This window comes from Archocentrus centrarchus, chromosome 17 (genome assembly GCF_007364275.1).
Source record: "Archocentrus centrarchus isolate MPI-CPG fArcCen1 chromosome 17, fArcCen1, whole genome shotgun sequence".
NCBI lineage: Eukaryota > Metazoa > Chordata > Actinopteri > Cichliformes > Cichlidae > Archocentrus > Archocentrus centrarchus.
Genome location: NC_044362.1, coordinates 9,408,877 through 9,549,197, shown reverse-complemented (window position 1 = coordinate 9,549,197; position 140,321 = coordinate 9,408,877). Strand labels below are relative to the sequence as shown.

The 140,321-nt window shown below is 41.3% G+C and overlaps 10 protein-coding genes and 1 pseudogene across 20 annotated transcripts in view; 8 read left to right on the top strand and 3 right to left on the bottom strand.

The window, feature by feature from the left end:
* Positions 1–479: 479 nt before the first annotated feature.
* Positions 480–15,703, bottom strand: rgs11 (regulator of G protein signaling 11). The gene is given in 21 exon segments (XM_030752462.1): positions 480–1,323; positions 1,417–1,499; positions 2,815–2,953; positions 3,025–3,112; positions 6,200–6,313; positions 6,974–7,030; positions 7,033–7,091; positions 7,383–7,444; positions 7,545–7,568; positions 8,098–8,166; positions 8,935–9,016; positions 9,095–9,171; positions 9,292–9,350; positions 9,790–9,841; positions 10,082–10,098; positions 10,133–10,222; positions 10,963–10,979; positions 10,981–11,011; positions 11,213–11,309; positions 11,597–11,808; positions 15,655–15,703. Coding segments are annotated over 20 exon segments (1,419 nt in total). The 5' UTR covers positions 11,660–11,808; positions 15,655–15,703; the 3' UTR covers positions 480–1,184.
* ints15 (integrator complex subunit 15) lies at positions 12,483–17,470 on the top strand. Its single transcript, XM_030752461.1, is given in 11 exon segments — positions 12,483–12,622; positions 13,174–13,307; positions 13,309–13,372; positions 13,469–13,690; positions 14,082–14,247; positions 14,374–14,651; positions 14,753–14,990; positions 16,433–16,450; positions 16,453–16,471; positions 16,978–17,017; positions 17,019–17,470. Coding segments are annotated over 10 exon segments (1,359 nt in total). The 5' UTR covers positions 12,483–12,622; positions 13,174–13,179; the 3' UTR covers positions 17,205–17,470.
* Positions 17,471–25,514: 8,044 nt separating this feature from the next.
* Positions 25,515–38,840, top strand: LOC115795485 (transferrin receptor protein 1-like). Of its 3 annotated transcripts, XM_030751429.1 has the most exons (19): positions 25,565–25,642; positions 28,144–28,203; positions 29,925–29,974; positions 30,269–30,506; positions 30,848–31,034; positions 31,132–31,357; positions 31,449–31,571; positions 32,112–32,207; positions 32,437–32,576; positions 32,673–32,824; positions 32,919–33,038; positions 33,215–33,300; positions 33,421–33,484; positions 33,593–33,660; positions 34,920–34,984; positions 35,092–35,185; positions 35,296–35,517; positions 35,766–35,924; positions 36,249–38,840. In XM_030751429.1, the coding sequence occupies exons 3-19, from the start codon at positions 29,942–29,944 to the stop codon at positions 36,489–36,491; spliced, it is 2,316 nt and encodes a 771-aa protein (XP_030607289.1). In that variant the 5' UTR covers positions 25,565–25,642; positions 28,144–28,203; positions 29,925–29,941; the 3' UTR covers positions 36,492–38,840. The 3 variants fall into 3 exon arrangements, with proteins under 3 accessions (XP_030607288.1, XP_030607289.1, XP_030607290.1); XM_030751428.1 differs by lacking the exon at positions 28,144–28,203 and having other exon boundaries at positions 25,515–25,642; XM_030751430.1 differs by lacking the exons at positions 25,565–25,642; positions 28,144–28,203 and adding an exon at positions 29,570–29,588.
* A 9,100-nt stretch (positions 38,841–47,940) lies between these two features.
* LOC115795486 (transferrin receptor protein 1-like) lies at positions 47,941–57,725 on the top strand (annotated as a pseudogene).
* A 9,228-nt stretch (positions 57,726–66,953) lies between these two features.
* On the top strand, positions 66,954–73,803 carry LOC115795487 (transferrin receptor protein 1-like). Of its 2 annotated transcripts, none has more exons than XM_030751432.1 (16): positions 66,954–67,158; positions 67,736–67,922; positions 68,022–68,247; positions 68,339–68,461; positions 70,138–70,233; positions 70,463–70,602; positions 70,699–70,850; positions 70,945–71,064; positions 71,241–71,326; positions 71,447–71,510; positions 71,673–71,740; positions 71,834–71,898; positions 72,006–72,099; positions 72,207–72,428; positions 72,680–72,838; positions 73,258–73,803. In XM_030751432.1, the coding sequence occupies exons 1-16, from the start codon at positions 66,969–66,971 to the stop codon at positions 73,498–73,500; spliced, it is 2,235 nt and encodes a 744-aa protein (XP_030607292.1). In that variant the 5' UTR covers positions 66,954–66,968; the 3' UTR covers positions 73,501–73,803. The 2 variants fall into 2 exon arrangements, with proteins under 2 accessions (XP_030607292.1, XP_030607293.1); XM_030751433.1 differs by lacking the exon at positions 66,954–67,158 and adding an exon at positions 67,537–67,563 and having other exon boundaries at positions 73,258–73,801.
* A 2,474-nt stretch (positions 73,804–76,277) lies between these two features.
* Positions 76,278–87,874, top strand: LOC115795483 (transferrin receptor protein 1-like). 3 transcript variants are annotated; one of them, XM_030751426.1, is made up of 19 exons: positions 76,278–76,513; positions 76,893–77,023; positions 77,933–77,982; positions 79,726–79,963; positions 80,668–80,845; positions 80,968–81,193; positions 81,282–81,404; positions 81,874–81,969; positions 82,208–82,325; positions 82,421–82,609; positions 82,704–82,823; positions 83,000–83,085; positions 83,206–83,269; positions 83,435–83,502; positions 83,595–83,659; positions 83,767–83,860; positions 83,967–84,188; positions 84,906–85,064; positions 85,520–87,874. In XM_030751426.1, exons 3-19 carry the CDS (start codon positions 77,950–77,952, stop codon positions 85,760–85,762), a joined length of 2,322 nt encoding a protein of 773 aa, XP_030607286.1. In that variant the 5' UTR covers positions 76,278–76,513; positions 76,893–77,023; positions 77,933–77,949; the 3' UTR covers positions 85,763–87,874. The 3 variants fall into 3 exon arrangements, with proteins under 3 accessions (XP_030607286.1, XP_030607285.1, XP_030607287.1); XM_030751425.1 differs by having other exon boundaries at positions 76,889–77,023; XM_030751427.1 differs by having other exon boundaries at positions 76,280–76,513; positions 76,889–77,023; positions 82,208–82,347; positions 82,458–82,609; positions 85,520–87,873.
* Positions 87,875–94,653: 6,779 nt separating this feature from the next.
* xirp1 (xin actin binding repeat containing 1) lies at positions 94,654–108,395 on the bottom strand. Of its 4 annotated transcripts, XM_030752946.1 has the most exons (9): positions 108,331–108,395; positions 107,722–107,866; positions 107,571–107,625; positions 107,185–107,490; positions 106,549–106,627; positions 102,980–103,131; positions 102,722–102,763; positions 97,293–101,750; positions 96,725–96,859 (listed from the first exon to the last, which is right to left on the bottom strand). In XM_030752946.1, the coding sequence occupies exons 2-9, from the start codon at positions 107,844–107,846 to the stop codon at positions 96,857–96,859; spliced, it is 5,220 nt and encodes a 1,739-aa protein (XP_030608806.1). In that variant the 5' UTR covers positions 107,847–107,866; positions 108,331–108,395; the 3' UTR covers positions 96,725–96,856. The 4 variants fall into 4 exon arrangements, with proteins under 4 accessions (XP_030608803.1, XP_030608804.1, XP_030608805.1 ...); XM_030752943.1 differs by having other exon boundaries at positions 94,654–101,750; XM_030752944.1 differs by lacking the exons at positions 106,549–106,627; positions 107,185–107,490; positions 107,571–107,625; positions 107,722–107,866; positions 108,331–108,395 and adding an exon at positions 105,049–105,159 and having other exon boundaries at positions 94,654–101,750.
* Positions 108,396–115,387: 6,992 nt separating this feature from the next.
* Positions 115,388–122,281, top strand: LOC115796297 (cysteine/serine-rich nuclear protein 1-like). Of its 2 annotated transcripts, XM_030752626.1 has the most exons (6): positions 115,388–115,527; positions 117,933–118,150; positions 119,992–120,254; positions 120,336–120,638; positions 120,839–121,463; positions 121,701–122,281. In XM_030752626.1, the coding sequence occupies exons 2-6, from the start codon at positions 117,934–117,936 to the stop codon at positions 121,811–121,813; spliced, it is 1,521 nt and encodes a 506-aa protein (XP_030608486.1). In that variant the 5' UTR covers positions 115,388–115,527; position 117,933; the 3' UTR covers positions 121,814–122,281. The 2 variants fall into 2 exon arrangements, with proteins under 2 accessions (XP_030608486.1, XP_030608485.1); XM_030752625.1 differs by having other exon boundaries at positions 120,839–122,281.
* A 2,054-nt stretch (positions 122,282–124,335) lies between these two features.
* On the top strand, positions 124,336–129,293 carry gorasp1a (golgi reassembly stacking protein 1a). Of its 2 annotated transcripts, none has more exons than XM_030751368.1 (9): positions 124,336–124,506; positions 125,231–125,311; positions 125,446–125,649; positions 125,756–125,842; positions 125,959–126,089; positions 126,639–126,771; positions 126,856–126,961; positions 127,049–127,192; positions 127,776–129,293. In XM_030751368.1, exons 1-9 carry the CDS (start codon positions 124,444–124,446, stop codon positions 128,252–128,254), a joined length of 1,428 nt encoding a protein of 475 aa, XP_030607228.1. In that variant the 5' UTR covers positions 124,336–124,443; the 3' UTR covers positions 128,255–129,293. The 2 variants fall into 2 exon arrangements, with proteins under 2 accessions (XP_030607228.1, XP_030607229.1); XM_030751369.1 differs by lacking the exon at positions 124,336–124,506 and adding an exon at positions 124,528–124,582 and having other exon boundaries at positions 127,776–129,292.
* A 385-nt stretch (positions 129,294–129,678) lies between these two features.
* LOC115795458 (WD repeat-containing protein 48) lies at positions 129,679–138,363 on the bottom strand. The gene is made up of 18 exons (XM_030751367.1): positions 138,124–138,363; positions 137,308–137,448; positions 137,084–137,162; positions 136,788–137,000; positions 136,549–136,637; positions 135,225–135,326; positions 134,923–135,147; positions 134,681–134,755; positions 134,343–134,445; positions 134,165–134,262; positions 133,777–133,884; positions 133,583–133,679; positions 133,390–133,485; positions 133,043–133,148; positions 132,849–132,936; positions 131,389–131,465; positions 131,072–131,264; positions 129,679–130,957 (listed from the first exon to the last, which is right to left on the bottom strand). The coding sequence occupies exons 1-18, from the start codon at positions 138,169–138,171 to the stop codon at positions 130,862–130,864; spliced, it is 2,034 nt and encodes a 677-aa protein (XP_030607227.1). The 5' UTR covers positions 138,172–138,363; the 3' UTR covers positions 129,679–130,861.
* Positions 138,364–139,824: 1,461 nt separating this feature from the next.
* LOC115796257 (sodium channel protein type 4 subunit alpha B-like) overlaps positions 139,825–140,321 on the top strand; it is a 42,608-nt gene continuing 42,111 nt past the window's right edge. Inside the window, exon 1 of the mRNA XM_030752577.1 lies at positions 139,825–140,140. The gene's annotated coding sequence lies outside the window, so the exon portion shown is untranslated. The remainder of the gene's footprint in view (positions 140,141–140,321) is intronic.

The following is a 140,321-nucleotide window of genomic DNA, read 5'->3' as shown; positions in this document are numbered from 1 at the left end:
GACCCCAGAAAAAAGTGTGAAGTATTTTTTTTCTTCTTCAACCCATTCTTACTGTATAGAAAAATTGCATGAAAAGACCACAAAACAAAATTATTGTGACCTTGTGCAGTGAACTTGTGATCTTGTTGCCCTTGAAATGGTATTCAAATTATGTAGTTTTTTTTTTTTATTTTATTTTGAAATGCTTATTACTTTCCCATCTTCAGACTTCAGATGAAAGAGTCTGAGAAGGCAAAGGGTGCTCAACAGCTCAGCCTGTAACCTGCCACAAGTGGTACTTTTTCCAAGAACGTGAACCCTTGTGTTTCATTGATCACATGCAGCCAGTAGAGGGAGCCAGCCCGGCAGAATAAACTGCAGGTCCCACAGGACCAGTGGAGGGAAGAAATTAACAGGTTATAATTACATGCAGAATAAATGTACTGAAACAAACGCATAGACAAATGGTGATGTGCCTTTTTAAAGCTTCTACAGGTAGCCATAGGAAGGGTCAAATGACTGAAGCCTCACATGTCAACAACAGTTTGCTTTGGTGATTGCAAACCCTTCACATCTGGGGTTTAATAACTCCTAAAACCATAAAATTGATTTGCAGTGTGTGGTAGAAAGAGAGGAAGGGCAAGGAGCTATGAAACCTGATCACAGATCCGCGCACACACAGGCATTCACAGCATGCAGAGCTGAGGACATAACACCACGCTGACAGCTGTTGTGACATTTTATTGGGATGCAAGCGTGCTCGAGAAAAAATTAACAGCGACGACAATCACATGTGTGAAGCTCCAGCGTGTTCTGAAGCGCACAAGCAAACTGTACAACAATCACAGTCATGCTGAGGCAGATTTCTTGAATAAATTCTTATTACCAACTCCTTTATCTAAACCTGCTCATAAGAGATTAAAGGAACACTTGATATAGGGACCATCTCAAAAACAATTCAGCACACTGGGATGGGAGGCAGATGCAGCAATAAGGATGTATAAAAACTCTTTCTCTGCTGTTCACTGGTTGTCCTTCAATGTGATCCTGCTCAGGTATACAATAACACCTGTTTCTGAAATCCTAGCTCTAGTGATGACGCTGCATGTAAGAGGAGCTCTGTTTGACTTAAAAGAAAAAACTCAGACGACAGAGAATAAAGTGACCGAGTCTCTCTCTCTGTCTCTTTTTGTGGGGGGGCTGCATCAGTAATGAGAACCAGCTGCAGAGTTGGTACCTGCTTGCCCAGCCCCCTTGGCACAGCCTTCTTCCTCTGCTGCCTGGGTGGCAGTCTGAGCAGGGGAGGGGCTAGAGTGCCTCTGGCGTCTCATGAAGGGGAACACGCTAACAGGAAGGAGAGAAGGAAAATTTACTAAATAAATACATGTTTAAACTTGAAAAAAGAGGGGGAAAGTGGTGATGAACATGAAATGGCACCTTTTCTTGGTTTCCTGTGGGACAACGGCTTTGGCCAGCATATTTTTGTACAGGTCAGACTTGAGATACCTTGGGTAGGAGTCCTGGAAACAGACACGTATGCACAAACAGAAGCTTTTAGTTCATGGAAAAGAAAAGAAGAACTTCCACATGAGTCCTAAGGTGACACAAAGTATGCTTTGTGCAAGTCTGATTGTTCAGAAACAGGAAAAAGCAGGTCATACATTTATTGTACCCAACAAAAGATTTGAGACAAAAGAGAGGAGAAATTTAATGCACTCTCATATGTCATGCAATATGAAGCCGGAGCCCAGAGGTATCCAGCTTAGCTTAGCATAAGTACTGAAAACAAGCTGAAGCAGCTTGACTTACAGGCAGCACCTGTAAGGCTCTGATATGAGAGTGATACTGATCCTCTCATCTGACAATAAGCATTTTTCCCAAAACTGTGTTCCTGTAAGCCAGAACTCACTTAAAGGGACCAAACAACTAAAAAACTGCACAAGCTGTAAAAATCTCGAGCCACCCTTCATTTTTTAAAAAATATTTTGCTAGAAAAATGGGAAATAGGTGCAGTGATTTACTGAAATGTGCAAACATACAGTGCTGTACTGTACATGGAAATAAAGTATATCAAGCGCAAACAGAATCTGGACAATTCTAACAAGCTTGAAAATCAATATTTGGTGTGACTGCCTTTATTCTTCAGCACAGCCTGAAGTCTCTGTCATTTCTTTCAGTAGTTTTCAGGAATAGTTCTCCAGGCTTCCTGAAGGACATTCTTGAAGGACTCTTCTTTGGATGTTGGCTGCTTTTTGTCCCATTCTCTGCCAAAATGATCCCTTCTGCTTCAATAATGTTGAGGTTCCCAGGCTCTGGGGAGGCCAGTCCATGATGACAGTGTGCCATTGTGTATTTTCTCTCCAGGTTTGCTTTTATTTGCCTTTGTCAATCAGATGCTTTCCAGATGGTATTGCATTCTGGACCAAAATCTGATGGCACTTGTCAGTCTTCATGACTGCTTATGACTGTTGTCATTAAGTGTCATTCGGTAAATTATGACACTTTTAATGCACAGTTGACTTTTAAACAATGTCAATTTTGCATTAAAAGTGTCATAATTTACCGAATGACAATCACAATCCACAAGATAGTTACAGTAACTGTCTTAAGAGACAGTAGACTGGCCTTTGATGAGGACAAACATTAAGCCTCATTAACAGAATTCAATCAGAATTTGTTTTTAACATGTCAGGTTTAGAGTGAAAAGTCTAAGAAGAAAATGCATTCAGTATTCTAGGCTCTTACTTTATGTAATGCATTTTTATGGTTAATGGTGAGCACATTATATAAAGATACAGTGTGTGAGTGGGTGGGTGGGTGAGTCACAGGTCAGACCTTCTTCATAAGGAAGTAGATGTGCATCTGTGCATCATCCATGACGACGCGATGCGGCCGCTTGATGCCCTCTAAGGTTTTATCCATCGTCTTACTGTCGATATTGACCCAGCGAGCCGCTCCAGGAGCCAGGAAATTCCTGGATCACACAAAGAGCTGCAGTCATCTATGAACTGAAATATGTGCGTACATCATGTGCTTGTCACTTACTTGTAGACTGCTTCCACTTTCTCTACGATTTTGGAGCTTTCTCCGTGTCTAATATCCTCACATGCCTGCCAGAAATACAGGTTCTCCGCTGAGAGTCAGAGAGACACTCGGTGAGGAGCTGCGTGTGTGGCAAACAACACTGATGCAGGAAAATGTGACACACACAGCAAGAGACTTTTTATAGCAATGAACGGCCTCTGTGGAATATTTCATACGGTATGTATGCATGGATGAGCAAATCCTTCTTCTGCATTTGCTCATGCATCTCACCCTTAGATCTGGCCCTGCCTCTCCCCGCTATTCTTCTACCTTATCGTTTAAGTTTATCATCTGTTGTCTTTTTTTCCGGTCTTTCAATTCTTCTTCTAATGGTTTAAAAGATTGTTTTAATTGATTGCTGTGCAGCACTTTGGCCATGTCTCTTGTGTTTAAATGGCTACATAAATATATTTTAATCTCGTTTCCACTGCCTCGTCTTTCCATCTCTCACCACTGGGACTGGAAAATATCATAGGCACGATAATGAAATTCTGAATACTAACGAGAATAAGAATGTCAACCCATTAAGTTGCTGTGAAAAACAATTCATAGATTTTTCCATGTGTAATATTGTAATAATTTATACTATATTCCTTGTATTTTACACATACAATCCAAGATTTCTCTCTCTTTCTCACCATGGTTTACTGTGGATCTGTTATTCTCATTTCCAGCTGCACAGTTTCAGCCTCAACAGGGACTTGGCTAAAAGGGAGGGCATGTGAGGGCATCTCACTTCTTCAAACATGTGATCAGACCCCTCTGGTGCCCACCAAAACTATGTTATCCTATCGATTGCAAAAGTGAGCTGAAAGTGCAGGTGGACACAGACACCCAGACCCGCTTTACTGGGAAAAAAAGGGGTATGAATCATTTAAAACACAACTATATACACACCAAAACACAACTTTTGTAGTTTTGTCTGTGCACATCACCACAGTGGAATTTAAATCACATAATAAGTATGACTTTCAGCTTGAACTCAAGGGGTTTTAGAAAAGGTTTGCATTAGCTGTTTAGTAATTACAGCCTTTTTTATACACAGTCCCTCATTTTCAGAGGTTCAAAAGTAACTGGACAGTTGACTCAGAGCGGTTTCGGGGCCCGGTGAGGCCTGATCTCTTGTTATTTCATGACAAATGAAGCAACATAAATTCTGAAGCCCTAAGTGTTGAATTTGTATTCTACAGCTTTTGGACTGTAATTTTAAATGTGACGATTCAGTGAAATCTCAGTCCATCGGAGGGAGGTCATCCTTAGGTTAAAAAACTAATAAACCTATCAGAGATTAAAAAAAACTTTAGGAGAGGTAAAATTAACAATCTGATGTGCATGATGACAGAATTATTTCCATGGTTATTAAAAACTTTACAACATCTGTCCAAGTCAAGAACACTCTCAATGAGTAGGTGTATCATTGTCGAGGTCTACAACAGAAGGCCAGATTAGACATAGTTTGAAAAAATTCTTTGGACAGATGAAGCAAGATGAACTCATACCAGAATGATGGGAAAACCGCATTTTTACTCTTGGTTTCAAGTATGGATGAACTTTCCTTTCCAGCATCCTGACAGAGCTTCCTGGGGAGGCTGAGGAGTGTGATCCCCCTCCAGTCCCCCTTCTTGAAGAGCCTCCACCACCCCATTCTGGCATCCAGAGCCACCACCCCAGATCTCCATGTGATGTTGCAGACGCGTGTCAACCAAGACAAGCCCTATAACATCCAGAGCCTTCAGGAACTCAGAGCGAATCTCATCCACCAGGAGCCCTGCCACCAAGAAGTTGTTTCACTACCTCAGTGACTTCACCCCCAGTGATGAGCGAGTCTTCCTCAAGCAACCCTTTGGTGTCTCTGCCATAGGGGTCGTGGAATCGCTCTTGTCTGGCCCCTCAGCCAGGACCAGTTTGCCTTGGGAGACTCTACCAGGGGCAAATCTCCCAGACAACATGTCCCCTGGGATCACTGAGACACACAAATCCCCTCCACCATGATAAGATGGTGATTCAAGGAGAACAATGCATTTTAGTCCTGAATATCCTTGAGAGGACAGAGAGCTGCTCTGCATTGCTGGCAATAAGTCCGAATGTTGGTGTTGGACTCCTCCGGGGCTGCCTTTTATCACCGATTCTGTTTCATAATTTTTATGGGCAGAATTTCTAGGCGTAGCCAAGTGGTGGAAGGGCTTCTGCCTTGGTGGCCTCAGAATCTCATCTCTACTTTTTGTGGGTGATGTAGTCTCTTAAAGAAAGAGTGAGGAGTGCGGCCATTTCAAGAGGGGCCCAAAGTAGAGTCACTGCTCCTCACATGAAAGGAGCCACTTGAGGTGGTTTGGGCATCTGACTAGGATGCCTCCTGGGTGCCTCTTGGGTGAGGTCTCCCAGGCATATCCTACCGGAAATAGGCCCTGGGGCAGATCCAGGACACACTGGAGACATTATATCTCTCAGCTGGCCTGGGATCACCTCTGTGTTCTCCCAGATAAGCTGGAGGAGGAGGCTGGGAAGCGGAAGGTCTGGTTTTCTCTGTTTAGGCTGCTGCCCCTGTGACCAGGCCCCGAATAAGTGGAAGAAAATGGACGGATGGAAGAATGATAGGAAGAGAGAAGTATGGAAAAGGAGAGAAGCATCTAATGATCCAAAGCATACAACATAATCTGTCATGCATTGGGGTTCTAGTGTTATGAGCATGATTTTATTAAATACAAAACTGAATGCAGAAAGGCCTACAAACAAGCAGAAACTGAAGGTGACTGCAGTGAAGGCCTGGCAGATCATCTCAAGGCCGAGGCTCTGCCAGGTCATAGTGTGTAGTGATGTCCAGTTCTAGACTTTTTTTTGTTGTTAAACCCCTTGAATTAAAACAGAAATTCTGAACTTCAGTCACTATGAGTGTCTGATTTTAAACTGTGGTGGTGTGCAGAGGGGGAAGCTCCTAAAAGCTGTCCTTTTGTCCACCAAATTATAGTGTTAACTGTAATGGTAAACAAGATTATAATATGAATTATTTTAACATATTACATGTCTAATTTTTTATCCTTCAATAGTCACAGCTGAAGGCTCCATATTTGTGATTGGTTCCCCTGTGACTGGTTCTTAGCTGCTGCCACCCCATTTTAAAAAAGCTCCTGTTTCTCACCACTAAACTCTTTCTCCAGGTAGGTCATGAACTCCCGCCTCCCCATGGCATCACTGAGGAGCTCCATGAAGCTGAAGCTCCAGCGCTCTACTCGAAGACGTGTTGGGAATGGCACTCTGCTCACAGAAACACAATAACAACAAAAATGTGGATCCAGACACGCTGATACATTAAGCTCATTTATAATGTAATGTACTCACATTTATATGGCACTTTCATGCTGGCTACTCAAAGCACTTTAGACTACACATTTTAACCATACTGCATTTATTCTATACACTTGAAACACTTTATCTACCTCATAGTTATGGGCAATTTTGAATCACCAGATAACCTAACATGCACATCTTTGGACTGTGAGAGGAAGCCAGAGTATCCAAAGAAATCCCACACAAACATGGGGCGAACTCCACCCTTCAAACAAGTGCTTTTAGGTCCCTCTTTCTTTAAAGGGAACTTTCTTCTGAGTGGCTGACCCTCACAAACAGACGGTTTGCAGGGGCACCTGAGTGCCTGAGAAGGCTGAATTAAGGATATCACTTTTTCACTGGCATAGAGAGCTGAGAGTAGAAAAAGCTGTATGAAACAGAGTGTTTAGAGCAGTTTTGAAGCCTGAACCTTTGGCCATATTTAATATGAACATCCACCATTATAACACAAGCTTCAACTCTGAGCAAATATATCAACTGACGTGCTGCTGCTACAAGACTTGATGACGGTTTTGAATGTGTGGAGTACCATACTGTATTGATTTGTTATAATCTATGTATTAGCTCACATTTTCTGCATTCATCGTCCAGTGTGCGCTGTCATCAGAGATCCAAGGATTACTGGCAGGCAGCCTTGCATAATGGGATCGTGGTTCAGGTACTGCTCACTGTATTTCAGAAAACTGCACATCCACACACAAATGCAGAGGCACGCGTGCACACACAGACACACGCGCACAATCACACACACACAGTATTATTGTATTAGTCCTGCAGATCATAAGAGTTAATGGCCACTAATTCCAACTCGCCTCGAGAAGCATCCATTAGTGGCTCTTATAGAGGGAGCACTAAGCTTTATCTGCATGTGTGTGCGTACTAGAAGACGTCGACTTTGATTCAGGCAATAGGACGTCCATTATGTGTGTATATGTACTTGTCTGCATGTGAGCCTTTGACAAACTGACACATACCCCTCCAGGCAGATAGATGACTTTACACGGTTTATTCCAAGGGCCTTTCTACAGGCTTCAATCTAGAAACAAAGGCAGGACAGAAGAAGCACACTTACACTTTTCTACATACACTCAATGTACTTTCACCCAATGGCATCTAAATTAAATACAGTACACACCCTCTCTTTTGTAGTAGTCACTGTTCTAGTTCTGTAAAGAATAATAGAGGGTCATCATGTATGGTCACATGTTGACTACATTATACATTTAAATATAGAGAGAAATATAAATATATATGGAATTACATTTGTACAGGTGTATATAGTTGGATATTCCTTGTGACCAAATATGTTCACAGACACACAAACAATAGCATTAAACAGTCTGACAAATAAGGAGAGCCCAGTATGAAATTATAGACTAGCATAGCATATAATAAATTATTAATTACATCAGCCATCATTTAAATGTGTGACAGCAGACACTACTGAACTACCCTGTCATGTCAGGTACTCAACTTTTAACCTCGATTTATAATCATGACTATTATAATACACTGTAAGCATTCTTAATACAGTGCAGGTCTCTCATAAACTTACTTTCAAACAGTCCCAGTTGCAAGAAAGAAGAAGAAAGAAGGCAATAAAACACGGAGTGAAAGTTACATAGTTAATGGATTTAAAAAAAAAAACCAAAAAAACAGAAAGAAGAGAAATGCAATGAAGTCACTGACCAGCGTGACCCGGAGAGCTGAAGTATTTGGTCGCTCTAAACCCATGTCCAACACGTTATTAACCCCAGGCTGAAAAAAAAACTACCCACACATACACAAAGTAAAATCTAAGTATAGTGTATTTGTTGCATGTGTCTATACAATGTGGTGTGTGTGTGTGTGTGTGTGTGTGTTTGTGTGTGTGTGTGTGTGTGTGTGTGTGTGTGATGAGAATATATGCGTGAGAGCGAGCACTTAGCCTCCCTAGAAGTTTCCGCTCCACTAGCTCTGACTTTTAGTCCCAGGTTTCTTTCTTTTTCTCTAAGCCCTCGTCCCTAATTCATAAGGTCAAGACAGGATGGAGTCCTCCTCCAAAGCCGTTGTCCTCTAATTCACCCTCCTCTCTTCCACCGCAGTACCTCTATATACCTCCCATTATCCCTTTCATCTTCCCCCCCTTTTCCCCGACACACACACGCACACACACACACACACACACGCACACACACACACACACACACACACACACACTTTTTTTTCCCTTTCTCTTTGGTATCTAAGAAATAACTGGTGTTTAGGTAACAAACAGATGTGGAATATGATGATTTTTTTTTCTTGCTCCATTTTTCCCTCTCTCGCTCTCGTCCGCTTTATGTCAGCTGAGGCTCTCACCAGACAGGTTGAATATTTCATGCAGAAGGGAAAGTGGGCTGTAGGTGAACATTAGTGGAACCGCTCTGTTTTTATACTGTGGTACAGCTGTAATAGTTTTCTATTATAGATATGATTATTATATAGTTATGCTGCAGTGTAGTATGTACAGTACAGTTCAGTGGAGTACAGTATTATTGAACGTACCGGGGGCCTGTTGATGAGCCAGTAAGCCTGCTCCTGACACTCTAGAACAATGCGGTCAGCCTTCCGCCGCTGTTTGGACGCTCTAAACATAAATCACAGCGTGAGTTTGTGCTCGCCTGTAATTGCACGTGTGTGGGGGCATGCATGCACATGAGTGCACCTGAGTTGCTCTCTGGCTTGCATCACCACAAAGTCCCAGGTGTGGTTGATCCTCTTGTGCAACAGACTGTACCTTTCCTAAAAAGGAAAATGAAAAGAGGGAGGAGAGGAAGAGGAATGATGGCATAGACTTCTTGGACTAAATCCTTCCTATTGCATATTTCATAACAAGCACAGACACACACATGATTTCCTCACCTTCTCATATTCCATCAGTTCTCCTTGTTTTCTTATATTCTTTTTAGCCAAATAGATTGCTGATGGGACATAGGAAAGAAAACAAAACAAAGCGGTGAAAACAGAGGTTCAAAGATCCGTACCTCTGTTTATAATGTGTAATAAAGCTTCTTTTTTCTTTTGGCTGCTCCCTTATTGACAAGGGGTCACCACAGTAGGTAGCTCTGTATATTTGATTTTGCTGATTTTTTTTTTTTTTTAATTTATTTATTTTTACGCTGGATGCCCTTCCTAACGCAACCCCCAAAAGACTTGTGTCTCCTCCTGGTCTCAAACTGGGGATGTCTCATGTGTTAGGTGAATGCGTAAACCACAACACTATAATAAACTTCATTTGTATAGCATATAAATGAGTAAAAAAAAGAATAAAAAACATTGAATTAGACTGAAAAACGACAGGAATCATAAGAGTTAGGGTTACATATGAAGTGGAGCGTTCTAATTCCAGTTTTTTCTTACCATAGTCCAGCTCTGAGGCAGGCCACCTGGTACTAGTCCAGAAGTAAGGAGTCTGTAAAAAAAAAAAAAAACAAGTGAAATTTTTCCTCTTTTTTAAAAAATTTTCAGGATCAGGATTGATGTTGAAGCAGGTGATGAAAAAGTGGCAACAGAGAGTGGCAGATGGATGAGGGATTAGGAAGTGGGCTAATGGAGTGAGAGTGAAAAAGGGGGATAGACACTAATAGCGAAGAGGTGATGTTTTATTGAAAGATAGATGGAGGAAGGGCAGCGTTTTCAAAGCAGGCCTGACCTGGAAGCGGTTAGGGGGGATTGGGTAGGGGTAGGTTTAGTGTTAGGGTGGACTCATCGGGCCGTAGCACAAGGCACCTCGGCTCTTTGAGGGGGTAAATGTATCCGTATTTCACCAGCATGTTGCCAAGGTGCAGAGCCTCTGTTAAACACCACAGAAGAAGTCTCAAACTTGTCACTGGATTGTTATTCAGGTTTTTTATTTATCACTGTGAGATGTCTGATGGCGCCTGAGAGGAGATGCTGATTTCATTAGGACTAAAGCTTTCAGACTGAATGAAGTAACTGTGATTGGAAAAATGCTGTTGGGACTGCATATTTCTTAATCAAACATGTGAGCATTGTCAGCAATCTCTCATAAATCAAGGCTTTGCTCCAGTGATGAAATGCCTCATCAATCTTCAGTCTCTCCTCATTTGTTAAAGAGCCCTACTTTTATGACTGACAGCTACCAAAAAAAGCTGCAGGATGCATTTTAATCAGCTTCTACCACCTCCTACCTACCATCGCTTTCTGCCTGACTCCACTCTTTTCCTTTAGGCTACTCTGAAGCAAAAGCGACCAGCAGACCAGCCCACCCCATTCAGATAAAGCCTCTAATTTAGTTGAAAATCTCCTGAGGTGAAGACCTCTGTGGGGACACTAATCAACCTCAGATCATCAGGTGAGTTAATCAAGCCCAGACCCACAGGTGCTAAGCCCATTCCTGTTTACTGGAAACGGCCATCCCATACAAAACACACACAAATCACTACCTACTGCGTCAGACACCATATCCTGGCAACACGCTAACGACACACAACATGCCTGTCACACACAGAGAGATATAAACAGCAGATACTTAACAGTCACCTATCATATACAGTGTATCTGTACACTTACCCTCTTCACTGATCCGTATTGTGCATCAACCAGGCAATTATATCATGACCTGTGAAACAATGGAAGGAAAGAAGAGGGGAATGTAGGAAAGAAGTTCCTCTCCAATCTTGGCAAGGCACACAGGATTCTCCAAAGGAGAAAAAAAATGCTGAATTATGTATGAGTGCTGGGACAAAGTCAAGCTGCAATGTACCTGTCCACCCATGCACACTGATTCTAATGCATACTGACACAAGGAACACACACACACCTGTCATGGCATGTGGAATGACAGTTATGAGGAGCCTCTGGTTTCTCATCTTCATGCCCATGTCAGGGTCCTGCATGGCCACAATCACTTTCTCCATCTGCAAGGGAGACACACACACACACACACACACACAACACACACACAGAGACACATATATGTGAGCATGCAGATGGGCAGAAATGGACGTCAACACGAAAAAGTAAATAATAATAATAATAACAATAATAATAATATTATCATATATGGTCATATATTCTACCCTGTTCTACATTTGTTTTCTTCTGGAATCCGTTCAATGTGTTGGATTTACGCAGCGCTAGATTTCCAGGATAATATGTGGCAAAATAAAAACAAACCAGAGGACACATGATCGAGCAATCCTACCTTTCGAAAGCATGCCATTTGCTCCCGATGACACCCTCCTTTAGCGAGGGTGTTGATGGTCATCTTGCGGGATCCTTAGGATCACTTGACGGGACGGTAAAGTGCAAAAGCAAAGTGCTACCGGGAGAGCGCGTCCGAGAGAGAGAGCGAGCGCGCGCAGCGTGTGTTCATCTTTCCCATTTGGCTGTCCCGTGCCTGCCGGGCGCGCGCAGCTGTGTAGATAAGAAGGGATTACATGCGAAATAAATTTTTCACTCATGTTAAAGAGTTTCTGCACCAAAGAGGCAACAATATTTTCTTTATACTTTTCACTGGTAAAAAATATGAGGCCTACACTGTATACAAAATGTAACCATAGCCTGTCATGTCGTTTTGTTTTTGTTTTTTTTTGCCATTTTTTGAATATAAAAAAGGTTTAACATTTACCAAGGGTGTTTTGTTTACATCATAAGGGTATTAAATATAAAGACACTGCATATCAGTAAGTGTGACGTGGCCTAAATGGCTAAAAGGTTGAATAAAAATGACAAAATGTTAAAAATCAATAAAATTTCGTCTAATTTAATCACAGGCAAACATGATTACATAAGTCTGTAAGACTGCATGAATGGGTAAGCAAACATATTTTTTTAAGATGAAAAAGCATTATGTGGTCCTGAATGTATGGGCTAATAAATAAATACATTCGCCGTTAAACTGTGTCCGACCCATTTTATGCAAGATTTTGATGTTATTTTTTTGCAGGATTAAAAATAAAATGAGTTAACTGAAATATTTCTGGTCTCTGCTTGGTAAAATAATTTACATTATTTATTTTGTATTTTTTTTAAAATAAATTCTGAAGTGATGAGTCGCGTGCTGGTTTACATTCGCATGCTTAACGACAATGAATGAACGTCAATGGCTGTAGTTTTTGTGCCACTCAGGCTTCCGTAGTAGGAGGAAGCCGTTCCGTCGTCGTGTTTAGACCTTTTACTGGTCTTGTCTTCGGGTAATTTATTACGAGAAAGAAGGGCCTTTGCAGAGGTAAGAGTTTAACTCGTGCTTTTTCAGTGTCGCAGGGTTAACTGTAACAAGTCAGCTCTGTAGCGAAGCGGTTTTATCTGGCCCGGCTAACAGTAGCTGTAGCAGGATGGAGCAGACCATTGAGGAGACTCAGTGTTGAACTGGTCCACTCCAGAAGTGTTGACACTGTACACTCGGCAACACTGATAGACACAATTTAACGTGAAACCAGAATTTAGAGTCTGTTTTAAATAAAATTGGTGTCCCCTGTTCCGTCATTTTGCATGATAAAGACAGCATAGGTATTGTCTTGTTACACCTGTGAGCTTTGTTTGTTTTGGTGTTTTCTTTCTGTGGTATATCAAGATTTAGTCAAACCAAAATCTACAACATCATTACAGCCCAACACGCAGCACTATTTGAAACCTGCAAAGCCACGGTCAACTCATGAATTAAAACCGTTTCCACACTTTCAGAGAAGGAAGGGACGTATCCTTGTCACCATGAGCCTTTCAATAATACACTCCACTTCTGATAAACGTTTTTTCAAATTGTATATGGGTCTCTGTCAGGTCGTGATGGGTGACATCCGTCAGTCATTGCTGCCTCGGGATGTGCTGAGTGCAGCCAAGGAGCTGCTGTACCACCTGGACATTTACATCTGTAACCTGGTGCAGTCTGGGAGACAGCCTCCTCAGGTGACTCTAAACCCTGGAGCTGGTTGAGGAGTTCATTCTGCATGCACCCAAAGATAGAAACACCCCAGCCAGGGTAAACCAGTGCCCAGAGCACATAAGCACCAACATATAATATGTAAACACACAAATGATCAGCCAGTAACTTGTGTGTATGTCTTTCTCCTTTCAGAGAATGAGTGCTCTCCAAGAACTCCAGCTGTTGGAGATCATGTGCAGCTGTTTTCAGGAGCAGAGTCGTGACACTGTCCGTCAGCTTATGTTCTCCGCCCTTTTTAATCTCCAAGGCAACCAAGCAGATGAAAGCCGCATGGCTCTGCTAGGCAAACTGGTCTCCATGGCTATCGCTGTGGGCAGGGTTCCTATCTTGGAATGTGCCGCCACCTGGTTACAGGTGAGGATTCACACACACAGCCGTAGTTATGCAGGCAATAAGAAAGGTTTTACAGAGGGAAATTTTGATCACAGGACAGTGACATCATCAACATTTAGTTTGTTCTCTATAAGCTTTTGCTTTTACTATGCTATATGTTGGACACCAGGTAGGAAATCATCTGGGAGAGTGAAAAGAAGGAACGTGCTTCTTTCTTCAGCGTGGTGTGGCTCATGTCATGTCCTGTGTTGGTGGTAGTTTCTGGAGCCTATCCCCGCTGACATAGGGCGAGAGGCAGGGTACACCGTATACAGGTCGCCAGCCTGTCGCAATAAAAAAATGACTGTGTGACTGCCTGCCTGTGCTTTGGATGTACTAATCGTAGGACTCTGGTTGTGTTTGTGATGTGCAGAGAACCCATCGTGTATACTGCGTACGCTTGGCACAGGTGCTCGTAGATGATTACTGTAGTATGGTCCCAGGGTCTGTGCCCACCCTGCAGAATATCCACAGCGCCAGCCCACGCTTCTGCTGCCAGTTCATCACTGCTGTCACCACCCTCTATGACTTCACCTCAGGTACCTTATTTTTTAAAAAACGAGAAAAAAAAAAAGTCCAAAACATGTAAAAAGTCGGGAACTCTGGAAAAAAGACTGACACGGCCCATTCCTTCTGTTTTTTAACACCTTTGTGTGCTTTTTTAGAGGAGCTCACCCCCCCACTCGAACTCCTCCAGATGATAGTGTCGTGGATCCAAGATGACCCTCGTCTAGTCCTGATCACCTTTCTGAACTCGCCCCTCTCTGGCAGCCAGCCGATCACCTCACTTGATGTCACACCATTAGGGGGTTTGGTGCGCTGGTGCATCAAAGCACCACTGGTCTACAGGAGAGACAAGAAGCAGGCGCTGACCAATGGAAGCCCTGAGAATGAGCCAGAACCAAAACCTCTCTTTTCTGCACTTCATTTAAGTGTCCTGCAGGTGTGTTTGTGTGTTCAGATTCGTTCAGTAAGAGACATGATGTACATATCGAGCACATAAAGGTCATCAGTCTGTTTTCCATGTCCATCTTCTGTATTTAGGTCTTTATGCTTCTGCCCACCATACTTAACGAGAAGGGGCTTTATGGCCGCCTGGCACTGCTTCAGGTGGAGTCCTTGGCTGCTCTGACATCTGACCTTTCCCGACTTTTGGACCAGGCTGACAAACACACGCTCACGTCATCTGCCGATACACATGCGCTGTCCCAGCTGGCCCTCGACCGGCTGGCACAGGCCCTGCAGGTGGCCATGGCCAGTGGAGCCCTGCTCTGCTCGAGAGGTAACCATGTAGAAAATGGTGTAGTAGGTGCAGGTGCATTTTTGCACCTGAGATTGTAAATTAATGTAATATTCAGCTATTCAAACCCAGCTCCATTCAACCACCCCCCCCAAAAAAAGAAAAATTACAGATGAAGTTATAAAAAAAGTTTTCACAACACTATGTGCAGTCATGAAAAACTAAGTACACTTACTTCTTCCATAGGAATTAAGAGGGTTAGTAGGAGCCAGGTGCTGCTAGTCAGATGCACTTGATTAACTGATCATCAGCAAGTGTGAGCACCTCTATAAAAGCAGAGGTTTTGGCAGTTTGCTTGTCTGCTGTGTGTTAATACAATGCCAAGAAGAAACAACATCATTAGTGATCTTAAAGATGCAACATTTGCTGCTCATCAATCTCAAAAGGGTTCCAAACAAGTTGAAGTCCATAATTCTGTAGTGAGAAACATTATTCTCAAGGGAGAAACCAGTCTTCTGTGCAGTGCTCAGAGAAACTGCAAAAAGGCTGAACATGTATGTCTTGTTTGGAAAGACTGCTGGGAGAAGACCTCTTCTCTTTAAAAATAATAGCTTAGGTCTGCAGAGTTGCATCTGAAGAAACCACAAGATTTCTGAAACCATGTTTGGAGAAAACCAAACAGCATATCAGCACAAACACCACATACCAACTGTCAAGCACGTGGTGGAGGGGTGATGATTTGGGCTTGTTTTGCAGCCACAGGACCTGGACACCTTGCAGCCATTGAGTTGACCATGAACTCCTCTGTATACCAAAGTATTGTAGAGTCACATGTTAGGCCATCTGTCCAACAGCTAAAACTTGGCCCAAAGTGGGCTATGTCATCAACAGGACAGTGATCCCAAGCACAGCAGCAAATCTACAACAGAATGAAAAGAAAAAAAAAGAATCAAAGTGTTGCAATGGCCCAGTCAAAGTCCACACGTCAATCTGAGTGAAATGTTGGGCGATTGGCTTCAAACATCAATGAACTGAAGCAAAATTGTGAAGACGAGTGGGCAAAAATCCCTCCACAATGATGTGAGAGACTAATAAAGTCATACAGAAAATTATTAATTCAAGTTATTCCTGCTAAAGGTGGTTCTACAGGCTGGTGAATCATGTGATGTACTTAGTTTTTCACAGGACTGCACAGAGTACTTTCTTTTTCAAAGTAGATGGGTACCCAAACTTTACCACATATTATAATTACTGTTTCATTTTCCTCTGTCCTTTCACTTCATGCACTCATCTTTTTAAATCTTTAACATTTAAAAACAAACTGATTTTTAAAACTTCTTACTTTAAAAATTGAGGAAATTAAAGAAATGTTGTTTACCAAGGAGATTTCAGCTTTTAGAGAAGAATTTATGTGGTAGCTTGGCAACCGGCTGTAGTTTGTCTTAGCACACGGTGGCTTTCTAAACACAATATTGTCTTCACAGAGGACCTGAGGGCCATCTGTCCCGACTCCCCCACAACAAGTAAGATCCAAGAGTTTGTTGTTCAGTACATCATTTCCCTTCACAATGTGGTATTTGTACAGAGCTGTCGCCTACACTGTGCTTCAGCTTTTGTTCAGTTTTTTTTTTTTTTTAATACAAAATTACATAAATGTACCATCTTATAATCAGCACCCTAAACTCTATGTGAAGCTGTTTAAGAACAACGAATTGTGCTGAACTGGAGTCTTGCTGTGGCTGTTTTATTTATACAATACAATGTCTATAGCTATAATTCCTGTAGTTGAAATTGGGCAAGAAAGTTTATGACAAATGCATGTGATTTCAAGCTATTTTGACTTTCAAAATGTGGATATTCTCAGCCTGATCAGATGCAGTGGCAACACATAAGAATCAGTTTTCACATGCTTATTTCATTTTATTAGCATGCAAAATTCTGAAATATTTTTCCCTGAACTGTAGTTCCCAAACATGATTATTTTTGTGGGGCTTTCCATTCTCACCTTTTTGTGTACTTGTATTTCCAGTCTGCTCCAGTTGGTGCTCTCCGGCCCGGTGATGTACTACAAACAACATCCACACACCTCCGCTGGCCTATAGCCCGCACGCCGCTCATTCGCCCATCGCACCGCTCCCCGCACTCCCTGCACACCATGCGCACACACCACTCGCCCCCCATCCTTCCTCTCACCCTCAGTACCCCGCTCAGCCTTTTATGACAGGGATGCCGTTTCCCTTCCGGCCTAGCCACTAAGGGAAAAATCCCTCAAGCCCGTTGGCAGATGTGAACTTGCTTTTGGATGTTTGGGAGTATGAAGTGAGTGTTGGTGTGCGTGGATTAATATGTGCGCTTGTATGACTGATTTATTATGTCTTATGTTATTAGCACATTTGCTTCTGAGAAATGCTGGGAGGCTAACATGTTTGTCCAATAAATATTTTTTTACTTCCATCATGGTTGTGTTCTTTATACCAGCCACTTGTGGTCACTGTTGTCCCCTTTCCAGCAGCAAACACTAAGCTTCTCAGTGCAAGAATAGTTCTTTATTTCAGGGTTTTTATTAGGATTTTTTGCAAAGTATATGGTGGCAAGAAAAGAAAACTACCATGTGTTGAAGTCTGTTTTTACACTGTGAAAAAAATATTTTTCAAGTGAACAGTTAGAAACTGAATCATCATTACTGGAATTAAACAAACTGCTTGTTAAAACATGACCTAAGTGCAAGCATACGTACCTCTAGAGGCAACTGGACTCATGGTGAGCACAAACGACTAAACGTAGACTGTTCAGAGTGTCCCAAACTCAATGAGCTTGGTTATGTAACTAGAAATGTCAGAGGTTTTGGAGTCCTGCCCTGTGTGCATAAGTTCACCCCTGTTGTGAGGCAGATAGCATATCATTTAACTGCAGCACCTCACCCCTTCCTGAGACCCCAGTTGCCCTCATATAAGAATTGCATCATCTGCAGTATTTTCTCTATAGGAACAGCAATGTCTGCTTAAAGTTCCCCGTAGGGTTAGGACAAGTTTGACCAGTATGTCTAGTGGATTCACAACTGTATGTCATATTTTTAAAACCTTTTATTGCACTTCCTTAGAGCACTTACTGAGAAGGAAATGCATTGTTGTTAATCCTTTCGTGTGACTTTATGTCGTGCCAAAAATAGAAATTTCTATTTCCTTTTCTATCTTTACTGGCAGTGTACTAGCAGAGGTGCATTTAGATTGTCTTCATTTCATCCTGGAACAAGTGTGCCAAGACATCAAGTCTTGAATCCACTCCAATAGAGTATCAGCATGGCAGTAAAATGGAGCCCAGCTTTAACATCACGCTGTCCCTCGCGAGCATGTTGGCTACTGCTTAAGACTGATTGGAGTAATGTTCACGTATGTGGTGTCTGTTGGCTCCCTCCCCCCCGACACACACACACACACACCAGATCTCATGGGTGGGACAGTGATAAGGATATCTCTTCTGAGAAAATGATGCTTTACTGTTGGGCCCTCAAAGGTGACGCATGAAGATACTATTAAAGTGAAAAAGGCGGGCTCGAAGAGAAAGAGTGTGTGAGCTTTGTTTCTGTGAATGATAGTGGAGCTGCTGGGTGGACTCAGATTTTGTATTCTAGTGTCAGCACAGCACATTTTACTCACAACAAGAAGTAGGAAACCTCTCCCCCCCATCTTTAATTCTGAAAAAAAAAAGTTTTCTAAACACAACCATGCTACTAATTACACCTATTAGATTTTAGATGTTCCAACATTTCATAACATTACACAGTCTCCAGCTTTTTATGTGTGTTACTGCCATCAAATTTCAGTTTCACCATAAGATCTGTTGTTGCTGTTGTACCATATGACAAACTATAGGCTTTAAATGATTTTATAATCATTACATTCTATGCACTGCATTCAGCCACAAAAAACAAAAAAAAAAAACTAACCATTATGCAATGTCAGCACACATGCTGGCCACAGCTGTCTCCATCTGTACATGGCTTACTGTAACAGATTTTCCATCAGGATTAAAAAGAATATTTTGGTTTGCGTTGGTTCAGTTAACCCTTACCAGATGTGGGTCTGTATGGTTAGGTTGGACCGTCTGTATTAACAGCTGCAGAATTGAGGTTTCCTGTAGGAACAACCACCCCCTGCTCACTCAGAGGCACCACCACCTCATCAAGGCTGATTCCCTCAGACCTGCAAGCTAACCATAAACCTGATGGCTCTAAAAGAAACAGCTGCAGCAGCCAGCCAAACCAGTTTTTAATCAGTTACATCTAATTGCCAAATCAAAATCCTATCTTCCCCCAAATGACCTCAGAAAACTTATTCATGCCTTCATCACCACTAGATTGGACTACTGCAGTTCTCTGTATTCAGGTCTTGAACAGTCACCTCTCCATTGTTTGCAGTTAGTCCAAAAATGCTGCTGCACGTCAGTTTCTCAATTGCCAAGACACATTTCTTGAAACCATCCCTCCATGTCTCTAAACTGTAAACACAAAACTCGTTTTTCAAACTACTTTCACAAAACCTCTGACTCTTCCTGCAAAACCAAATATTCCCTCAAAACAGTTCAAACAGTGCTCAAAAGCAAACAATGTTGTCAGATCAGACCCTGAGTCAATCAAAATGAAAAACACCAGCGAACAGTCATTATGCACAACATAGACAAAAGGAAAACAATCAGATCATAAAGTCTTTAGAGATAATTTTTACTGATAATTTTATGCACCTCAAGTGCATCACAGTGCAAAATATGTTGTGTCTAACTAGGTGAAAAGTGTTTAAGGTTCTATTTTTGTATTGATTTTAAGATTCTTTTGCTTACTTTTAAAGTTTTAAACAGAATAGCACCCAGGTATTTAGTTAAGCTGCTCAACTTTTATAACCCCAAAAGAGGGCTGAGATTATCCAGCCAGATGCTTTCAGTGCAGTCGAGGTCTTGATTTAAACATAGAAAGTATCGGACTTTCACAGTCACAGTCCCAGACTCTGGAAAAATCTGCCACTTGACATTCATACTGCAGAGTTTTCTCAGTCATTTAAATCCTGTCTTAAAATTCACCTTTTTACCTTGGCTTTTAAGTCAAGTTCAGTCTCGGTCCCATCAGGTTTTATGTTGTGGTGTCTTTCGTTTTAGTTTGTTATTAGTCATATTTATTGTTTTATTTTTGTTGTATTTGTTTGTTTTATGTTTACTGTATTTATTTTACTGGTCTATGGATCTATCTTGGTTGTTTGTAATTAACTTGTAAAGCACCTTGGTCAACCTGGTTGTTTTAAAATGTGCTATGGAAATAAAATTAACATTGACATGAATTGTAAGATGTCCTAGCGTTACGGAGGGCTTTTTTTAATAGAGCAACAAACTCTTTTTTCTAGGCTGAACGAACATCTTTTAAATTAGCAAGACGCCATTTCCTCTCCAGCTCGTGAGTTTTTTGCTGTAAGCTGTGAGTTTGTGAGTTATACTAGGAAGTCTTTCTTTTTCAGAGGAGCCACAGTATCCAAAGTTGCACTCAGTGAGGATGTAAAACTACTGATGAGAAAATTGAGTTTAGGTAGCTGCTCTGCACTGTGTTGGTGCACGGCATTGAAGAGGATAATAATGGAGGAATCATATCCTTAATTTAGTTACAGCACTTTCAGAAAGACTTCTACCCTACTGATGTTATTCAGGGAATGCTGATAAATCTTCAGTTTCTATGCCATGTGTCAGAACAAGCCAGTTGAGCCTAATAATAGATTAAATGCAGTGTTGAGGCTGTCATTTACAGCATCTACGTGTGTTATTTGATCTTCAGATTAAAAAATCTGAGAAATCAGACAGAAACTCTGAGTAAGTGCCAGGTGGATGATAGATAATAACAAATAAAAAAGGTTTTTTGAATTTTCCAATAAGGGTGGACAAGGCTAAACGTCAGAAATTCAAATGAATTAAAACTCTGTCTGGGTTTGTGGTTGATTAAAAAGCAGGAAGGTTATGGTTATTAACTAGTGAACATCTGCAGTAGTTGGGGTTTTAAGTTTTTAATCTTTAACTATGAACCCTGAAAGGTCATTCATGCTTGAAATAACATACTGCCAAAAAGAATCATGGTGGAAATTTTAACCTCTTCCCCTTCTTCATTGTGCTTTTGCACAGAGCACAGGTGTTCAGTGGTTCTGCTTGCACTTCCTCTGTTATAAATACAGCAACAGCCTGGAAGTCACCTGCAGTTTCGGCACCTGTCGATTTGAAGGTACAAAGCAAAAAAGTCAAACTGTCACTGCAGGAATCAAAGAATAAAAACAAGTGTCTTTCACCTAGTTTGGGGGACTCGTGTAACTGAATCTATTCTGTGAGTGAATGTGTACAATACATGGCACAAGGTATCATTAACAGGCTTCCTTTGTCGTATCAACAACACAAGATTTTTCTGAATAAAGAGCTGTAAGTGGAGCTGTAGTTTCTTTGGGGCCGCCCTCATTTGCTTCTCTCAAAGGTAGGATCAATGCTGCTGACTTTACATCCTGCACAGCTTGATCTCATAATTCATTTTAAGTCAGAAACCAACACAAAGATGACACAAAATAGTTATTTTCAGGGGATTTAAGAGCAATATGGGAAACTCAAGATGTTTCTTTCCCATACCCTCCTGAGGGCCTCCAAGAGGTTCCTGAGATGAAGGTTTCATTAGTAGCAGTATTTGAATTTGAAAATAAAGTTGCACTACTTTATGTTATGAAAAAAGTGCACATAGAAAGAATTATCTTCCCCTTTCATTCACAGTTCTGCTCATTGGTCTATTTATGAACTGTTTATTAATGCGTGCATGATGATGCAAGTTTGAGCAGAAACCAAAGGTCCCTGATACCTGCACATGCCAAATACTACTATCAGGTAGTATTCATCAGGATTACCTGCATATCTGAAATGAAATCAAACTTCTGGTGGTGAAACAATGACTGTGAGTGCATCATAGTGTTTATTAAAATCTTCCGGTCTGATATCTGAACAAAGTTGGGCATCGATCCATACCATAGATTTCAGGTTATTTTACTGAAAAAGTGGTGCTAAAGAAAGTTCCTTAAATGAATCCTCTTGAGACCATAAATATCATGGAAGCTCTTATACCATAAAGTCTACTTTTATGAAGCTCTTTATGAGCATTATGCGCTTCATAAGAGACACGATGATACAGCTGAGCTCTTGCATTGGATTCCATTTGATTGTACAGGTGTGTATTGTGTGTATTTCACTCCGAGAAACACATCAGCCTTATGCAGCTACAGTAAAACTCATCAACTATTAAAACTATTCAGGAGTCTCATATGCAAATATTATCCAACTTAGGGGAAAGTCAGGGACCCATGTCAACAATATCAAAAAAGAAACCTCATTTGTTTCTGCTTATTCAGAAGGAGATGTTTTCACAAGTCGGAGGGAAGTAAGGTGTTGCATGTGGTGTTTCTTAATGATTTCAGAAAAGTGGTTCAGTCTTGCAGCTTCACGGGTCTCCGTGTGCAAACTGCACACGTGTGCCTTAGTAAATGTTTAAAAGAAAATCCAGACATTTCCAGTGAATGTGCAAAGCCAACTCCAACTTGGGAAGTTATTTTTTCTGAGAAAAACAGTTCCTCCACTGTTATTGCACAGTTGGACTATTGTAACAGACACCGCACTGATGGCTCACTACGGCTCAGTGTGTCAAGTAATGATTAAAAGAGACAATTAAATCCACTTTGACACCATTTTTTTACGACAGCTTTACATTCTTGTCTCGCACGAACACGGAAGTACAGCAACGTCTTGCTATAGAAAAAAGCTGTTGAACTTTAAGAACTCTAAATCCTTGAACACGAGAACACTCTTTATGAACTCCCATATCCACTGTTTTGTATGGCAGTAGTATGCTTCTGAGTCCAAGCATGTAGCGTCTGAAACTAGTGGACTTTCAAAGCAGTTGTGACACAAAATGTGGTGAAATGATGATGTGAGAACAGTATTAAAACCTGAGTTTTCATTACCCAATGACTACTTTGCACAAAATATATGTTAGCAGCCTGATGTTGGGCATAAACATGCAATTACTTAAGCCAACCCAAAAGAGCAATTACAGGGACAATTTCACAATCGCACTAAGGTTGTTTTGATTCAATAATCAATAATTTAAAGTGATGGCAAATAAACCAGATTGCAAAACCAGCTATCAAAAAAATAAAAGACTTGCCTGTTTGCAAAGATTTACTAATAATTTACCATCGGTGGCGACTGCTTGGCTCCTGCCCACGCTAATGCCCAATCCCAGGGGCTGTTGATTTGTCAACTCTGTCTGAATGAACATTACAGCGAGTAATATAATAACCAAATTATCAGTGTTGTCTCCTCTTTGCGCAAATTTATTTACCAGCTTTGACTTCAGTGGAAATTTCCAAACCTTGCACTTTAAGCATTAATTGTATAATCCTGCTCCATGTTAATTATGAATATGAGCATCGACTTTACTTCTGTGCTGAGCAAGAATGAGGAGCAGAAATGCTTCCAGACAATCTAAGTGGAAAAAAAGGTCAGACACAGACCACAGTTACTGGGCCTTCACCTCCTTTCTTCTACTAGACATTTTCACAGCTGCAGCATAAAGACAACACTGTTTTTGGACTGTGAGGTCTATAAAAAGCACGTCCTGAGCAGATTGCTATCGTGTGTGTTCTCCTTTCAAGGTTTCAGTTCACGGAATGAAAGCCACGATTTGTCTGGGCAGGTCAGTCAAGGCAATCTGTGGCTTTCTCTGCAAGTCAAATAATAATAAAAAAAAAAATTATAAAATAAAGTATGGTTGCAATATTTTTAATAGGAAATTTAAAAAAAAAATGTGTGCTTACTGACATGAATAGAAATTGTAATTTCCCATTTTATGGTTATAACGTTCATTCTAGACTCTATAAACTATCATTTCCAAGGGCAGACATGGTGCAAGGTCACATCACAGTCTGGTTACAGTTCAGATTCTCAGTTTAAATAAATACATTTTAAAAAGCTACTCAGAGAGAATTCAGGATTGGGTTTCAGTAAATGTTTGATTCTTCCATAATCTGCACTTGCTGCATTAAAAGTAGACCTAAGTGAAAGACAAAGCTCCCTAACAATATTATTACTCTTTATTTTAATGTTGTGAGTTATCAAAGTGGAGCAAATTTTACCTTCTTTGTATACATATGCCTGATTATGTTGATTAGATCCTAAGTCCTAAGATATTTGTTTTCAAAGTCAGAAAGCCTTTACTGTCATCAGACACAGGTGCTTGATGAAACTGTGACAGCTGTCGCTGGTCAGTGCCTTACAAACATGTAGAGAGATCAATACAAAAATAAAATATAATAAATAAAAATAAATAAATGCAAGAATATATGTGTATGTGGAAGCTTGTGTATGTAAATGAGTGAATGTTAATAAATACCTATTAATAAATAATGTGATTTATATTGCACACGGGTTTTAAGTATTGCAGATAAGATGGAATTGTAGTCAAAAATAAAATTGCACTATTACCAAGAAGAGTATTACACTGCTGTTGGGAAAAAAAACAAAACAAAAAAACAACAACAACCTTTGCACAGCTCATGTCTTGCTGCCCTGTAATTGTGTTGTGGGATGAAGGAGCAGGTGTGTTATTGTGATGTGTTTAGAATCCTGATAGGCCATGGATAAAAACTGTTTCACGTTGCCGTGGAGCAGTAATTATTTGTTTGAACTAGAAATATTTACCTAAATGCGTACTTTCACCCACCCACAGTGGCCTTATTTCATATTTATGGTTCTCTGTTTTATCTGATTTTGAGCATTTTAGTTTAAGTTGATGGTTGGCTGCTTTATTATCCCACATAATCCCTTATCTATAGAAGCTTATTGTTCCTAAGTACCTTCTCATGCCTACAAATAAATACAAATATATAATCACAGTATTACAATGTCCATAACCAGCTTCAGAGCCAGCTGGTATTTGCAGACAGCATCTCACAATGACTTATGATTCATTTGGCATAAGCTGCGCAAATCTTTTGTTTCTTTCTTTTACTACGAGTAAAAGTTTCAGGAAAACATGCTGTCTATTCAATGTACAAAATTTTTTGCTTAGTAACATTGCCTGGAAGAATTTTAGTCCTTTCCACATAAGTTCCTTGTGACAAATAAATTCAATTAAGTTTTAGTTAGGTTGATCCATGTATTCACAAAAATAAATTTACGAAACAGGGACTAATTTTCCTATTTCTGTGAAAGAAATTGAGCAATAAGAGACGATTTCTTTACAAATAAAAAGCCCTAAATCCTTTACATGCTTGTAACTTTAAAAAAAAAACAGTTTGCGTGAACTTATTGTCATCCTCCTGCGCTTTCTTTCCCCCTGCCCTTTCCTGTTTGACACAGTCTCCTGCTTACTATACCAGAATTATACAGGCGTCTTATCTGCTGCTATTTGACGGTTTGTAATAAAGGTTGTAAAAAAAAAAGAAGAAAAAAAAAATTGGCGGCTTAGTGTTTCCTGTGTGACGTGACACACAGACGGCGTGGCCAATAATAAGCGGGGTAGTGAAGGGAGTGAAGGCCAGACTCCCGGCGGAGGAAGAGCAGCAGGAAGAGCGGACCGCGTGTCAGAGCTGTCACAGAGCAGAAGGTCACTCAGGCTGAGCTGTGCTGGAGAGAAGGTGAGCTTTAAAATGAATCCAGCTACAGAATTTCAAACCGAGCTGCAGGAGTGTTATTGTAGCTTAGACAAATTATCCCCGATAAAGGGCACATCACCAGCTTTTTAAAAAAGCCCTCGTTTTCGCAGAGTGCTGCATTAAATTCTATATTTATCTCGTATATTTCGGTGACAGCCCAAACTTAAGGGTGAAACGCTAGCTCAGCATGCGAGCACGCGCACAGGTAGCCGGTGTTTGAGGGACCGCAACCTGTCACGGCGTTTTGAGAAGAACACGCTGCCGGTTCTGCGCGGCGCCATAACCGGGGGTGCCTGCAGTCACGTTCAAACAGCACTGCGGCTTCTCTGCCGGTCCGCTGTAACATAACGCCAGCTTGTCACAATGACTCCGTCCCAGGGGTAACCGGCTCAGTCCAAAGACTTTCCCGCTGACCTTGACGTACACAGTAACCGGCGGATATCTAGATATCCGCATCTTACACGTGGTCAGATAATCTAACTTCCTGGGCTACATAAAGGGTGAAGGTGAAGTAGAAAAATCTTATGCTGACATTTGGTGGAACTGTTTCTGGTGATGGATGAGCTGTGGAAGAGCAGCAGGTGAACTTGGCAGTCCTGCCGACCGTGAACTTTCCCTAGAAATGCTTTATTTGTCTGGCATGCTGGAAATATCAGTAATGTCATTCAGGCACAGACGGTCAAGTTCAGACTGTGCTTCCAAAGGTAAAACCCGCAATAGTGAAAGTGAACAGTAAAGCTTCATTTTTCAAAGGAAGATAAAACTCTACTTGGAGCTCACACCAGACCTTTGTGTCCCCACTATTGAGTAATTTTAAGCGCATGTAGTGTTGCTCCTGATGCCTCAAATTCAGCATTTACTGCTGTTTAAAAATACTTGTGCAAACACAAAAAAGGATTTGCTTGCCCACAAGCTTTTTCCCCCAGTGTGACTCTCACATGATTTGCTACTCCACAATGACTCCTATGCACCACTGGCCTCTTGGCCTCTCCTGCTCCCACTATTGCAGTTTTTTTTTTCCTCGCCATCTCTTTTTGTTGCTCACGCATCGCTCTTCTCCCTTCTGCTTCATCTCCTTGGGAAACTTATTGGAAAATATTGTTTTATGCATTTTTTTTTTGTGTGTGTGTGTGGTGTATATATGTGTAATATTCAGCTATAGCTGCTCATATTTTAATGAAGATGATATGCATAGATAAATTATACATCTACAGCACACATAATGCTCATGCACATTGGTGAGGGGGCAGGTAACTGGTTTCGTTTCAGTTGAAGTTAACTCGATGCTCTGACGTTTTCACCTAATTATGTGGTATTTGGATGTATAATTAGCATGGGGGTGTAGTCTGTCTTCAGGAAGGAAAACATTTTACCAGGAAGTAATTGGCTTGTCATGGAATGAAGACGTACTGCTTTTTTGAATGCAAGAGCATTTGACGCAATTGCATAGTTTTATGAAGTGACTGTTCTTGATTTTTCAGCTGATTACACATAAACAGACACGTTGTATAAAGAGCCTGAGTATTTGGTCATGGCAGAGCCCTTTGTGCGCACACAGGGGAGGGCTTTAAACCCACAATGACTGTTATGCTTACATCAAATGCATTTAAGGTTGCACTAGCTTGTAATATTGTGCTGTGATCATTGATCATTATCATCAGATTGCTGTTAAGTGTGAAACAGCAGTGTGTGTTCATGCTTGTCCTCTTGGTTCAGTTAATCTGGTGAATGGGTGTGATTGTGTAAAATGGGGTGTTCCAACCTTTTTGTCCCTCTCAGTGACCCTCATCTCTACAGTAGTGTTCTTCTTGCCAGAGCTTTTCCTAACAATGAAGCAATGGTTGTGGTTTTAACAAAGGGATTTGTTGCGCTACGCTGAACACTATAAGGAAGTTGCTTTTGCAAAACGTTTGAAACCAGAGCCTACTTCACCTTTCTGACAATGACTGATATTTATTTGCAGGACTGTGCAGACCTTGAGGCTGAACTTGAGGCACACCTGATAAGGAGCTGTGTCTGACGGCTTGAATGATTTTCTTTTTTTTTTTTTTGGAAGATAAACTTGGAAAAACAGACCCATTGCTGTGTATTGTTTTGTAGAAAAACACAAAATAACTGGTGAGACTGGCTCGCTGGTCCAAATCTTGTTTTAATAACCTTGAGTAGGAGTGCACAGAGAGCAAATATCTCCTGTTACAGATTAGGGGACCATGCCTGCCGGTGTCCTCCTCAGAAGGGCGTGACACATTTACACTTCCTATCTCTCTTACACACACACACACACACACACACGTTGAAAAACGTCTTCAATGAAGACGTGCAATTTGTGCCTCCCCGTATTTTTGGTTCAGCAACTGATGTCTAGATGTGGACTTTTCCTGTGATGTAAAAACTCATTTTCAGTGAAGTGTTGTTGAAATTTAAAGTTACATTTTGTGACCATATGAATTCTTGATTTATGCTGTTTTTATGTTAATTTCCAGGTGTTTCTACATCTGAAAGAGTAGCTAATCCGATTAAAGGATCAGCTGAGCTTACAACCGGTATGTTTGGTATGTAAGATTATAGATGTGGCTCTACCCACCTTAGAGATCAATTAGCTTTACATGGCAACTAATCCTTGCCTAGTTTTACTTTCTAAAGCTCCCTTCAGTCACACTGAAAGTTGTTGCCAAGCAGGAACAAGAACAAGAAAAATATAAGGCTTCTCAGTTGTTGTCCTTTAGACCTTTTAGAGCTATAAGGTAGTCCTGCCAAGCCGTGCTCTAAAGTTAGCTGTACTTCATAAAGCTGAGAATAGCCAAAGTGTGTTCAAACATATTGTGGCCAGGTTCCATCTAGCCTGTGCCTCTATTTGCTTTATGTAATTTATACTTAAAATACAATGTGAAGCTTTTTATCTATTCTGTCTTGGAAGCTTGCCACTGAAGTCTATTAAGGTCGTGCTGTTGTGCTGCAAATTAGACCAGGCCAGCAGGCCTGCCTGTGTCCCCTTGGCATTTGCCCACACACACCTTCTGCACGCAATGTCCGGTTAGACATCTCAATCTCCCACCAGTAATTACACCTAAAGGTGATTAGTGGTTTTTCTCTTGCTAGTTGATATCTGATATTATCGCTTTTTGTGTTATTTATTTTTTTATTTAAGTTTTGGCTCTGTATTTGGCTTTATTTCTGTAGTTTAACAACAAATCTCTTTTGTGTAGCAGCACTGTTTGTTGGGTAATTTCCTCTGAAATGGTACTATGATTGCAGTATTGTTTCACTTCAGGTCTGCATCCATTTCCTGCCAAGAAGAGCTCCTCTTCTACAGTTGGATTTTGAAACAGATCAACTTTCTTTTTTTTTCTTTTTTTTTTTTTTTTCTTTTTTTTTCTGTACTTGCCATGCAAAGCATGCCAAGACAGAAATGTGTGCTTTTAGGTGTGTGTTCTAAGCCCATACAGTGTCTGATGGCGACGCAACTACAGCTAAATTCTGTGAATGTGGAGATTCATCTGTGAAGGTTAAATAGCATGTTTCCTGTAAGGCAGCCAGAATCAGGAAAAATAGCAGTAGAAAGCATGGAAGAGGCTCTGGTGTCAAATATCAGTGAGTCATGTTTTTAAAAAAAAAAAAAAAAGCTCCTGATCATAAATTTTACACTGTAACCATGTCTCATGTATACCTTCATATTTATGTTTAACAGAAATGGCAATTCTGATAATCTACACAGATTGTTTAGCTATTAAAACATTACTTTGTGATTCAATGTACTGATTCTGAAGCTTCTTGGAGAACAGGCCAGTATTTAAGAGTGTATGCAGAATACTTGGGTTTCAGGTCTCGCTGCCTCTGTTAAATTGAAACCTTGCTTTGTTTGGCAGATTCTCTGATCGAGTTGGTGGGAAATCAGTGGTATTGTATTCAGTTGGAGTTCACAGGAGGGGTAAGGTGGTGTTTTGACCTCTGCAGGACACTTGGCCTTTTGTGCATGGAAACGGCACTGCTTTAATAGTTGGGCTGTAGATGTTTAGACAAGAGATGGGATATGATGTTTGTCCTACACACAAGTAAGAGTAACACACTGCTCACATTGTAAGGGAACTGAAGTAGAAGCAAAAACAGTTCAAGGCACCACCTGAAATTTTTATTTATTTTTTTTTTTAAAGAAGGTTAATTTCTCATCCTTTATAGACTTAAATCTGGTTGTAGTCACTCAACTTTGCAATGTTTAACTCACTTGTTTTTTTTGTTTTGTTTTTTTTTCTTCCTTCCTTTTTAGAATTCTGAGACGCAGCAATGGACCAAGCAAGGTCAACAATATCCAAAATTGTAGGTATTTAACCAGCATTACAGCATAAATCCAACAATAACAAGCTTTGCTGTAAAGCTTTCATCTTTTAATAGACTTATCATTTCCACCAATGAAATGACTGTTGCAAAAATGACAAGTTGCATGATCAAATGTTGCTTTTTTTTTTTTTTTTTTTTTTGTAACAAATGCAGGTAGAACTTTACTGACATTTTAAATGCATTTATAGATCAGTAATAAGCCCTTAATGCAGATTGACATTTTGCCTGTGAGATGGAGGGGGATTCTTACTCTGACTTTCTCTTTTTTGTTAGTTTAATGGCGAACCACATTCCTACACACGGTTCAACTTGACCCAAAATATGGAAGGTGACAACAGCCAGGTGGAAATGAAGCTGTCATCCGATGTAGATGAGGAGACTGGGGGAAATGGTGTCGGAGACCACCTCAATCACAACTCAAACCGCAAATCATATGTGGCTGAAAAGTTGGGACGTACACCCAAGAACCTCTGCTTCATGGCAGCTGTTATCTTCTTCATCTTCATCACCGGTAAGAGAGGCAGTTGAAAGAAGAGGTGTGTGTGTGTGTGTGTGTGTTTCTTTTTTTTAAAAATGTAGTGCAAAATGACTTGAGTGGTTCCTCAGGGATCAATCTTAGGCCCACTGTTTTGTGTGGTACTTGTGAAAAAGTGGAGGTTTAACAATGCCAAAAATCTATTTTACCATAATTTTCCTGTTTGTGTGTAAAGCTTCATGTCATTGTATCTGGAAAAACATGGCTCGACTCTGAGCCACAAAGACTTCAATAGGGGTTTGCCATGTACCAATTTATTAGTCTGTTCTTTCCTCATTAGTAATTGTTTCCTTGTTTGAAATCACTGCTGCTTTCAGGCTACTTGATTGGCTACCTGGTTCATCGCAATAAGAATTTGGCTCCCACCTGTGCACTCTCTGCTCTCAGTTTTGAAGACACAGTTGTTGCCCATGAGACCGGTGCTGCTCCCCTCATGGACTGGGATGATGTGAAAAAGCTCCTTGCTCAAAAACTGACTGCACCCAGTTTGGACACTGCCCTCAGGTGAAACATCACGCACTGCAGTACTGCACACATTTTGTTATATGAAAAAGTGAGTAACCTGTTTTTGGCCTCTGTTCTTTTTCCTGTTCTGTCACAGTGACTTTACCAGCAGCAGCCACCAGGCTGGTTCTCCTGGTGATGAAAATCTGGGAAACAAGGTGCTTAAGAAGTTTAAGGAGTACGGCATGAATACCTGGACTGAGGAGCACTTTGTCAAGGTTCAGGACCCCCCAGCTTCTGGATACAACAGAATAGTTTTCAAGAACGGGTCAGAGGAGCGTCCGAGGGGATTCTTGTCCTACAGTGCCCAAGGAACTGCAACGGTAATCAAAAGGCTAAATTATATACAGAGAAAAGGATACAAAATGGACAGGAAAAAAATGCAGTGATTATTTTTCTTTTGTGTGGGTCCAGGGTGCAGTGCTGTATGCCCGTTACGGGCAGGAAGATACCTTCAAACAGCTGAAGAACATGAACATCAACATGACTGGCAGAGTCATGCTGGTCAGAGCTGGAAGGATCAGCTTTGCTGAGAAGGTGAGATATTTAAAAAAGATGGAAAATTTGTATTGGTACATTATTTAAATAAGACTTGTATTCCCTGTAGTAACTTGCCAATATTTGTAGAGGTCATCTGTTCTTAACCTTCTATAACCTAAAAGTAATGCTTTGGAATCTTCCAGATTCCTGAGAATTCCAGAAAGGGAAAACATTTTAAACATCTAAATTTAGCTTAAATATATTAGTCTCACAACTTTCAAACTATAACAAACACATTTAAATCAAAGAAATTATAAAGCAAGGTGAAAAGGTTTATCAATTATTTGGAAGCTGACTAATATTCACATTGGTTGTGTAGCTGGCAAAAGATGTCAGTAAATTTGAGCACATCAGACTTCTCGTGTCCCTCTGCTAATGCGTAGGTGGGAGTTTCTAAATCTCAGGAGATCATACCAGTAGTGTTATTTCAGTACAAAGAGGGTTTGACCTTCCTTTTTGCATAAAATGTTTTATGCAAATTATTTTGCTGTTGCTGATCTTTAACCTTCCATTGCCTTGTTTCTTCTTTGTTTACAGGTGGCCAATGCAGCCAAAATGAACGCCTCTGCTGTGCTGATCTACCCAGACCCCACTGATTACTCCATCGGAGAGGACACTCCACTTTATGGTCATGTGAGTGGGAGCTTTTTTAAAATTTTATTAAGTAAAGCAACCTAAATCATAACCACCATCATAGTTTAGTCATTTATTCATTGTTTTGGTGACAAATGTTTGGTTAAAATTACCTTTGAAAGTGACGCCTGCCATTAACTTTAAACAGATAATGTTCTTGAGGTTTAGAAGGCTGTACCTGTCCACTCAAAGCTCATCTCTCCAGCTAAGCCTTTTCTGTTTCCCACAGGTCCACATGGGTTCTGGGGATCCCTACACCCCAGGCTTCCCCTCCTTCAACCACACCCAGTTTCCACCTGTACAGTCTTCAGGCCTGCCAAATATTTTGGCTCAGACTATCACAGCAGGCAGGGCAACCAATATTCTGAGGTAAGGCTCACATTTACTGTGAACTGACGTCAGAAAGGTTGTCAAAGCTTGTAATAGAGCACCAATAAAGGATTCATGTGTATCTGCATCCTACAGGCAACTCAAGGGTAGATCTCAGCCAGATGATTGGGAGGGCATGAACAGACTCGGAGACGAGAGCGACGTTATTACCGTGGAAGTCAACAACGTTTTTACTGAGAAAAAGATAAATAACGTCTTTGGAGTCATTAAAGGCTTTGTGGATGCAGGTACCACAAAGATGATTAATGAGAGAGATGCTGCAGTCAGAGGTTAGTTTCCTGAGAACAGTGTGAATGATGAATGTCCTCCCACTGTCTGCAGATCGATACGTGGTCATTGGTGCCCAGAGGGATGCGTGGGGCCCGGGTTTTGCAGCATCCACCGTCGGCACCAGCGTGCTTGTTGAGTTGGCACGTTCCATCTCTGACATGGTGAAGAACGGTGAGTACCTGCTGGAAGCTGATGTTTGGTTTTTAATGTGTGATTGTGTCAGGTTGTGAGTGATGTAATAGTGATGGAGCTGATGAACACTTCACATCAGAAGCTAATGAATGTCACTGAGCAGCTAAAGAAGGCGCTGGCTTCATGTGCTTTATGAAATGTGTCCACTGTGACAGATGGATTCAAGCCGAGGAGGAGCATCGTGTTTGCGAGCTGGAGTGCTGGAGAATATGGAAGTGTTGGTGCCACCGAGTGGTTGGAGGTAAGAAGTGCATGACAAAACTTTCGATTGGCTGCATTTTTCCTTTCCTCAATAATAATTATGAATGTTTGTACTCTGTTTCATATGCATCCATTTATTTTGGATATTTTTTGGTTCCAGGGTTATTTGTCCTCTCTGAGCATGAAAGCCTTCACCTACATCGACCTGGATGGCATTGTGACAGGTAAGCACTGCCATGGTTGGAGACATCTTGTACAAGATACACACACACACACACACACACCATCATTTTAGTTTTCAGGAACAATAAATATTTGTGGTCTTGTTTCAGGTCGGAACGGATTTAAAGTGGCAGCCAGTCCGTTGCTGAACAACCTGATCCAAAATACTCTGAACGAGGTAACACCACAGCTGATCTCTTCAGTATAATTAATTCTATTGGTTAGTGGTGGGCGGATCGATCCAAATATGATCAATACCAGTGTAATGAGATCGATACTTTAGCTTCAGTTTCTCTCCTGTATGAGTGCTGCAGTTTCATCAAAGATGCAAGCTGACTAAGTGCTGCTCCTGTCACAGCACAGAGCAGGCACACTTTGCTCCTCCCCTCCCCGCAGTGTGTGATGTTATACCATCACGTGACACGTAACATATTTTACTTGCGGGGGAAAAAAGGGATTTGTCAGCACTCCCTTCCGGCCCCGCCCCCTACTCCAGGCCAGGGATTTGATGTCAAAAATATAAGACATTTAAATTACTTTTTTGATATTTTTTTTTTCCCCTTTCAATTAAGAGTAATTGGACAAATGTCAAAAGTAACTTAAAGGGCCAAATTGTCTTATTTTTGACATCAAATCGTGGGCCAGAAGTAGGGGGCAGGGCTGGAAGCATAAATGTTTTTTATAACGTTGTGGAGTGATAATTTTGTACAGCTTGTTTATTTAAGAAAAAATCCAGAAAATTGGTGAATGAAGCGATCTTTTTATTACTTTTTGTATTTTACTTTCTGAACAATCTACTTTTTTTGGGGGGGGGGGGTTAATTTGTTCTTGAGTGATCATTTTGTACATTTTATTGAAGAAAAAAAAATCCTTACATTGGAATGTATGGGGAAAATTGTTTTGTTACTGTTCTAATTTTTCAGAACAAAAGCTTTTATTTTGATAAAGTATTTTCTATTTACTGGGGTTACGTTAATTGGCTACTCTAAATTGCCTATAGGTGTGAATGAGAGCGTGAGTGTGAAAGGTTGTTTGTCTCTCTTTGTTAGCCCTGTGACAGGCGGGCGACCTGTTCAGGGTGTACCCTGCCTCTCGCCCTATGACAGCTGGGATAGGCTCCAGCCCCCCCGCGACCCTGAACAGGATGAGCAGAAGCGAATGGATGGATGGATGGATTTTCTGTTTACCTATAGAAAATAGTACAATACAAGATTTGGTATGAGATCGATACCAAATCTCGCAGTATCACACACCACGGTAGCGCCGGTCTCTGGCTGCATGACCGCAGATGCTCGTCTCTGGATGAGTAATCTGGAACGAACATTTCGTTGTGTGCCTTGTGCACAATGACAATGAGTTGAATCTAACATCTAACCACTACTATTGGTCAGTTTTGTTTGAACTTTCCAAAAGTTAAAGTATCTGTTTTGTCCTTAGGTGATGTACGACAAGGACAAGTCTCTTTTTTCTCAATTTGGAAAGGGTAACTGGGAGTCTAGCATGTGAGTCTGTCCATTCAAAGATAACAAAGTATAGTCAGTGATTATATCAGTTTTCTCTTTAGCATGTAGCCTCATTCTCACTCTTCTTTCATGTGTTTGATTTTAAGCATGGAGCCTCTGAGGTTGGACAGTGCTGCGTATCCTTTCCTCGCCTTTTCCGGCATTCCCTCAGTCGCTTTCAGATTCCACTCTGGTTATTCAGTAAGTGAATTCTTCTGTACTACAAGTTCAAAAAAAAAACCTAGTTCTGAACCCTTTTAACTTTGTACATGTGAGCGTAATTCTCAAATCCTCTCGGTATTCCCCCTCAGGACTACTCGTACTTTGGCACAATGCTGGATACCCGAGAGAACCTGAACTCTGTCACAGCCAGCCAGGTTCCTCAGCTGGCTGTGAAAGCAGGCCAGTTTGCAGGTCACATAGCGCTGAGGCTGGTCCATGACCATCTGCTGCAGATGGACCTGAAGAAGTACGACCAGCTCATACGTCGTCACGTGGTTAAGATTAATACGAAGGTCAAGGCTGTTCAGAGGGTGAGTGCTCACCAGTGTTCTTCTAAATCAACATAGTATTTACCTTGTTGAGAGTGAGCTGCAGAAACAGTAACTTGATCATTGCCACTTTGTGACTTGTTTTTATTAGTGCCATTTCACTTATCAATCCTTTAGCCTGGTTACTGCTTTCATCATAGAAATCAGAGATGTGGTCAGAACTTCATGTCCAACTTAATGAAAGTGTAATGAAAGGACTAAACCATCCCTGTATGTTTGTGTGCTTCCAGATGCAGCCCCAGCTGTTGCCCAAGGCCCTGACAGTGCAGTGGTTGATCATGGCCTCTGGCTCCTACAGCCGTGCCTCTCGAGGGCTGGCAGCCGACATTCAGAACAGCGACCTGGAGGACATCGAGATGTGTCGCATGATCAATGATCGCATCATGACAGTAAGGGTTTTAGGAATTAAGAAAAAAGAACACCTGCCATAGTGAAGTGCCAAAGGACAAAAAATATTTTTAAGTTGCCTGGTAATGTGAAACTGATGGCAGCCAATGAAACAGACTTTTTTTTCTTTGTGTGGTTTTAGCTACTTTTGGGTCATATTTTAAATGGGATACATCACATTTTAATTTATTACTTTAATTCTTATGCACAATAAAGTGTAACTGCCAGCGTAGGTAGTCTTCACTCTCTGCTTCCTGCCTTTTAAAGGATGGGGTGACGCTGTGACTTTATCCAGCTCCTTCATGATGTTCCTCTTGTCGCTATAGGTGGAAAGGAACTTCCTGTCACCCTACATTTCTCCCAGAGACAGTCCCTTCCGTCACATCCTGCTGGGCTCCGGCCCCCACACCCTCGAAGCTCTGTCCAGCCACCTCGACGCTCTGAAGACTGACGACCCCGGGGCAGACGCCGAGCTGTTCCGCAACCAGTTTGCCCTGGCGACCTGGACCATTCAGACCTGTGCTAACTCACTAGCAGGGGACATCTGGTCGCTGGATAACGAAATCTAGAAAAGTCATTTCCCCCCCCTGATTCATGGTTTGGCCCTCTTATTCCAACTGTCAGTGTGAAAACCAGTATGCTGTTATGATTAATCACCAGGCTTTGAATGGACATCTACATCATTCATCACACCTGTTACATAAGGTTCATTTCCCTTTTTCTAAAATTCTCTTAAAGCCAAACATGATATGATACCTGGTGATATAATGTAAGCCTTCCGCCTTAAAACAAGGAACTCTGACCCACTTTGAAAACAATTATCTTGAATTTGAACATGTGGTATTTAAATATCACAGTCTTGAATTCTTTGGTGCTAGTAATTGCTACAAATATGGTAGTATTACTTTGAATTGGTGTTACCTCTGAATGAGTTGGATGTAATGCTTTCCCCCCAGTACAGTATCAGGTCAGAATCACAGCAAAGCCTGTGTTTGCCAGCTCAGATTTTTTTTAATATAAGTGCTCAGTATAATAATAAGCTACTGACTTTGCCTCATGGTAAACAAACTGCTGGTGTTTCCACTGCTGCTGCAGCCTGATGTTTAAACCTGAGCTGGTTTATATTGGTAGCTACAAAAGTCACTGTGCTGGATTCTGTTACACAACTCAGATTCAGAAGTTGCTGAAAGGACTGCAGATTTATTATATATAAAGTCCTAATTATATGCAACATTTAAAGAAAAAAAAAAAATGATCTGAATCAAATATGAAACATGCATTTCCTGATATCAGAGTTAATCTGTGCAGACCTCTCAAAGCAAGGGAGGTCCTCAAGCATGTGGCACTGAAACAGAAACCATATGTCTATTTATTGTGTTATTTATTTATCAGTGGCAGGGTTCACTATAAATAGTTTTTTTTAAATCACCTTTTTATATAAAAAAATAATTATCGGGAGCAGTGACTTCCATAATTATGACAGTTATACTGTCGAAATGACAAAAGCAGCATCTGCTAAAAGAAGTGTACATGTGGACCAACAGCTGGTACACAACTCTGAGGCCCCCCCCCCCCTTTCCTTCTCTCAACTGACACCGAACTGGTCTCTGAGCAGTGCCAGCTCACACATCAACCTAACTTACCTCTGGACAGCTTACCTGTACCTGTCCTTTGGTGCATGTACACTTCTCATCTTGATGGCATTATCGGGAGCAGTGACTTTCATAATGTGAAAAACAGAAGGTAGTTTTTGCCTACCAGTGTGTGCCATATCGGAGGCAGTGCCCTCCATATTTCACTGTAGGGGTGGATTGTTTTGTTTTTAATTATCGGGAACAGTGTTTCCCATAATGTGTGTATATACAGTACAAAGCTACACGTTTGCATCTTTGCATCCAGTCTGTGGTTCCATGCTACGTTCTTCAGCGTTCCCCTTGAGCTTCCTTTCAGACAAGATTGGCCCTGAACTTCTGATCACAGATCAGAATCTGTGTTAATAGTGAGGCCAAGAAACTGATGTGTTTAGTGAGATGGTCTCATTTGAATCAAATACTGGTCTGGTGTGGTCTCTTCTTTGCATATCGTCACCCTCTTAAAAATAATGTCCTAAATCATTTTTTGTTTCAGGTTTAAGACAGAAAACGGAACCAAGTATTGAAAATATGATGATCTAGGCCAAAATTAAACTTTTGTTAAATGACTTAGGCCATCATTTTAAGAGGGTGATTATGTGGAAGGCATTTTCGTTAAAAGTAAAATGCATAATGTAGTTCCAGGCAATGTGGTCCAGTATTTCCATAATCAGTTCCCACTCTGCGTTTATGGATTTAGTTTAATGAATGAAAGTACATTGTACCTTTACTGAGATTTCCTTTGTGCCTTTTCTTTGTTTGTTTTGTGTGATAGAGCAGAGTTTCTACATAGTGGAAGAGGTTTTGGAGGAGGAATATTTGGATTCTTTTAGTTTCCGTGTATTGGAATTCTGCTCTCCTGTTTCTGGAAGTATACATTTTACTGGTGTTAAAACAGAGCTGCTAGACAGAAAACAAATGGATGTGGATGGATTTCAAGTTACAGAATAGTTTTCAGTCCAAAATCCATCTGACCTTTGTTGTAGTTTTAACAAACCTGTTAAAATTCTGTTAACCATTCATGCATTCGTTGAGTGATTAAATTGATCTGTTGGGCTACAATGAGGCAAGTTCTCAAAATTGCACCTCCATTTCCAGCAGCTTGCTGTTCACCTGGTTAAAAAATTGGTAGTTATTGGACAGAGAAAATAAATTAAAACTAACCGTCATTTAAACAATTTTTCAAAATGAACAATTTCTTGTGCTTTATTTTCCCTCTTTGTTTCAAACTGTGCGCACATTTGTTAAGCTTTACATTTTTGTTTCTGCAATAAACAATCACAACTATTGGAGTCTTGGTTTCATTATTAACTTGCAATAATGTGTAATTGCTGTCAGTGTGTTTCGTTTTGGGGGTTTTCTGGTAGCTTGTATGACACGCTACTATTAAAGCTCTAAATGCCACACTGTTGTATCTTAGCTTATTTTAGTTCCACCAAACTGAACAATTTTGAAGCATACATGCTGTGACAGTGGGGGATGCTCATATATTCATATGTCCAAAGGTTCAGATAATGAGGTCAGAGTATGAAGTCCTGTGAGACAATAATGGTTGGCTTCTACTCTTGGCTCTGTGTGATGTCAGAGCAGACCTCCAAAATACGGTTACCTCAGATACCGAACTCGCTGTGAGCACAACAGCCCCACATCTGTCACGTTACCCTTATCTGATTTCTTTTTTCTTACTGCACTACGAACTTCAAGCATGTTTAAACAAGAACACTAAATGAATGAAATGTAATACTAAAAGTAAATACTGCTCAGAGAGTGAGCTGCCTTGGTGGAGGTTGGTGCTCCTGGAGAGCTTTTTTATTTGTTTTTGCTTTTAATTTAGGCTACCTACCTACTTGTGTGCACTTAAATGCAGCTTCACTGTAAATGTGCTGGAATAGGTTATATTATACACACACATGCATATATGTATGCATGTGTGTGAGAATCAGGAGCTATTGGAATGCTACTACACATGTAACCACTGGGGTTACATGCATAGTAGCATTCCAAGAGGACGTGGGACCTATGGATTCTTCAACACCCAAGATCTGGACCACCATCAAAACAACTAGTGTCTCTAGTGTTCCAACAGCCACAAGAAGCACTCCTATGGCAACTAGAGATTGATGAGGTACACAATCCTGTGGTAAGGAGGAGCCAGGATGTCAAGTCAGGGGGTCATCCCCACACTCAGACTGGGTACCAAGCCCCAAAAACAACTGGTATGTTGAATGCTGGAGCAGCTGACCCAAAAGTGAGAATCATGGTTAAACTAGACTCTCCACTGCTGATTAACAAGACTATGTGAAATACCCTCTGAAAGTCTACTAAAAGACATGAATGCAACACTATGGACAATCCCTACTGCAACCATCACTGTACCAACCACAGCAACAGTGATCCACGCTTGGCTATAAGATGAACAGCTACAACGAACAGTACCCTCAATGGAGAAGACTAGGACCATAGATCAAAACACTACAAAAACTAGCAGGCAACTAGCAGGCCTTGGTTAAATAGTGCTACCAGAGAAATCAGACAACTAGACAAGCTGAATGAAAATGGAAAAAAGATAAGTGTCATGGTCCTGGGCCGATGGCCCAGTGTTTTGTGTTCTCTTGATTCTGTTTCAGTTATTTCTCTTATGTTTATTATTTCTCTTTTGTATTCCTGTTTATTTCTAGTCCCTTGTGTTTCCCTGTGTCAGGTCTGCATCTCTGTCCAGTGTTTGTGTGCCAGTCCCCGTATCAAGTCTGCGTGTACCTTGTTTAGTCACTTCCTGTTTTATTTTGACAGTCTTGTGTTCCCCGTGCTTTGTGTTTAGTTTTGCTTCCTCTGTATTAGTTTCATTTGCGTCACCTGCTGTGCCCTGGTGTTTCCTCTTGCCCTTATTATCTAATGTGTATTTAAGCCCTCAGTTTTTGTCTGTTCTTTGTCACGTTGTCATTGTTGCTCCCAATTCTGTGTGTCACCTTATTCCTCCTCTGTTTAGGTCTAGCTCCCGGTCCAGTCCCAGTGTAGGTTCATTTTTGTCTTTTGTTTCAACACCTAAATAAACCACTTTAAGTTCACCCTCTGCCTGAGTCCTGCATTTCGGGTCTAACGCCTCCAGCCACACAGCCTGACACGACAATGAGCTCCAGGTGTCTTTTATTGCACTCAAAGAATCCCTGAAAAACTACCAAAAAGCTGTTAAAGCAGCAAAAACAAAATACCTCTGAGATTGTCTAATAACTACCACAGACCACATATTTTATTTAAAGTTATTAAGTCTGCTCTCAATCCTCCTGATGCTCCCTCTTTTGTAGTGTCTACAGAGATGTGTGAAAATTTCCTGAGATTCTTGGTTGACAGGGTTGCTAACATCAGGTCTAATATCAATCCTCCTGTCATTGACTCATTTGTTCACCCATCTACTTCTGCCACTTTTGACCACTTCGAGCCTGTTTCCCTCTCTTTATTGAACCACATAGTCTGCCACTTAAAACCCACGAGCTGTCCCCTGGATATTATTCCATCTCAACTACTAAAAAAAATGTCTTTCATACTGTGGGAGCAAGCGTTTTGTCTATCATAAACAGCAGTCTAATTTCTGGTCACGTCCCTGCTAACTTTAAACATGCTGTAGTGGAACCTATCCTTAAAAAACAAAATCTTAACCCTACAATCTTACCCAATTTCAGACCAATCTCCAAACTACCTTTCCTCTCTAAGGTTCTGGAAAAAGTTGTTTTTCTGCAGCTCCAGACTTTTATTTAGATTAAAAAAAAATATTACTGAAGTATATCAATCTGGATTTAAAATTCACCACAGCACTGAAACCATTCTTTTAAAAGTACTGAACGACCTCCTAACTATTACTGACTCGGGGGATTCTGTAACGTTAGTACTCTTGGACCTCACTGCTGCCTTTGATACAGTAGATCATAGTATCCTCATATTTAGATTAGAGCATTATGTGGGAATCAAAGGAACAGCACTTGAATGGTTTAAATCTTACATAACAGAACTTTTGCAGTTAGGCTGGAGACCATATCTTCCTTAAAAATCCTGCTTACTTGTGGGGTCCCCCAGGGGTCCATTCTTGACCCACTTCTTTTTTCAATCTACATGCTCCCCTCAGGCTCAATTTTTAAGAAATATGGCATACAGCATCATTGCTATGCTGATGATTCCCAGATCTACTTGCTGCTAAAACGCAGATCTATGAGTCCATTAAAGGCCTTGCTGAATTGGTTAGAGGATATCAAGATATGGATGGCTTCAAATTTTCTTAGCTTGAATGACCAAAAGACAGACATCATTGTTTGACATTCATCAGCAAAGCTGACATCCATCATGGACAACCCCCATCACCCTCTGCATGAGACCGTGGGTGAGCTGAGCAGCTCCTTCAGTCAGAGACTGAAACATCCTCGCTGCAGGAAGGAGCGCTTTCGCAGGTCATTCATCCCAACAGCAGTTAGACTGTATAACGCATCATAATGTCTTGAGTCACATGGACACTCTACCTCCTCTGCCATCACTGTATCCATACAGTCCAGATACATTTTATTTATTACACTCACCCATATATTGCATACCGTGTATGCTATGTACCTTACCGGCTACAGATGTATATAATATTTTGATATCTGTATATAGTGTTTTGATGTGTGTATATGTAAAATGTGTGTATTGACATTGATATATATATTTATGTATATAGTGCTTATGTATATGTGTATAGTTTTTTTTGCTATTTTATTTTATTCTATTCTATTTTAATTTTAGGTTAGTTATTTGTTCTTACTCATCCTTTTCATTTTTTCTCTGTACTGAGCTGCTGTAATGCGCAAATTTCCCCGTCGTGGGATCATTAAAGTTTTATCTTATCTTTGTGTTTGGTACCCCTGACCTCCATGATCTCAGCCCTCTAAAGCCTTTCAATAAACCCTTTGCAAAAAATCTAGGAGTGATTTTTGACAGCAAATTGACCTTTGAGAAGCACATCAGTGCTGTCGTCAAATCGAGCTTCTTTCATGTCTGACTTCTTGCAAAGATGAAACCTTTTTTCTCGCCTTTGAAAGAGCAATCCACGCCTTTATCTCATCCCACCTTGATTATTGTAATAGCCTCTATTCAGGTGTCAGTCAATTGCTCCTTCATCGATTACAATTGGTCCAAAATGCAGCAGCACGTGTATTGACTGACACTCGCAAACGGGACCATATATCTCCCATTTTGGCTTCCCTACACTGGCTCCCAGTGAGTTTTAGAATCAATTTTACTTGTTTTTAAAGCTTTGCATGGCATTGGTGGCCAAAGTAGTGACATTCTGTACTCAAGTAGAAATACAAGTACTTGTGTTACAAACTACTCTGGTAAAAGTTGAAGTAAAAGTTAAAAAGTACAGGCTCTGAAATCTACTCAAAGTAAGAAAGTAAAAGTAGCTCCTTGGAGGACGTTTCTACCTTTCTTCCATCTTTCTCCATCTGAGTGAAGTTATCGCTCATTCTTTGCTGACCCTTAAAATACAGCAGCTGTTCTTTTAGCTAGCAGACACACTGTGTGACAAACTGCAGACACTATTTTTTGTCCTTTACGTTTTCTGTCATTTATTTTCCTCACCGTTCCGGCGTGCAGCCTCTATGTGAAGCGCAACTTCCTCTTGCTCTTTCCGGTCTCCGAGCGAGCGAGCGTTGCAGGAGCCTCTCCCTCTACCGCAGGGGTAGGGAAGTCCAGGCCTCGAGAGCCGGTGTCCTGCAGGTTTTAGATGTGTCCCTGATCCAGCACACCTGAATCAAATGACTGAATTACCTCCTCAGTCTGCAGTCAAGTTCTCCAGAGTCCTGCTAATGACTTCTATATGTGATTCAGGTGTGCTGGATCAGGAAACATCTAAAACCTGCAGGACACCGGTGTTGTGCCAAAAAGTGATCGTCTGCCAAAAAGTGATTTCCGGTAATTGCCGGAAAATGATTGCCTGTATTTAAACTGTTGTAAATTACTTGCTGATCTATAATCTGCGGGAAATATGTCAAACATATCTCTCGTGAATGATATCAAGTCATTTTGAGCGAGAAACAACATTTCTGTTACAAGGTAGAAGCTGCAATCAGTTTTTGGCAGCGACTTTTATTTATCGGGGTAAAAACTGTAATTTATCTTAAAAATGTCTTATTAAAGAGAAATCTGGCCAAGAGGGCAGCAGAAAACCCAACAAATATAACATTACACTCTATGAAGATATTTTAAGTGACCAAAGAGGACTGGATTTATTATAATGTATAATAATGAGTCATAAACGTACTTGAAAAACAGGTCATTTCTTAATTTTATATATAAGCCCTTCATAAATCATACTGACTACATCCTATTCACCAATATAAGCAAAGACATTATACATAAAAGCACATAGAAACATCGGAAATCACTTCATGGCAGACGATCACTTTTTGGCACAACACCGGCTCTTGAGGCCTGGAGTTCCCTACCCCTGCTCTACCGTGTGGGGTGTCTGTTCCCTCCTTCCCGCCCTGTTGTTGTGATTTCCAAGAAAAAGACGCTCACAATCAAAAGCCGGCTCCCGCACTGACCGGAAATGCAAACGTTTCTCAGACGCATTAAAAATAAAGTGACGAGCTTGTTTTGAAAATGTGAGAAGCAGAAAGTACAGATACTTGTGTAAAAATGTAGGGAGTAAAAGTAAAAAGTTGTCAGAAAAATAAGTACTCAAGTAAAGTACAGATACCTGAAAAATCAGTACTTCGTTACTGTCCACCACTGCTTAGTACCCTCTTATGCCTACACGTTCCTGTTAGGTCTTTGAGGTCTGCTGAGCTAATGCTCCTTTCAGTTCCGAGGTCAAGGCTGAAACACAGAGGAGATCGAGCTTTCGCAGTTGCCCCGAAATTATGGAATACACTGCCTCCTCACATCAAGACCTCCCCAACAGTTGACATTATTAAAACCCCGTTGATAACTCAATTTTATTCCATGGCTTTTACTGAGTCCTGATATGTTATTTGAACTATTTTATGTTTTTGTTTTAACTGATGCTTGTGTTATGTTTTATGTACTGTGTTGCTTTTGTACAGCACTTTGGTCAACTGTTGTTGTTTTTAAAAAAGTGCTTTAGAAATAAATTTGACTTGACTATGAAGTCAGCCAGGTATCAGAGCAGCAGAAACTTGTGATGGAAAGAGTATAGTGCCTAAGAAGTACAACAAGCTGTTCGTATCTGAGGCCTTAGAGACTCGCAGCCTTGGCTAACTGCTTGAAGAGGTATACCAGAGACACAGGAGCCAGGAGAATAAACCAGATATTCTCCACTGAACCATCCAAGGTATACTCTCAGTGGCAGGGGAACAATATGAGAACACTAGGATGATGGTGTGGTGATTGAGAGCTCAACACTTTTACAATTACAACCCCCACCCGACAAAGCCTCCCTCTGTCAAGGCTCAGCAAGCAGGTGGACTCAAAACGCAGAACTCGTGGCTAAAAGTTCAAATGTTTATTTACAGTTCTAATAATAACAGAACAGGGTGAGTTTTCCAGATGATGAGTTCCAACACCACTGAACAGGTTAGTCCATTAACTGCCACTCTCTCCCACAAACAGGCAGGGGTCCGAGTCACACAGAACAGGTTGGTCCAAAAACAAACTTCTCACTCTCTCTCCACTCTCTGGGAATACCAGGGAAATCTGCACAGGTAAAAATACACAGATTTCATCAAAAGACACTTCAGACAGGTATGTAAAAGAGCCAACATCACTAACATGAGTAGTACAACAATCCAGCGTCAAATGAAGGTCACTCACTCCTCTGCTTAATGAGCAGTTGGCAAATGAGCAGATTGCAAACAGGTGTGCTACGCAGCAGAGCAGAAACCTAGGAGGACCCCCCCCCCCCACACACACACACACACACACGCACACACACATACAGAGGAGAGAGAGAGCAATACAAACAGTGACAGAAAGAATACATCAGCCTGGCTGGCTGGCAGAAAAATGACACCCTGGGAATTTCACCCAGAGAATATCTAGTTCGAAACTGCACGAATTACCAAACACATGGAGACAGAGATGCAGTTAAAGTCATAAGAAAATTAGTTTATTGACATTTATTTAAAAAAAAAAAAAAGAAAAAAAAATGAAATAAAAGAGAACTGTCAAACCAATTACTGTACACATTTACTGTTTATCAACTCAGAGCTGCAGCTTACCAGGGAGTGAATGGGATGCCAGATGAAGAGATGTCCAAAAAAGTCATCAATTCACACGTGCATTTCACCTTTACACACACTCACACTGATGTGCAGCTCAAACAAGGGTGCATGAAAGACCACAGCACCAGCAATGACACCCATTCACCTCCACTTTATGCCTTCACCATCTGAATAAAACAAAAACACAAAATTATTAATCTACCCAAAACATGAAACCATCAAATTCCCCCTTTCTATAGTCTACCCAACTGCAGAAACACACTGGTGCTCCATAGCTCTAAAAAGGGCACGTGGTTTTGCTGTCGTGATGGGGTTGGTCATAGAAGATGCTGGCACAGCAAGAGACAGGTTTGCCTGTGGAAGGAGCTCAGGAGTAGTTTGAGTCACTGACACTGGTTTAGGAGATTGTAAAGCAATCAACAAATTATGTTCTGATGGTGACGTTTCTATGTCAGACGGACTACTACTTGGAGCTGGCCTTTCTGATGGTATTTCTGCTCTTTAACAAGGCATGAATTCACTCATGAACATCTCCAGCAATGGGGTCCTGCAGAGGTCAATAACCTGCATCAGTACCATGTGGAAACTCCTGTCAAGCATCACAGTGGCTAAAATGAACAGGCACTTGGCTCAATACATGAGCGGGACCCAAAAAGGAACTGGCAGAAGCATCGTTCATGTCCCTGCATGACTCCAGATCCCAACCTCAGCAGCAGCCAGCCCAAGCAACCTAGTGGATAGCCATACCATTATAAACCCTCCAGGGCACCCTCTGCTGGGGGTAGTGGGGTCTGACATTAGCTGTTGGGGCAGCCAACTGTTGGTTGATGTAGCAGCTTGTAGCCCTGCCACCAGATCCTACTTAGCACAGTGGGAAAGACTGTATATAAAGGATGGAGTACAGCTGAGAAAATTCGGTTGAACTTGAATTCAGAAAGCTTCATCTTCACAGTGTTACTCAGTCAATATCAAGTTAGTCTGAATGTGGATTTTGAACAAATAGCAGCATGAAATGACTTATATGACCAATTTTTCATTATGAATTTGAAACCACTTCAACTTTTTTTTTCTGTACTTACCAAGTAAAACATATCAATACAAGAAGGTGTATTTTAGCCCCTCTTGTTTAGATCCTCTCCCCACTTACATCACATACAGTGTCTGATAATTGTTACTCTATAGCTAAATTCTGTGTTGTGGATATGAATATGGGGATCTAAAGCCTGAAATTTGAGTTTCATTTCAGTAAAACCTGAAATGGAAGTGCAGCTATTCATGAAAAGAGAAGAAGAAGAAACCCCCACCCCCCACTTTTTATATATAAGAGAACAATGCAGCAGAGGTCCAGTTACTTTTCTCACAGGAGAGTAAATGCACAAGGTCCACTTTATCTGTCATCACCCCTTTTTGAGCGCTCAGCCACAGCAGTAAGTTCATTTGATTATTTTTCTGCTTGGTTTTCTGTATTTACGCAAATAATGTGTTTTTGCTTCTGTGAGTTTATGCTTTTCTTCACCAAAGCCTAATCATGATTTGTCAGATATCACTTCCTGTTACGTGCTCAGAGCAGACAGGATAAATAAGCCATTTAGGGGACAAGTTACTTAAAGGCATAGGCGCATAGCCCCACCACCAAATATTGGAGACAGGCGCATTTGTCCCACCCAAAAATTACACCATGGAGGAGAAAAATACTTGATTTTGAAAGCTTTAACTCTTGTGCTTTTATTTTGAAGTCACAACATAGTAAATGCATACTTTCATATATAGAAAAAAACTTATTATTTTTATTGATATTTATTAGATTTTGTTTTTGTTGGCCAAACAAACAGAGTTTCAAACTGTAGGCATATTTTAATAGCTGTTTTTTTTTTACTTAAGGTTGATATTAAAAAGTGAATAATTAGTTCATTACATTATTTATGAGGGTTCTTTCATGTCAGAATGCTGTTTAATTAAAAAAACAGTTTTATTGCCAGTCAGCCTACATAAATGCATATTTGAAGGATTTATGGTTTCTGATATGTGTCCCCCCCCCCCCCCAACAGTAAAATCATTCCTACACCCTTGCTTAAAGGAAATGACTGAGAAGGTGAAAGAAGGATTAGAAACAGTGGATTATCATAAAAGTGAAATGAAATTCTGCTTTTTCCGATGTCATTAAAGTTTAGTGGTGAGCCACATTCCTGAACATGGAAGGTGACAGCAGCCAAGTGGAGATGATACTGTCATCTGACGTAAATGAGGAGGCTGGGGAAAACAGCCACGGAGACCACTTATATATCGACTCAATCCGCAAACCATACGTGGCTAAAAAGTATGGATGTACACCCAAGAGCCTCTGCTTCATGGCAGGTGCTATGTTGTTCATCTTCATCATCGGTAAGAGAAGAAGTTGAAGGAAGAAGCCCTGTTTTTACATAGTGCCACATGGGCTGAGTTTCCTCAGAGGTCAGTCTTAGGCTGAGTGGATTTCTGGATTAAGCTGCACTTTATTTAAAACCGTTGTTAGATGTAAAAATAAATAAATAAATAAAATTTAAATTTAAACACAATGAAGCTGACATAAGTCAAATGTTTTAGACCCTTGTATAAACCAGTGTCTCTCCGGTAGGGACAATGTGTATGAAACTTTTTGTCTGCAACATGAAATTTTCCCATTTTTTTGTGTGAAAACTTACCAAGTGTTATTTTAATATCTGAAAAGCTTGGCTGAACTGTGATCCTGCTTTCATCTGAGCAACACTCTGTCAGGATTTGACATGCAGCACTCACACATGGATACAGGTGCTGTTTCTTAGGAGGTCCAGGAATGCCTTACTGTGTGTGTACTGGTCACTCAGTGGTATTTCAAAAGGCTGGCTGTGTTGTCCAGGCTGTAAGGTTTGGTCTAGTCTTAGTTCTGTTGTCTTTCCTCATTAGTAATTGTTTCCTTGTTTGAAATCACTGCTGCTTTCAGGCTACTTGATTGGCTACCTGGTTCATCGCAATAAGGATTTGGCTCCCACCTGTGCACTCTGCTCTCAGTTTTGAAGACACAGTTGTTGCCCATGAGACCGGTGCTGCTCCCCTCATGGACTGGGATGATGTGAAAAAGCTCCTTGCTCAAAAACTGACTGCACCCAGTTTGGACACTGCCCTCAGGTGAAACATCACGCACTGCAGGACTGCACACATTTTGTTATATGAAAAAGTGAGTAACCTGTTTTTGGCCTCTGTTCTTTTTCCTGTTCTGTCACAGTGACTTTACCAGCAGCAGCCACCAGGCTGGTTCTCCTGGTGATGAAAATCTGGGAAACAAGGTGCTTAAGAAGTTTAAGGAGTACGGCATGAATACCTGGACTGAGGAGCACTTTGTCAAGGTTCAGGACCCCCCAGCTTCTGGATACAACAGAATAGTTTTCAAGAACGGGTCAGAGGAGCGTCTGAGGGGATTCTTGTCCTACAGTGCCCAAGGAACTGCAACGGTAATCAAAAGGCTAAATTATATACAGAGAAAAGGATACAAAATGGACAGGAAAAAAATGCAGTGATTATTTTTCTTTTGTGTGGGTCCAGGGTGCAGTGCTGTATGCCCGTTATGGGCAGGAAAATGACTTCAAACAGCTGAAGAACATGAACATCAACATGAATGGCAGAGTCATGCTGGTCAGAGCTGGAAGGATCAGCTTTGCTGAGAAGGTGAGAAACACCTGTGCTAGAACATTATTCAGAGAGGAGTAATGTTTCCTGGGGTAACTTAGTAATATCTGTGAAGGTTATCTGTTCTTAAGTCCACTCAAATCTGCCATGTGTGTAATTTATAAGTAATTCCACAGCAAATTACCAGTTTCTGTGATTATTAGAGTGTAAATCAGAATCTTCCGTCCATCCATCCTCTTATCCTGTTCAGGGTCGCAGGGGGGCTGGAGCCTATCCCAGCCGTCATAGGGTGAGGGGCGGGTTACACCCTGTACACCAGTCTGTTGCAGGGCTAACACAGAGAGACAGACAACCATTCACACCTGTGGGCAATTTAGAATCTCCAGTTAACCGAACCCCAACAACAACATGCCTTTGGACTGTGGGAGGAACCCCACACAGACACGGGGAGAGCATGCAAACTCCACACAGAAAGGCCCGAGCCAAGGTGGATTTGAACTCAGACCTTGTAGCTGTGAGGCAACAGTGCTAACCACCACGGTGCTGTCTGTGATTCATTCATTTACTTATGTGGGTTCAGTGTGCTTTTCTTCAGCCTCTTTCCTACATGAGAGCTATGGAGGCTCATTGGCAGTGAAAAATAAAAGCATTTTTGTGTAAATTCAGGAGGACAGGCAGACTCTATTCATAGAAAATCTTTTTTCAGCTATTTAAGTTTTCATTGACGTGATTGTCGCCCCTTTTACATTAGTCTTCCTCCTAATTCACTCTTGCAGAAGTTGATTGTGTCATGTGTTTTTATGACTGCGTGCTGATATCAGCGATCGTTTGGCATTCTCTGCATTTTCCATGTGTTACAGGGAGTAGTGGCTGCCAGTTGTGGACTGTCATGCACAAACATGATCCTTCTTAGCTAAGAGCAAATCACCAAAAACAGCAAATGTAAATGGTAAAAGATTGATCCTAAAATAGTCCTGTGGTGGGATTTCTTGTTTAGGTACAGATTTCCACAAAGCTTAGAATACGAGGAGATGCTGTAATATTTCTTGGTAATATTTCTCACATCCTTTATGGGTTATTGTGCTAAGATTGTAATATAATTGGAGTATCTATATAATATTGAGCATTTTGGGGACTCGACTGGATTTGCTAGCAGTTACAGTATGTTCTCTTTTGATCACAGAATTGCTCATTCGGGCCATCACTGAGATATTAATATGTTTCCAGTGCTTGTTACACATTAATATCTCTACTTTTTCCCCCTGTTTAAACTGGAGCAGTTAGATATAATTTAACCAGAATGTTTTTATTTCACTATTCACAGATAATATATAATTGACTGATGTTTGCCATTAAAGATTGTTTGTATTTTCCTTTTTCTGTGGAACCCAACAATCACACACACACAGCCTTGTATGCCATTTGCCACGTAAATGACCTTGTATTTGCTCAACTAAAAATCATTAAAGTTTGGAACTGAGAAATTGTAAAGCATGGTGAGATGGCGACGGTGACTTTGAAAAGGTTACTAATATTAACATTGGTTGCGTAGGTGGGAGTTTCTAAATCTCAGGAGATCATACCAGTAGTGTTATTTCAGTACAAAGAGGGTTTGACCTTCCTTTTTCCATAAAATGTTTTATGCAAATTATTTTGCTGTTGCTGATCTTTAACCTTCCATTGCCTTGTTTCTTCTTTGTTTACAGGTGGCCAATGCAGCCAAAATGAACGCCTCTGCTGTGCTGATCTACCCAGACCCCACTGATTACTCCATCGGAGAGGACACTCCACTTTATGGTCATGTGAGTGGGAGCTTTTTTTTTTTTTATTTTATTAAGTAAAGCAACCTAAATCATAACCACCATCATAGTTTAGTCATTGTTTTGGTGACAAATGTTTGGTTAAAATTACCTTTGAAAGTGACGCCTGCCATTAACTTTAAACAGATAATGTTCTTGAGGTTTAGAAGGCTGTACCTGTCCACTCAGAGCTCATCTCTCCAGCTAAGCCTTTTCTGTTTCCCACAGGTCCACATGGGTTCTGGGGATCCCTACACCCCAGGCTTCCCCTCCTTCAACCACACCCAGTTTCCACCTGTACAGTCTTCAGGCCTGCCAAATATTTTGGCTCAGACTATCACAGCAGGCAGGGCAACCAATATTCTGAGGTAAGGCTCACATTTACTGTGAACTGACGTCAGAAAGGTTGTCAAAGCTTGTAATAGAGCACCAATAAAGGATTCATGTGTATCTGCATCCTACAGGCAACTCAAGGGTAGATCTCAGCCAGATGATTGGGAGGGCATGAACAGACTCGGAGACGAGAGCGACGTTATTACCGTGGAAGTCAACAACGTTTTTACTGAGAAAAGAATAAATAACGTCTTTGGAGTCATTAAAGGCTTTGTGGATGCAGGTACCACAAAGATGATTAATGAGAGAGATGCTGCAGTCAGAGGTTAGTTTCCTGAGAACAGTGTGAATGATGAATGTCCTCCCACTGTCTGCAGATCGATACGTGGTCATTGGTGCCCAGAGGGATGCGTGGGGCCCGGGTTTTGCAGCATCCACCGTCGGCACCAGCGTGCTTGTTGAGTTGGCACGTTCCATCTCTGACATGGTGAAGAACGGTGAGTACCTGCTGGAAGCTGATGTTTGGTTTTTAATGTGTGATTGCGTCAGGTTGTTGAGTGATGTAATAGTGATGGAGCTGATGAACACTTCACATCAGAAGCTAATGAATGTCACTGAGCAGCTAAAGAAGGCGCTGGCTTCATGTGCTTTATGAAATGTGTCCACTGTGACAGATGGATTTAAGCCGAGGAGGAGCATCGTGTTTGCGAGCTGGAGTGCTGGAGAATATGGAAGTGTTGGTGCCACCGAGTGGTTGGAGGTAAGAAGTGCATGACAAAACTTTCGATTGGCTGCATTTTTCCTTTCCTCAATAATAATTATGAATGTTTGTACTCTGTTTCATATGCATCCATTTATTTTGGATATTTTTTTGTTCCAGGGTTATTTGTCCTCTCTGAGCATGAAAGCCTTCACCTACATCGACCTGGATGGCATTGTGACAGGTAAGCACTGCCATGGTTGGAGACATCTTGTACAAGATACACACACACACACACACACACACACACACACACCATCATTTTAGTTTTCAGGAACAATAAATATTTGTGGTCTTGTTTCAGGTCGGAACGGATTTAAAGTGGCAGCCAGTCCGTTGCTGAACAGCCTGATCCAAAATACTCTGAACGAGGTAACACCACAGCTGATCTCTTCAGTATAATTAATTCTATTGGTTAGTGGTGGGCGGATCGATCCAAATATGATCAATACCAGTGTAATGAGATCGATACTTTAGCTTCAGTTTCTCTCCTGTATGCAGTGCTGCAGTTTCATCAAAGATGCAAGCTGACTAAGTGCTGCTCCTGTCACAGCACAGAGCAGGCACACTTTGCTCCTCCCCTCCCCGCAGTGTGTGATGTTATACCATCACGTGACACGTAACATATTTTACTTGCGGGGGGAAAAAAGGGATTTGTCAGCACTCCCTTCCGGCCCCGCCCCCTACTCCAGGCCAGGGATTTGATGTCAAAAATATAAGACATTTAAATTACTTTTTTGATATTTTTTTTTCCCCTTTCAATTAAGAGTAATTGGACAAATGTCAAAAGTAACTTAAAGGGCCAAATTGTCTTATTTTTGACATCAAATCGTGGGCCAGAAGTAGGGGGCAGGGCTGGAAGCATAAATGTTTTTTATAACGTTGTGGAGTGATAATTTTGTACAGCTTGTTTATTTAAGAAAAAATCCAGAAAATTGGTGAATGAAGCGATCTTTTTATTACTTTTTGTATTTTACTTTCTGAACAATCTACTTTTTTTTGGGGGGGGGGGTTAATTTGTTCTTGAGTGATCATTTTGTACATTTTATTGAAGAAAAAAAAAATCCTTACATTGGAATGTATGGGGAAAATTGTTTTGTTACTGTTCTAATTTTTCAGAACAAAAGTTTTTATTTTGATAAAGTATTTTCTATTTACTGGGGTTACGTTAATTGGCTACTCTAAATTGCCTATAGGTGTGAATGAGAGCGTGAGTGTGAAAGGTTGTTTGTCTCTCTTTGTTAGCCCTGTGACAGGCGGGCGACCTGTTCAGGGTGTACCCTGCCTCTCGCCCTATGACAGCTGGGATAGGCTCCAGCCCCCCCGCGACCCTGAACAGGATGAGCAGAAGCGAATGGATGGATGGATGGATTTTCTATTTACCTATAGAAAATAGTACAATACAAGATTTGGTATGAGATCGATACCAAATCTCGCAGTATCACACACCACGGTAGCGCCGGTCTCTGGCTGCATGACCGCAGATGCTCGTCTCTGGATGAGTAATCTGGAACGAACATTTCTTTGTGTGCCTTGTGCACAATGACAATGAGTTGAATCTAACATCTAACCACTACTATTGGTCAGTTTTGTTTGAACTTTCCAAAAGTTAAAGTATCTGTTTTGTCCTTAGGTGATGTACGACAAGGACAAGTCTCTTTTTTCTCAATTTGGAAAGGGTAACTGGGAGTCTAGCATGTGAGTCTGTCCATTCAAAGATAACAAAGTATAGTCAGTGATTATATCAGTTTTCTCTTTAGCATGTAGCCTCATTCTCACTCTTCTTTCATGTGTTTGATTTTAAGCATGGAGCCTCTGAGGTTGGACAGTGCTGCGTATCCTTTCCTCGCCTTTTCCGGCATTCCCTCAGTCGCTTTCAGATTCCACTCTGGTTATTCAGTAAGTGAATTCTTCTGTACTACAAGTTCAAAAAAAAAACCTAGTTCTGAACCCTTTTAAATTTGTACATGTGAGCGTAATTCTCAAATCCTCTCGGTATTCCCCCTCAGGACTACTCGTACTTTGGCACAATGCTGGATACCCGAGAGAACCTGAACTCTGTCACAGCCAGCCAGGTTCCTCAGCTGGCTGTGAAAGCAGGCCAGTTTGCAGGTCACATAGCGCTGAGGCTGGTCCATGACCATCTGCTGCAGATGGACCTGAAGAAGTACGACCAGCTCATACGTCGTCACGTGGTTAAGATTAATACGAAGGTCAAGGCTGTTCAGAGGGTGAGTGCTCACCAGTGTTCTTCTAAATCAACATAGTATTTACCTTGTTGAGAGTGAGCTGCAGAAACAGTAACTTGATCATTGCCACTTTGTGACTTGTTTTTATTAGTGCCATTTCACTTATCAATCCTTTAGCCTGGTTACTGCTTTCATCATAGAAATCAGAGATGTGGTCAGAACTTCATGTCCAACTTATCAAACTGAGTTTAATGAAAGGACTAAACCATCCCTGTATGTTTGTGTGCTTCCAGATGCAGCCCCAGCTGTTGCCCAAGGCCCTGACAGTGCAGTGGTTGATCATGGCCTCTGGCTCCTACAGCCGTGCCTCTCGAGGGCTGGCAGCCGACATTCAGAACAGCGACCTGGAGGACATCGAGATGTGTCGCATGATCAATGATCGCATCATGACAGTAAGGGTTTTAGGAATTAAGAAAAAAAGAACACCTGCCATAGTGAAGTGCCAAAGGACAAAAAATATTTTTAAGTTGCCTGGTAATGTGAAACTGATGGCAGCCAATGAAACAGACTTTTTTTTCTTTGTGTGGTTTTAGCTACTTTTGGGTCATATTTTAAATGGGATACATCACATTTTAATTTATTACTTTAATTCTTATGCACAATAAAGTGTAACTGCCAGCGTAGGTAGTCTTCACTCTCTGCTTCCTGCCTTTTAAAGGATGGGGTGACGCTGTGACTTTATCCAGCTCCTTCATGACGTTCCTCTTGTCGCTATAGGTGGAAAGGAACTTCCTGTCACCCTACATTTCTCCCAGAGACAGTCCCTTCCGTCACATCCTGCTGGGCTCCGGCCCCCACACCCTCGAAGCTCTGTCCAGCCACCTCGACGCTCTGAAGACTGACGACCCCGGGGCAGACGCCGAGCTGTTCCGCAACCAGTTTGCCCTGGCGACCTGGACCATTCAGACCTGTGCTAACTCACTAGCAGGGGACATCTGGTCGCTGGATAATGAAATCTAGAAAAGTCATTTCCCCCCCCTGATTCATGGTTTGGCCCTCTTATTCCAACTGTCAGTGTGAAAACCAGTATGCTGTTATGATTAATCACCAGGCTTTGAATGGACATCTACATCATTCATCACACCTGTTACATAAGGTTCATTTCCCTTTTTCTAAAATTCTCTTAAAGCCAAACATGATATGATACCTGGTGATATAATGTAAGCCTTCCGCCTTAAAACAAGGAACTCTGACCCACTTTGAAACAATTATCTTGAATTTGAACATGTGGTATTTAAATATCACAGTCTTGAATACTTTGGTGCTAGTAATTGCTACAAATATGGTAGTATTACTTTGAATTGGTGTTACCTCTGAATGAGTTGGATGTAATGCTTTCCCCCCAGTACAGTATCAGGTCAGAATCACAGCAAAGCCTGTGTTTGCCAGCTCAGATTTTTTTAATATAAGTGCTCAGTATAATAATAAGCTACTGACTTTGCCTCATGGTAAACAAACTGCTGGTGTTTCCACTGCTGCTGCAGCCTGATGTTTAAACCTGAGCTGGTTTATATTGGTAGCTACAAAAGTCACTGTGCTGGATTCTGTTACACAACTCAGATTCAGAAGTTGCTGAAAGGACTGCAGATTTATTATATATAAAGTCCTAATTATATGCAACATTTAAAGAAAAAAAAAATGATCTGAATCAAATATGAAACATGCATTTTCTGATATCAGAGTTAATCTGTGCAGACCTCTCAAAGCAAGGGAGGTCCTCAAGCATGTGGCACTGAAACAGAAACCATATGTCTATTTATTGTGTTATTTATTTATCAGTGGCAGGGTTCACTATAAATAGTTTTTTTTAAATCACCTTTTTATATAAAAAAATAATTATCGGGAGCAGTGACTTCCATAATTATGACAGTTATACTGTCGAAATGACAAAAGCAGCATCTGCTAAAAGAAGTGTACATGTGGACCAACAGCTGGTACACAACTCTGAGGCCCCCCCCCCCTTCCTTCTCTCAACTGACACCGAACTGGTCTCTGAGCAGTGCCAGCTCACACATCAACCTAACTTACCTCTGGACAGCTTACCTGTACCTGTCCTTTGGTGCATGTACACTTCTCATCTTGATGGCATTATCGGGAGCAGTGACTTTCATAATGTGAAAAACAGAAGGTAGTTTTTGCCTACCAGTGTGTGCCATATCGGAGGCAGTGCCCTCCATATTTCACTGTAGGGGTGGATTGTTTTGTTTTTAATTATCGGGAACAGTGTTTCCCATAATGTGTGTATATACAGTACAAAGCTACACGTTTGCATCTTTGCATCCAGTCTGTGGTTCCATGCTACGTTCTTCGGCGTTCCCCTTGAGCTTCCTTTCAGACAAGATTGGCCCTGAACTTCTGATCACAGATCAGAATCTGTGTTATTAGTGAGGCCAAGAAACTGATGTGTTTAGTGAGATGGTCTCATTTGAATCAAATACTGGTCTGGTGTGGTCTCTTCTTTGCATATCGTCACCCTCTTAAAAATAATGTCCTAAATCATTTTTTGTTTCAGGTTTAAGACAGAAAACGGAACCAAGTATTGAAAATATGATGATCTAGGCCAAAATTAAACTTTTGTTAAATGACTTAGGCCATCATTTTAAGAGTGTGATTATGTGGAAGGCATTTTCATTAAAAGTAAAATGCATAATGTAGTTCCAGGCAATGTGGTCCAGTATTTCCATAATCAGTTCCCACTCTGCGTTTATGGATTTAGTTTAATGAATGAAAGTACATTGTACCTTTACTGAGATTTCCTTTGTGCCTTTTCTTTGTTTGTTTTGTGTGATAGAGCAGAGTTTCTACATAGTGGAAGAGGTTTTGGAGGAGGAATATTTGGATTCTTTTAGTTTCCGTGTATTGGAATTCTGCTCTCCTGTTTCTGGAAGTATACATTTTACTGGTGTTAAAACAGAGCTGCTAGACAGAAAACAAATGGATGTGGATGGATTTCAAGTTACAGAATAGTTTTCAGTCCAAAATCCATCTGACCTTTGTTGTAGTTTTAACAAACCTGTTAAAATTCTGTTAACCATTCATGCATTCATTGAGTGATTAAATTGATCTGTTGGGCTACAATGAGGCAAGTTCTCAAAATTGCACCTCCATTTCCAGCAGCTTGCTGTTCACCTGGTTAAAAAATTGGTAGTTATTGGACAGAGAAAATAAATTAAAACTAACAGTCATTTAAACAATTTTCAAAATGAACAATTTCTTGTGCTTTATTTTCCCTCTTTGTTTCAAACTGTGCACACATTTGTTAAGCTTTACATTTTTGTTTCTGCAATAAACAATCACAACTATTGGAGTCTTGGTTTCATTATTAACTTGCAATAATGTGTAATTGCTGTCAGTGTGTTTCGTTTGGGGGTTTTCTGGTAGCTTGTATGACAGGCTACTATTAAAGCTCTAAATGCCACACTGTTGTATCTTAGCTTATTTTAGTTCCACCAAACTGAACAATTTTGAAGCATACATGCTGTGACAGTGGGGGATGCTCATATATTCATATGTCCAAAGGTTCAGATAATGAGGTCAGAGTATGAAGTCCTGTGAGACAATAATGGTTGGCTTCTACTCTTGGCTCTGTGTGATGTCAGAGCAGACCTCCAAAATACGGTTACCTCAGATACCGAACTCGCTGTGAGCACAACAGCCCCACATCTGTCACGTTACCCTTATCTGATTTCTTTTTTCTTACTGCACTACGAACTTCAAGCATGTTTAAACAAGAACACTAAATGAATGAAATGTAATACTAAAAGTAAATACTGCTCAGAGAGTGAGCTGCCTTGGTGGAGGTTGGTGCTCCTGGAGAGCTTTTTTATTTGTTTTTGCTTTTAATTTAGGCTACCTACCTACTTGTGTGCACTTAAATGCAGCTTCACTGTAAATGTGCTGGAATAGGTTATATTATACACACACATGCATATATGTATGCATGTGTGTGAGAATCAGGAGCTATTGGAATGCTACTACACATGTAACCCCTTTCACTGGGGTTACATGCATAGTAGCATTCCAAGAGGACGTGGGACCTATGGATTCTTCAACACCCAAGATCTGGACCACCATCAAAACAACTAGTGTCTCTAGTGTTCCAACAGCCACAAGAAGCACTCCTATGGCAACTAGAGATTGATGAGGTACACAATCCTGTGGTAAGGAGGAGCCAGGATGTCAAGTCAGGGGGGTCATCCCCACACTCTGAGACTGGGTACCAAGCCCCAAAAACAACTGGTATGTTGAATGCTGGAGCAGCTGACCCAAAAGTGAGAATCCTGGTTAAACTAGACTCTCCACTGCTGATTAACAAGACTATGTGAAATACCCTCTGAAAGTCTACTAAAAGACATGAATGCAACACTATGGACAATCCCTACTGCAACCATCACTGTACCAACCACAGCAACAGTGATCCACGCTTGGCTATAAGATGAACAGCCACAACGAACAGTACCCTCAATGGAGAAGACTAGGACCATAGATCAAAACACTACAAAAACTAGCAGGCAACTAGCAGGCCTTGGTTAAATAGTGCTACCAGAGAAATCAGACAACTAGACAAGCTGAATGAAAATGGAAAAAAGATAAGTGTCATGGTCCTGGGCCGATGGCCCAGTGTTTTGTGTTCTCTTGATTCTGTTTCAGTTATTTCTCTTATGTTTATTATTTCTCTTTTGTATTCCTGTTTATTTCTAGTCCCTTGTGTTTCCCTGTGTCAGGTCTGCATCTCTGTCCAGTGTTTGTGTGCCAGTCCCCGTATCAAGTCTGCGTGTACCTTGTTTAGTCACTTCCTGTTTTATTTTGACAGTCTTGTGTTCCCCGTGCTTTGTGTTTAGTTTTGCTTCCTCTGTATTAGTTTCATTTGCGTCACCTGCTGTGCCCTGGTGTTTCCTCTTGCCCTTATTATCTAATGTGTATTTAAGCCCTCAGTTTTTGTCTGTTCTTTGTCACGTTGTCATTGTTGCTCCCAATTCTGTGTGTCACCTTATTCCTCCTCTGTTTAGGTCTAGCTCCAGGTCCAGTCCCAGTGTAGGTTCATTTTTGTCTTTTGTTTCAACACCTAAATAAACCACTTTAAGTTCACCCTCTGCCTGAGTCCTGCATTTTGGGTCTAACGCCTCCAGCCACACAGCCTGACACGACAATGAGCTCCAGGTGTCTTTTATTGCACTCAAAGAATCCCTGAAAAACTACCAAAAAGCTGTTAAAGCAGCAAAAACAAAATACCTCTGAGATTGTCTAATAACTACCACAGACCACATATTTTATTTAAAGTTATTAAGTCTGCTCTCAATCCTCCTGATGCTCCCTCTTTTGTAGTGTCTACAGAGATGTGTGAAAATTTCCTGAGATTCTTGGTTGACAGGGTTGCTAACATCAGGTCTAATATCAATCCTCCTGTCATTGACTCATTTGTTCACCCATCTACTTCTGCCACTTTTGACCACTTCGAGCCTGTTTCCCTCTCTTTATTGAACCACATAGTCTGCCACTTAAAACCCACGAGCTGTCCCCTGGATATTATTCCATCTCAACTACTAAAAAAAATGTCTTTCATACTGTGGGAGCAAGCGTTTTGTCTATCATAAACAGCAGTCTAATTTCTGGTCACGTCCCTGCTAACTTTAAACATGCTGTAGTGGAACCTATCCTTAAAAAACAAAATCTTAACCCTACAATCTTACCCAATTTCAGACCAATCTCCAAACTACCTTTCCTCTCTAAGGTTCTGGAAAAAGTTGTTTTTCTGCAGCTCCAGACTTTTATTTAGATTAAAAAAAAATATTACTGAAGTATATCAATCTGGATTTAAAATTCACCACAGCACTGAAACCATTCTTTTAAAAGTACTGAACGACCTCCTAACTATTACTGACTCGGGGGATTCTGTAACGTTAGTACTCTTGGACCTCACTGCTGCCTTTGATACAGTAGATCATAGTATCCTCATATTTAGATTAGAGCATTATGTGGGAATCAAAGGAACAGCACTTGAATGGTTTAAATCTTACATAACAGAACTTTTGCAGTTAGGCTGGAGACCATATCTTCCTTAAAAATCCTGCTTACTTGTGGGGTCCCCCAGGGGTCCATTCTTGACCCACTTCTTTTTTCAATCTACATGCTCCCCTCAGGCTCAATTTTTAAGAAATATGGCATACAGCATCATTGCTATGCTGATGATTCCCAGATCTACTTGCTGCTAAAACGCAGATCTATGAGTCCATTAAAGGCCTTGCTGAATTGGTTAGAGGATATCAAGATATGGATGGCTTCAAATTTTCTTAGCTTGAATGACCAAAAGACAGACATCATTGTTTGACATTCATCAGCAAAGCTGACATCCATCATGGACAACCCCCATCACCCTCTGCATGAGACCGTGGGTGAGCTGAGCAGCTCCTTCAGTCAGAGACTGAAACATCCTCGCTGCAGGAAGGAGCGCTTTCGCAGGTCATTCATCCCAACAGCAGTTAGACTGTATAACGCATCATAATGTCTTGAGTCACATGGACACTCTACCTCCTCTGCCATCACTGTATCCATACAGTCCAGATACATTTTATTTATTACACTCACCCATATATTGCATACCGTGTATGCTATGTACCTTACCGGCTACAGATGTATATAATATTTTGATATCTGTATATAGTGTTTTGATGTGTGTATATGTGTGTATATGTAAAATGTGTGTATTGACATTGATATATATATTTATGTATATAGTGCTTATGTATATGTGTATAGTTTTTTTTGCTATTTTATTTTATTCTATTCTATTTTAATTTTAGGTTAGTTATTTGTTCTTACTCATCCTTTTCATTTTTTCTCTGTACTGAGCTGCTGTAATGCGCAAATTTCCCCGTCGTGGGATCATTAAAGTTTTATCTTATCTTTGTGTTTGGTACCCCTGACCTCCATGATCTCAGCCCTCTAAAGCCTTTCAATAAACCCTTTGCAAAAAATCTAGGAGTGATTTTTGACAGCAAATTGACCTTTGAGAAGCACATCAGTGCTGTCGTCAAATCGAGCTTCTTTCATGTCTGACTTCTTGCAAAGATGAAACCTTTTTTCTCGCCTTTGAAAGAGCAATCCACGCCTTTATCTCATCCCACCTTGATTATTGTAATAGCCTCTATTCAGGTGTCAGTCAATTGCTCCTTCATCGATTACAATTGGTCCAAAATGCAGCAGCACGTGTATTGACTGACACTCGCAAACGGGACCATATATCTCCCATTTTGGCTTCCCTACACTGGCTCCCAGTGAGTTTTAGAATCAATTTTACTTGTTTTTAAAGCTTTGCATGGCATTGGTGGCCAAAGTAGTGACATTCTGTACTCAAGTAGAAATACAAGTACTTGTGTTACAAACTACTCTGGTAAAAGTTGAAGTAAAAGTTAAAAAGTACAGGCTCTGAAATCTACTCAAAGTAAGAAAGTAAAAGTAGCTCCTTGGAGGACGTTTCTACCTTTCTTCCATCTTTCTCCATCTGAGTGAAGTTATCGCTCATTCTTTGCTGACCCTTAAAATACAGCAGCTGTTCTTTTAGCTAGCAGACACACTGTGTGACAAACTGCAGACACTATTTTTTGTCCTTTACGTTTTCTGTCATTTATTTTCCTCACCGTTCCGGCGTGCAGCCTCTATGTGAAGCGCAACTTCCTCTTGCTCTTTCCGGTCTCCGAGCGAGCGAGCGTTGCAGGAGCCTCTCCCTCTACCGCAGGGGTAGGGAAGTCCAGGCCTCGAGAGCCGGTGTCCTGCAGGTTTTAGATGTGTCCCTGATCCAGCACACCTGAATCAAATGACTGAATTACCTCCTCAGTCTGCAGTCAAGTTCTCCAGAGTCCTGCTAATGACTTCTATATGTGATTCAGGTGTGCTGGATCAGGAAAACATCTAAAACCTGCAGGACACCGGTGTTGTGCCAAAAAGTGATCGTCTGCCAAAAAGTGATTTCCGGTAATTGCCGGAAAATGATTGCCTGTATTTAAACTGTTGTAAATTACTTGCTGATCTATAATCTGCGGGAAATATGTCAAACATATCTCTCGTGAATGATATCAAGTCATTTTGAGCGAGAAACAACATTTCTGTTACAAGGTAGAAGCTGCAATCAGTTTTTGGCAGCGACTTTTATTTATCGGGGTAAAAACTGTAATTTATCTTAAAAATGTCTTATTAAAGAGAAATCTGGCCAAGAGGGCAGCAGAAAACCCAACAAATATAACATTACACTCTATGAAGATATTTTAAGTGACCAAAGAGGACTGGATTTATTATAATGTATAATAATGAGTCATAAACGTACTTGAAAAACAGGTCATTTCTTAATTTTATATATAAGCCCTTCATAAATCATACTGACTACATCCTATTCACCAATATAAGCAAAGACATTATACATATAAGCACATAGAAACATCGGAAATCACTTTATGGCAGACGATCACTTTTTGGCACAACACCGGCTCTCGAGGCCTGGAGTTCCCTACCCCTGCTCTACCGTGTGGGGTGTCTGTTCCCTCCTTCCCGCCCTGTTGTTGTGATTTCCAAGAAAAAGACGCTCACAATCAAAAGCCGGCTCCCGCACTGACCGGAAATGCAAACGTTTCTCAGACGCATTAAAAATAAAGTGACGAGCTTGTTTTGAAAATGTGAGAAGCAGAAAGTACAGATACTTGTGTAAAAATGTAGGGAGTAAAAGTAAAAAGTTGTCAGAAAAATAAGTACTCAAGTAAAGTACAGATACCTGAAAAATCAGTACTTCGTTACTGTCCACCACTGCTTAGTACCCTCTTATGCCTACACGTTCCTGTTAGGTCTTTGAGGTCTGCTGAGCTAATGCTCCTTTCAGTTCCGAGGTCAAGGCTGAAACACAGAGGAGATCGAGCTTTCGCAGTTGCCCCGAAATTATGGAATACACTGCCTCCTCACATCAAGACCTCCCCAACAGTTGACATTATTAAAACCCCGTTGATAACTCAATTTTATTCCATGGCTTTTACTGAGTCCTGATATGTTATTTTAACTATTTTATGTTTTTGTTTTAACTGATGCTTGTGTTATGTTTTATGTACTGTGTTGCTTTTGTACAGCACTTTGGTCAACTGTTGTTGTTTTTAAAAAAGTGCTTTAGAAATAAATTTGACTTGACTATGAAGTCAGCCAGGTATCAGAGCAGCAGAAACTTGTGATGGAAAGAGTATAGTGCCTAAGAAGTACAACAAGCTGTTCGTATCTGAGGCCTTAGAGACTCACAGCCTTGGCTAACTGCTTGAAGAGGTATACCAGAGACACAGGAGCCAGGAGAATAAACCAGATATTCTCCACTGAACCATCCAAGGTATACTCTCAGTGGCAGGGGAACAATATGAGAACACTAGGATGATGGTGTGGTGATTGAGAGCTCAACACTTTTACAATTACAACCCCCACCCGACAAAGCCTCCCTCTGTCAAGGCTCAGCAAGCAGGTGGACTCAAAACGCAGAACTCGTGGCTAAAAGTTCAAATGTTTATTTACAGTTCTAATAATAACAGAACAGGGTGAGTTTTCCAGATGATGAGTTCCAACACCACTGAACAGGTTAGTCCATTAACTGCCACTCTCTCCCACAAACAGGCAGGGGTCCGAGTCACACAGAACAGGTTGGTCCAAAAACAAACTTCTCACTCTCTCTCCACTCTCTGGGAATACCAGGGAAATCTGCACAGGTAAAAATACACAGATTTCATCAAAAGACACTTCAGACAGGTATGTAAAAGAGCCAACATCACTAACATGAGTAGTACAACAATCCAGCGTCAAATGAAGGTCACTCACTCCTCTGCTTAATGAGCAGTTGGCAAATGAGCAGATTGCAAACAGGTGTGCTACGCAGCAGAGCAGAAACCTAGGAGGACCCCCCCCCCACACACACACACACACACACATACAGAGGAGAGAGAGAGCAATACAAACAGTGACAGAAAGAATACATCAGCCTGGCTGGCTGGCAGAAAAATGACACCCTGGGAATTTCACCCAGAGAATATCTAGTTCGAAACTGCACGAATTACCAAACACATGGAGACAGAGATGCAGTTAAAGTCATAAGAAAATTAGTTTATTGACATTTATTTAAAAAAAAAAAAAAGAAAAAAACATGAAATAAAAGAGAACTGTCAAACCAATTACTGTACACATTTACTGTTTATCAACTCAGAGCTGCAGCTTACCAGGGAGTGAATGGGATGCCAGATGAAGAGATGTCCAAAAAAGTCATCAATTCACACGTGCATTTCACCTTTACACACACTCACACTGATGTGCAGCTCAAACAAGGGTGCATGAAAGACCACAGCACCAGCAATGACACCCATTCACCTCCACTTTATGCCTTCACCATCTGAATAAAACAAAAACACAAAAATTATTAATCTACCCAAAACATGAAACCATCAAATTCCCCCTTTCTATAGTCTACCCAACTGCAGAAACACACTGGTGCTCCATAGCTCTAAAAGGGCACGTGGTTTTGCTGTCGTGATGGGGTTGGTCATAGAAGATGCTGGCACAGCAAGAGACAGGTTTGCCTGTGGAAGGAGCTCAGGAGTAGTTTGAGTCACTGACACTGGTTTAGGAGATTGTAAAGCAATCAACAAATTATGTTCTGATGGTGACGTTTCTATGTCAGACGGACTACTACTTGGAGCTGGCCTTTCTGATGGTATTTCTGCTCTTTAACAAGGCATGAATTCACTCATGAACATCTCCAGCAATGGGGTCCTGCAGAGGTCAATAACCTGCATCAGTACCATGTGGAAACTCCTGTCAAGCATCACAGTGGCTAAAATGAACAGGCACTTGGCTCAATACATGAGCGGGACCCAAAAAGGAACTGGCAGAAGCATCGTTCATGTCCCTGCATGACTCCAGATCCCAACCTCAGCAGCAGCCAGCCCAAGCAACCTAGTGGATAGCCATACCATTATAAACCCTCCAGGGCACCCTCTGCTGGGGGTAGTGGGGTCTGACATTAGCTGTTGGGGCAGCCAACTGTTGGTTGATGTAGCAGCTTGTAGCCCTGCCACCAGATCCTACTTAGCACAGTGGGAAAGACTGTATATAAAGGATGGAGTACAGCTGAGAAAATTCGGTTGAACTTGAATTCAGAAAGCTTCATCTTCACAGTGTTACTCAGTCAATATCAAGTTAGTCTGAATGTGGATTTTGAACAAATAGCAGCATGAAATGACTTATATGACCAATTTTTCATTATGAATTTGAAACCACTTCAACTTTTTTTTCTGTACTTACCAAGTAAAACATAACAATACAAGAAGGTGTATTTTAGCCCCTCTTGTTTAGATCCTCTCCCCACTTACATCACATACAGTGTCTGATAATTGTTACTCTATAGCTAAATTCTGTGTTGTGGATATGAATATGGGGATCTAAAGCCTGAAATTTGAGTTTCATTTCAGTAAAACCTGAAATGGAAGTGCAGCTATTCATGAAAAGAGAAGAAGAAGAACCCCCCACCCCCCACTTTTTTATATATAAGAGAACAATGCAGCAGAGGTCCAGTTACTTTTCTCACAGGAGAGTAAATGCACAAGGTCCACTTTATCTGTCATCACCCCTTTTTGAGCTCTCAGCCACAGCAGTAAGTTCATTTGATTATTTTTCTGCTTGGTTTTCTGTATTTACGCAAATAATGTGTTTTTGCTTCTGTGAGTTTATGCTTTTCTTCACCAAAGCCTAATCATGATTTGTCAGATATCACTTCCTGTTACGTGCTCAGAGCAGACAGGATAAATAAGCCATTTAGGGGACAAGTTACTTAAAGGCATAGGCGCATAGCCCCACCACCAAATATTGGAGACAGGCGCATTTGTCCCACCCAAAAATTACACCATGGAGGAGAAAAATACTTGATTTTGAAAGCTTTAACTCTTGTGCTTTTATTTTGAAGTCACAACATAGTAAATGCATACTTTCATATATAGAAAAAAACTTATTATTTTTATTGATATTTATTAGATTTTGTTTTTGTTGGCCAAACAAACAGAGTTTCAAACTGTAGGCATATTTTAATAGCTGTTTTTTTTTTTACTTAAGGTTGATATTAAAAAGTGAATAATTAGTTCATTACATTATTTATGAGGGTTCTTTCATGTCAGAATGCTGTTTAATTAAAAAAACAGTTTTATTGCCAGTCAGCCTACATAAATGCATATTTGAAGGATTTATGGTTTCTGATATGTGTCCCCCCCCCCCAACAGTAAAATCATTCCTACACCCTTGCTTAAAGGAAATGACTGAGAAGGTGAAAGAAGGATTAGAAACAGTGGATTATCATAAAAGTGAAATGAAATTCTGCTTTTTCCGATGTCATTAAAGTTTAGTGGTGAGCCACATTCCTGAACATGGAAGGTGACAGCAGCCAAGTGGAGATGATACTGTCATCTGACGTAAATGAGGAGGCTGGGGAAAACAGCCACGGAGACCACTTATATATCGACTCAATCCGCAAACCATACGTGGCTAAAAAGTATGGATGTACACCCAAGAGCCTCTGCTTCATGGCAGGTGCTATGTTGTTCATCTTCATCATCGGTAAGAGAAGAAGTTGAAGGAAGAAGCCCTGTTTTTACATAGTGCCACATGGGCTGAGTTTCCTCAGAGGTCAGTCTTAGGCTGAGTGGATTTCTGGATTAAGCTGCACTTTATTTAAAACTGTTGTTGGATGTAAAAATAAATAAATAAATAAAATTTAAATTTAAACACAGTGAAGCTGACATAAGTCAAATGTTTTAGACCCTTGTATAAACCAGTGTCTCACCGGTAGGGACAATGTGTATGAAACTTTTTGTCTGCAACATGAAATTTTCCCATTTTTTTGTGTGAAAACTTACCAAGTGTTATTTTAATATCTGAAAAGCTTGGCTGAACTGTGACCCTGCTTTCATCTGAGCAACACTCTGTCAGGATTTGACATGCAGCACTCACACATGGATACAGGTGCTGTTTCTTAGGAGGTCCAGGAATGCCTTACTGTGTGTGTACTGGTCACTCAGTGGTATTTCAAAAGGCTGGCTGTGTTGTCCAGGCTGTAAGGTTTGGTCTAGTCTTAGTTCTGTTGTCTTTCCTCATTAGTAATTGTTTCCTTGTTTGAAATCACTGCTGCTTTCAGGCTACTTGATTGGCTACCTGGTTCATCGCAATAAGGATTTGGCTCCCACCTGTGCACCCACTGCTCTCAGTTTTGAAGACACAGTTGTTGCCCATGAGACCGGTGCTGCTCCCCTCATGGACTGGGATGATGTGAAAAAGCTCCTTGCTCAAAAACTGACTGCACCCAGTTTGGACACTGCCCTCAGGTGAAACATCACGCACTGCAGTACTGCACACATTTTGTTATATGAAAAAGTGAGTAACCTGTTTTTGGCCTCCGTGTTCTTTTTCCTGTTCTGTCACAGTGACTTTACCAGCAGCAGCCACCAGGCTGGTTCTCCTGGTGATGAAAATCTGGGAAACAAGGTGCTTAAGAAGTTTAAGGAGTACGGCATGAATACCTGGACTGAGGAGCACTTTGTCAAGGTTCAGGACCCCCCAGCTTCTGGATACAACAGAATAGTTTTCAAGAACGGGTCAGAGGAGCGTCTGAGGGGATTCTTGTCCTACAGTGCCCAAGGAACTGCAACGGTAATCAAAAGGCTAAATTATATACAGAGAAAAGGATACAAAATGGACAGGAAAAAAATGCAGTGATTATTTTTCTTTTGTGTGGGTCCAGGGTGCAGTGCTGTATGCCCGTTATGGGCAGGAAAATGATTTCAGACAGCTGAAGAACATGAACATCAACATGAATGGCAGAGTCATGCTGGTCAGAGCTGGAAGGATCAGCTTTGCTGAGAAGGTGAGAAACACCTGTGCTAGAACATTATTCAGAGAGGAGTAATGTTTCCTGGGGTAACTTAGTAATATCTGTGAAGGTTATCTGTTCTTAAGTCCACTCAAATCTGCCATGTGTGTAATTTATAAGTAATTCCACAGCAAATTACCAGTTTCTGTGATTATTAGAGTGTAAATCAGAATCTTCCGTCCATCCATCCTCTTATCCTGTTCAGGGTCGCAGGGGGGCTGGAGCCTATCCCAGCCGTCATAGGGTGAGGGGCGGGTTACACCCTGTACACCAGTCTGTTGCAGGGCTAACACAGAGAGACAGACAACCATTCACACCTGTGGGCAATTTAGAATCTCCAGTTAACCGAACCCCAACAACTGCATGCCTTTGGACTGTGGGAGGAACCCCACACAGACACGGGGAGAGCATGCAAACTCCACACAGAAAGGCCCGAGCCAAGGTGGATTTGAACCCAGACCTTGTAGCTGTGAGGCAACAGTGCTAACCACCACGGTGCTGTCTGTGATTCATTCATTTACTTATGTGGGTTCAGTGTGCTTTTCTTCAGCCTCTTTCCTACATGAGAGCTATGGAGGCTCATTGGCAGTGAAAAATAAAAGCTTGGACAGCATTTTTGTGTAAATTCAGGAGGACAGGCAGACTCTATTCATAGAAAATCTTTTTTCAGCTATTTAAGTTTTCATTGACATGATTGTCGCCCCTTTTACATTAGTCTTCCTTCTAATTCACTCTTGCAGAAGTTGATTGTGTCATGTGTTTTTATGACTGCGTGCTGATACCAGCGATCGTTTGGCATTCTCTGCATTTTCCATGTGTTACAGGGAGTAGTGGCTGCCAGTTGTGGACTGTCATGCACAAACATGATCCTTCTTAGCTAAGAGCAAATCACCAAAAACAGCAAATGTAAATGGTAAAAGATTGATCCTAAAATAGTCCTGTGGTGGGATTTCTTGTTTAGGTACAGATTTCCACAAAGCTTAGAATACGAGGAGATGCTGTAATATTTCTTGGTAATATTTCTCACATCCTTTATGGGTTATTGTGCTAAGATTGTAATATAATTGGAGTATCTATATAATATTGAGCATTTTGGGGACTCGACTGGATTTGCTAGCAGTTACAGTATGTTCTCTTTTGATCACAGAATTGCTCATTCGGGCCATCACTGAGATATTAATATGTTTCCAGTGCTTGTTACACATTAATATCTCTACTTTTTCCCCCTGTTTAAACTGGAGCAGTTAGATATAATTTAACCAGAATGTTTTTATTTCACTATTCACAGATAATATATAATTGACTGATGTTTGCCATTAAAGATTGTTTGTATTTTCCTTTTTCTGTGGAACCCAACAATCACACACACACAGCCTTGTATGCCATTTGCCACGTAAATGACCTTGTATTTGCTCAACTAAAAATCATTAAAGTTTGGAACTGAGAAATTGTAAAGCATGGTGAGATGGCGACGGTGACTTTGAAAAGGTTACTAATATTAACATTGGTTGCGTAGGTGGGAGTTTCTAAATCTCAGGAGATCATACCAGTAGTGTTATTTCAGTACAAAGAGGGTTTGACCTTCCTTTTTCCATAAAATGTTTTATGCAAATTATTTTGCTGTTGCTGATCTTTAACCTTCCACTGCCTTGTTTCTTCTTTGTTTACAGGTGGCCAATGCAGCCAAAATGAACGCCTCTGCTGTGCTGATCTACCCAGACCCCACTGATTACTCCATCGGAGAGGACACTCCACTTTATGGTCATGTGAGTGGGAGCTTTTTTAAAATTTTATTAAGTAAAGCAACCTAAATCATAACCACCATCATAGTTTAGTCATTTAGTCATTGTTTTGGTGACAAATGTTTGGTTAAAATTACCTTTGAAAGTGACGCCTGCCATTAACTTTAAACAGATAATGTTCTTGAGGTTTAGAAGGCTGTACCTGTCCACTCAGAGCTCATCTCTCCAGCTAAGCCTTTTCTGTTTCCCACAGGTCCACATGGGTTCTGGGGATCCCTACACCCCAGGCTTCCCCTCCTTCAACCACACCCAGTTTCCACCTGTACAGTCTTCAGGCCTGCCAAATATTTTGGCTCAGACTATCACAGCAGGCAGGGCAACCAATATTCTGAGGTAAGGCTCACATTTACTGTGAACTGACGTCAGAAAGGTTGTCAAAGCTTGTAATAGAGCACCAATAAAGGATTCATGTGTATCTGCATCCTACAGGCAGCTCAAGGGTAGATCTCAGCCAGATGATTGGGAGGGCATGAACAGACTCGGAGACGAGAGCGACGTTATTACCGTGGAAGTCAACAACGTTTTTACTGAGAAAAAGATAAATAACGTCTTTGGAGTCATTAAAGGCTTTGTGGATGCAGGTACCACAAAGATGATTAATGAGAGAGATGCTGCAGTCAGAGGTTAGTTTCCTGAGAACAGTGTGAATGATGAATGTCCTCCCACTGTCTGCAGATCGATACGTGGTCATTGGTGCCCAGAGGGATGCGTGGGGCCCGGGTTTTGCAGCATCCACCGTCGGCACCAGCGTGCTTGTTGAGTTGGCACGTTCCATCTCTGACATGGTGAAGAACGGTGAGTACCTGCTGGAAGCTGATGTTTGGTTTTTAATGTGTGATTGTGTCAGGTTGTGAGTGATGTAATAGTGATGGAGCTGATGAACACTTCACATCAGAAGCTAATGAATGTCACTGAGCAGCTAAAGAAGGCGCTGGCTTCATGTGCTATATGAAATGTGTCCACTGTGACAGATGGATTCAAGCCGAGGAGGAGCATCGTGTTTGCGAGCTGGAGTGCTGGAGAATATGGAAGTGTTGGTGCCACCGAGTGGTTGGAGGTAAGAAGTGCATGACAAAACTTTCGATTGGCTGCATTTTTCCTTTCCTCAATAATAATTATGAATGTTTGTACTCTGTTTCATATGCATCCATTTATTTTGGATATTTTTTTGTTCCAGGGTTATTTGTCCTCTCTGAGCATGAAAGCCTTCACCTACATCAACCTGGATGGCATTGTGACAGGTAAGCACTGCCATGGTTGGAGACTTCTTGTACAAGATACACACACACACACACACACACACACACACACACACACACACACACACACACACACACACACACACACACACACACCATCATTTTAGTTTTCAGGAACAATAAATATTTGTGGTCTTGTTTCAGGTCGGAACGGATTTAAAGTGGCAGCCAGTCCGTTGCTGCACAACCTGATCCAAAATACTCTGAACGAGGTAACACCACAGCTGATCTCTTCAGTATAATTAATTCTATTGGTTAGTTTTGTTTGAACTTTCCAAAAGTTAAAGTATCTGTTTTGTCCTTAGGTGATGTATAACAAGGACAAGTCTCTTTTTTCTCAATTTGGAAAGGGTAACTGGGAGTCTAACATGTGAGTCTGTCCATTCAAAGATAACAAAGTATAGTCAGTGATTATATCAGTTTTCTCTTTAGCATGTAGCCTCATTCTCACTCTTCTTTCATGTGTTTGATTTTAAGCATGGAGCCTCTGAGGTTGGACAGTGCTGCGTATCCTTTCCTCGCCTTTTCCGGCATTCCCTCAGTCGCTTTCAGATTCCACTCTGGTTATTCAGTAAGTGAATTCTTCTGTACTACAAGTTCAAAAAAACCTAGTTCTGAACTCTTTTAACTTTGTACATGTGAGCGTAATTCTCAAATCCTCTCGGTATTCCCCCTCAGGACTACTCGTACTTTGGCACAATGCTGGATACCCGAGAGAACCTGAACTCTGTCACAGCCAGCCAGGTTCCTCAGCTGGCTGTGAAAGCAGGCCAGTTTGCAGGTCACATAGCGCTGAGGCTGGTCCATGACCATCTGCTGCAGATGGACCTGAAGAAGTACGACCAGCTCATACGTCGTCACGTGGTAAAGATTAATACGAAGGTCAAGGCTGTTCAGAGGGTGAGTGCTCACCAGTGTTCTTCTAAATAAACATAGTATTTACCTTGTTGAGAGTGAGCTGCAGAAACAGTAACTTGATCATTGCCACTTTGTGACTTGTTTTTATTAGTGCCATTTCACTTATCAATCCTTTAGCCTGGTTACTGCTTTCATCATAGAAATCAGAGATGTGGTCAGAACTTCATGTCCAACTTATCAAACTGAGTTTAATGAAAGGACTAAACCATCCCTGTATGTTTGTGTGCTTCCAGATGCAGCCCCAGCTGTTGCCCAAGGCCCTGACAGTGCAGTGGCTGATCATGGCCTCTGGCTCCTACAGCCGTGCCTCTCGAGGGCTGGCAGCCGACATTCAGAACAGCGACCTGGAGGACATCGAGATGTGTCGCATGATCAATGATCGCATCATGACAGTAAGGGTTTTAGGAATTAAGAAAAAAGAACACCTGCCATAGTGAAGTGCCAAAGGACAAAAAATATTTTTAAGTTGCCTGGTAATGTGAAACTGATGGCAGCCAATGAAACACTGACTTTATTCAGTCATATAAGGGGAAATAAAACTCAGCTAAAGCTAACAAATTTAGTTGATTTCACAATCTGCTATCTCAGCTTTTGATTAATGGAATTTATGATTTTTGTGTGGTTTAGCTACTTTTGGGTCATATTTTTAATGGGATACATCACATTTTAATTTATTACTTTAATTCTTATGCACAATAAAGTGTAATTGCCAGCGTAGGTAGTCTTCACTCTCTGCTTCCTGCCTTTTAAAGGATGGGGTGACGCCGTGACTTTATTCAGCTCCTTCATGACGTTCCTCTTGTCGCTATAGGTGGAAAGGAACTTCCTGTCACCCTACATTTCTCCCAGAGACAGTCCCTTCCGTCACATCCTGCTGGGCTCCGGCCCCCACACCCTCGAAGCTCTGTCCAGCCACCTCGACGCTCTGAAGACTGACGACCCCGGGGCAGACGCCGAGCTGTTCCGCAACCAGTTTGCCCTGGCGACCTGGACCATTCAGACCTGTGCTAACTCACTAGCAGGGGACATCTGGTCGCTGGATAATGAAATCTAGAAAAGTCATTTCCCCTCCCTGATTCATGGTTTGGCCCTCTTATTTCAACTGGCAGTGTGGGATAATTTTTGTATGGTTTTGTATGTTTTTTTTTTTGTATCTTTATCTATACCATTGTTTTATTTATGTTTTTACATTCCTTTGATGTTTTAAAATACTGTTCTTTGATGGTTTAAATCAAGATGCTTCTCACTAATAATGATCATAAGCATACATTGGATTATTGAAATGTTTTTGAATAAGGACACTATTGATTTGAGTGACTACTGTTCCGAAGGAACTACTGATTATTGTCCTGACTGACTATCGATTTCATTTGGTTTTGATTATACTGTTTGATTTATTTTGTCTTATTTTGATTATATTGATTGAAAACTGTTGATTTAAATGGTGTGCTTTATGACTGTCTTCATAAAGCATGTAGGCACCTGTCACGTAAGAACCTCTCAGCAGAACACTAGAGACAGAAGGTAAACTCAAAACACAGCTTTATTACTGGAAACAGGGCGGCAGCATAACATAAATAACATAACGTAAATTTAAACTGACTGAAATACTGAGTGACTGATGATGACACACAGCAGGAGGAGACACGGACTGAAGTACACACACAAGGGGATCAGGGAACAGGCAACAGGTGAGGAGCACAACTGAAACTCATTACAAAGACGAGACCAGGGGAAGCAAAACTAAACAGCAAGCACAAGGAACAAGGAAGTATCAAAATAAAACAGGAAACAACAAGACGGAGACAGAAACGCGGACTTGACACGCCGCAGAGGAAATAAACCACAAAACACATGAGACCAGAGACATGACAGAGGGACAGGACAGACACAGAGACGCCGGGGAGACAGGGACAAAGGGAACTAGGAAAACAATACGAAAACAACTATAACTAAGAACAATACAGGGACTAAGATGTATGAACAAAACCAAATACAAACTGGAAAACATAACAGGAGCTCAATGAAAACAGAAACCAAAAGAACTAAACACAAAATGCCGGGCACATGGTGCAGGACCATGACAACGTGAAGGAAAAATACAAAGGGCTGGATGAAGACAACAGGTCAAGTAAACCTGTCAATAAAGGTCAGGCCGCTCTAGCATCATATTCCATAAAGTGGTGTAAAAAAGGGTAAGAGTGTAAATCAAAGCAAGTAAACATATTTAATTATTAGGAACCATTTGGTCCAAAATTGGGAAGCAATTGGTCCTAAAAGATACAGCAAATAACAGATATGATAAAGATCAGGAGATATCACATAATTAAAAAAAAGGAGTGATTAGACGACCCTTTAAGTTATAAAGAGCGGCTCTCAGAAGCCCCGAGAGCTTTCGTCTCTGCCTGTTACTATCACCTGCTGACCGCCTTAAGGCCACAACCCCCGGGGAGCTTCGCTTTTGCCTCGTTATCTTTTTTTTCATGCTTTTACTGAATTCTTTGTTCAATAAACAGACTGTCAATGATTCTGCTCTGTTTTTGTGGATTTCTCCTCAAAGTGTTGATTCTAACTGGAACTAAAAAACCTAATGTTGTGATTAATCACCAGGTTTTGAATAGATATCTATGTGCTGGATTCTGTTACACAACGAGGATGAAAGATGTTGCTGAAAGGACTGCAGAAGGAGCAGCATCTTTTTTATATATATAAAGCCTTAATTATATGTAACAATTTTTTAAAAATGTATCTGAATGAAATATGAAACACGAATTTCCTGGCATTACAACTAAACCGTGCAGGAGAAGGTCTCATCCATGTGGCACTGTGAACATTGGCATCCTCAAAAGAGTGTCCTTTATCCTCTAGGTTTCAGAGGGCCAGCTGAGTCTTGCCCTGTTGAGGTGTCCTGTCAGAGAAACTCAGGAGAATTTTCTCCAAGCCTTACATTCCAGTGTACTTCAGATCCAGCCACAGCCAGACAAAAACTGGCTCATCATCCCAAGGACAAAACTCCCAAACACAAGCTGAGCAACATGCTGTGCAGTGCATGTTAAGGCCTGAATTATGCTTCTGCATCGGCTCTTTCCATACATAGACGGAAATCCCATCTGAACCCCACGCTGTAATCACAATCCTTGTGGGCTGCGTCAACTTGACGTGTAGCTACATTTCTCAAGAGGTGCACATATGGCGTAGGGCTCAGTCGGGATTTCCTGTTAGGCACGTAGGACTGACGCAGGAACATAAATCAGCCCTACGTTCTGCAGCGTTCCCCTTGAACTTCCCCTCAGACAGTCCTGCACTTCTGATCACAGATCAGTATCTGTGTCATTAGTGAGGCCAAGAAACTGATGTAATTGTTTTCAGTGAGATTATCTCATTTGAATCAAACGCTGCTCTGCTGTGGTCAATTTTTTGCATATGGAAGACATTTTTGCTTTAACAAAGGCACAAGTGCACAATGTGGTTCCAGTATTTCCATAATCAGTCCCCACTCTGCCTTATGGATTTAGTTTAATGAATGAAGGTGGATTGTACTTTCTCTTTTGATGTTTTTACCTAGATTTCCTTTGTGTCTTTTTGCATTGCGTGATAGAGCTGAGTTTGCACATAGTGCTACAGGTTTTAGAGAAGGAATATTTGGATTATCCGAATTTGCTATGAAGAAATGACTTGATTGGCTGAATAACAGGTGGGATGAGTTACAAGGTAAGCGATTGATCTGTGTGTTTCCTGTGTGCGCACATCGACTACCATGAAAACAAAAGAAAAAATTGCACAATTTAAAATAACCTCCCCGTAAATATTAGAAAAATTGCGCAGAGTAAAATGGTCTGGGTCCGGACCGCAGTCCGCCTATTTGTGACCTCGAGATTAGAATAAAACGACATAAACAAAACACTGCCAATGGTAAGAATGAGAAGAAAGCTGTTACCCTTAAGCGCAACCCGTGATCTCGCTCTTTCACGCCCATTTCTTTTCCAACTGAGCTGGAGATCTTCCCATTCAGGATCCCTCGATTTATGATGCTGACATCGGGGACCGAGAGGCAGCAACCCGACGTAGTAAGTTCGCCATGCAACAAATGAGAAAGCATTTAGTTGAGGATAAACCTAAGTTACTTAGAAGTTTTGTATATTTGTTTCATTTATTGTTTTAAAAGCAGTGGCCGTCTGTCCGCAGCATGTACTAACCACCACTTCAGCTGCCTTATCGATATTTCTCACTTTGTAAGAGACGGTCATGCTGGTATTTACGCTGCTGTAAAAGACTTGCTGGCCTGTAGTCTGTCAAACATATCTCGCATGAATGATCATCAATTTTGAGCCAGAAATAACTTTCCTGTCACGAGGAAGAAGCTGCGATCCGTTTTTGGCAAAGTGACTTTTATCCTTCATTTAGCCAAAAGTGTGACTGACGTTAAAAGTGTCGTTTTCAAGACAGATCTGGCCAAGAGGGCAGCAGAAACAGCAAACATCACAGCTCTATCAAGATATCTGAAGTGACCACTAAGGACTGGATTGATTATAATGTTGCTACAATAACGCAGCGTCATAAAGAGACTCTCAAAACAGGTAATTTCTTTATTTAATCTTTAATCGCTTCGTAAATCCTGTTTACTGCGGCGTATTTACCAATGCAAGCAAAGACATTAGATATTTAAAGCGTTGTTGTTGTTTTTTTTTCTCTTTTTTTTTGCAGCTCTCAGCACTTAACATTTGCATGCGCGAACTTCCGGATAGGGAGAACTCCAATGTTTTGCGCTGGAAAACAGTGCCAATCATTTTTTTTTCTGTGCTTCCCATGCAACACATACCAGGACAAGAAGGCGCATTTTAGCCCCTCTTGCTTACTTTAGTCGCATACATTGTCTGTCAGCTGTTAATCTACAGCTGAACTCTGTGTCGCAGATGGAGATCGTGTTGCATAACGCTTCCTTTAAGGCAGTCCTCAGCCAGCATTGAAAAAGCAGCAGAGGACCTGGAAGTGTTTGCGCGGTGTCAGATATGAGCCAATGAGGAAACTCTGTTGTAATCCTGTCTCATTTATTGCTTCATGCGCAAGTTTAATTAAAATAACAGTTCTTCAATTCATATCTGGTGTATGATTTGATCATAAGTTACTGGGGCAAGTAAGGTTTTCTGGTGTTTGGGTGATGATGGGTTGTGACCTGTGTGTGACACTGGCATTTTGTGCCTGGAAACAGATCTTACTTTCTAGGTAGCAGGATAGGAAGCCCCATGGATGCTTGGACCTATGACAAGAGGTGGGATGTGTTATTTGGACAATACACTGTTCTCACAAGTACACAGTGAAGCACTGCTCACGCTGTAAGGGATTAAAGCTGAATTAAAAGCTAAATTAAAGTGAAAGTTAAAGGCGTGCATCACCTGAAGTCTCTATGGAGGATTAAATGCTTATTCTTTAAAGACTTAAATGTGGAAGTCTGAGTTTTTTGGGGTTTCTTTTGCTTGCCTTTTCAGAATCCAGTGAAGCAGCAATGGACCAAGCAAGGTCAACGATATCCCAAATTGTAAGTATTTAATGAGCATTATAAGATAAGTCTTAAAGTAACAAGCTTTGCATTAAGCTTCAATCCGTCCCTTTATAGGATTTTTTTTTTTTTTTTTTTTTTTACATTTCCACCTCTAAACTAAAATGTTACCACAAATATGCCATGCTGCATAGTGAAATGCTTTTATTTTCATCTGGGGAACAATCATTTTACCGATGCCTCAAACATGCACACGTTCTTTCTCTGTAAAGGCTAGAGAGGCTGCACCTCAGCGGAGGTATGCTTTCATTGCAGTTTGGAAGCAAAATGTTGCCAAGCTAAAAATCATGAAATCTGGTGAAGAGGTACAGCAGTAATGGGGTAGAGGAAGAACTACTCAAAGTTTCATTCTGGTGCTGTTCACTTTCTTTTAAAATCCAAGCTAGGACACTGGCTTTAAATAAAATACCATTTAAAAACCAAAAGAAACTTGTCTCCTGCTAGTACGTTAACTCTAAAATGTCTGCGCAATAACTCACGTGCATCCGAGTAAGAAGTAAAAAACTGAAATGAAACTTGCAGTCATCATGGATTCCCGGAAAATAGAAGAAGTAGAAATACTTTATTCATCCCAAAGCTGTAAAGGAAATGACCAATATTTACAAAAAGACAGCTACCTTACCGTTTTCATATATCTAACTAATCACAGCTGTAAATCTCCATTTTTTTTTTTTTTTTTTTTTTTGATCATAGGAGAGTAATGCATTCTTTATTTAATCTTTCACTCATGCTTTTTAAGCTTTCAGGAAGCTCCGCAGTAAGCTCATTTCAATGTTCTTTTGTATGACTTTCAGTATTTATGCAAATTATAATTGTTTTTATAGTAGTGTTGGTGAGCCAGTTTTGCCAGTTGGCCATCCCATCTTCAAAGCTGAGACAAACCTCAGTGTCACCAGGTTGAGTGGGTGCCATCTTCCCAGCAACAAAGCAGGCAGAGCTCAACTGCTCACTTGGCGGTCCTGCACTGGTAAACATGATGCATCCACATTTTCCAGTGGATAAAATTTGTTGACCAGCTGAATAGCCTCTGGGTGTGGATGAAGGGGTCATTTATTCACTTCACAAGTGATCAAAAGCATCTTGCCACTTGCAAGACCCTTACTGAAGATTCCAACAATAGATGGTATAAAGGATGGACATAGCCACCATGACATCACCTGCTGTTTTGAAGCCTTAAAATGAGCTTTTTTGGTTACAAAAAATAAACAAAAAAACTGATGTGACAAGGAGGGGTGGATCCGACTGTGAAACTGCACACTTGTTGGCAACCAAGAATTGTGATCGACAAGTCGTTAGCCAATGAGCCCCGGGTTACCACAGATAATCCTTCATTCTTCGAATATCGTATGAACAAGATTTTAAACTAGACATCTTTTTATGCAACATGACCCAAAACAAGTGAGGCAGCCCATAAACCTGGCAGGAAAAGTGTTTACAGAGGTCAAAAGAAAAATGGTTTTCCCAAAGACTTCCAAAGGAGTGGAAGTTTTTTTTTGCATCCACAGCTATCGCCATGGTGGGCTTCAGATAGAATGCAGGTTTAATGCACTTCCACATTGGCTTAATTTTCGGACCCAGAAGCCACGTCCATGATTTTCTTAACTCTCTATGATTCCAACCCAGGTCCTGAAATCATGGGTCCCATCAACAAACCAGTAATATTCTTTGGTAGTTACAGAAATATTATATTCTGCTTACCCTGACCTTTTCTGTTTTTGTTAGTTTAACAGTGAGCCGCACTCCTACACACGATTCAACTTGCCACAGAGCATGGAAGGAGACAACAGCCAGGTGGAGATGATACTGTCATCTGACATGAATGAGGAGGATGGGGAAAATGGAGATGGAGACCACCTCAATCACAGCTCAAACCGTAAACCGTATGTGGCTCAAAATTTTGAATGCACAACCAAGAACCTCTGCTTCATGGCAGCTACTATCGTCTTCACATTTGCCATCGGTAAGAGAGGGAGTCGAAGGAAGAAGCCCTGTTTTTATGCTGTGTAAAATAAGTTGAGATCAGAGATCAGTTTGGATTGAGTTGTAGTGTCACGTGAAGACAAGTAACATGATGTTCTCCTTCAGTGTGTCTTCAGTGTGTTTAAATTTCTCTGGTATGGGCAGTCCTCTCACAGAATTGCTTATTAAATCTGAACTGTAAATTGTATCCACCTGCTTTGAAATCAGTGACTGTACCAAGAAATATCTCTACAAATCCGTGCTGCTTTTAAAATGTGGTCCTGTTAGATTAAAAAAAGTGTTAATTATGAATAATAAGACTAATTATGATAATAAAAAAGTTACCCAAGCGTAACATATTGTTTACTTTGCAACAATCCCACCAACAATGCCTAGAACTTGTTTTTTTTCAACATTTTCCTGTTTGTGTTCAAAACTTTACAAACTATAATTTTATCATCTGAAAAACATGACTCAGCTGTAACCTTGCCTTCATCTAAGCAACACATAGACTTTAGCATTTAGCAGAGAATGTAGTCAGGAGGTATAAGAGTTCACAATGTAAAAACCATGTGTCCTGGTCACTTAGTGGTATTTTAAAATGCTGACTCTGTGGTTCAGGCTGTGAGGTTTGGTCTGGTTTTGAGTGTCTTCCCTTTCATCATTAGTAATTGTTTGCTCATTTTAAACCATTACCACTTTCAGGCTACTCGATCGGCTACCTGGTTCATCAGAAGAAGGCTTGCATCTGTGCACCCTCTGTTCTCCCTTCTGAAGTTGAGGATATCCATAACACCGGTGAAGCCCCTGTCATGGTCTGGGATGATGTGAAAAGGCTTCTTGGTCATAAACTAAATGCATCCAGTCTAGAGACTGTACTGAGGTGAATAGAAACGACACACTTCCTGTGAAGCACAGTACAAATTTTATGTGCATTGCAGTTTTAAAAGTGAGTAACTGAGTCCTGTTTTCTTCCTCCGTGTTCTTTTTCCTGTTCTGTCACAGTGAGTTTACCAGCAGCAGCCACCAGGCTGGTTCTCCTGGTGATGAAGATCTGGGAAACAAGGTGCTCAAGAAGTTTAAGGAGTACGGCATGAATACCTGGACTAATGAGCACTTTGTCAAGGTTCAGGATCCCCCAGCTTCTGGATACAACAGAATAGTTTTCAAGAACGGCTCAGAGGAGCGTCCGAGGGGATTCTTGTCCTACAGTGCCAATGGAACTGTAACGGTAATCAAAAGGCTAAATTATATACAGAGAAAATGATACAAAATGAGTAGGAAAAAATGCAGTCACTTTTTTTTTTTGATGGGTCCAGGGTGCAGTGCTGTATGCCCGTTATGGGCAGGAAAATGACTTCAGACAGCTGAAGAACATGAGCATCAACATGAATGGCAGAGTCATGCTGGTCAGAGCTGGAAGGATCAGCTTTGCTGAGAAGGTGAGAGGTTTAAAAAGATAGAAAATTTGTATTAGTGTACTATTCAAATGGGATTAGTATTACTCGGGGGGTCTCTCGCTATATTTTTTTGAATATTTGTGGAGGTCATCTGTTTTTAATTCCATGCAAATCTCCCATGTCTGTAAACTGTAATTTGAAAATAGCAAAGTACCAAACAGTGTCCTGTGGTATTAGTCCAGTGTAAATAGGATTTTTATTGTGTGTAAAGTTTTGTGTTCTCTGCACTTTTCTCCAGCCTTTTTCCTGCATGAGACTGTGTTGGCAATTCTAAATAAAAGCTTGAACAACATTTTGTGCATAAATTATGGAGAGACTGTTTTGGTAAATGGCACAGAGACCCACTCATGTTTCCATGAAACATTGTTTTATATTGTATCTGATTTATGCAAATTATTTTGCTGTTGCTGATCTTTAACCTTCCATTGCCTTGTTTCTTCTTTGTTTACAGGTGGCCAATGCAGCCAAAATGAACGCCTCTGCCGTGCTGATCTACCCAGACCCCACTGATTACTCCATTGGAGAGGACACTCCACTCTTTGGACATGTAAGTGAGGAAATTTTAAAATTGTTCTTGGATAAAACCCACCGGAGAGCTCTACATGCTTAGTTTTTTAAAATGTTCTCAAGATTAAAAGAATCGTTCCCTGACAGGGGTTTGACTTATATAGTCATTCAGTATTCCTGGTATGTTCTGTAGGAGTATAGGAAAAAGTCCAGCTAAAGACAGAAGGGAATATGAAGACTGAATTGACTCATTACTGCATTTCTTCTGTTTCCCACAGGTCCACATGGGTTCTGGGGATCCATACACCCCAGGCTTCCCCTCTTTCAACCAAACTCAGTTTCCATCTGTACAGTCTTCAGGCCTGCCAAATATCTTGGCTCAGACTATCACAACAGGTATGGGAACCAAAATTCTGAGGTAAGGCTCACATTTACTGTGAACTGGTGCACTTAAAAATCAGAAAGTTTATCAGTACATGTCATACATACAGGACCATCACAGTGTTACTGTGTGTCTGCATCCAACAGGCAGCTCAAGGGTAGCTCTCTGCCAAATGGTTGGGAGGACACCAACAGACTCGGAGACGAGAGCGACGTTATTACCGTGGAAGTCAACAACGTTCTTACTGAGAAAAGAATAAATAATGTCTTTGGAGTCATTAAAGGCTTTGTGGATGCAGGTACCACAGAGATGATTAATGAGAGAGATGCTGCAGTCAGAGGTTAGTTTCCTGAGAACAGTGTGAATGATGAATGTCCTCCCACTGTCTGCAGATCAATACGTGGTCATTGGTGCCCAGAGGGATGCGTGGGGCCCGGGTTTTGCAGCATCCACCGTCGGCACCAGCGTGCTTGTTGAGTTGGCACGTTCCATCTCTGACATGGTGAAGAACGGTGAGTACCTGCTGGAAGCTGATGTTTGGTTTTTAATGTGTGATTGCGTCAGGTTGTGAGTGATGTAATAGTGATGGAGCTGATGAACACTTCACATCAGAAGCTAATGAATGTCACTGAGCAGCTAAAGAAGGCGCTGGCTTCATGTGCTTTATGAAATATGTCCACTGTGACAGATGGATTCAAGCCGAGGAGGAGCATCGTGTTTGCGAGCTGGAGTGCTGGAGAATATGGAAGTGTTGGTGCCACCGAGTGGTTGGAGGTAAGAAGTGCATGACAAAACTTTCGATTGGCTGCATTTTTCCTTTCCTCAATAATAATTATGAATGTTTGTACTCTGTTTCATATGCATCCATTTATTTTGGATATTTTTTGGTTCCAGGGTTATTTGTCCTCTCTGAGCATGAAAGCCTTCACCTACATCGACCTGGATGGCATTGTGACAGGTAAGCACTGCCATGGTTGGAGACTTCTTGTACCTCTTTTCTATTCAGGCTGCTCCATATGTCTTCTTAACAGATAAGATTGTAAATTATGTAGCATCCTCCTACATATACAGTATGACACCACATTTATTATCAGGAAAACTAAATGGTAGTTTTATTTTTCAGCTCGGAACGGATTTAAAGTGGCAGCCAGTCCTTTGCTGAACAACCTGATCCAAAATACTCTGAACGAGGTAACACCACAGCTGATCTCTTCAATATAATTAATTCTATTGGTTAGTTTGTTTGAACTTTCCAAAAGTTAAAGTATCTGTTTTGTCCTTAGGTGATGTACGACAAGGACAAGTCTCTTTATTCTCAATTTGAAAAGGGTAACTGGGAGTCTAGCATGTGAGTCTGTCCATTCAAAGATAACAAAGTATAGTCAGTGATTATATCAGTTTTCTCTTTAGCATGTAGCCTCATTCTCACTCTTCTTTCATGTGTTTGATTTTAAGCATGGAGCCTCTGAGGTTGGACAGTGCTGCGTATCCTTTCCTCGCCTTTTCCGGCATTCCCTCAGTCGCTTTCAGATTCCACTCTGGTTATTCAGTAAGTGAATTCATATGTACTACAAGTTCAAAAAAACTAGTTCTGAACTCTTTTAACTTTGTACATGTGAGCGTAATTCTCAAATCCTCTCGGTATTCCCCCTCAGGACTACTCGTACTTTGGCACAATGCTGGATACCCGAGAGAACCTGAACTCTGTCACAGCCAGCCAGGTTCCTCAGCTGGCTGTGAAAGCAGGCCAGTTTGCAGGTCACATAGCGCTGAGGCTGGTCCATGACCATCTGCTGCAGATGGACCTGAAGAAGTACGACCAGCTCATACGTAGTCACGTGGTAAAGATTAATACGAAGGTCAAGGCTGTTCAGAGGGTGAGTGCTCACCAGTGTTCTTCTAAATTAAGGTAGTATTTACTTCGATGACAGTAGGGCTGATATGTTGGTTGGCATTAGCTATTTGCCGTTATATCATTATTGGCATTTGTAATGGCCAATAAATGAAATAAAAAAAAAAAATAAAGAGACTAAGAAACACACCAGCCTAGGCAACTAATGTTGCCCAGGCTCTGGAGCAGATTTGTTTGGCAGATTAGAGATTAACAGAGAAAAAGAAAACAGAAGAAGGAAGTCCAAACACAAAGTAGTAGTCCCATGGGCTGGCCTGGTCAAGGGGCAAGACAGAGTACAAAAAGCAGTGAGCAAATGAGTACACATAACAAATATTATGTGTAATTAAACAAAATCTGTTTATGTTTTGTGTGTTTGAAAGAAAAAAAGTATGTCCAATAGTTAAATCACCAAATATCAGTATTGGTCTTAAAAATCCTATTTCAGTCTGGTTCCAGTTGAAAGTGAGTTTTAAAAAAAAAAAAAGTAGAGTAACTTGATCATTGTCACTGTTTCCCCCAGACTATCTAAAAATTTGCCAGTTTATAATTTGTGCCATTTCAATTTGTCACTTGGTTTGCCTGGTTACCACTTTCATCATGTACTGTAAGTCAAAACTGTGGTCAGATCCTTCATGTCCAACTTATCAAACTGAGTTTAATGAAAGAACTAAACCATTGCTGTATGTTTGTGTGCTTCCAGATGCAGCCCCAGCTGTTGCCCAAGGTCCTGACAGCGCAGTGGCTGATCATGGCCTCTGGCTCCTACAGCCTTGCCTCTAGAGGGCTGGCAGCCGACATCCAGAACAGCGACCTGGAGGACATCGAGATGTGTCGCATGATCAATGATCGCATCATGGCAGTAAGGCTTTTGACACCCAGTAATCATTACTGAGATACTGGATTCTGTGGAAAATCTGGATATACCGGTTCCTTAGCTTGTCTCAGTAAGCAGTATCATCTGGGCCCTGTACTCTAAATAGTAGCCTTTTTGGCTAGCTAAATAAATAAATAAATAAAGCTCCACAGTTGAAGTACCAAATGAAATGAGCTCAAACAAATATTTATTTAAAAAGTTACAAAAAAGGTTTATGTAACTTTTTTCAGTTGACAGGTAATGTGTAAGTCAAATTCAGTTTAATTAAAACATAGAGCATTTGCATAGTGTGGTTTTAGCTACTTTTGGGTCATATTTTAAATGGAGTACATCATATTTTCATTTACTACATTAATCTTTATCTACAATTAAGAGCAGCAGTTGTCAAAGTAGGTAATCTGTTTTCTGGCTCCTTCATGGTCCTACTCTTTCTGCTATAGATGGAAAGGAACTTCCTGTCACCCTACATTTCACCCAGAGACAGTCCCTTCCGTCACATCGTGCTGGGCTCCGGCCCCCACACCCTCAAAGCTTTGTCCAGCCACCTCGATGCTCTGAAGACCAATGACCCCGAGGCCAAGGCCGAGCTGTTCCACAGTCAGTTTGCCCTGGCGACCTGGACCATTCAGAGCTGTGCCAACTCACTAGCAGGGGACATCTGGTCGCTGGATCAGGAAATCTAGAAACATCATTTCCCCTCCCTGATTCATGGTTTGGCCCTCTTATTCCAACTGTCAGTGTGAAAACCAGTATGTTGTTGTGATTAATCATCAGGTTTTGAATGGATATCTACAAAGTCATCACACCTCTGTTGCATAAGGTTAATTTTCCTTTTTCTAAAATTCTCCAGCATATGATACCTGATGATTATGTAAGCCTTCCACCTTAAAAAGGAATTTTCACGTTTTAGAAAAAGCAAAAAAAAAGTCTTGGTATTTAAATATCACAGTCTTCAATACTGGGAAGCACAGTGGCGTCGTGGTTAGCACTGCTGCCTCACAGCTCGAATGACATCTAGAAGGTCTGGGTTCGATTCCACCTTGAGATTTCCATCTCTCGCTGTGTGGAATTTGCATGTTCTCCCTGTGTCTGTGTGGGTTTTCTCTGGGTACTCTGGTTTCCTCCCACAGTTCAAAGACATGCAGTCACTGGGGTTAGGTTAATTGGTCACTCTAAATTGGTTGTCTGTTAGCCCTGTGACAGGCTGGCAACATATACAGGGTGTTCCCTGCCTCTAGCCCTCTGTCAGCTAGAATAGGCTCCAGCCCTCCCGCAACCCTGAACAGGATAAGCGGAAGAGAATGGATGGATGGAATCTTTAGTACCTTGGTTCTCATAATGGGATGCCAGATCATCAAACTACAAACCACTGGGGACAAATGTTTGGTGGGCCTCAGCCAGGCATTTTTATCTTTCTGCAGTAATTAAACATATTCATCATTGGTATTTAAGTCTCAGGAGACCAGCTGAATGCATCCTTGTATGTTTTTATTTTTATTTGGTTGGGTCTTGACACCACCTGCTGTTGCAGACTGGTGCATGAATGGCAATCTCTGTTGCAGTGATTGCTGCAGTAAACCAGCTTCTGCAAATGTTTCTTTCTGTGATGCCCCTGTGGACAGTGTGACACCAGGCAGTATGATCCATGGCCAGAATTTCCCAGTCGTCTGTGGAGCTAGAATTTGGGATGCCTGTCTGTTCTGGTGATGACTCATGGCCGTCACGGTTGGTGTTGGCCCAGCAGAAAGAACGTGCTAGGAATGCTGACAGGCTTCGGGACATCTCGGTGTGGTATGTGGTCCTGCTATCTGAATCCAAGGATGCTTTTGTGGCACTGCATATGGAACAAGTTGAGTCAATGTTCTAGACTCATGTAGGTCCTTTAATGTAGTCAGTCCGGACTTAAGTTTCCCACAGCCATGACAGTGTTTGGCTTCCTGAGTCATCGATACTAATACTAAGAAGTACTGATCTTTGTGGTTGTGAAAGGATGGCTGGACAGTGGACACCTCTGGCATACGCTCATCTTTATCTTGTCTTACACCATGGAGCTCATCTGTCTTTTGGCTGGATGAGATAAAAAAGTAACCATCATCAGATGATCTAAATGAAGCAGCACAGTTTTTGATCCACAGTTTCATGTCATAAATCCACTTTGATTATGAGCCGCTGCTACAGCTAACCTCCCGATTAGCAGCTACGTCTACTTGCAAAGTACTGTAGTCTTAATAGCTAGCTAAATTTGGGAGAGCCTACTAGCTTCAGCTGTGTAGGGGAAAAAGGGGCAGGTGAAATAACAACTACTGTATTCTACCAATGATATCGTTTTAGTAAGATTAAACAAAAAAGTCCATTTCATCGTCAGTATTCAGTTCAAAAACCATCTGTTTGTATTAGCACAGAAAGCATGGTAAAATGATCTGATAACCATTCCTAAGTAAACGGATCCATTGAGCTATACTGAGGCACATTCTGGAAATTACACCTCCGTCATTAGCAAGTTGCTGGGGAAAAACTGGGGTCAAGTCTTGGACTAAAAAAAAATCCAGAGAATTCCTTTGTGCTTTAAAATGGTCACATTTTCTGATTTTTTTTTTTTTTTTTTTTTTTTTTTTTTGTTCCCAATAAAACTGTGTGCACATTTTCTCGGCCTACATTTTACTGCTGCAATAAACATTCTGTATTTGAGTGTTGTTTAATTATTCATTCACATTAACATGTAGCTTTGTAGACCCAATGTACATTTTTCCTGTGGTCTTATTACTTTAGTTCTGTTACTGACATAAATGGATGTGTTAAATAATGATATACACTGCTCAAAAAATTAAAGGAACACTTTGAAAGCACATCAGATCCCAGAATCATGCTGGATATCTACACTGATATGGACTGGGTAACGTATTAGGAATGAAAGGATGCCACATCGTTTGATGGAAATGAAAACAATCAACCTACAGAATTCAAAGACACCCTGAAAATCAAAGTGGAAAAAATATGTGGCAGCCTAGTCTGAAAATTCTTTGCAGCAGCTCAGAATGGTACTCAGTAGTATAAATTTGAAAGGAAAATTGATATATCAAACAATAACATATTACTTAGGATACAATATTAATTTAATTTTACTTTACAAGATCATCTGGCGCTCACAGAGTGCTTTCCTATCTAGATTATGACTTTGATAAGACTGGATAAATAAAGCACACATGACCAGTGGAGTAATGCAGCACTCACATAACAAGAGAGAAAGATGATATCAACTCATTCAATACAAATATATTACACAGTGGACTGACAGCCGACACTCACTACAGATGAACAGCAGAGTAAAAACATATCTTATATTGGCATATAATGTTTTTATTCATGATTTATTGATAAGTGTTGATATTATTCAAATGTATTAAAATGTAGTGTAACAGTGTAATGTTTTATACACAAACAGTAGCAGAAACACACTGGCTGACCGTGGCCGTTATAGGGTGCTGTCTAGATTTAATGTTTTTGATTTCACTTGGATGATTAAAACATGTTTGTCCTACAGCAGCTGCTGTAGTTAGGATTATCCACTTAAACTGGGAAAGAAAACAGGATTTAGTTGACTGCAGTCTGCAATCTACTGGCTGGTGGGCAAATTTTACACACTGTACCTTTAAAGCAACGGGAGCTGAGACTGCTTGTTTCAGACAGTGGATGAACTGAGGGGCCAGTACAAGATAAATAAGGATTATTATGACCTGTTAGTCATGCAAAGCTACTCTAGTAGATGGAAATTAACTCAATACAAATCATAAAAGGAAACTGAGCCAGAGCTTAAAGCGGTAATTTTATTATGGTTTAATCATTACTTAATACATTCAGAATTAAATGTTCACATTAGCATATTTGTAGGCTTATTTAAAAAAAAAACATTTACAGACGCTGGCAACATTCACAAGAGAAACAGAAATTCCATCTAATTCATATTCTACAATCTTCTTTAAATGTTATTTCATTACTTATAGAAATTACTGATGGAAAATCTCAAGGTACATCAAATTATTCAATAAATGTCGCATTCTTATTCTTTAAATTAAAAAATAATAAAATACATTCATTTTGCAGATGTAATTTGAAGATAGGCTATTTACCATACAAATTTAACTGTTACAGACTGTGTTTGATGCAGATTTCTAAATAAAATACAGTGTAAATTTAAACATTATACTTTCATTAGTTATTTAAGCATCAAGTGTTTAATTATATGTCTGTGTAGGTTCTCAGTCATCCAGGTGATAGGAGTCTCTGGAGCTTGAAAAAAGCACGTAATAGTCATAGTAGCAAATCAAAATCACTAAACAAAAGAGTAAGTGGAAACAAGTTTAACACCCTCCTGTCGACTGAGCAGGAGAAAGCAGCCACACAAGCTGTAAAGCAAAGGCTCACTGGCACCAGAGCGCTCCTCTCCTTGGGCTAAAATACTCTGGCCTGAGTAGAATCAGCTGCACACAAGGGTGGCACCTAAAGCTGAGGAGAAAGAGAGCAAGAGAACCACACAGGCAAAAATCTCAGTAGGCTCAGCTGGGGCCATAACACCAGTCCTCTTATTAACCTAGCAAATCATCCATCCAGCTACTGTTCTCTGACTTTTGCTCAGATGCTAAGAGACTATCCGCTAATACATTTGAACCACTTGGCTCGGACAATGGTAGCAGTTGTGCTTCTGATCCAAAAATGTCATCAGCAAAAAGATCCATCTGAGCTGAAGGTGCAACAGCAGAAGATGCTTCAGAACCAGGCAAATCACTCAGGGAACTCTGAGCAGCGTGACTGTTTGGTAGACCTGTAAACATATCAACACTGTTTGAGAGGTCACTGTTTCCAAAGATGTCATCGGGAAAGGCAGCTCCTCCTTGATCGAGCACGTTAACAGGAGGAGGCTGACTGAACAGATCATTGTTAGAGCTGAATATATCAAAGTCCTGCTCACTTAGCTGTTTCTCAGTACCAAAAGGATCAGAGTGTTGACTAACATCTTGGTTTATGGGTGCTGAGTCAGGGACAGTGAGTTGATCTAACGCGCCAATTACTGCTTCATTCTCAGATGATATCGGTCCAGAGTCAACCAGGCTAAAGCTTTGAGTAGAAACAGGAGCAAGCAAAGCTGTGTCATTCAGAGAAGATGAAAATGTGCTGGGGGTGTCAGGCAGACCAACACAATCAGAGGACTCTTCATGGTTGACATCAAAAAGCATTTCAGTGCTCAAGTTTCTTCCTCCTTCAGCTGGTGCCTCGTGTTTATTCAGCTGTTGGGCAGATTCATCTGTTTTTATCTCTGTGGCCAATGGCTCAGCGAGGGTTGAAGTGACGCTGTCACCAAAAATATCATTTAATGAATCATCACTTTTCTCAGATATTAACTCAGTGATTGGTTCCTCGTGCACTGCGCTCAGTGAATGCACCGCAGGAGGAAGATCTTTGGATTCTGGGTCAGTGAGAGACAGGCTTGTAGCCTCACTGCTCTGTAAATGTGATTCTTGATCATCAGTTGGAGTTGTATCAGTTAAGGCTGTTAAATCATCACCTGTCTCACCGCTCGAAGTCTGGGACGGGTTGGAAGGTTCTGAAGAGCTGCAGTCATTATTAAGTGCGTCGGGCTTGGAGGACTCTAACTTGTCCTTGATGTCGATCTGAATGTCTTGCTCCTCAGGAGGGACTTTAGATGTTTCCTCTTCCTTTTGTGTGTCTTTTGTCACAGCCTCTTTTTTGTTCTCTGTTTTCTTGTTATCAACACGACTTTCATCCCTCCGCTTGTCTTGAGCAGCTGATTTTGTGATGTCCTCAGCCTTCTCTGAGGATGACTGAAATAGCCTTCCTAAGAGTCCACTGCTGGGTTTGAGCTCTGTTTTCTTGGCATCCTTTTGTTCCTCTTTGTTTGTTTTGTCATTTCCACTCGACGTGAAGAGCTTTGACAAGGGACTTTTTCCTTTGGACCAGGATCCCAGTTTGCCTTTTGTCTTTTCAGCCTGTTTAGCTGAGCCTCTCAGAGAATTTGTTCTCTCAACAGGCTTCTTCTGATCACCACTGTTTTCTTGTCCATTGGTCAAATCAGTCGTTTCAAGCTGATTTTCACTTTTTTCAAGACTGATCTCTGCTCCACTGGCAGCTCCTGCAGGACTTTGTGCTATGCTAGGATTTTCTGATTCACATTCAGTAACAGGGTTTCCTGGACCAGCGTCCAGTTTCTCTGATGGCTCTTGTTGTGTCATGATGTCTTGAATTGGACCAAAATTTTCAGTAAGACTCTGGGCGTCGAGTGATTCATTAGCCTTCTGTACAACCCCATTCAGAGTTTCAGTATCATTCTCTGGAGCATCTAAACTGCTCCCCACATTCACGTCATGTTCGTGATTCGACATGTTGGCTGTTTCTTCGTAGTGCTTATGTTCAGGGATTTCAAGGTAAATCTCACTTGTTTGGTTTTCTTTGCTTAATTCAGATGTCAAATCATCAGGTGTGGTGTTTTCATTAATGTCTGTGCTATACTTGGTTTTATTCATTTGTCCAGACTGATCTGAGTCCATTTCATTTCCGGTGCCTGAGGTCAGGTGAGAGGACTGCTCGTACTGAGCTACATCAATATTTGGAGCAAACCTCACAGATTTCTGAGTTTTATTTGGAGAAGCGTCCAATCTGTTGGGCATCGGGGTGTAGGTTGCTTTTGAGGTGGGGGCCGCATTTGTGTGAACTGTTTTTTGATTTGTGACAGAAATTCCCTTTTCTAAGTGGGCTAAAGATGTCAAAGCTACAGAGACTTGGGAACGATCAGCTTGGATGACTTTGACTGGATTTATTTTCTCAGAGGGCAACTTCTGAGCTGAGATCCCACCTGCTGTCACAGACTGTTCCTTCACCCCCTGAGCTCTCATTCCTTGTCTGTGGCCGAGTTTGTCACTTTTCCATTGTTTTAAGAAGCTCATGCCAATTGTACCTGCTTTGCCAACGTCAGATATCTTATTGTTCAGCTCTGCTTCATGTGTTCGCTGTGGAGCATTCTTCTTCTCTGGGGGCCAGCTCATTTTCAGTTTACCTTTAACATCAGCAACACTTTTATGTCCTGACTCTCGACCCAACTTTGCGGCAAATGCATCAGCAGAAGCCTCTCTGCAGCCATTAGAAACATTTAAGTTGCTCTTTGTCAGTTTGGGAGTGGGCTTGGCATCTGGCTCATCTGTGCCTTTATTTTTATGAAGCCAGCGGTCTTTATGCTGCTTGTGACCAAAGCCCTCGTCATAATTTCCTTTTCTTTGAAAAAGCTGTTTGTAGTGAGAAATGCAGTAGAACTCGCCATAAAGGGAAGAATAGTTGTGTGTGCTGCAATGAAATGACAAAAAAAAGCCCAAATATAAATTCAGATATTGTTTCATTTGTCTCATATTATTGTGCCAGATCAGCTGCTGCAGATTATTTTATTGATTGATGTATTGATTTGCTGTTTCGTTTATTAATGCAAATTCTAAATCTTTTCATCTTGGTCATTTTGATTGGATTATGTGATAAACACTTCCATTTGTAAAATGTTGTTCTAATATCTCACCTGAGCTTCTTCTTACAGTGTTTACAGCAGAAACAGTTGTAGTGAAGAATAAGTTTATTGGCCACCATTTTCTCCATTGGGTAGACAGGTGTCAAACAGGCAGAACACATTTCTTTGGCAGGCAGCTGGAGCTATGATGAGGGAAACAAATTCAGTTTAAGTTTACTTTGTCTTGCACTGTAAACCCGGATAAGTTGAATCTACTTAAAAAAAACCAAGGTAACTCGTGGCCTTAAATTTTTTAAGTAATGAAACAGTTCATTTAACCCAGCCTGTTAAGTAAGCACTACTCCATTTCCAATTGAACTAAATTGTATGTTCTCATTGACCAAACTTATCTTTTATAGTTCATGAAAAAATAAAATGTCTTTTGATCAATCAACCCCCCCCCCCCTATCCTTTTCATGGTTGTGTGGGGGTGGTGGGGGCTGGAGCCTATCCCAGCTGACAAGGCAGTGTTGAACTGTGTCTGTTTAAATTTGGTAAATAAACATGATAAAACAGCCCTGCTGAATGCTGGTACATTAACATTTACAAATAACATTTGTCCATGGAACAAAAAAAAAAAACTATACGAGAGAACGTTGTGAACAAAAACACCAAATGTCAACTATTCCAAACAGTGAGAGGCCTGGGCCAAGCCAGAATTGAACCCAGACCTTCTAGATGGTAGTCTACCTGTGAGGTAGCGCTGCTAACCATCATGCCACCATGCAGCTGCGCATTAATCCAGTCTGTTAAAACTGGTATAAACTAGATTTTTAGCAGGTGCAAAACTTGATGATATTAAGTTGTTTGAACTCAAACACATGATTACAATAAGATAGACCATCAAAAAGTACAGTCTACTCAGCATTAACAAGTAATGTTCACATTCTAGGTAATTTTAAGTAATATGAACTCAATATTTTTAAGTAGAATCAAAATCTGGGTTTACAGTGTGCACGTTTGACGGGACAGGACCTTTCTGTCATGTTTTACTTCTGCAGCCATCCGTCTGCTCTGCTATGATCAATGATTACATGTAAAAAACTTCAATCATTTTGCAAGCTAGTGGTAGTTAAGTATTTTTTGAATTTCTGGGTGTGTACTAATGTTTCATATATTAGCCTATAGATAACGTATTCAGTAAAATTGAACAAAATTGGATAAAAACAGCTTTTAAAAGGTCTTTTATATTTGTGGTTTACAGATTAATGGGCTTTTGGGGCCACAGGGCCATTTCCCATTAACCACAGTAACCATGGAGAATAATACGCAGCAAGGCTAAGTGGCTGCAGCATATCATCTCTCCTAATATTAGTAACTAGCTTGCTAGGCAAAAATATACAATATAACAGGAATTTATCATGGCTCCTCAAACAACAGAGTAGCAGATAGTGGAGTAATCATGTCATATCTCAGTTACACTCAGCACTTTTTATTCCATCTTCCTTCCTTTTACCCTTCTTTCTCCCCTTTAACATGAAACATTTGCTTGTGTTTTAAGCTGCTGTTTTTTGGAAATTTGTCATTCCTGAAGTGTGTTTTGCCCGGCATCTCCACCAAGACAAGATCCCAAAATGCTGTTACTGTTGTGCTTCTGGCAAACTTAAGAGATTCTAGATTTGATTATCTTCACATTGACTTTAGGCCAAGCAAAGTGGCTGCTGACATGCATTTCATGGAGAGATATCGATCTGATCTACAGACAGCAAAAATATTAAATTATAACTTTAAATACACGTATAAGTATGTTTATGTGAATAATTTAGGAAACATATTTACAGGAAATGAAGTTATTGTAAATGTGGGCCAACCTGGTTACAGTAAGCTGAAAAGTGAATCAGTGGTTGGTTATACTGATACAGCCGTTCCAATTCATGGAATAAGCATAAAGAATCAAAGTCACCCTTTACAGTCACATTTTATAAGCTGTCATTTATTTGACAGTTGTTTAAAACAGAAGAACAAACAGTGTTAACTTTGTGTTCAGCCTTATTAAGAGAGCTTAACACTTTATATTGTGGTTACAGTATAAAATCTATAAGACAAAAGGTTTGCAGCTTAAAGTCAACATTTTCAGCATTTCATGAGATCCATTTAATGACTAACAAAACACTTTCACTAATAAAACAAAATGGGATAAAAACACACGTGAAATAACTGCTTTCCTAAAGTTAAAGGACCGAGGAACACACTAAGAAGTGGCTTATCTAGTGTGTTTCTTTTGGTGGGCTAAATGTTACAAATACTGTCCCTTCGTCATTGCTCGACACTTTATCTTCAAAAAAGCGTCCAGATCTTCGCATCGGCGGGGATGTCATGACTTCATATCTAGTTGGAGTCATTTCAAACAGAGCGGGCGTATTACCGTCAGACTGTTTTGTGACAAATGTTGATGTCATGGAGGAAACGAACACATTGCCAAAGCCGTCACTCTCTTCATATGTTTCGCTGACGGTCTTTGTGCCAATTATTCCTGCAGGTTGCTCTGCAGTTTTCACCTCAAGCACACTGACTTTGCGCTTTGGACCATTTTTTGCAGACTCCTGATCACTGTTCACATCATGGCAGCTGTGAGGGCAGCTATTAGCTTTTGGTTTAAATGTTGACATGGTTGGCTTTGGTTGATCACTAGTCTTTCTGGCAGCTGAGTGAATGGAGATGAATGATGGCGACGACTGTGAGGAAGGCTGTCTAATCAGGGGCTTATTTTGCCCTTTTTTGGACACTTCTCTTTTGGAAAAACTTGAATCCAAATCTGTCTGAAGATTTACATCACTTGTCTCTTTAGTTTGACCTGATTTGGCCTTGCTTGACACAATGCTTATCTTCCTGATGTTGTTGGCAGGCTGGACGTTTTGCTCAGATTTCAAAGATTCATCAAACAGCCCTGACAACCCTGCAATGTCAGCCTCAGATTTCAGATTAGAGACGGAGTACAAAGCCTTTTTAATTGTCTCTTCAATGTCAAGAAGTTTTGCTAAAGTCTGCTCCTTCAGGTTCATTATTTCCTTGCTCGCCTTTTCCAGATCTTCAAACGCCGTCTCAACTGAGGAGATGCTTTCAAGATCATCATCCCGGGTTTCTACTTCAACTTTCTTTTCCTCCGTTTTACTTTGCTTAGCATTTCTCCTTGGTGTACTCATCCAAGCGGGGACATTCTGGTATAATGTCTTTAAGGAGCTATCATCTACAGCGCTGGCCTCGCCCTCTATTTCTTGCACTTGAGACAGGATTCCTTTGAGTTCATCTCTTTTCCTACAATTTTCAAAGATTTCCATGGCTGCTTTTACATTTCCTTTCACGATCTCCTCCATGTGGACGGAGAGCCTTTGTCGTCTTTCATCTTCTGTCTCTCTTACCTTCTTCCCTCTTAAAACAACTTTATCCTCAGATTTTTGTTCCCTGTTGTTCGGGTTGTTCTCCTGCATGCGGCTTGCATCAACTGATCTGTGAAGCTCTGAGGTTTGCAGTTCAGGCTTGTGCTGTTTTTTGTCAAGTTTGTGTTCTTGTTTTTGACCTCTGACTTTATCATATATGATTGTTGCCTTCTTAAAAGTGTCTCCGTCCTTTCCTTCAGCGTTATTTGGAGCAGCCTCCAAGCTCGTGTTCATTTCATGTTTAGCATCTCCTTCATAATTCTTCAAACACATCTGTGTCCCCTCAGCTGCATTTACTTTCTGAATCACATTTTTCTCTGGTTCCCCTTCACTGCTGTTTGATGTCGTTTGGCAGTCTGATTTGCTCTCTGTGAGTGGAGCTGTTTTCTTTTTCATTTTAATTTCCTGAGCCTTCGATTCGATTGGTAGATGTACATTTGTTTGATCTGAGACTTGCATTTCTTCATCAACACATCTTTGGTGGTATGTTTCATGTGAGCTCTGTTTACTGAGTTTGCCATGTGCTGTAGTTTCTTGACAGTTATCCAAAGAGTTTATAGGAAATTGTTGGCTTTGTTTTTGACAAATCACTGTACTTTTTATGCTGTCTTTAACAGGGCAGGTAACTTTGATAGGTGAAGCATTCAATTCGTCCACAACTACAGATTTCATCCATTGTGGCTTTGGTGGTAAAGCTGGCTTCTGTTCCTGTGGTTTCTCAGTCTTTTGAGGGAGTGGAGGTGGACTTGGCCTTTCAGAGCAGGGTGATTTACAGGTTCCATTTGCTACAGGGGTGGGAGTTGAATTCTGTGTTGTAATGGATGGCTGTCCTTCACAGGTTACTGAAATTGAAGGAGATAATTTTGCGTCAGATGGAGGCACAGACACCACAACACACTGCTTGTGAACAGTCTTGCTCCTCTCTGCACAAGCCCTGCCTGAATTCCTGTATATCATGGCAGCTGTATAGTCTCCTTTGGATACATTTACACTAGACTTCTCAAGAGATTTGAGAGCCAACTGCACATTACCTCTTACAATGTTTTCTTTATCTAGCAGCTTCTGCTCTGTTGCTGCACTCTGCAGAGCTCTAATAGCTGCCTTCACATCTCCTCTGATAACTTGTTCTGTCTCATCTTCAGTTGTCTGACTGTTAAACCTGCAACTTACAAAAGGCGGCAGTGTTTCTGGGGCATTGTTATTGTCTATAGCTGCACTCTGTTGACAAGCCTCAAAGGAGATATGGCTTCCCTGATCTTTCTCTGCATCACTGACCTTCGGAGAAGTCCTGATTTGCTGGCATCTTGTGGAGGATGAACACGTTGATTGTGCCACTGTTGATGAGCCTTCAGCTTGTGCAGACATAGTCAGGTTGTATATTTTTCCAGGAATGACGACTTCCCGCTCTACATGCATGGTTTGCTGCTTAGCCATTTCAAGAGACCTTTTAGCAGCTTTTACATCTCCAGATATGATGACTTCTTTTTGGGCTTGGTTTCCTTCACTTTCAGGATCTTGAGCTGACAAGTCCATGTCATAAATAGTTCCAGGTGTAACGATCTCCCGCTCCACACACATGCTCTGTTGCTTTGCTCGTTCTAATGACTGCATTGTTGCCTTAATATCCCCGGGTACAATTTCCTCCTTTTCCACGGTGATGGGTTGCTTTACAGCAAGTTGTTGCTTTGCTGATAAGATATCTCCAGGGACAATTTCCTCCTTTGGAATACAACTGTCAACACTGATAGTGCACTCTGTTGAGAAAACCTTTTTGGTGTTCTTTACATCCCCTGGCAAAACATCAGAAATTGTTCGTTCTACCTGCTCTTTTTGCTCATAGAGGCTTCTCTTTGCTTCTCTCACACCCCCCTGAACTGTTTCAACCTGCTCCTTTGTCAAAAGGCTGTGACCAGCTTCATCTTCAGATGCCTCAGTATGAAGGCTTTTTAGGTAATGCAGATCTCCCTTCTCAATGCAACTTTTGTACAAATTCACATTTCCCTTCTCAGTTTCATCCACTCTGCACAATGCTGCTGTCCTCTGACCACTGGCAGTGGCTAACAAACTTCCAATTGTAGATTTAACGTCTCCCCTCTCTGTAACAAGACTCTCAGTTTTGCTTTCATAATTGCAGATGAGGGAATAAACTGACATCTCTGCTTGTCCCGCCGCAGTCTCTTGCATTATGATTCCCTTTTTCAATTCCTTATCTGGAATGAGCAACTCATCGATTATCTGGGCAATGTCTTGTATTCTTTGATCGTACTCAGGGTCGATAGCGCTGGTTGCCTGGGAGACTGGAAGCTCTACTACAGTTGTGTTAACGTTACCTTTTTCAGTTTCTCTCAGGAGAATAACTTGTGGTTTGAGAGTTGGCCTAAGCAAAAGCTGTAGCATGATGTTCCTGACGTTCCCCTCAACAGCGTCCTCTTTCTGAATCTGCACCCCTTCATTCTTGTCAACTAGATATCGTGCCATGTTGACATTTCTACTGCCATCTGCCTCTATTATGATGCCACTTGAGTGAACAAAAGCTTTTTCATCCAAATATGAAAGGCTATCAGCCACACTGTTGGCAGCGATTTTGTCCAGTGGAGTGGTCTCAAAGAGCCAGGTAGTGCACTTCACATCAGCTTTTGGTATGTTCTTAGCACTTTGCACCGAGGTTTCTTCGGGCTCCTTAATTTTGTCCAGTGGCTGCGATTCAAACAGCCAGGTGCAGCGTTTCACATCTCCCTTCTGGCTATCTTCCCTGTGGACTGTTTTTACTGGGTCCTGCTCCTGAGGCTCCCCTTTCAGGCTGTCGATGGTTTGATTTTCAAAGAGCCAGGTGGAGGTCCTGACATCTCCACGCTGGACATCAGTGACACTGACCATCCTCACAAACTTCTTGCACGTCTGCTCAGATTCAAATATTTGTTTACTCAGTTGCACATTGCTACTTCCAAAGTCTTCGGGCACCCTGACAGAGGGCTCTTCTCGACTCGCGAGGGAATCAAGAGGTTGTGTCTCAAACTTCCATCTGGCTGATTTAACATCTCCTTTCTTGACGTCCTCCTGGGTGACAGCTCGTATGACATAAACTTCATTCTCTGCCTTGATGGCATCAAGTGGTTTTGTCTCAAACATCCACCTTGCTCCTCTTACATCACCACTCATTACCTCTTCCTTTTTTACAGTTGTCACCTCATGAAACTGGCCCTCTTTGTCTCTGATGGCATACAGTGGCAGGGACTCAAACATCATAGTGCTTGACTTCACGTCTACATTGCTCACAGGCTCTTCCACAGAGACCAACTCCTGCTCAAGGGGTTCATCATGAATTTTGTCCAGTGATGACGTTTCAAATATAAACTTTTTCTTCTGGACATCACCACTTTCGATACATTCAGCTCTTTGTGTATTTGTGTTGTTGTTGTCGTTGTTGATCTGGCTCATGGGACAGTTCTCAAACATCCACGTAAATTTATTTACAGAACCTTTCTCGATGTGTTCGCTTTGATTCTGTTGTTCAGATGTTGTCACAATTTCTGATCCTATTTCTTCGAGAGACTGGGATTCAAAAAGTTCTTTGACTCGTGAAACTTCTCCTGACTGAAAGTTGACTTGGCAGATGCATCTCAGATTTTGGTCTGAACATGAATCCTTTCTTATTCTGTCCAAGGTCTCTGTTTCAAAAAGATGTTTCACAGTTTGAACACCAACCTCTGATTTAACTGAATCTTGTATGGTGCTGCAAAGCTTCAAATTGTACTCTTCACCATCTTTGATGCTATCTAGAGGCTGGGACTCAAAAAGCCATGTAATGGACTTGACATTGGTATCTTCAATGGCTTCTTTATCTTTCACTTTTTCTGATTTTTCATACAAAACATCCATTGGTTGTGTTTCAAACAACCATTTACAGGTCTTCACGTCACCTTTGCGTGGTTCCTCTTCCAAAGAGAAGTTTTGCTTTGTCTGATTGAACTTGGAATGAATTCCATCAATTGTCTGGGTTTCAAAAAGCCACTTTGCCATCTTGACATCACCTGTGGTGTCCTCCTGTCTGGTGATACCTTTGATTACCTCAACATTTCCTTTTCCTTCCATCAGTTGGTCTAAAGGCTTGGTCTCAAACATCCACTTATAGTTTTTAACTTTCCCTTTAGTGAATTCCTCTCGGCTGACTGTTGTAACCTTATGAAGGTTTCCAGAGCTGTCCTTTATTGCGTATAATGGAGTTGTCTCAAACATTTCTCTGTTACCTTTTAAATTTCCCGCTGCAATAGACTTTTCTTTCTCAGTAATCTCCTCCTCAGACTGAGCGATTTTGCTCAAAGGAATTTTTTCAAAAAGCTCCTTGAATCCCTTAACATCTCCCTTTTCAGTCACTTGTTCTTTTAAAGAAGAGCTTTTTTGAATGTTGCAGCTTTCAAATAATTGCTTTTTGTCTTTTACTTCTCCTTGTTCATCAGCTGAAAGGGTAATTTTCTTCAGGCTCCCAACTTCATAGCTATCACTAAGAGCCTCCATGGGCTGTGTTTCAAACAGCCAAAGGGAAGTCTTGACGTTGCCTCCAATTACGTCTTCCTTTTCCAAAGACTTTTCTGCAGTGTTTCCTGCTGCCAGTGGTTTCATTTCAAAGAACTTCTTTTTGTTGATGACGTCAACCTCTCCTGAAAATTCAGCTACCATTCCTTCAAATTTGTTCTCTACTACGACCTCTTTTATTGTGTCAAATGACTGCGTTTCAAACATCCAACTCTTTTGGTCAACACCTCCTCTCTGACCCTCCTCTAGAGATATACCCCGAATTATTTTCACTCCATCAGTTCCCTTACTGATGAGGTCCAAAGGCTGGGTTTCAAAAAGCCAGCGGGCAGTGCAAAAGCCACTACTGTTGATCTCCTCCCTGCAGATGGATTTAATCTCATGGATGTTGCCACCATTGTCTCTAATGGCACAGCAAGGGTCTGCCTGAAAAAGTTTTACAGTCTTCTGGACATCACCTTTCATCTCCTGAAGCTCAGATCTCAGTTTCAGGAAACTATGATCTTCAATGGAGTTGCAGCGTCCCAAGTCACTCAGTGGTGTAGACTCAAACAGCAGCCGAGTCCCTCTTACATCTCCAGGTTGTATGGGTTCTTTCAGCACTGCCTCAACTAGTTCACCCTCTTCTTTTATTGGTCTATTTAGGGAATCTAAAGACTGGGTCTCAAACAACCACGTTGATGTTCTCACATCCCCTCTGACAGAAATCTGTCTATCAGCAGACTTTTGTTGGGTGCTGTCAATGTGTTCAAACATTGAAGAGGTGCTTCTGACATCTCCACCCTTTAACTCCTCATTATCCACCAGCTTTATAGTTGCATGAGGATCTCCAATACTGTCCAGAGTCCAGTTCTCAAAGATCCACCTCATGGACTGCACTTCTCCCTGATTAGCTGCATCTGCTGCCTGAGGGTTTTCTGACTGCACTGCCTTCATTATCTCATCATCCACTGCATCGTCAAGGCTTGCCCGTAGGTCCGGGTGGATGTGTTTAAAGAGCCTCTTCAGCTCATTTTTCTGCCGTTGCTGGTAGAACATGGAGAAGGTTTCTCTAGGTGGCGGCACGGGAAGGCTACTTAACGATGAAGGCCCTTCATAGTCGAGGGGTCTAGGTGGTACAGGGGGAGGTGGGGGGAGGGGCAAGTCATCTTCATCAGGAGATGATTGTGAAACTGTGACTTTTCTGGTCTGGTCAGCCATCTTGAAACAAAAAAATGGAAGAATTTTTATCAGGACCTAATCGTCTAGTCAACAAAAAGAGCATTAGACAAGATCCATGCAAATATTAGAATGGCATGCAGAGCAAGGAAAGCCATACTTTACCTTCCTTTATGCTCGCGCGATGCTTTTTCACTGCAAACCATCCTCAGACACACCAGGATTACCAAAACACGTAGCTGTTAGTAGGTAAATGTCACACATACACCTAGTCTGGGCTGCAAGTACAACTTGTTGCTTTTATCTATTTTTAACACTCTTAGCTCCAGGTAAAAAAAAAAAAAAGTGAAACCAGTTTAAACCTGCATTAAATTAAATTGTGGGACCTAAATGAAGCAGCCAGATTAAGGGCAAAAATGAACACACAATGGGAATAACAAGCTGTTAAATGATGAGTTTGGCGGTGTCCTTGGCAACTCACAACTCTTGTTAGCTCAGAAAGGTACCACTGAGGCACCTCAGTGATACGTTACTGATTCCTAAAACAATATTTTTCATTCTTAAGCAACAAGGGCAACACTGCTTAATGATTACCCTTGTTCTGATGGAGACGTCTGTGTTAACTTGACAGTAAGGATGGAGGCACCACCTTGTGGTGATTCTCAGCATTTCAACACAACCACATACACTCACAATTACTATTACAAACTAAGCTGTTACTGCAATTTATTTGACCCAAATCCAACTGCCGGTTCCTGTTGACTGAGCTTTCCTGTATCAGGAGCTACTGCTCACACAGAAATATCAAACTAAAATGCAGAACTTTTAACTGTATTATTTACAAGACTCAGGTTTCTTTTATCTAAATGTAAATGTGATTTTATGTTGCTGTTTAGGGTTAGAACACAGGTCTACTGTGTGTTTGATTGTGTAAGCAAAGTCTGGGACACACAGCACACAATACTGAGAAACTACATTCTCTAGTAAAGGTTTCTAAATGAAGTATACTGTACCTTACTGTTTTTAGCCCTTTTTCCTAGTGTACCAATGAATTCCTGTTAAACAAAAGAAAAGAGTGATTTAAATCGGCTTGGATCACACATACCATTATTATCTGTTACATATATACATTAGTACTGTGTTGCACACACTTAAAAAAATGCAGTAAAGTGTTGAGTTGCTCCTGTTGTGACCTAGCACCCTAAACATTCCCCACTGAAGCCCGTGACCTCGCTTTGTGGGGAGGAATGAGAAGCATTTCAGGAACTCACTGGCTGTGTCGAGCCTCCTGTGGAGTCAGTGGCCGCTGCTCTTGACAGATAGAGAGCTGATCTGTCTCGCACTGAGAAGGAAGTAGATGTTCTGTCTCTGGTTTGTCTTGTTGGGGTGTCCCCTTTGGTCAGTGAAGGACTGTATTTGTCATCTGCAATAGTAAAATCCAACATCAAATTTAATGTTGAATATTTATCCAATTTGCCCAATAATACATCAGTAGTCAGTAGTAGTGGGATTTCTACTTTAAATCTAGTACCGCACAGACATGCATGAAAGTGGAACTCAGTTGTATCCTAAAATAAGCAAAGCGTGTCCAGTGTCAGCAACAAGTTGAATGATAACACTGTGTCTGTGTATTTTTAGTTGTGGTCACAGTTTGTGTATTTTTAGCGATGGTGGAATCCGTCTTATCACTGTTGTAGCTTCCTGTTACTTCATGAATTCTAGTTCACTTTCATCATGTCATGAAAATGCATATGCTTTATTTTACTAAAGAGACATATTGTAACAAACAAGTCAGATTACGGGCTTTGCTCCTGGTAGATAAATAGACCCACACAGCCTGCCTGATGCCCAGGACCATCATCAAACTGCATACCGTGGACTGACTATGACACCCAAGAAGAAAAAAAAAAAACAGCAACTGCTAGCTCAGCTGGAGTGACACAGATTGTTTGCGCATTGTTTGAATGGACTCTCTCCCATCAAACCATCAACACCTGACCAAAAGAATGCGACTGCCCAGCCCTGTAAAAAACACACATGGTGTTGAACATGTTGAACATGTTTTTTTGACTGAGTAAAATCATACTGTATAAGCTGAAATCTATTCCTCAATCTGAGTTAAGAAAATATGATAAACCTGGGAAATATTCAACAGCAGCATCATGAAAAATGTGTTCAGAGGTCAACAGCACAGTATGTTGTGCAGGCCACCCAGCTGTAACTAATGGCCAGATTTAAACACGCCTCCCTTTTCAGGCACTAAGCCCCAACAGGACAAAAGGATGGACTGGTTGGCTGGCGCCTCTCACGAGTCTGGACTTAAAGCATTTTCACAGATGGGCGAGCAGACAGAATCAAGCAACCGACTGCCATGGTCGTCCCCGTGGAAGTCCTCACCCCGTCAACTGAGAGGTCAACTGATTGTCACTTATCATCGATGTACGTTCACACACACACACAGATGCATGTGAGCTCGTATCAACAGCTGATGAAATAATGATTTGTAAAAGCCAAGTTTTACCAACTCTAAAGTGACACTAAGCTTCACTGACACAACAGGGACCCTTCGCAGTGATTCCCACACTTTCTGCAGACATCTCTTTGATGTGAGTTAATGCTTCAGGAATGAAGAGGCGCTATTAGCAGCACGCTAATGGGAGGGCATTTTGGGATGCTGGCAGCTGTACAAATGATGGTTAAATGCAGCTGGTATTTGTTCTTCACCACCACCGCCTTTACCTCCATCAGCTGTTGGCGATTGTAGCCACATTCACAGACTGTAATAAAAACCAACACACCAAAGGACAACTCGTTTTATGGAGCCTCAGACTCTGTGTGTTACACCATTTACCTACTTCCAAGAATTAATTCTTATTTCCATTACTGTGTTTTCATTTTCCAATGTTTCTGAAGACGGAGAGAAGGAAACAGGCTGACTATCTAACAGATGACTTCCATTTTCAGCCATATGTTTGAAATTGGAAGGATAGGAGACTGACGGGGATTGATGGTTGATAAGCACTTAACACTTAATGAAGATGTCAGCATTATATTCACAGCATTACAGCCTTTGTAGCCCTTATAGCTCTGATATCACTCATAAAAAGACAGGAGCAAAGTTAGTAATTTCAAAGTTAATATGCTTCCATCTTTGTAATTACTGCTGAAAAAAATGCTTCTCAACAACCGACTGGATCAAATTAGAATAAAGTTCAGTAATACAAAACATTTACAAGTACATTTAGGAACTTTTCCCTGTCATCTAGTTCTACTGTAATTTTACTTTAGTGACACATTCACACCATTTGACCTCAGGTGAATAAAATGAATATATACTCACTAAAATACCATCCAGCGCTGTTTCCCTGTCACTTCCCTGTGTATCGCTGCTGTGTTCACTCCCGGGGCCCCTGTGATGTGTGATGTGTAGTACAGGCTGTCTCCTCTATCAGTGCTCACTGTGACTGAACTCTTTCTAGTCCCGTGGCCTTGGTGACAGCTGATTTTTATCAGTGCCTGCTGCTCCACTGGAAGACTTTGGCTATTTTGGGATGGTGGGCTGGCTGCTGCTACTCGCCTGAGTCAGTCACCTTTGTTAGTCACTGTTGGACTGGGACATCCCCCTCACCTCCCATTCCCACAGATACATTGTCACCTGCTATAACAGGCACTGGGTGGGTCCAGTAGTATCTGTGTCAGTGGGTGCTTGGCAGTCAACATATTGAAGAATAAAAAAAAAAAAACCCACAGAAACACACAAATGGTCCTATTTTGGTAAGTTATCGTTGGCTCCTGGCATTCATGTGGATGTCACCCACACTCTTAAACAGTGTCGTGGGCCAGCATACACCCTCAAGTCTCCCACTGAATGGGACGATGTACACCCTCACACTGCAAAGACAGCTAAAGGAACATGACACAGATCCCAAAGCACTGACCTGGCCTCCAAATGGCCCTGATCCCAATCCAATTTTTTAATTGTTCCAAAGCTGCTCATTACAATATATTTGTTTATCCTTTCCTTTAAACGACCAGTTGTTACTGTTTTTTCCACAACACCTACAGTTTAAGTATCATTAGGACCCCGTAATTTTAGATATTTAGAAAATTTAGAAATTTGGAAAATTTCACCCTAAATCCAAAATAGTCCTATTGTGAATGCTGGGAAATTACCCCATAAGTCGTGGGCTGTATTATGAGGTGCTATCAAATATTTCACCTTTATTTTGGAAAGAACACGATGTGTGTAGATGTCAGCTGACATTACTATCTGCCCCTTACTCATTCATAGCAGGTTCATCACAGGGTAAGGACGTCAGTATGCTGAAGCAATATCAGTCCCAGGTCTCGGACAGGCATGGCTCAGAGGGTCAAGGCCTGCGTCACGGTCAGAACTGTTAGTGACAGTCTCAGTCCTATCTTAAGCATGTGTGCCAGGCACATAGTTATGCATTTACACCACTACATCCTTCTCTTTATTTAGCTTTTTTTCCTCCCACCACCAAACACCATACGGCTTGCTGCTGCTTAGTAAACTCTGTCAGGGTTTACACTGTGGTACTTTAAATACTGGGCCTTGATCCTGAAATGTTTGCTCTGTGGAAACCTAATATAGTTTCATTTGATACGCTTGAGAACTGCTGTTTGACATGCGAAGATGAATGTGCCTACATTCATATTTCAAGGAACTGTCAGGAACATATATATTAAATGGCTTAAAAAGTGTCCAGCTGTCTTACCTAAAGTGATTATGAACCTCATAGCTTTGAGGCACCCATCCCATATCCCCTCTTTGGTGTCAGCGCTTGTAGTAAATATGAAATGAAGTTCCGCTGCTCACCATGAAAGTGTCTGGGTGCTCGGTCATGAAACTCTGGAAGCCCATTCACCACCCTTCTTCCTTCCACTTGAGTGGCTCTCTGTGGTGAAGAAAATTACAACAGACATTTGATGGTGCTTCTAATGTCACAGCACACTGTGTCTCATTTTGGTTGGCATGGCGTGTGTCTGCTAAGAGTTAAACTAAAGGGAGTTTAAAAGATTCATTGACACTTTGGTTAAGAGTTGGTTGATACTTATGTTACTTTCAGAGCATTAACGAGTCACACATAGCCAAGATTTGTAGGTTAAAAAGCAAAGATATACAGTACTGTATTAGTAAGCTTTACTGTTTGCTGATGCAGATTTGTATATTTTTTTTTTTTTACACAAACAGGCTAAACACCTGCTGGTCCTGGATATAAAGTTCAAATATATCATGTGAGCAGTTCCTTCAAGAAGTGTGTTTTACCAAAAGGTGAACATACAAGTGTTTCATTTCTGCCTGTACTGTGTTTCAGTAATTTCTGAGGCATTTGGTACCTTTGTTGTTGCATGTCACATATATCAGCCAAGTGCACAGCACAGGACTAACACTTCAGCAAAATATTATGATTTGTCACATGTAAAACACTGCTAATGTAAGCAACTCGCACACCTGTGTAGCTGTGTCCTTTAGAAAAGTGTTACGACTTCTCCTGTCCTGCAGAGGGTAGTCTCTCACCGTCATGCTGTCAGCTGCACTTATCATGTTCAGTCGAGGGCTGCTGTTGAAGCCTTGCTGCAGGGTGGCTTTGGACTCAAACAGAGCACACAGAGCTTTGGTGCCTGTAGTCTCCCTCTGAGGGAGGAAGTCCATGGAGCGACTCCTGGACAGATTAGAGCTCCTTCCTGATCCCCAGAGGGCCACATTCTCCCTGCTCTCCACCCTTCTCCATCCGCCATCCACCCAGCTTTCAGACAGCTAAAGACAGCAGTAGTGAGTTTCAGTTTTAGCAGCAGTTACATTTAATCAGTGAGACAAACACAGGTGTAGGTGCCTACCTCCAGATTTTGCTCTGCTTTTTCAGGACTCCTTAGGTCAGCACAGCTTTGGTAACTATTAGGACAAATTTATTGGAAATGTGTATAAATGGGTGAGTTTAAAGTACCTGTGAATAAACTGTAAATGTGTATATGCCTTAGCAGAACTTACTGTTGCACCAGCTGAGAGACAGACTTTCTCTCCCAGCGGGTGGAAACTTTCATGACCCATGACCTTTCCTGAACCCCAGAAAGACTCTTCAAGGACTGGGTCCTCCTCAGGCCAAATACCTCCATAGTAGTCCGTTGAATGACAGCTGCAATTTAAAGCAGCAGATTTATCATTTTAAGCACCAACACTGGTTCTGCACCAAACTGAGAGCTTTCAAAACCAGAATAGATCAAGTCCACAGATGTTTTTCTTTAATTCATCAATAAACTCTAAATCTGATATTCTTAAAGTGAAGTACATAACTGAGGTCTAACAGACACTGACAGTCATATGACTCTGTTAATGGTTATGAAAGTCTGCGCTCAAGCAGCAAACCCAAAGTTCTACCTCAAGATTATCAGTAAGGTTGCTGTTGCTAAAGGTCATTTAGTGCTTTAAAATAAGAAAGAAAAAATGACATCTTAATTCTGAACGGAGAATTTACATTCATATTTATATTCTGTTCATGTAAAAGATCCAACTCTATTAGCTGTAAAGTAGTTGCGATATTATCAGTGCAAAAAATTTGTTGTTCTATCTGAAAAATCAAATGAATATTCAGCTCCAAACCTGAAGAGGAGAAGAAGTTGTCACCACTGCATCTCTCTTTCTGTCTTACTTGTGGTTTAGGAGCATCTCTCACAAGACACGGCAATTTCTAGTGGTCAAAGTCCTTTAACACCTTGTGATTCAAGCCCTCCGGATATGGCATTTGCCATGATAATATCACCTGATGAATTTTGTCTGATAGAGCAATAAAACGCTGACGTTAATGAATAGAGGGACATGTGCATGCAGTAAAAGCTACATTTTCCATATTTTATTTGCCTTTATTGTGCAAAGCATATCACCAAAATACATTTTTAGTATCTGTCTCTCTGTAAATTTTGTTGCTTTCTATTTGATATTTAAGCACTAATGACCATGCTGACAGTGTGAGGCATTCAAAACAGTGAGAAACCAGAGAGCAGACCTGTGTGACAGCTGGTCCAGTCAGATGTCTGTGCTGAAATGCCTGGCATGGCTGCTCTGTTACCGTATCTCAGGCCAAAACCCAGAGCAGCAGCATTTTATCTGCACCTCTCACGCCTTACCCGACTCACTGTGTTACCAGCAGCAAGAGTCGCATTCATCTCTCCCATTCCTCAGTATGCTTAAAAAGATGATGACACGTTCAGCTGCTACTGCTGTTCTGCTGATACAAAGTACAAAGTACCAGAAAAGCTGACGGTGCATGTAAGTTGATGAAGAGCCCATTCTGTTGATGATTACAGTCTGCTAGTGCTCAAAGGGTGACTTTATATTTTGGCACATACATTTTATATCCTAATTAACCCAAAGGATTTTATAGTTTACAGAGGACATCTTAAGGTTTACAGTTTTACAACCTACAAGCTCTGAGTGCTTCTGCGAGTGGCTCTGTCACAATAGCAGAGAGCTAATGTCTACATTCACCTGCAGCTGCTTTGCTGTGTTTGTAAGTGAATACAATAACAAACATATACACTCATCAACCATTTTATTAGGTACACCCGTTCAACTGCTCATTAATGCAAATGTCTAAATAATAACATGGCAGCAACTCAGTGCTTTTAGGTGTACTCTCAGTAGCAGGGAAGCAAAAGCCTTCATCAAGAACTCAATGGGAATTTGGAGAACACTAGAGGCCAACTTCAAGCCCATTGCACAAGTCACCATCAAGTGCAGGATTTACCAAGGAGATGCTCTGTCCCCACTGCTGTTCTGCATAGTCCTGAATCCCCTCAGCCAGGTCATCAACAGGACTGGCTACGAATGCCAACTTCAAAATGGAGCGTCCATCAGCCACCTCCTGTATATGGATGACATCCCAATTTGGGAGAATGGCTCCAGCAGATTCCAGGAACAACATCTGAAATCTCTGACCAGAAGAGTGCAGTCCTGGGAGCAGCTAAGCTACTGTGCAGGACCCTCAAGTTCCTAGGCCTCTGGTAGAGGACCCGAGCTTGGAGGTCAATGACTGCCCGTAGGTCAAGCTCGGGTCCTCTACCAATCACTTTTCTGATTACCTAAAATTGTAAATGCCAAATTTTAATTTGGTATTTGGGAATCAATACCAAAGTACTACTTTATGCCTGTCAGACTGTGTTATCTTTTTGCTTTTTTTGTAGATTCAGTTAAAGAAATGGAAACAAATGTTTTGTCTTGTGGCAGGCAGCTCATAACAAAGTGCCTACAGATGCAATTTAAAATTGGTTCTTTGCTAAGTTATTTGTAGAAACAACACTGATTTTTTTCCCTTGAGTTAGGTGCCTGTTTTTGCTTGAATGACTTATAGGCACCTATAAATAAAGGTGGTTCAATACTTTTGCACAGATCTGTAGTTTGTGTCAAAACACATCTAAGTGTTTATGGAGCCCTCTAATGACCACATACGTAAAATGTATTTAGGATTTCTTGTGTAGAAGTGCAGGAAAATAAACTGGTTCATATGTTTTTCATTCTAATGAGTTTTCAGTTCTTTTCTTTTTCCAAAATAGACACACCCGCAAACCAAGTTAAGCGCAATGGGGAAAAAAAGACATTTCAAATGTGTGTTGGGAGGCCTGAGTCGAGACTCCAGTGGAGAAAGTGATTCATTCATTGTCCCATAGACAAGATACACCAGGAGATGGTGCCAGAGTGATATTCTTCCTCCCATTTACAATACAGTTGATGTGTTTAAAGGGCATCATAGTTACTTCCTTGTTTACAGGAAATTGTTGTCATATTTAACAGTTTGCCATGTGCACATGCATAAATCACAACAGCTTTGTTTTGCAACACTAAAGGATTTCTGAACAGCATGTGCTCTCTCTCTCTCTCTCTCTCTCTCACACACACACACACACACACACACACACACACACACACACACACACACACACACACACACACACACACACACACACACACACACACACACACATATCTAATGCAGATCTAATACTTTAGTGTCTGAATACCTTAATGCTTTGCACAAATATTCTATGACAGGAAAAATGTGGTCAGAAATCACAGAGAGAAGTAAGAATCATGCGTTTAACTGTCTTGGCCTTTTGCATGTGTTTTGCCAGCTGTAATGGAAGAGCGAGGCAATCGGTGAGCATGTAGAGGAGGGAGGAAAGGCGGGGGGGGGGCAGACAGTCTCACCCACACCGTTCCACAGAACAGTCAGTACTGGCCTGAACAGCTGTGAACAGAGCAGGTCTCCTTACTCCTGCTGCTGCATGCTCCTGCAAAAGCCTCACATGGAGCCACATGTGACAGACAACACCAACAGCAGAGCACACTGTGCTGGGACTCAGAGAGCACGGGAGCTCCCACTGCAGGGCTAACAGCCAGGCACAATCAGCCGGGGCAACAGAAGAACAGGAACACACACAGACACACACGCTTTGTGCACTCACGTAACTTTGGTAGTCTGTAATTGTGAATGCATGATGAAGCTGCCACAGCACAGACACAAGAAAACATACCTCTACTCAGTGATGCATTTTACTATGTAGCCTGGTGGAAAATGCCTTCTGGGTGCATGATGCATCAGTCAGGCAAGTTTTTTAGTTTGTGAGAAAGGTCACCACAGCTCTTTTGTTGACAAGAGGATCATTGTTGAAGGGGGGGGGGGGCGTCAAACCCAATCATACAGCTGCTTTGCTGTTACAGCCTGAGTCGCTCACATGAAGCTACAGATAAGATCACTTATGTAGAAAACTGTTGTGTAACCTACTTTGCACTCTGAGCTCCAGCTTGACTTGCCTTAAAAACAATACTGCAGTGGACGCTCTTTGGAAAATAATTGTAGAAATAAACTCATCTGATAAAATAGCTTGTTTGCATCCATTATCTTGCAGAATTACAGCTACATTGATAGAAAGTAAAGGCATTTTATGGTTACATACACATTTTGTCATTACATACAAGCATGGTGCTTTTTCCATACCAACCTTAGAGCTTATGCACGTAGAGCACACTCTGCCTCAGAGATAACATATCAGCCTCTGTGGCTACAGAGTCACAGGAAGCTCTCTGGTGTCACCCTCTGAACTCACACTACTGCACAGACAAAAGGATGGCAGTTGACCCATCACTTCAGGTGTCACAGTTGTGAAATTTTAACTGTAGTCTTTATGTGTACCTTCAGCAGTGGAGAAAGTGAGACTTTCATTTCTTCTTTTTTTTCTCCCATGAACTGCGAGATTCCTCTCTATGCTCCTTTACAGCTTTCTTTACTGCTATTTCAAAATACTCCTGGGTACCAAATTTACTCCTTATTTGCCCATACAGCATTACTAAAAATATCACTTTGTGAAAGATAAACAACGAGACAATCAGTGAGTCAGCAGCAGTTCATGTTCTCCTTATGGTAGCCTTCTGCTTATGAGAGGCAGCCAATTTAAAAAAAAAAAAAAAAGGCTAAATCGAGCTAAAACAGCTTGTTTCAGACACTGGTTGAACTGTGAGGCTGCACCGGGACTCAGTGTAAGATAAATTATTTTTGACCTGTAAATCATGCAGAGCTATGCTAGTAGAATCTAAGAATAAATGTTAAAAAAAAACACAAAACAACAACAACAACTGGAGCTGGAAATGAGCAGAATAGTCCCCCCTTTAATATTTAAAACCAAGTTTCAGGAGCTCCCCAAATACCCACTAAAAGGATGCCTTTAAACCTAAAGACCAAAACTCTGATGTGATTTCCTCAGACACAAATACCAATTAGATGAGATGAGTAAAGCTGAAGTTAAAAAAAAAAGATCATATAGTAAGCCAAGAACAGCACTGACATAAAAAAAAATGACTCCAATGATAGTGATAATGTTGACGATGATGATGATGCTGATGAAGGCAAGCATAGTGATTCACTGGCTGTCCTCCAAAATAGAAACGCCTGGGCTATATTTGCCCTCGTGACCATGGTGACGAATCAAATGACATCAGAGGCTGTGTAAAAAAGAGCCAGCTCATGTGTACATGTAAGACATCAACCATTCACAGAGAGGGAGAACGTCAGAGTATCTATCTATCTATCTATCTATCTATCTATCTATCTATCTATCTATCTATCTATCTATCTATCTATCTATCTATCTATCTATCTATCTATCTATCTATCTATCTATCTATCTATCTATCTATCTATCTATCTATCTATCTATCTATCTATCTATCTATCTATCTATCTATCTGTGGCTCCAGTCCATCTTGCATTGCTACCTGACTGGAAAGCAACAGCACACAGCCTGTGATTATCTGATACTTCTGATACTATCCTTGAGTTAATAACCACGAGTACGAAGGAAGGAGAAACTGGGGCAGACTTTTACGTGCCTAAAGCTTTGTCAAAATTCACCAGTATTATTGCTGTATGTGGGCCATCGCTGGCACAGCTTGACTGAAGCCAGTGGCAGCAACCTGAGAGGCTGCCAGAATGTAGGTTAACTTAAGTTATGTAACCTGGACTGTGAGCAGCAATGTTTTGCTCTGACGATCTACTGACAGGCGTTAGGATCAATATATAGAATACATGCATTAAAGAAAGCAGCTCTAAAATAATGAAGTGATACCGAGTGGCCACGTGTGGGAGGTTTTAAATCTGAAACCTGTGAAGGAATCGGGTCAGGCGTCTGGGTCAGTTTACACTGTGATAGCTGCACTGATACAGTGAATAAATGTGGTAAACTGTGAAAGAATGGCTGAATATTATCAAACTGTAGGAATAAAAACTTGACTTTCTCTGCTGCACTGGTGTGAAAAAGACCACCCACCTGACACATCTAAGACACAGCATGCGGTGCAGTCACACCGTGCGTGGTAACAGCCTGCAAAAAGGAACAGGAAACTCCAACTGTATTTGCTCAAATGTATTTTCGTCCAGGCAGCGCAATTGTGCTATAATTGGCCACATGAAGCCTCACGTAGCACTTTGATCATGTGTTATGAGTAAGTCACACCAAGATCTCAGACAGGATCCTTCAAGCTGCAAAATCTACCTTGTGTCAAATATCCAGAGAGAATTCTAATTTTAGCAGATGAGAACAGACATATCTTTATTTATGTGCCATTTCTCAAAACTATAATCCTTCTTTTCCCGCTGTTTACTTTCCTCGCTGTTTACTCCCCACGCAGGTCAGTGGAAGAGAAGCACACACACACGTGCACGCGCACACACACATGCGCGAGCAGTGCACTACAGTGATCCCAGCCAAAGTGGGTCACTCTCTCGTAACACACTTCCACAGAGTGCTGAAGTCGGGATGAGCGGGCCTTCTTCTGACCAGAGGATTTGGACCAACAGATATTTGGGCATTAGTGCAGTTTTTGCTTAACCCTTTGAACTGATGCACAGATCTGTATCAACACAGGGGGTCAGAGCTCAAACTCAGGAGTATTTTGGGCTTGTCCATCTTTCCATTCATCTGTCTGTCCATCTGTTAATCTGTTGCTGTGTTTCAGCAGTCTCCCTGAGCTTCATTTTCCTCCCAGTCGGGGATGCAGAGTGTACAGCCTGTGATTATCTTTAAAAGCAGAGGCACTGGGATCTTAATCCAGCTGCTTTACCTTTACTCACTCACAAGTTTTATGCTGTAAGAAAACCAGTGCGTGCACACATGTTAAGCTTTAATTTACGACAACATCTGCTTGTACGGAGAATGGTGTGAAAGCAAGAAAGAGGATTTTTCTTTGCGTTGAACGGGGAAGAGGCTTTACATCCAAATCCATAATCCTGACCATCTTCAATCTTCTGCACTGCAATAAGTGTCTTAAAGAAGTGCCTGAACAGAACCATGACTCCTACCAATATAGCAGGAAATATATTGCAGTAAAATAACACAAACATCAAGGGCTGTGTCTCACCTTTGATGATTGTGTAATAATTTTTATTAGAGGTCTAAAGGTGGTTTACAAAGACACAAAAAGCCATGAGAAGTTTAAAAAAAAAAAAAGAATTGTTTTATTTATTTGTAACTTTTTATAATTCATTTATTTACTTATTTGTACTTGCCCACCTTCTCTAAATGAGTTGATTTCTTGTTACTGGCTAAAAAAATAATAAAGAAAAAAACTAACACCCCACAGAAAAAAACATAAACGTTTCCAAGGCACTACGTGTCCTAACTCGTTTGTAATAGTGGCTCACTGCCTTCTGATAATAATCACCAGCTGGAGGTTTAAAGGTTATTTACCAGCACATCAGCAGTGGGAACAGTACAGCGTGAACACAGCAGACAGGAATCTGTGGGCAGCGGTGGGTGAGAGGCGTCTCCCGCCTCTGCGTGTGTCACCGTCTGCGTCAAGACAGACAGGGGAGCCGCAGAGAGTTTATGGAAAGCAAGAGGATTACCTGCCCGACACTTCCGGTTTATTTAGCCGCAAGATTGAATCTCGGTAAATGAATCGACGGTTAAAAAGAGTAATATAGTACAAAGGAGTAATGCTGTAATTTTTAAAATTTGCCTGTGGGTAAATATTAAGTTCTTGAACCGTTTACGTCGAGGCTAATGACTTCATTGCGCGAGGTTGCGCGCATGTGCGAGGTCCGTCGAGGGGAGTGAACTATCTTGTTGATATGTTTGGTGTCTTTGGGAGCTCCCAGCCAGCCCTCTCATGATCACACTGGTACTACTGTGTTGCTTCTCTTTAATCACAGACGGACACACAATGCTCAGCTGGTTGGACGGCGGACAGGACCCATAACTTTGTGTCAGTTTGAGCCTTCTTTGTTATTATGCTGCGTTTTACTTCGTGGTGAGTAACTCAGAAAAAGCGTCCCTGTCAGTAATTACTTTAGCCTAATAGAGTGACCTTAAATTGTTTAAAGCTTTTTTTACTGTTTATAAGAACTACGTAGCATATTTCTGTGAAATGTGATAAGTCACTGGACCATTGCAGCCAATTTTACTGTTTCTACACAATAAATTCACTGCTTAACTCTTGTCGTGAGTCTCAGATCAAAGTACTGTTGAAGCAAACTTGTGTGTCTGCTGCTGTGTTCGCACTGGTTTAAATGGGACCGTGCCCGCAAGCGTTTGTGCTGCAGCGGGGGGAACAGTGTTGTCATTGTGGCCGATATGATCGCCGAGTGTGTCTCCCTCCGCGAGGTGAAGAGGTCAGCTGCCTAATGACTGTTATTATGCCAAGCAGGAAACGACTCCTACCCTCTTCCAGTGAAAACCCCGCGTAACATTCCTCCAGGGATTTAGTGTGTCTGAACGCTTTATTGTTCCTTGTGTTATTGTGGTATTTTTGGTGTTGTAGCACGTTTTTCCAGTACAAAAAAGTCCCGCAGCCTCTTCTTAATGACTTCTGTGTATTAACACAGTGTAGTACCTCCCTCTTACTGTTACACGTGAACGCGCACGTGCACTACCCACTGCTGCTGCTGCTGCTGCTGTTTTGAACCTTTAAATTATTGATGTGGTCTCAGCGGACACCTAGACGAGCAGTGTGGCTTCTCTGCTCTTTCAGATATTAAATGTAATAAATGTGATGGAACTGGAACAAGAGGGTGCTATAATAACACCGCGCTGCAGTATTAATTAGACATAACTCTCACTTTATTTCTGGGAACCTCGAGCCTGACTGTGCAGATGCTTTTCACCTGAGCTAAATTCCTTTCCAGCTGCTTTTGTAGTAATGGGTTTTTCTGTGTAAACAGTGTAGGAGCTAAGCTGTCTCTTGTTTCGGCTCATATTTGCTGATAGATCTAGGAAGTTGCTCGGACACACACACACACACACACACACACACAAACAGGCTCACTGGTTTAAGGTATTTGCTTACTGCAGACAATCAGAAGCCCCATGTGGACCCTGGTTGACTGTGCATTAGCGCAGGGCAGTGACAGACTGTCAGGGCAGTGGTTTACATTCCTTTTCGCTGACAAGAAGAAATGTTCCTGGTGTAACTGTTGGGGAATGCAGTATGTTTTCAGTTTTTTGTGTTAAGTTCAGTCTAAATTCCAGTCCCCGGGTGTTTTTACTACGGTTGCCTAATGGATCATGATGGCATCCTCAGCGCAGATGGCTCTAACTGTTGGGAAAGAAGAATATGAGTTATAAAATGATTTTGAGTGTCAGACTTCACACACATTTTAACTGTTTTTCAGTGTGATTACTCAATATAACGGAAAAAAAACTGGAGGTGCAACAAATTCAGACAAAATTAATTCTGACTGTCTTGAATATTGAATTTTTTTTTTTTTATCCCCAAAATGCCAAAAACCTCCGTATTCACTGACTTTCTCTGGCTTCTATAATATTATTTATAATTTGGTGTTTCTGGATTGTTTCTCAAACAAAACTAACCACCCATAAACCACACATAGGAAACTGTGCTCTGTGTTTTCAGAGCTTTATGACTCAACCCAATCAGTCAATTAACTGATAAAATATTTGGCTGAACAAAGGCGGTCATCTGCTGCAGCCCTAAAACTAGCAGTAAATGGACGTGTTCTGCCTGACAGCCTTTATTTTCTGTTACTACTCACTTTTACTTTTTGTAGTTTAGGAAAAATCTTGCCAAAGTTTGCAACCCTCAGAGCTTGTATTTCCATGTTCACATCCAAAAATAGCATTCACTTGAACCATTACACCCACACCCACCCCAGCTCTTAGCACACAACCACTGGACGGCCCGTTTCCATGAATTCTTCACACACACACACACACACACACACACACAAAAAACAACTTGAGGAATTACTGGAATGTTAATTACTCAGTGGGGAAAAGAAGTAGTAGTGTTGGATTTAAAAAAAAAAAAAAAAATACTCTTTTTAAAATGCTCATCTTGTTGTTACTTCACATTGTTCCACTTGCAAAACGTGACATTGTAGGATAATCCCTATCAAGACTGAATTAGCCTAAACAAACTTGTGACCTGAAACTGGTTCGACCAGCTGACGCGCAGCTTTCAACAGGAAGACCTGTCTTTCTTTCAGCTTTCAAAATGTGCTGTTTATGTTTTCAGTTTCCCCTACATGTGGGAGCTGTCACAGTGCTGCTTTAGTTGTTATTTATTTAATTGTTTTTCCAGTATTAAAGTGTTGATTTACATGAGGTCTAAGTTTAAATGACTAAAATTATCCCTTCTCCTTGTAGAAGCATGAATTATTCAAGCTAATGCCCCCTGTTTCCTTTCTGTCTCTGCAGAATGTGTACCTGCCACCACCGCCCAACAATGAGAGGCATCCTTAAGAGAAAGTTTGCAGAGGTTGATGACAATGCCTACTCGTCCTCCTCCTCACCCTCTCCTCCATCCTCCCTCTCCTCTCCTGCCTCCTCAGAGTCGGAGTCTGACGGAGAGAGCGGCTCTTCTGAAAATCAAGATTTCACACCTCGCAGCCCTGCATCACCCACCAGTTTGCCCAGTAAGTCTTCAAACCAGTGAGCCCCCCCCCCCTTTTTTTTGTCCCCCAACTTTCAAATAATGCAAACCTTCCTTATCTGTCTACTTTCCCATCAGTGTTTTATAGGAGTGTCTCTTATCACCCTGCAGCAGCGCAGTTATGACTGACTGATATGAAAACGCTAACCTTAGAGCTGTTCTAGATAAGACACAGAGGCAGGATGGCTCGCCTCTGGACTGCCTGGCCAGTTGTGTAGAAGATAATTTGCTTAAGCAGTAGGAAGTTGTGGAATCAATTTGAATAGCAAGGTCACTTTAAACAAGCCATATCGAATGGCTGTATTCAAATATCATGAGGCCGCTTATAGTGACAACATTTGATGCACAGTCTGTGCTGTGAAGTCTTAAAACTTCCACCAAAGAACAGGCTTGCCGTAGACATTAAAGTATGGGACAATCAGGCTGATACAATTACAGATTTGTAAATATGTATAAGATGAGTAGATACAGGAGGAAGTCAAGCTGCATGCAGGTGCCACTAAACAAATACTGGAGTCTCTAAAGCGAAACGCGCTTCGCTAACACAAAAGGACACACATTTCACACGCATGAAGAAGGAGGAAACTGACACACAGAAGGAGAGAGAGAGAGACCACAACAACAACATGCAGATGGGAGATTGAGACAGAGAAGAAACTAAATGTCCCAAAGGACAAAACTTCATAATGAGGCACTGACAGCCACAGGAAAGAAAGAGAGGGGCCTGTGGATGGCCGATGATTCACCACAGAGAAGATGAGAGGATCTGGAGGTGAAAATAGGGGGAAAACGAGCTGGAGGAGGGAAAGACGGATCCATCCACATGCCTTGGGTCATGTCCAAACAAACAAAGGGTTTGGAGAGATGTTTTCAGAATATTTACAGTAATCTCTTGGACAGGACAAACGCGGCGTCTGCTAGGCTTGATAGATTCGGTGTGGAAGTGCCTGGACAAACAGCAGCTGAGGCAAGCTTAGTCAGCTAGTCTCCCTTGTTTACTGACTTTTGCAACTGGAGTTGAGCCTCAGTTATGTGTGAAGGTCAGGCAATTTGTTGAAACCAAACTGTTACATCAAGCAGTAACCTGATGAATGGATTGAAAACTAAACTGCCAGTGTCTAATTATACTCTGATAAACACCCAAGTAGCTGCAGGCAGTAGGTGGTGGTGATAGTGGAGGTGGGGGAGGAGGTCACCCCCCCCCCCCCCCCCCCGCTCTGTTCTGTTGATCAGTCTGTTGTTGCAATCGACCCCTGTCTTGGTATTTCCTTTGTACATGTGTGTTCAACCATTGACCCTGGCCTCTGCAGTGAAGCACCTGCAGTGTGTCCCCTAGTGGCCACGCTGAGACCTGCAAAGCTGCAGCTCTGGGCCTGTATTATCAAACATCAAGGAATCTTTTCCTGGAATTGTGCTTCATGTGAAATTAGGAGGAAAGCCGCTTGAACGGTACTTCAAAGTAGCACTTAACTTTCAGCAAGGAGGACTCTGAGAGCGTGGCATTGCTCCTGAAAATGCAAACTACAAACTAGCAACCTGCTTTAAAATGACAAAATAGATTTTTTTTTTTGTGACAGTAATAATTTAGAAACATAAAAAAGACCCTCATTTAATCCACTGTCTTTTATCTCCCCTCCCTTTTCTTCTCATTGGCGACAAAATTTTCTCTATACAGGAAATACTCTGTTCTTATTGCATCCGTTTTTATTGTTGTGTTTTTTTATAATCTCGTTTACTAACACACCAGATGCTTACTTTATAACATGAACAGGTAGTTCTCAGTTTATGTGATGTTTTTGCTGTTTATTTTCTAAACATAACCAGCTCACTCCATCCTGAAGAGGCCTAAGCTTGCAAGCAGACCGAGCAGCGTACGCTTTGACCAGGTGACAGTGTTCAGCTTCCCGCGCTGCCAGGGCTTTACCAGTGTGCCCAGCCGTGGAGGTGCCACCCTTGGCATGGTGCGGAGGCACAGCAGCCTTCAACGGTACACGGTGTCCGAGCATGCCCTGGAGCAACGGCATAGGCGCAGACAGAGGTTCAGAGACAGACGGAGGGAAGAGCGGCTTAAAGCATTAAAACACAAAGTAAGTGCATTTGCTTTCTAAACTTTTGCAGCGCCTGCCTGCATGACAGCTCTCTTACTTTATCTGCTGTGCTCATTCCAGCTGCTTACCAGTGGGGCCATTGACCAACAAGAAGCAGACAGTCTCACTGTGGATCAAATCCCAGATGAAAACACTGACAGCGACATCAGTGATAGTGACCAGGAGGACAGAGGTTTCCTTCAGCCGTTCTCCTCCAAACAACGCCAAGCCATCCTCCAAGCAGCAGGGGTCAGGTTCATTGACAGGGAGGAGAAAAGGCAGCTTCATGCCTTGCGGCGCTCTAGAGAGACCTGTGGATGTGACTGTCAAGGCTTCTGTGAGCTGGAGACCTGTGCATGCAGTCTAGCAGGCATCAAGTGCCAGGTACATCTCCACATAACCAGAATTTTTTCACCAAAAAATTTATATAATCATGTGCTGGGGGATGGTTATTGTTTCACCTGCGTTTGTTTCTTGGTGATTCACGGATTCACTGAGAATTAGTGAATCACTAAGGTGAATCAGTGGGTTTTGTTTTTGAGTAATTCACAGTTTTTCTTCTTTGCTGTCTGTGACACACACAGGTGGACCGCTTCAATTTCCCATGTGGCTGCACTAAGGACAGCTGTGGAAACATTCAGGGACGCATCGAGTTTGACTCCAGGCATGTGCAGACTCATTACATCCACACCGTCATGAGACTGGAATTGGAGCGGCGTTTGCAAGAAGAAAAACAGAGCCCAGAGGACCAGGCTGGTCTTACAGAGGAGCTTCAACATGCAGAGGAGGAGGAGGCGGTCTGTACAGAGCAGAATGCACAGGACAAGAGCTGTCCCTTCGGCTTCACCTCAGAGGAGGTTGGCCTTCCTCTCACCATGCCCACCACCCCTTCATTCCATTTCGTCCCAGAGCGCTTGGTAGTGGAGGAGAACAGCTGCAGCAGTGATATGACCGAATCCTCTTGTTCTTCCTCTGACTGTGATGCAGGAGGATGCTGCAGCGGCGGTCACAATCTTCCTGAAGTTGATGGAGGATTGAGCCGTGCCCTTAGTCTCTGTGACTCGGAAAATAATAACTACTCCTCTTACAGCCAAGTGAGGCATCAAAGAGACCCACTGACACAGCGCAGCAGCAGCAGCAGCAGCAGCAGCTCTGCCACTCACAGCAGTACTACTGACAGTATGGGACCACACACAGTCGACACATTCACAGACAATGTAAACAGGAACTCGGTGACAGATTATCTTGACGAAAATGCGAATCAACCCAGAGATGTGTTTGATGATGACTCTCTCGAGGGCTTGCCAAACACCCCCTCCCCCACTGTGGACTATTCCTTTGGCAGATACATGGACTTGAGTCTGTCCTCTGACTCTGACCTGGAGTTCTTTGACAGCGACTATCCTTGCGGACCACTGCACAGCTCCTTCAAAGGGCACAGACACCCAGACAGTTTTCGCCACCTCCAGCTGTTCAGCTCTGTTAGTTTGCCACAGTACGAGTCGAGCACCCACCTGCTAGAGTCTCTGATCGGGTTAACTGACCAGAACACAGAGTAGATTTATTCGGTCACTGATACCCAGCTTCTTCTTCTTTTTTTTTTTTTTAAGCTGATTTAAGGAAGCACTGCTTTTATGTATTTGTAATAATATTTTGATGTACAAAGAAAGATGGATGATGACATATTTTTCCTAGCTGGATATTTTTCTATTGCTGATTAAAAAAAAAATATTTGCCTTGAATATTGGAGCATTTGAAGAAATATTTGCCTAGATTATGTCATTTAAAAAAAAAAAATCCTAAAACTATATATCATGCCCATCTCACAGAGAGTATGCATTTGAAAAAAATAAACAGTGGGGTAAGAAGAACGAGGTGCCATTTCAAGAGAACATTGTGAATAAAAACACTTGCATACTGCTGAAAGGTGGCCAAGACAGGATGAAGACAGAATAATCCACTTTGACTCATGACTCCAGCCTCCAGGATGTGAATGATTTTTTTTTTTTTTTTAATTAAATAACTACCAGGATCACTGTGGATTATCTGTTATGTGCTTGACAGTATGTCAGAGTGTGTCTGTGATGGAATAATAAAATATTTTTATTTATTTGCTAATTTTTGTTTGTGTGGCAATTTTGTGTCATTTGTTATCTCCTATTAGAGACCTGTATGAGAAAATAAAACAATGGCTCAGGCTTCGTGAGTGCTAAGCAAGAACAAAGAATTTTAGACTTTCCCTTTGACTTCTTTGATCATAAACAGTTATTAACATGTTATAACTTCGGCCAGCGGTTTGGAAAGTCCTACAAAACACGCATCTTCACAGCACACATTTTAACATTTTTTATTTATATTTACAGGAAAACACAAGTGTACCTGGTCATGTCATAGAAGACTTAGTTCCATGAAGTGTCCCAGTAAAGCATTCCAGTTCATTTTTGTAAGCAATACCCAGATCCTGGAGCTGCCTCACATAAATGGAGCGCAGTTATTAGCTGTGAATTACACTTTACTTTGACTTTTTATGTCTTCTGTGGGAAAGCTCTGTTTTTCTGGTTGTTTAAAAGTGCCGCCACTACTTAAGCTGCAACCCCAATTCCAAAAACATTGAACAGTGTAAAATGTAATTAAAAATAGAAAGCAATAATGTGCAAATATCATAAAGCCATATTTTATTAACAGTAGAGCACAGAAGACATCAAATGTTTAAAATTTAATTATATTTAATGATATTTAATGATAATGAACACATCTCAAAAATGTTGGGACAGGAGCAGCAAAAGGCTGGAAAAGCAAGTGGTGCTAAAAAGAAAGAGCTGTATACAAAGAGCATATTAGAGAGGCAGAGTTTCTCTGAAGGAAAGATGAGCAGAGGTTTACTAATGTACAAAAAACCATGTACAAATTGTGGAACAACTTCAGAATAATGTTTTTCAATGCAAACCTACTGTACATAATAACATCAAAGATTCTGGGAATCTGAAGAAACATCTGTGTGCAAGGGACAAAGCTGAAAATCAGTACTGGATCTTTGGGCCTTCAGGCGGCACTGCATTAGAAACAGACATGATCCTGTCGTGAAATCACTGCATGGGCTTCCAGAAATCACTGTCTGTGAACACAGTGCCATCAACAACTGTGGGTTGAAGCTCTATCATGCAAAGAAGAAGCCATATGTGAACATGATCCTGTCTTCTCTGGGCCGAAGCTCATTTAAAATGGAATGAAGCAAACTGGAAAACTGTTCTGTGTTCAGATGAATTGAAATTTTAAATTCTTTTTGGAAAGCATGGATGCCACGTCCTCCGGACTAAAGAGGAGAGGGACCACCCGGCTTGTTATCAGCACTGAAAAGCCTTTTCTTGGATGACAAGGGGGTGCATCAGTATCTGTGGAACTGGATACTTGCACATCTGGAAAGGCACCATCAGTGATGAAAGATAAAATACAGATTTAAGAGCAACATATGCTCCCATGGAGAGGATGTCTCTTTGGGAGAAGGCCTTGCATATTTCAGAAAGACGATACTAAACTACATACTGCATCTAAACAAGAAGTAAGGAAATTTATGTTTGGTTGATTATTTCTTTGTTGTAGCACTGCTTTTTTTTTTTTGTTTTGTTTTGTTTTGTTTTGTTTTTTCTGGTAAGTTTATTATAAAGCATGACATTGTAGTAGAAGAGTCCGGGTGCTTAACTGGCCTGCCTGCAGTCCAGACCATTCACCAACTAAAAACATTTGGCACTTCCTGAAATGAAACACATGACCAAGAAGACCCGGGACCGTTGAGCAGCTAGAATCCTCTACCGGAAAACATTTATCTCCCAAATGTCCAGCAGCTGCTCTCCTCAGAGCAGAGGGGATGCTGCGCAGAGGTGAACACGTCTTTAAAAAGTGGCCCAACTTTTTAAAGACTTGTGTTGCTGTCATCAAATTCAAATCGCGTGTTCCATCGCTGAGGTTCATTAAATAATATCAGCAGCGAAATATGAAGCATGTGTCAAACTCTTTGAGCAGCAGACCGAAGCCAGTCCGTCGGGGATGTGGGAGCTGCGTGTGATCCGGGTATCGACAGCATCGGTGCTGGATTGGTTTGGGCTGCAGACAAGATGGCCGAGAAGTGTCAACAGTGATAACTCTCGGTGTTTTCTGATGACAACAGTATTTAAAGGAGTTCCCAGCAGAAATGGGCTTATCTCAGAGTTCAGAAGTATCCGAAGGAGGGACGTATGGCTATCACGTGCACGCTGTAAGGCTTATAACGTGACTCCTTTGTCTTTGAAACTGGAGCAGCATGTACCGCAGCTTACCATGAATGCTAACAGGTAGCTAGCTTAGTAGTTGCGGCACAGACCTGACAGAAGTGGTGCGGTTTACGTGTTATTCCAAGTTAGTCAGCAGGAACGTATTTACTCACTGAGATTTTACGAAATAAATGTAACTTGCCGCAGAAAGTATTTTAAGAAGTCTGAGTCCACTGAGCTTTCTCCGTTTGAAACATTGAATAAATGTCCGCACGCTTAGGCAAGCAGAATAATTTGTAGCGCGACGACAGTGTTGATGCAAATAAATGTTTACCGGCCTACCAGGAACCGCTTTAATACAACCCTTTCATGCCGTAGCAAAAAAAAAACAACAACAACAAAAACAAAAAAACCCCAAAACAAACACAGCCAGTTCTTTGGGTTATAGTGCAGTGATGCTGAAATGATTAGTCGATTGACTGATAAATCGATCGAGGGCTCAGGAAGTATTTCAAGCTTTTTGAAATGTGCTGCTTATCTCCGGAATTGTTTGTTTTTGTTTGTTTTAACGTGATGACTGGGGCCAGCTAACCTAAACCATTACTCAAATAATTATAAAATGCATACATATATCAATAACAGCAATAACCAGTGGGCAGAAAAGGTTCATGTTTAGGTCTTCTGGCTGTATAGATGAAGCTCCAAACCTCTCTGTATTTATGTGGACAGGTGCAGCCAAATTCCCCTGCAGAGAATGCCGGTCTGCAGCCCTTCTTCGACTTCATTCTGTCTCTTGACAACAAGAGACTTGTAAGTTTAATTACAGCCACATACAGTTTAAGTTACTAGTTATTGACCATGATTAAAAGTAAATTTGATGAATATGAAAAAAAAGAAAAGGTTAACACACTTTTTGTTTGACTTCTTTAATTACTGTATGCCAGAATGAGGAAAATGACCTTTTAAAGGAGCTTCTGAAAGCCAACATGGAGAGAGCAGTGAGGATGGAGGTGTACAGCACTAAAACCACGAGGGTTCGTGAGTTGTTGGTGGTTCCCAGTAATATGTGGGGAGGGCAAGGTCTGCTGGGTGCCAGTGTTCGCTTCTGCAGCTACCAGGGAGCCAATGAAAACGTTTGGCATGTCCTGGTGAGTTGCATCAAAGATCTATGAAAATGCATTGGGCCTCACTGTGGTATCAGCCTCTCTAGCTATGAACCCATTATAAGCTTCTTCTGTTTCTGCTTTCTCCCAGGATGTGGAAACCAGTTCACCGGCCGCGCTGGCAGGGCTTCAGCCCCACACTGACTACATTGTTGGGGCAGATCAGATTTTGCAAGATGTAAGCTTTATTTTAGAATCATGCAATGCTGATTTTGCTACCCACTGTGATCCTATGTGGATCATGAACATGTAAAATGTGCACCTTCTGTAGTTAATTCAGTTTGTCATTTGCAGTCAGAAGACTTTTTCTCACTGATTGAGGCCCACGAAGGGAAGCCCGTGAAGCTGCTGGTGTACAACACACAGACAGACGTCTGCAGAGAGGTGGTGGTCACACCAAACGGAGCATGGGGAGGAGAGGGCAGGTATGGGAAAATACATGGGACAGTATACAAAAGATGGATGTAGCCATTGATGTGTCACCAACTGGCTTCTGGACTCCACATTCTGAAGCCCATGTTAGTGTTTTGGCACTCACCGTGCTTTTTTTTTTCGAGGCTGAAGTAACCATATCAGCTGAACTGGCTAAGCTTTCTTAAGTAATTTAATTGTAAGACAGAGTAAAGGAAGATGGTCTGTTTTCTTTCAGTCTAGTGTGGGTTATGTTTATGTAAATTTAAACAAGGCATTCCCCAGGTAGACTTTCTTTTTTTTATTATTATTATTTTGGCCTTTTTGTGGCTTTATTTGACAGTTTTGCAGTGTAGAGAGACAGGCAAGTGGGAGGAGAGAGATGGGGGAAGACATGCGGTAAATGGCGACAGGTATACCGCCTGCTCATCGGCTGAGCCACCCTGGCCCCCCCAGGATAGACTCTTACTTGCTGATGTCCTTGCGTGTTGCAGGTTATAGTATTTCATGTGTAATAGATAGTCTTATTTGGTCTTAAATAATCTGAAAATGTTTGTTCATAGTTTGGGTTGTGGCATTGGTTATGGTTATCTGCACCGAATCCCTGCTAATCCGGACGTATCAACAGTCAAGCCTTCTGCCCCTGATCCTGAGGAGAAACCCTCTCCAAATCCGCCTACACATGGATACACAGAGGTGACAGTAAAATACAACAAATCCTCACATTTGAGAAGCTGACACCAGTCAATGATAGCGTTCACTGTATGTGTGTGTCTCCAGGCACCTCTCATGGCACCTTCAAGCCACAGTGAAGAGTTAAACCTGGAGCAGGTCACCCTCGAGGAAACTTATCTACCTCCACCCATTCAAAGAGTCACGGAGCTTGGTCAGTTCAGACACTGGCCTGTTTAGCATCTTATTGTATTCATGAAAATCTTACCAACAGGTGGGTGGTATTGTTTTAATTTTCCAGGTTTTTCTGATTCTGAAGTGGCAGTGATGAACCCCGACCCTTCAGATTTGGCGGACAGGCTGGATCTGTCCATGTCATCCATTGACATGACCAGCACATCACTGGCTATGCATGAGGAGAAGGATGGCGATATATCTGGTGTTGGTAAGTCAATATGGCAGCCGTTCATATCAATGTCGAGGTACTTTTTTCAGTTTTAAGAGAAACTAGAAGCACTCAGAGAGCGCAAACCTCCGCCAAGGCCATAGGGTCACTGACGCTGTAATACGTGTATCTAAATGCTGTGAAAATCTTTCCCAGACGCTAGGATCATCTGAGCAGTAAACAATAAAAAAATGATCGTCGCCTCACTATGTTTGATAGAACATGTCACTATGTTACACTCTAATTTTTTCAGGCTTTTGTGCCTTGTGTTTCGGAGTTAGAAGCTAAATTATTAAAATCCCCCTATCCCGCAATAGTGAAGAATCCTTAAAAAAAATTCCTGGATCCAGATCGTGATCCGGATCACCGCCAAAATTTAATCACTTCTTCCTCTTGTCATTTCCAACCACTCCACAAAATTTCATCGAAATCCATTCATAACATTTGGAGTAATCCTGCTGACAAACAAACAAACAAACGCGACCGAAAACATAACCTCCTTGGCGGAGGTAATAATGTTGTAATGTATATGTAGTTCTGTCATCCACATCTGTTAGACTACATTTGCTTTCCTATTGTGCAGAAGAGTTGGAAGGCAGTGTTGTGCTCCCATCACCAGCAGACCACCAGAATGAGCCACACGAGCATAGCTCGCAGGCAGCCATGGACTTCACCTCTGCCCTCGCTTCTGCTGAGTCACACATCCCACCAGCTGGGCCCTCCCACTTGCTCACAGAGTCCACAGAGCCACAAAGCTCTCTTATTGAGTCTAGTGATAGCCAAAGTCCAACTATAGGTGCGTTGTCTTTTTCTCTTGACCCTTCTGAGCCTTCTCTGCCACCTGAAGACCTTCCTCGCCCTTCTTCTGTCGATCTCATCCCATCTTTGGCTGCTGATGACTCTATCGCAGACAGGTCTCCTCCTCAGGCCATCGAGGATGCACTCGGGTCAGCGGATAAGACAGCAGAGCCTCTAGATGTGGCTTCTGCTCACCACTGTGGCAACGAGCATGATGATGATGATGATGAGGAGGAGGAAACCGAGAAGCCACATTTTGAGTAGGCTTAAATCAAGCCAGAAAAATGCAAGGTGTTGTTGACAATCACTGGTGTTTTTTAAAGATATCAGAATAGATGGTGGGGAAACCCTAATCTTGATAGTCTGCATGCATGGCTGCATCAGCAGATTGGTTACACTACAAAAACCAGCTACTGCATTAACACATATGAGAAAAAAAAAAAAACTTTAAGGCACTGTAGTAATCTTTGTCTTCTATGTGAGAGTTTACAGTTACTTCTTATTTGTAAGTCAAAACAGTTTTAAAGTCAACTCTTTTTCCTCGCTAGGTGCAAAATTTGATTATACGGGTAATGAGACTTTGCTTCTGGTACACCAGTGTGACAGATACTTGAATACTTACACATACTGCAAAGCACAGCTGCACCTTTCTATCAAGAACACTATCAATATTTTTGAAGCTACTAGAGCACTGGCCGCTTAAATTAGTTGTCAAAGTCTTGCCAGTGGTGCAGTTCCATTTGTTAATGTTTTGCAGAAGCAGTTTAAACACTTACCCAAAGAAACACTTTTAATTATAAGACGCAGGACATTTCGTATCCTCCGTGTTTGACTTTAAAGGGCTTTCGCTGTGGGATGATTTATTAAAATGGTCAGTGCAGGTTTTTACAGTATGTTTTTAACACTATATTTAATTAGATTTTATTCAATGATGTACTTTGTGATGAGTTTAAAAGACATTTTTACTGCTGTATAGCCAGATTTATGCCCCCATCTATTCAAAAAGATTTTCTCCTTTTAATCTGTGACCTATGCAACACTAGATTAGCACTGTCTTTAAATTGACAAATCATTCTTAATGTAAAGAAGCATTTGGTAAATGTAAGACTGCTAACTTAGAAATACTTGAGTAATGATTGTTTGTTGTTAGGGGGCATCTTGATAGTTCTAATTGTTCCAGTAGGTGCTAAAATAGGTGTGTAAAATAAAGAAAGGTATTTTGCAGATGTTTTTAATCAATGAATTGTCTGTTTTATTAGGAATGAGTGCAGAGTCTTGATGAATGTGGAAATGGGTGAATCTTTGATGGTTAAACAATCATATCACTTTAAAAAAAAAAAAAAAGAAAGGGTCCCTCGTTTCTCTTATTTCACACTCATTGGCTCAACACAGTACAACTCAAGAAACATCCATTTATAATCCCCCATAAAACCTGTGATTGTTAAACCATTCCAATTTATTTCTTTGAATGCCTAAAATATACATATTTCACAAATGATTACAATAAGGGATTTTGCAGAGTTATGGCCTAATTATTGTACCCATCCTGGTTTGTTTTGGCCAATTAGCGCTCACTCGATGCATCCTCCCTCCTGCTGTGGCATCACACACACACTCATGGCAAAGTAAACTCCAGAAAATTTACAATGAAAAGAAATGTCGTGCTTGGTGACACACCAAGCGACAGATAGGTGTTAGCATTTATTACACTTTGGTGAAGTTCCCACAGTGGCTGAATGTTCATGTTATCTCAGATGAGATTCCCCTTCAAGTTATATTTATGTTCCACTGAGCTCCTATTGAATCTAAATGAAATATACATTAGGAACAACCCTCGCTGTCGTCAGTGTCGATGCTCGTGAGCCAAACGCAGAGCACGTAAGCATGAATTACTGTTGAAGATATATACCCTATATATAATTTGCCAATTGCTAAGATGACTTAGACAACTACTAACATTTTTCAGAGTAAACCGCAAGTTTCAGGTTGCAGTGACCATAACAAATGCAAATCTTAACATTCAAGTCATTCAGCATTCATGACCATGAATGTTCTGTAGGGATTTGGAAAAATAATTGTTTTTTTCTTTTGTTTTTTTTAAGTAACTGTACAAGAGCAAAATAAAACTGCTGCAAAACCAAAAGGAAAAAAAAAAAAAAGTAATTTAAATGAAAAATGTTGTACACATATTTACAAAACAAAGAACATTCAATCCTTTGAGAATAACACCGCTAAAAATAAAAAGACAAAGAGGAGTGCTTCTGTCAATGAGGTTCAAGCTCTGCACTAACTGATCTCTAAGCCGAGGTTAAGTTCAAGTTAACGTGGGCGATGTCGACAACAGAACTGAGGAAGATTTTCTTTGAAGGACTGTGAGGCTACCCAGAGACCAAGTGTACTCCTAAACTGGTGATACTGTTGAGACAGGAGTGGAGTGTTTGCAGAACAAGGACAGTGTCCCGGAATGTACTAGAACAGACAGTCTACTACATCCATGTGCATACATACACAAACACGTACTGCAACTTCAGTCGCTTCAAAATAAAATGCCAATCGGGGGGGGGGGGCAAACAGCAGTCAAAGATCTAAAAAATGCAGAGAGGAAACATTTAAGTCCATTCTTCAAACTCTTTAAAAAAAAAAAAAAAAAAAGAACCATCAATATGGACCACTTATTTCCCAGGTGTTTGTTGGCTGCGCCGGCCTGTCCTGCTCAGTTTCCTATGATACACCATGAGCCACGTCCTCACAAATTTTACTGGATTCTCATTGATACTGCGACTCTTGACCACACAATGGGGTTTAGGGTACTACATGTCAAAGGTGGGTGGTGATTGGCAAATGACAAAGTTCTGCTTTTAAAAATGACTTTCACGTGGACTTCTGCCTATAGTGAAGTGTCAAGTCCCCTCCGCTCTTCCAGATAAAATGTTTAACTGTTCGCAGGTCCATGTTGGGATCTAGCACCTGGATGAAAGACAAAAAACAAGGTGGTTACTAATATGAAAGAGAAGTTGTGGTAAGTGGATGCAGAGAGCATCAGTGTGCAAGTGACAGAAGGGAAAATGCTGGCGTGCCCACCTGGTCTTGACACATTAGCTCAATCTTCTCTTCAGCTAGCATGGCCATGTCCTCCTCCTTCTCCTGCTCCCCGGGTTTATCGTTGGTTGAGGAGCTGGTGGTCTGCGACTCATTGTCCAGGTTGATGATCTTCTCGTAAACATGCTCCATGACCTTCCTCACCTGGAGCATGTCACTGGCTGACAGACGGTCCCTGTGGGACAGAGGAGGTGTAGGGATCAGCTTTGAACAGGGAGGTTGCAGCATGCACTGCAGAACTGATATAACTGCATAACATGTTTTTTTGCTTGCTGAAATTCAAGAAGTTATAAACTTACTTTTTTAGAGTTTTTGCACCAGAGGAAGAATGAGGCTGGAGGTAGAATGGGATTTTGTTGAACTTGGGCATATTTTTCTAGAATAAAAGAAGGATACGATCTGTAACTCAAATGTAAAAACAAAATTTCAGTGCAAATGATGCATCACAATAGATGGCAAGAAAACAGTGATGCCTCCCCCAGAGAAAAACACTGTGATGGACTCGTAACACTGCAGGGTATTCTCTGGCTTTGAATGGGCCTGTTGGCGTGCGGTGGGGTGATTACGCAGCCAGGCAGACACAGCAAATGAAACCCCAATTAACCAGAGTGGTTGAATGTGGTTTTTACTATAAAGCTGGAGAGCTTTCTGTGATTTCTATCTGCAAGAAAACCCGAATCAGAAGATTTTTTATTATATTGTGCCAAAGTACACAGTTGATACCCTTTAATGCCTGAGCCACTGCTAAGTATAGAGGGAATCTTGGAGAGTCAAGTACAAATTTTCAGAGCTGGTTCTTTTTAAAACATAGTCTCATTGTATATTGAATTTTCAGTCACTAACAGTCAGTGGATAATTATTAGAACAATAAGAAGCAAGCTGTGCAGTTCAACATCTTTATACAGAAGAAAATGTTCGTTTGAAATATGCCTGGTTAGACAGTTGGTCGTGTCACAGGTGTAAATAGTACACTGAATGATAAATGAGTAACATTTTGCTGCTTCAGGATCAAAGCGCTGAATGTTCTGACCACCAGTAACTCATAACACTCATCAGTTGTTCAGTAACGACATGAGTAACAATTCTGCTTTTTAAGTTTCTAAGCAACTCACGGAAGTGCTCGTTACCAACATCTGTACTGCGTATCACACGTGTTGCTGTACAAACCCAGAAATACTGAATCTCAAACACAAATGCACGACTATTTTATGCCTGTTTTGTGTAGCTTTTAGTTCCTTCACACTATGAAGCCATTCACGCACAATATACTTATTAACACTCTGTAGTGTTCAGCAACAAAAGCAATCATGATTTTCTTCCTACAAGCTTCCAAACCAGTGAGCTGGAGAAAGTATGGTGGATGTGCTTGAATTATCCATGCCATGTTTAAAAATGAATGAAAGCGATTTTGGTGCAGCCTTTCGTTTTATAGTTTCCATCACCTTCACTATCAGCCACCTTTCTTCTGATTGGCTACCCTTTGCAAACAAAAGACTCAAACATTAGGTGCCACACTCTCCCTGAAATGGTCATTTTAAGGATATCCCCTGTCTTTCAGGGATCCAACAGTGTCACAGGGACTGCTATCCACTGATCTAATGGTTTGAAACTTTGACCTAGTTTAACATGATCAGCAACCAGTGTAACAATACGTATGGCAGGATAAAAGACAACCACAACAGGTCGCCTTAAAGAAACGATGAAGGGAAAAGAAAGAAGGGAGAGAGGTTTGAAAATAATAATAAGCAGGGATACTCACATCTACAGTTATATCAATAACCCACTGTGGGACTGTCTCATTCAGCAGCATGGATTCAGTCTCTCCACCTGAATCTCTACATAGCAACCTGCAACAGGAAAACAAAGAAGATCGGCAAAAGAACGCTGAGGTGCGAAAACCATTTAACATTTGACCTTAACGGACATGCTAAAAGCTTGTTGGTGAGACCTTACCTAAAAAGAGTTCTGCCTCCTGCTTCTCCAAAGATGACTGGTGTGTGTGGTGGCACCTGGAAATATCCGTTCCCTTTCTGGACCCTGTTCTCTTGCTCTCCGTTCACTGAGGGAACAAGAACATAATCTTACTGTAAGACAAACTTGATGACATGTTGGCTAGAAACTGCTCAGTGGCATCAGCAAAGTTTGCAGCCAACTCGTGTTTGAGGCCAAGTGGATAAAAGGACAAGTGGAACAACAGGAGAAAAAAAAAAAAAGATGCCTCGATGACGCTCCTCTCACTGCAGACATTTGGCAGTTTGGCTGATTTAATTATCCAGTGAACGCACAAACAATCTCCTCACCGTGGTTCACCTCGTTCTCTTCCTCGTCCATGGGGTTGATGCGGGTTCTGGGCCAGAACTCCAGCAGAGCCTGAAGCAACAGTCCACCCAGGTTCACTGCAAAGAGAAACGGTTAGCATTGTGTAATGGTACCTTAAGACCCGTGGTTCTGCATTACTGAACATTTATTAATATAAAAAATGTGATCTCTTACACTTTGGATCAGATCCATCAGAACTGGAAAACCCTGCATCCTTTGCAGACACCCAGGCAGCAAAGCAGTCGCTCTCATCCAAGGTGATAGTGAGCATCTGTTGGGAAAAAGCAGAATAAACCAGGTGAAATTAGAAAACAACACGAATGTCAAAGTGCATGAAGAGTTCCTGTATTACCACATTTGAAACTCACCCCAGTTTTCAGATCAACAGAGAACCAGTTTGGCACATAGACCATCTTGAAGCGCTTTTTAATCTCTTCATCAAATTCCACTTTCCCCAAGTCTTCACCTTTACATGCCTGAAGGTCAAATGTAAATACACAAAGTCATTTCAAACTACAGATATCTACACATGTGCAGTCACACAAGGCTCATTTGAAGAAGTTTACTTTAGTCCACACAAATCTATCAGCTCATTCAGGCGGATGAGCACTAATGAACCACAGCTGTGTTCATTCAGGTTCCCTCAGTTCTTCTTCCTGACCAACGGCCCCACAAAGATTCAAAAGTAAGGCAAAATATCATATATATCACATACCATAAATATCTTTATCATTAATGCTGCAGTGTGTAGTTTACCTTTAGGACGTCCCAGAAAGCCACGTTGTTGTTAGTGTCTTTGGTGAGTATGTGTCTTTTGTCATTCAGAATGTGGCACTGAATAATACTGGCACCTCCTGCAACATCAACAAAGCTTTTACTTAACAAAATATCAGGAAAGAAGGATAGTACACGTTCATATAAAAACCAGAAGTACCCTTGATGACTTGTTCTGGCTGAGTACACAGTGGTGTCAGAGGAGTGCTGCAGTCGTTGTCGTACTCCCCTGATGATCTGAAGTTGTGCATTCCCTTTAAAGACTAAACACACACACCAAAAACAAACAACAGTGATAATTAAAGTTATAATAATTGCTTCCTCACTCCTTTATCTCGTGTGTATTACTCACAGAATCACAAAGCTGGTTTTAAATTTTACTTGGACTGCAGATGGATTACAGCTGAACAGAGTTAGGCGTGGCCACATTAACATATACTCCATACTCTACCACACTGACAGTGGATCAGTGATCTCAGAGATGTCACGCATGCTTACCCATTTATTAACGGATGACTTGGTGGTGGAGACCCAGATTGCTGGAGGTGGGTCCGCAGATCTGTCCAGTTCCATCTGAGCAAGAGAAAGCAAAAATACTGAACGACTCTGGGACGCATCTTTTTACCTTTTAATATTATGATCACATTTATCCTAAAATAAACTGCTAACAACAAAGCATGGTTGCACAGTTTATTATGCAGTTATTACAAAAATCTAGCTCTGGCTTTCTGGATTCTTACTTTGAGCACTGGAGCCTTCTCCTCACAGATGAGCACGCGGATGTCTGGGTTACGCAGATCTGTGCAGTAGATTTTTTTGTCTCTGCCTCCAGAATATACGTGTGTAAAGGCCTCGTTGACCTGCAGGGCCCAAACCCCTTCATCGTGCACACGGTAGGTGGCGATACACCTCTGCTGGCCAAGGGACCAAAGGCGAATGGTCCCGTCTGAACTTCCCGATAAGCACTGCAGGGAGGGCCGGCAACTTTAAATTTAAAGCTCTACTGTTTGACAGCTGCTACATTTTAGATCATTTAACTCACCTGAGTGCCATCTCGATTCAGCAGCAATGATTTGACGTTGTCCGTGTGACCTTTTAGCTTCATGAGCTTTGCACATGTTCGAGGATCCCACACTCTCAGAACCTGAACGAGGGCAGAAGAAGGGAATAACGACAGGCACTTATTCATTATGTTCATAACCAAACTGAGACCAAATGCATCAGTAAACAACTCAAAGCACGTCCGTCTTCACTCTGGTTTTAAGCTAAAATGGAATTCCACTTTCACATGTTTTGTTTTCTGTCTCTTTCATCCTTGTGGAGGAATTTTGACCCACTTTTTGCTTCAGTTCATTGAGGTTTGTCAGCATTTATTTATGCACATCTTTCCCCAGGGTACCCCCCTCTGTCCCAGGTAATAACTGTTTCTTATTAAAACAATCTTGAGATACAGGGTGATAGAACTGAATAGACAGCAACAGTACCAAGTACTGTCATGGTTGCATAAATTACTTTTATATATGCACGCACGCACACACACACACACACACTTCAGATGACGAGTTACTTCAGATGCTAGAATATGGAGCAAATTCCTCTTTTACACAGTCTTGCAGTCTTTTTGAAGGGGAACATACAGATTTTACACAGTGTTTTTGCAGCCTTTGGGGAGTCAGACAGCATCTTAAAGCAATGCAAAAAGCCTTCTGTGGCTCCATAAGGAGCTCTGTCATGTCTGATAATGATGTCACTCCAGCCATGTAGGCTACAGAGGTGAAGACTACAAGTTAGAATATGTAGTAATTCACGTTGCACTGTTCAGGTTTCACTTTTAATGAGAGGAAAATAAAACAATTATGAACACTTTAGGGCTCAAACTGGGGGAAAAGGCTAGTAATAATCCACAGAGGTCCTGGCAGGCATAAAAAACATTAGTTATCATTCAGTAATTATAACTGGTAACTGTGATGCTCCTGAGAGCCACAAAAGACTTTACATCAATGTATCAGACAAACTTTGTAACATTTTCTTCACTGCACAGCATTTATTAAATGATCTTGTATGACACAGTGTTGTTAAAGCTTATTGTCCTTTTTTAAAATTACTGTAGTTGCAGAGACAGATTGTTGCTCAGTGAAGCTGTTTATGCCTCAGTATTTTTTTTTTATTTTTTTTAAAGTTTGCATTTATGCCTCTGTGTAATTTCAGCTTTAGCACTTATAAATTCAACATGTGTTTACGCACACACACACACCCGCAACAAAATAGCCTAAATTTTTGCTACCTACAAATATGTTAGGCTCTAGTTTTAACCAAATTAAGTTGATTTTTTTCTACATTCTGGTGTGTGTGTGTGTGTCACCAACCTTTTCTGTGGATCCTGATACAATGACTGTGCCCATCTGGTTCATAGCCAGACTGTAAATTGAATCCTTGTTCCCACTCAGTGATGAGGCTGTTTGAGAAAAATTATAATAAGTCCAGAGGTACAGAATAACTTTGAGAGAAACAAAGTTCATGCTGAATACAAATCGCAATCATTTAAACGTCAGTGTGTAGAGGAAGGAAAAGGGCGCAGCTGTCAAACTGTGAAACCTTTACTTACTGGTGACAGTGTTGTTGGAAGCAGTGAGTGCTGTTAGTGTGTTCACATCCCAAAGAAAGATCTGCCGGTCCAGACCTGCCGATGCTACCAGCTCCTTGTCCTTAGCATAAGCCAACGCTTTCACGTAGTCCTTATGTGTTCGTAACGTGGACATACAAAACCCTTTATGTGCGTTCCATACTTTGACCGTCGTATCTGATGATGCAGATATCACTGGAAAAAAACAAAAGCTTCAGTCAGAAATGAAGACTGTAAAATAAAATGCTGATTAAACTGCACAGCTTAATAAAACTCACATGTTTTTCCATTGCAACAGAGGACTATGTCATTAACCCAGTCCGTATGATGCTCCATAGATGCAATATATGGGTCTTGCTACAATAACATAGAGGAGAAGTGCAGTTAAGACAGTTTCAGCCATGGAGTTGAGAATGAGAAAAAGTAATTTATGCTAAAGCAGCTGCTTAATGTAAAATGAATAGACTATTTTAGTTTAAGTGAACAGGGAGAGAAGCTGTACTTTGTGCTGGTAGACGCTCCATATCCGGATAATGGAGTCCCTCCCTGCAGTGAAGAGCCGGTTCAACGCAGGGTCGAGCTGGAGTGCATTCACCCCGTTTCGATTGTACTTCTCCACCTCATCTCTAATGACATATGACACCTGGAACACACAGAACAGTAGGCACTGGGGTCACACTCCTATCTCGACCTCCTCTGGTTTGACCCACAACACGCCCACCCTTAATCTTAACGCGTTTCACGAACTTGCACTGTGAGGACCTGCAGAGTTATCAAGACAACACTGAGCTTAACTAAATGTCACACACACACTGGCATTTAATGCAAACCAGTTGCGGTTTGACAAATTAACTAATTTTAATGTGCGTTCATGTGATAGCAAGGTAGGGGTTCATGAGAGAACCAACAAGACCCGTTCGTCTCACTAGCAATTAGACGGAGCCCGGATACAGTAGCTAGCTTAGCCTCCGTCAACGCCGTAGCAGCTTAAAACTGCAGCGAAGGCAGGACTTTAATCGTCTGTATTGACCGGCGACATTTGTAACTATCTTATAAAGTATTATACACGTGCTTATATGAAAACTGTTTGCAAACGCATGGAGTCATTTGGACGCAACCATTAGCACACGACGCTAACGGCTCACGCAAGCTAAGCTAGCTAGGTTAGCCGGCTTGAGTCATGACACATAACAGCAGCGGTGCCCTGTACAGGTTCTTTTTACTCTCGATCAGGTGTTCGTGAAGCACCTCTTTAAGCTGGAGTCCCTGATGTTGCCGTTACCACACATTTATCAAAAACGTAACTCTTCTAATTTACCTGCACTTTCCTCCGCCCAGCAGCATTTTGCCTGTGATGCGTGGCCATCTTGCATGTTGACAGTCAATTCATGTGATGCTACATCCGGAAAAAAAGAAAACATATACACCTGGGCTTTCTGGGTAATGTGGTTCTACATTGTTGTTCACTTTTAACGTAGAAGGTAAACTTTTTAGCCCACGGTCACCCCCGAGGATGGATGTCCTTGGCACGGTGGCTGGCACATCTGCAGGCTGGGCAATCATCACGCCTGTATTATTATATAATATGCAAAAACCCAGCTTTGAACTGTTTGACCTGCTGCCCTCTGGCAGGCGCCACAGGTGCGCCAAAACAAACAGACTCTAGAACAGCTTCAAGCATAACCACTCTGACATCACACACGCACTGATACCAGGCTAACTGTGCAATACCAGTTTAATGTGCAATATCTATCATTTCCATACCGTTTCCATACTATGCAATACTAGCAATGAAATGCTCTGACGGCTACTCTCACGCTATAGCACATAAATATAATCTATAATATAATCAAGAATATAATCAGAATTTACACTGAGGTAAAATGGAGGTGGAATGATTAACAAAATATAGTCAAAATAAAATATATAAAAGTAACAAAATATATACACTAGAATATACATACATATATCTTTTTATTTTATTTTATTCTATTTAATTTATTTTATATTAATTTATTTTATAGCTGAATTCAGAACTGAGTATTTTAAGTATTTTTATTTTTCACTTTTCCACATGTCTAGCCTGTGCCTCAACCTTGAAGCGTACTTCTGTTGTGACTATTCTGAAAAACTGATCTGGGTAAACTATAGGCGGGCTTTTTTTTTATCCTTTATCAGAATTACTTTGAAAGAGACTTACAAATGTCCTCAGTTTTCCTTTATACCTTGATGTGCAACAATGACCTGTGTGCGTGCTGATGAAATTGCAGCCTGAAAGGTGAGTGTGCGCGCAATGCTCTCATTGACAATCTCCATGCACAGTAGGTATTTTTGCTGACCCACGCAGATAGAAAGTCTATTAACGGACACTAGAGGGGGTAATACACTATCATGAAATATACAAGTAGAGCAGGTAAACCCAAACGTCCTCAGTCTACTGGAAAGACAGAATTAAATTCTGAGGACCACTGATGTGAAATCACGTCATTTTAGGGCCCATTCAAGGTGTTGATTCCAAACCAAATCAAACAAACAAAAACAGACTTCACTGGACCGTGACTGCAGTGAAATCAGTCTATGGCTGTTATTCACATGCTTGCCTCGGCTCGTTAAATCAAATAAAAAATGCTTTGTGTGTTCAAAAACCGTGTATGAAAGTTGAGGCACATGAAATGTGGGCGAATGGATTTCGCTCTAATTTAAGCAGCTTTTTGTAGAAGATCAAATCTTCCCCACGGAGACTTTTTCCAGAAGCAAAGTCAGAGCTTCTTTATGGTCCCTGTACCACAGCATACTTGCGACGTGGTGATGTGGTAAAAGTGCAGCACGCATCATGTTTGAGAGTGCCATGGGACGCCTATAGCACGGTAATCCTCTGTGGCCCCGCAGCAGTCCTCCCTCCCTCACGCTCTCTTGCTCAAGGGCAAATCGAGACGCGCGTCTGCCGCCGCTGCGCAGCTGCTGAAGACAGCGCAGCATCCTCCACGCCCTGCAGCTGGAGACTTTTCCTACATGGGATGAAAACCAACGGGCCTCACGAATGGAAGGAAAGAGGACGAAGTTTTACTTACATCGCATCTGTGACAGCTTTCAAAATGTCCAAAATAGGGTGATTGCAGACGTCCGGCGCTTACCCAGAAGTGAGTTTTGACCACTTTACTTTGGATTCTGGTGACACTTTTCTGCCCCGTGGACTGGAGTTTGGATCCATGATGAGGCGAAGTAAGCCTTGAAAAGAAAACATGGATTTTGCACGGAGGGTTTGGCTGTTCCTTCTTCTAAAACCCGTAGAACTTAATTCTGGAAATTATGCTGTAAATCTCACAGTTTCACACGTAAGTATTCTGCACTAAATCCCCATGTGGCTCCTAAAAAGGAAGCCAAACATTTTATACGGCAGGAAATGATTGGCACAACCTGTTGGCTGTTTCTTTTCTCCTTTTGCTTTTAACTGTAGCTCCCTAAGGACACTAGCTTAATGGAGAACTTCGCAATACTCGATCAAAAAAAAAAAAA

Bases quoted from the DNA above. Each gene is read 5' to 3' on its own strand.
- LOC115795485 (XM_030751428.1), top strand. From the start codon at position 29,942: ATGGACCAAGCAAGGTCAACAATATCCAAAATT. The intron at 34,985-35,091 runs GTGAGTCTGTCC...TTTGATTTTAAG, and splicing joins GGTAACTGGGAGTCTAGCAT to CATGGAGCCTCTGAGGTTGG. The intron at 35,186-35,295 runs GTAAGTGAATTC...ATTCCCCCTCAG, and splicing joins GATTCCACTCTGGTTATTCA to GACTACTCGTACTTTGGCAC.
- LOC115795458 (XM_030751367.1), bottom strand. From the start codon at position 138,171: ATGGCCACGCATCACAGGCAAAATGCTGCTGGGCGGAGGAAAGTGCAG. The intron at 133,885-134,164 runs GTAAACTACACA...TTTGACCTTCAG, and splicing joins CTTTCTGGGACGTCCTAAAG to GCATGTAAAGGTGAAGACTT. The intron at 130,958-131,071 runs GTGGGCACGCCA...TCTTTCATCCAG, and splicing joins AGCTAATGTGTCAAGACCAG to GTGCTAGATCCCAACATGGA.
- gorasp1a (XM_030751368.1), top strand. From the start codon at position 124,444: ATGGGCTTATCTCAGAGTTCAGAAGTATCCGAAGGAGGGACGTATGGC. The intron at 125,843-125,958 runs GTAAGCTTTATT...TGTCATTTGCAG, and splicing joins CAGATCAGATTTTGCAAGAT to TCAGAAGACTTTTTCTCACT. The intron at 126,772-126,855 runs GTGACAGTAAAA...GTGTGTCTCCAG, and splicing joins CTACACATGGATACACAGAG to GCACCTCTCATGGCACCTTC.
- xirp1 (XM_030752943.1), bottom strand. From the start codon at position 107,846: ATGGAGGTATTTGGCCTGAGGAGGACCCAGTCCTTGAAGAGTCTTTCT. The intron at 106,628-107,184 runs GTGTGCGAGTTG...TCTTCACCACAG, and splicing joins TAAAGGACACAGCTACACAG to AGAGCCACTCAAGTGGAAGG. The intron at 101,751-102,721 runs GTACAGTATACT...TTTTGTTTCAAG, and splicing joins AAAGGGCTAAAAACAGTAAG to ATGGCTGACCAGACCAGAAA.
- LOC115795483 (XM_030751426.1), top strand. From the start codon at position 77,950: ATGGACCAAGCAAGGTCAACGATATCCCAAATT. The intron at 83,660-83,766 runs GTGAGTCTGTCC...TTTGATTTTAAG, and splicing joins GGTAACTGGGAGTCTAGCAT to CATGGAGCCTCTGAGGTTGG. The intron at 85,065-85,519 runs GTAAGGCTTTTG...TTTCTGCTATAG, and splicing joins TCAATGATCGCATCATGGCA to ATGGAAAGGAACTTCCTGTC.
- LOC115796297 (XM_030752625.1), top strand. From the start codon at position 117,934: ATGTGTACCTGCCACCACCGCCCAACAATGAGAGGCATCCTTAAGAGA. The intron at 120,255-120,335 runs GTAAGTGCATTT...TGCTCATTCCAG, and splicing joins TTAAAGCATTAAAACACAAA to CTGCTTACCAGTGGGGCCAT. The intron at 120,639-120,838 runs GTACATCTCCAC...TGACACACACAG, and splicing joins TAGCAGGCATCAAGTGCCAG to GTGGACCGCTTCAATTTCCC.
- LOC115795487 (XM_030751432.1), top strand. From the start codon at position 66,969: ATGGAAGGTGACAGCAGCCAAGTGGAGATGATACTGTCATCTGACGTA. The intron at 70,234-70,462 runs GTGAGTGGGAGC...TGTTTCCCACAG, and splicing joins ACACTCCACTTTATGGTCAT to GTCCACATGGGTTCTGGGGA. The intron at 71,899-72,005 runs GTGAGTCTGTCC...TTTGATTTTAAG, and splicing joins GGTAACTGGGAGTCTAACAT to CATGGAGCCTCTGAGGTTGG.